Here is a 121,896-nt window from a genome sequence, read left to right as displayed (position 1 = left end):
TACTGTTCCCAGAGTCTCTTGCTGGCCACATTGGATGGCAGTAGTCTAAGAGTAGGATTATGAGAATGAAAACTGGGGTGTGTTCCTGTATCTTTAATGTGTAAAGTGTAGACAAGGGCATTCCAGCAGGTGTTTCTTGTTACCTGGTTGCATGACATGCAACACCTGCAAAATTCTACACTATCATTAAACGTACCATAGCTTTCTCCAGTTTTCAGTCTGGCAGTCCTATTAAGAATCATCCCCCCATGCTTTCAATGCAGGTCAATGCTTTCCTCTGTCATTAACCCAGTCAACCTTTTTCTCTCCTTCAGCCCACTCCATCTGCAAAAGCCAGACAGCTCAATAATCATAACATTTGTGTTTGCTAGCCTTTCCATTGGGATCTCATTTGAGCTGACCCTTGGGGAGAGAAAAAGATGGGGAGAAAGCAGGATCTTCCCCTCTTTGCAGATAAAACACATAGGGAGCATTCACACGAGCATTGATGAGAATGACCCCAAATTTAGGACCTCGATAACATCACGTCTACCTTCTCAAACAGCAGTAGCACAGGCCCCTCCCACAAATATCCCAGAACCCTGTTTTATTAATTTCTATAGTTTTTAGGAGGGGAGCATGCAGTTCTCTCTATACTGTTCAACTCTAACTTCCCTGATCCCTCCCCACTGACAATGCAGCCAGGGTTCAAGAGGATTAAGAGTTCAACTGTATCTGGAAGGCCACACATTTCTGACTCTTACCATAACTGCATATAAGCCTTGCTTAAGCTCTGCCAAGCACCATAAAGCCACTCTTCCCCTATCTCTCATCATATTTGACTATAATTCCCATCATGCCCAGCCAGCAAGGCCATTGGCTGTATGTGAGGGTACTAGACTGAGGAAGGCAGCCGTAATGCAATTATCCCAACAACTTTTCTTTCTTACATCAATCTTTGCTGTGGTGATCAAAGGCACCCTGGGAAGAGGTTGGGATGGGATCCACAACCATGTAATTCTCATGAGAGGAGCACAGTAATCAAAACAATTACTGGGACATTTCCCAACTATAACTCTCAGAACCCACTACCATGCTGGTGAAGAATTATGGGAAACATAGTCCAAATGTAACTTTTCTGGGCTTCTTTGTAGTGTGGAAAGCTGACTAGAGCTGATAGGAGTTGGTGTAACTTTTCTAAAGTCCTCCCTGGGTGTGAAGTCGAAGGCTTTCATGGCCGGCATCCATAGTTTTTTGTGGGTTTTTTTGGGCTATGTGGCCATGTTCTAGAAGATTTTCTTCCTGACATTTTGCCAGCATCTGTGGCTGGGATTCTCTGAAGATGCCAGCCACAGATGCTGGTGAAACATCAGGAAGAAAATCTTCTAGAACATGGCCACATAGCCCCAAAAAAAACCCACAAAAAACTATCCTCTCTGGGCCATTTTACTTGTAGGAGGTAACCTACATCTCCGAAGGTCACACTCATCAAAGGTCCCACAGGACTAATACAGGCTGGCCTCAAAATAGCCTTGGAAGGCCAGTCACACATACCCTAAGAAGTTTGAGAGGACATGGCTGACCATTTTTACTTGTGGAATAAAAAATATCTGAAGGGCCACCTTTGTACTAGAGGAATCCAGTTGATCACTGTTGACAGACAGGTCCTAGACTATACAAGCCTTTGGTTTAATCTACCAATATCATTTAAACTTTTCAGAAGAATCAAAAGGGGAAAAGCTATGTGACATGTCTAGAATCTAGACTGGCCAATTTGTCAGATTCCGAGCCAAATACATGACTGGACTTTTGCAATGTGACTTTTTGGACTATTCTCGGTGGTTATGCTGGCTGAGGGGATTTTGGGAGTTTCCATTTTAAAAGTAACTTTTCCAAGATGTGGGCTTTACCATTTCATGAGGGAGATGAGGAAAGTTCTGGGTAGTGAGACGTTTATCAAATCGGTCTGCTGGTTTAACATCTGTTAAAGAGAGACAGACAATACGTTTAGAGTAAACATCATTTCTTTTAGAGACACATATTCTGTTACAGTATTAGATCATTTTAATTGCTTTGTTAGCCCCCACATGGTGGGGAGGAAAGAAATAATAAAGATAATCACCCTTACCCCCCTCCAATAAAACCCTTCCCAAAAGAAAAAAAATCCAGTTACATTCATCCAGTGTATTCTTAGAAAGCCAAATTAGAAGTCATTGGTGTAGTAGTGGTGATGATGGGCTGATCCCACCTCCTTTTAATAAACCCCCAGTTGGCTAAAACCAAGCCATAACAGGGTTCAAGACAGAATGGTCCCTTCCTTCCCTTAAAAGTCATTGGTCACCACCCTGCAGAAGAAAGAGCAGAACCAAATGTAGACCAAATGGGAAGGTGGAAAATGATTGGCATCAATCAATTTAAGGGCTTAAGAGGGAGAGGGAAAAAGAGACTGGTAGTGTTTCACAAGCTACTTCACATGTCTAGTTCTGAATTTCAGAGGCTTTATATCCTTTTAGTATTTATGTCAGGGTTGGGAGACTTCAGATGTTACTGCACTCCAACTCCCATCAAACCTAGTCACATTATTTGGGGATAGGAGCTGTAGCCCAGCAAGATCTCAGGGAGGCACACAGGTTTCTCATCCCTGATTTATAAGTATTCAGAGAAATATACACCACTTCTGAGTAAATAACTGAACTGACAAAGATCAGTGATATAGAACACTATGGTTCCCATCTTCCTGTTATTGTCAAACGGGGGCAATATATGGGTGTGTCAGTTTGGTCATCCAAGGAAGAGTCCAAAGGATTTCCATTCAACACAAAAAGGGTGTCTGGCTTAGTTTGAAAGTGGGAGAGAAGGGCAACTTTCCAAAACACAAACACAGTGGGAAGGGATTTTAAAAAATGGGGATCACTAAAGGGACTGAGGCAATTATTGGTCCCGTGGACGGAAAGGCCCAGGAAGTGCCAGTGTGGCTCATGTGTGATCTCTCAGTCCTTCAGTTTCCCACTGGCCTCTCAGGTCCATATGACCACTCATCACCCACAATTCTGAAACAAAATTGGCTTTAGGATAGCCTCCCTATCTCTTGTAATTTATCTGGATACAATGGACAAAAACCCATCACCCTGAGTCAGCAGGCTGGCTAGGGATGATGAGTTTGTAGACCAATACATCCTCTTACCCACTCATTTCTCTGTCATTTTATGCCCTTTCTTGAACAAAGTTGGAGAAGAGTGAATGTATGTCAGACTAGATCTGCTACATGACCCTGCAAGGTGGGCCTGGAACCAGCTCAGAGCTTTGTAACCTTCACTGGGCTGGTCCCGGTAATGAGGTTGGCCACCCCATGGTGGATTTGTCCCTGGATGGGGCCATACTCCACCCTCTCACCATCAACAGTGATGATGCCCTTGTGGGTGAGCGGTTCGATGCGGAAAGCCCGGACAGGGATGTTGGTGACATGGGGACACCCTTGCTCAAAGTGAGTGCCCTTTTCCATGGCCAAGAAGAGGCGGATGAGGGCTGCCCGTGAAATGCCCGCCTTCACATAGGCGAGGTGGATGAGGCCGTCATTGAAGCAAGCAAAGGGGGCTGCAAACAGGTCAGCCCCTAGGTGAGTCTGGTAGATGGCCAACACCAAAACGAAATCATCCTCCACTGTCACCCAGGACTTGGGTACTGGCTGACTGAGGGGGGCCAGGAAGTCATCTGAAGGGCCACGCATTTGCCGGATAGAAGACGCCAAGGAGGTGGGAGCAGCCATCTCCTGGGCTCCCTGGCTGTCAGCTACCAGCTGCTCTGACAAGTTCTCAAAACTGAAACTGGAGGTGGGGAAGCCAGAAGAAGGAAGTGGAGAGCTGGGTGAAGGAGAGGGTTCATCAGCAGGCTCCAATCCCTGGTAGCAGAAGGTGCGGCGCTCCTCACAAAGCCCCATGTCAGAGACTGTGCGGTGGAGAGGCATCCTCTGGAAGGGGAGGCTCCCGTTGGCTGCCATGGTGATGCTGCGTAAAATAGGGCGGTGGCCACCAGAGTCTGGAGCAGGCAGATATGAGAGACGTCCCCGGTAGGTGTTCAGGGAGGCCAGGCGGACCATGGTCCCCAAGGTAAAGCGGGCTGATCCCATATGGCGGTACTTCTCACTCTCAATGTCCACATCAGAGATGAAGCCCCAGGCCACGCTGAGGAAGGAGAAGGAGCGGGAGCCTGAGGAGGTGGTGACGGAGACCAGGTCCAAGGGAGACACTCCCCCATGGCAGAGCAGGAGGGTGCAATTCGTCAGCAACTCTTGGCCCAAGGTCTGCTCAAACCTGCCCAAGAGGTCAAAGAAAGGCATCAAGATTACAGAAGTTCATTGCTATGCCCCTCCTAAAGAGCAAAAGGGGGCATCGAACCATAGGTGAGGGGCTGGGAGCCCAGCCAAGCAGAAGGGAACAAACATTCTGGGACACAATGTCAGACATGAGGGCCTTTGTCTGCTATGAGAGAACATAAATTGTGCATTTTCATGCAAGCTGAGTCTATAAGAACTATTTGAACATGGCCAGCATCCTGCATTAATGAGTTAAAGACTATACAGACTGGCAAGAAACACTGGTATTGGGGTGGAGTGGGGGCATGGTGACTGTCCACCACCTGCCCTGACTCCACCCCGATGCTGGTGTCACGCTGCCTGTCCAGCAGATGGCGGGTGGCATCACAACGTTTTTAATAACTTTTTATCTTATCATTCTCTGCCTAGTGGAAAGCAGGGAGACATCAGAGAAAGGTCTTGTTATGTCTGCCTAGCCAGACATCAAATGATTACATCATCTGCTGAAATTATGTAATCATTTTGCATCTGGCTATGAAGACTCAGCCAGATGCTTCTCCTATCATTCCCTGCTTTCCATCAGGCATAGAACAGCTGGTGTGGGATGCATCAGTTCTACAGTAAGTTTGGAGAGAGACATTAGCTGGAGCAGAGAGAAGACGGGAATACCAGCAACAACAAAAAAAGTATGCAGGCATATGATCAATGTACACTTGCATATTTCACCGAAATTGATCCCAGGTTTTGTCTATAAGCTGACACCGACACTTCACTACTTTCTCTCTTCCCTCCCTCCCTCCCTTACAGTGAGCTAGGAATTTTTGTTTTGGACTGCAATTCCCACAATCATTCAACCCCCATGGCCATGGAGAACTATAATTCAGAAAAGTAACTTCCATGATCAGGACAAGATTATTTTATTTTTATTTAAGTTCCTGCTTTCTTCCTAATATATTAATTTTCCATATGTAGCAGGAGGTGCGTGAAGTTCAACATCACAGCATATACTGTATGCAGAAGGCTCTGCCTTCAACCGATCCAATTAAAAGATTAAGTCTACTCTTTGTAGACTTAATTATGGGGCACTACGTTAGATAGACCAAAACCAGAGCCTGGGAAGATTACTTTTGGACTATACCTCACAGAATCCCCAGCCACCATGGTTACTATGCTGGCTGGGAGGATTCTCGGAAGTGTAGTTCAAAAATGTTAATTTTTTAATCTCTGACACACAAACACGGTTCCTGCAAAACATAATGGATGATGCATGGTAGTGAGGTTTAATGGTTAGACTGGACTATCACTGGGGAGATGTGTGTTCCATCCCCACTTTGACCATGAAACTCACTGAATGACCTTGGGCACTCTCAAGCTGACCCCATAGGATTGTCGCAAGGGTGGAGTGAGAAGTCTGCTCCTCTTAGGTGTTTGGTGAAATGGTTGGATTCATATTTAATAAACTGTCTTAATGATGATGAATGACAATTATCTTACTGGACAGGATGGACCAAAACTATACTCCCTGCCCTCCCAAGCCATAAAATCATTCAGGAGAAACATGGCCATTTTACAAGCAAATAGACAGTCTGCTTTTGAAGCCACACATTTTGTCCTGAAAGTGCTGAATTATTAATTATAGATATGTGGGAGCTGGCTGCCACTGGTGGGGAGAGAGGCACTCTATGTGAGCTCAATGGTAGTCTTGCATACCACATCTTCACACAGCAAAGGGACAAATTTTAGCAGAATAGATTAATGATTCTGCCTCATTTGTTAGGATTTGGGATACCATTCTTCCCCTTGCCAGATGAAGAGAGACGGCAAACATTTTTATACAGCCTTACCCAGCATTAAAGTTAATGGCTGCAGCAACTGCATTCCCAGACCCACAGGGGAGAATCCCAAGGGGCATTTTTATGGCTTCTTCCCAGTCTGGCCGCTCCATCAAACCATTAATAACCTGGAAGGAAAGGGGATGAGTTAAGTGTTCAAAGCTTACAGACCCCTACCTGAATATGAAAGTTGAAGAACCTACATTTTGGGGTTAACTCCCAAAATACATATGTTTAGATTGTATGTCATTATGGTTTGCACCAGAATCTGGCTGGCAGATTACAGTATTCCAAATAGTAAAGTTTTCCAGCACTGAGACAGCAAAGGGAGCTCTAAGGAGTAGGGTGGGAAAGTTAGCATTCTTGTTAGGTGTGAACCTTGCATTTCTCACCAAAGAGATTGAAAAATGGACATACTTCTTTTCAAGCCTGCCACTACTGATCTTCCTCAGCAACATGGATTTTAGCCGGTGTGTTATAAGGCTCACTCCAAGTCCCTCCAGGGTGATGGCTTAGACCCAGCAGATATTTGTTCAATGATCATGTGCCAAGACCAACTCTCCTATTTGGCACCATGAGGCAGCCACTTCAAGCAGAAGATTGCCAGTTATTTAATTTATTGTTACTGTATTTTTTCAATTAGCCAAAGGTTGTTGTGGGGGCTGGGTGGCAAGGTGGGATTTCCTGACCCATTTGCATTTCTGGGATTAGCTCATGAGTGGGCAAATATGTAAGGGACAATTTTTGCCCTGACATTTCCCATGAGCAGTGTCATAGCAGAAGTGATGTCATGGCACTATATTGAGGGAGTGGGTTCTGTGGAGTGGGAGAGCCAAACCATCACATTTATGGGCAAGTTTTCTGGCATTTTCAGGAGGAAAAAATGTCCAAACATGGGCAATAAATAAATAAATAAATAAATAAAATTTCGTGTGAGGTGTGGGGATTCAGGGGACTCTAGTGAACTGCCAAGGTTCTTCTGAGAGGCTTCAAAATGGGGTTCAGGGCTGCATGCATAGAGAGCCTTCCCCACCCCTGTCTTTGCTACTATGTGCCTTGATTTTGGTAAAGGTGGGTTGTTATCACCTGCTCCAACTCAGGCAGAATAATATTTTGGGCTGGGCCTGGTATATGCTGCCTCCCCCCAAGCACATGTATGAATCTCATGTGACACACAAAGGTTCTACTGGAGACATGATTCCAAAAGAGCACAGATCTTATAAGACCCATTTCTAAGGGACCAGCCCAGAAAATCCTAATGGGTAGCATCTGAAAGGTCTGGAACTATTGTTCCTTGATTGGCTTTTTGTAAACAAGTACCTCATAAAGAAGTCCATCTCCTGAAATGGCTACAATGCCATCCCATTCAGCTAAGCTGATGCTCTGTACCAGCTCCCGGGCATGGTTCTGTCTCTCTGGAGTAGAAAAAACCAAAGGAAATAAAATGGAGTTCAACAGCAAAGCAATACTTCTTGTAAATAATTCCATGCAAACCATACTATAGCTGTCATTATTATTCTCATGCCTCAGATCATGGGGAAAAAGGATTGAGGCCAAGAGAATGTTACGTTTGCCTCAACTTGTGTAGTGAGTTGGCAGTTGGGGCAACACTAGAACATGTAAACTTCATGATGCTGACTTTCGTTTAAACTTTCATTTTGTTTGGCAGTACCGAGTCTCATGAAAGGTTATGTCTCTTCTTTTCTATTTGAGCTTCATCAAAAAACTTAAGAACAGCCCAGCTTAGTTACTTCAGAAAGCAATGTGATCAAAGAACCAACAACTGCTAACAAATCATAATGAGTCACAATCTGAACCCATATATTTTGTCGGCTTTACTCTGGTTGGCTTGAAACAGTTTATTGTTATATCTGAGCCCGGAACCATGGCTTTTCCTGGCTTGCTTCCTCACCTGCCTGCATTAAAACAGGAGCTAACAAAAGGAGCAGAAGAGAAACAAACCAGAAATCAGTAAGACTAGCCATGGTTATACTGCAATAGTTTATTGTGTTAATATGTTGTGCAAAGGTGCCCTCTATGCTTATTAAGAGAAGACTCCTCCATCAATTTGAAAACATGTTTAATTTCTGGCAGACTGAAGTTTTGAACTCTCTTCCTGCATCACTTTACATAAACAGGCTGACATCCTGTTGGTGCCATAGGGAGGCGTAAGTAAAGCAGCATATGTCTCTTTTTGATTGATGCAGAGGTTGGCATTCCCTTCTTTGCTCCACATCAAAATGTGCCCTTCTGATCCTATGATAGAGTCACTGCAGCCTCTCCCCACAGCCATTTCATGGCTGGTGAGAGATTGGAGAAAAGCCTGGCTACGTTCCTCTAGCCAGATGCAGTTGAAATCGGCAAGGATCTTCTGGTGAACTTAGTAGAGGATGAAATCATTTCATGTTTGCTATGGTGGCATAGCTAGACACTTTTCTGATCTCCTAACACTCTCACCAACCACGGAACAGCTACTGGGATGGTCTGCAGCAACTCTATGATAGGACTGGAGGTCAGTGAATGGGCAGCAATAGTGTGGATCCACATGCAGAGACCTACTCCACTACATTGGGCAATACAACATTGCAGCCACTCACTCATGCTTTTCAAGGCATTCTTGTGATGCCCTTTTAAGGTCACCCCTTTCTACCACAACCTCACCTGTTTGGATCAAGTTGAAGCTGACATCGGCCTCTGTAATCATTGGCAGGATGTGATTCTGGCACCATTGAAGGGCATTGCCTTTACCTCCAAAGGGGTTTAGCAGAAGGAGCAAACGACGAGGACGGGGTAGGAGGCTATGACTGATCTCTGTCAGGTGGGAAAGAGAAAGAAAGACATGAGGGTGAGAACAGAAGATCCTGCAGTCTCTTTAGCAGTCAGCAGCTGTATCTCCTGCTTGGTGCAAATTGAAATCCGTGTGCCACAAACCTTGGAAGTGCTACTTTTTGTACCACAAATTCCCAAATTCCAGAATATTGGGATTTGCAGGCCAAAAAAATAACACCTCAAAACTTAGCTTTGTGGGTATGATCCACTTTTTATTCAAATTTCTCAGAAGTCCCCAGTGATCAGCTTCACATGTTACAGGTCTTAACATATTTGCACAAAAAGATTTGACAAATCCTTCTCTTCATGAGATATACAGTCACAGTCTCACATGCAAAGGGTCCATTTCTGAAGAGATTCCTTATTCACTTAAACAGGCACCTGATCCTGAGAAAGAAGACAGACATATACGGCCTTGTGGGAGTTAAAGAGGAGAGAACCAGCCACTGCAACTGTAGTGTATGATCACTCTTGTTTTAGGTCTTGTCTTTGTGAAAGCTGGTTTTTGGAACCCTTACAGTGCTTCCGAAAAGAAAAGAAAAGTTCCCTGCCAGAAAAAACAAGACAATCTGACTGAAACAGCATATAAAAGTGTGAGTGAAGAACATGAATAAGGATAGGAAGAATCATCTCTTTCCATTCTTGTATAGGTGCTTCCTCTTCAGCTTCACATCCAGAATGTGGGGAAAATAATCCCTTTTTACTCCATCAATGGCTAGATAGTGGATCAGGTACAGGTAGTCCAAAAGGGGTTAACATTTCCAAGTTCTGATCACACCACCAACTGTAGAGGCAGGGAGCCTGTAGCCTTTCACATGTTGTTTGGATATTATTCTTGTCATCCCAAGTGATTAGGACTGATAGAAGTTGGAATCCAACAGCATCTGTAATGCCGCAGGTTCCTGGCCCCTGGACCATAGAGATAAGTCTTCTTTTCACGCTCTTGCAAAGTCATCGCAAAATGGCGACAGCTTGCACCACATGGCTGTGACTTTGAATTTTCATGCCACAGGCTTCCTACTGCTGGCATGCCATGTGCATGATAAAAGATGCTCAGCACATCCTCCGGAAAGGAGGAAAGAGGAGTCAGCATCAAGCAAAGAAACCACAGAGAAAGGCTCCCAATAACTGATGACTCGAGTCACAAACAGCAGGTCATTGTTAGCTCATCTGAATTCACAAATGCCCAGGGAGTTTATATGTCTTTGCTCAAGACTCATGGAGTCTTGAAAGCTCTCTAAGGTGACACCTTCAACAGTGGAAGCCATAAATAATTGCGTTTATTAAGTAGGCTTTGTTGTTGAGAACATGGCTGGACTGGTTAAAGTGGAATGGTGCTTTGGAATGATGCCATTCCCAGCACTGTATTTACTTATTCATTTATTTTTATTTCAATACTTTAATGCTTCCCCCCCAGCCCAGCCCAGCCATGATAAGACACCGTAACAACAACAACAGGAGAGGCTGGGGTATAACCACTCATTTATAAAAGAAGACACAAAGTTCATGCAAATATGGGTGGTGTAATACTCACTGCCTGGCATTTCTATTGCAATACTGATAGGAACAACATGCTGAACACAACTGTGCATGGTTTAATGAAATATGTAGCAGCTTGCTTTCATGAGAGCTAGAAACTTGGCATTCATGTTTAGGGCCTAACTCCCACAGGCCAATTTGTAATTAAAAGAAGGGTATAATGGCATGAACCAATTGCTGAGGCACTGACTGTACCATGCAACATTTAGCCCCATAATTGGGGATACACACACTGTACATTATTTAGTTACACCTGGCAGCCTCTGGTCAAAACTTCATCTCTCTTCTAAGGTTCTGTTTCCAAAGTTCACGTATGACTACAATCATAGACCTGGAGGTGGTGAAGTTCTCTCTGTGTGTGTGGTGTGTGCCTTCAAGTTGTTTTCTGACTTATGGTGACCCTAAGATGAACCTATCATAGGATTTTCTTGGCAAAATTAGTTCAGAGGAGGCTTGACATTACCTCCTCCTGAGGCCGAGAGAATGTGACTTGCCCAAGGTCACTCAGTGGGTTTCATGGCCCTGCAGGGAAGAGTTGTAGTCCTGTCCAACATTAAAACCACTACACCATGCTGGCTCTGCCGTTTTATATAAGAGGCACCATATTACTATGCCACTGTATAGAATGGGAGCAGAGCATCCATGGGTTTTGGCATCCATGGGGACTCTTGGAAATCCCAGCTGTGGTGCAATAGTTTCCAACAGAGAGGGATTATTATTTTTTCTCATATGGTTGAATAGTCAGATAAATGTACATCCATTTCAAAGTTCAGCACCTTTCTTACTGAAGTGCAACTCCCAGAATCTCTAACATCATGTGAACTGGGGGGAATCTAGGAGTTGCAGTCCAAAAAAGTAACTTTCTAAGTTCTGGTCTATGAGAGTCCTGCCTTTCCACTATAAAGTGTTCAAGGTAGTTTTTTTTTTTTAAAAAAAAGTCCAACAGTAGTGTATAAGGCAAACACAATGGTCTGTTAAAACAGTTGCCAATAAAAATAATGCAGAAGCAGGAGGAAGCAATTCAATATGGACATTAAGCAGCTAGCTAAGAATAAATGCCTGCCTAAACAAATAATTATTCAGCAGGTGGTCAAGCCATAACACAGCAGGAACAAGGCAGATACCCCAAAGCAAGGATAGAAGTTTCACTGCTTGGGTTCTTCCACAAGACATCCTCAGGCCTACACAAACATGCACACAAAATGGACCTCAGATGTAGGTGGGACATGCAAGAGGGTCTCCCCAAATTGGGAAAGCTCATGTGGGGAATGGAGTCCTGGTGCCAAGTTTTAACAATAATTGCCAGCACTTTGAATTGTGTCTGGAAACCAAACTGGTAGACAATGCAATCCTTCCCCTACACAAGCATGCAACTTGTAAAATTTGGTGAAAAGCAAGTTAATATGTGAGGAAGGAGATGCAAAGACGCTTCCCCTATTTACATATAAAATACAATGAAAGAAGCATGCTCTTTACACCAGAGGCTGAGTGACCCTTTTAGTCCAGAGGCCAAATTCCAATTTGGGAAGGATGTTGAGGAGCCACATTCTAACAATGTGTGCAGCTAATGGCAAAAATTATTTATTTCAAGGATTTATATCCCACCTTTCTCCCACAAGAGTATTCAAGGCAGGGAATAATAAGGCAGTATTGTTGTTGTTGTTAACTGCGTTCGAGTCCATCCTGACTCATAGCAACCCTATGGAGGAAACATCTCCAAGACTACCTATTCTCCACTGCTCTTAGTTCCTGTAAATTCATACCCATGACCTCCCTAATAGAGTCTATCCACCTAATGTGTAGTCTTTCTCTACACCTCTCCACCTTTCCTAGCATTGTCCTTACTAATGTGCCTTCTTATGATGTGGCCAAAGAACAACAGCCTCAATTTGACCATTTCGGCTTCCAGGGAGGCTTCAGGCTTGATCTGTTCAAAGACCCATTTGTTTGGGTTTTTTTGGCTGTCCGTGGTATCTGCAGCACTCTTCTCTAGCACCATATCTCAAATTATTTTCTTCCTATCCACTTTCACTGTTCAGATCTCGCATCCATGCAAGGTAATGGAGAATACAATGAGTTGTATGATTTTAACTTTTGTGCTCAGTTGTATATCACAGGATCGCCTTTGCCATATAATCAGCCCTGTATGATCAGGTCCTCTGGCAGACATTTACTCCAGTCAGCAAGGACTAGGTTGGCAACTGTCATCCAGAAGACTTTTTCTTCAGCCGCCCCTAGACTGTGGAATGACCAGCCAGAAGAGATTCGACAGCTGAACACACTTTCTGAATTTAAAACAGTATTGAAGACCAGTCTCTTCTGGCATGTTTATCCAAATGATTTTTAAATTTTAAATGATGAATTTTAAGTGTGGATTGCTTTAATATGTGTATATCTTGTCCTTTTAAACTGATGCTTATTTTAATTGATGTGTTTTAACTGATACGGCGTGTCTATTAATTGTTGTTGTTCCCCACTTCGATCCATGGGGATAAGCAGGTAAGAAATTGTAATAATAATATTTATACAATATTGGACATCCTCCTACCAAGCATACAAAGCACAGCCGAGATATATCTGTGTCTACTTAGGAAGCCCCAGTGCAACAGCTTCCAAGGTTGTACAACAGAGATCTGTTCCACACAAAAGCTTCCAAAGCTGGAACATATAGGCCAGATGAAAAATATCTGTGGGCTACATCTGGTGCTCTTTCAAACTACACAATTATAGCACTATCATTCCACTTTAACTGCTATGGCTGCATTCTATAGAATCCTGGAGTCTGCAGTTTGGTGAGGCACCAGAACATTCTGGCTAAGAATGGTAAAAACCCTTCCCTAACTGCAAATCCCAGGATTTCATAGGATGGAGCCATGAAAGTGAAAGCAGAATCACAGTGCTATAATTTTGTAGTGTGGAAGGGCCCAGAGGTGTTCTATCCCCGCTTTATACAAAACACAACAAGGAGGGAAAACAGGTATAAACTCACCCTCAGTGTATTGCACTGTGCCCTGTTGTTTTCTATGAGCCATTCTGAACTTAGTGGCCTCCACATATGTTGAATTATACCTCTCATCCTTCCCAGCAACACAGCAAGCTGGGTTTACAGTACTTTTTCCCATAACCTGGCTCCAACACAACATGTGAGGCAAACAGGGGGAAGGATTTGCTCAAAGCAAAGGAGAAGAGTGTAACTTTGACAGGAGGAGATGTGTGTTCACTCTCTTTACATGTGCAGTTTTTAAGACCCAGAAAGCTCACAAAACCCCATACAAAGCATCCAACTTTACTGAAAATTGGGACAGGGATGCCCACAAGACACAGATGGATGCTCCCAATTCCTCTCGTTTGGCCCTGAGAACTGCACCAATGAAACTCCATCCAGGATGAATCTGGGGAGACAATAATCCAGGACTATGCAAATCTAAGTCTGGCTGTTTCTTCTCCATGGCTCCTGTCATTCTCCTGAAATGAAATCAGAACTGCCAACATTGCAATCTGGGACACAGTTGAAGAGGGCAAAGTGAGCTTATCACTCCTGGGGATGTGATCATGCAGGGCAGAGGTAAATTCAGCCCATGCTAATTACACCCTAATTATGAGTTTGAAGAACACAGAGCACACTTTAATTTATCTCCAGGGCTGCCAGCCAAGTCACTTCACAGTCTGAACCAAAGCAGAAGACTGTGCTACCTACATCAAAACACATAGGACAAGTAGTTTGGGAAAAATTAAGAATTGCACTACAACTCCCAGAACCACCACTGGCCATGCTGGCTGGGAAGCAGTCTTGAGAGTTGTATCAACACTGCAGGAATAATTCTGCTTGATACCACTTTAACTGCCATGGCTCAATGCTATGGAATGCTGGGATCTGTAGTTTTGTGAGAAATTTAGCCTCCTCTGTCAGAAAGCTCAGGTGCCACAACAAGCAACAAATCCCAGGATTCCAAAGGACAGAGCCATATCAATTAAAGGGGCATAGATAAAATCTCAGAATCTTTGGCAAGAGAACCAGATGCAAAATCTGAAGAATGATGGATAAGCCTCCTCTCTTACTGTGATAAAAAGTGGTACTACACGAATTAGAATAATTACTCAAAAATGACTGGCTAAAAGACATTTGTACTCACAGAGTTTTATTTTCATGAGCGTTTGTATTGAGTTCAAGCTTTGTATTTTTTGAGGCACTCAAAATAATTAATATGACTAAGTTAAAAAGAAGTTGTGTAGAATAATATAGAAAGAGAAGAAAGAAAATGATCATCACCCTTAATAGGTTTTTTCCTATTGGAAAGTTAATACAGTGCGCCCGCGTTATACACGGGTGCACTATATGCGGCTTTTAGCATATGCCCAAAGATGTGCAGAAGTGCGCGGGCCGCACGTCCCATTCAGATGAATGGGGCGCGTGCCCATGGCGCATGTGCGCCACCGCGCTGCATGCATGAGCCCCATTCACTTGAATGGGGCTTGAGCATAGGTGGTATTTGGCTTATACAGGGGGGGTCTGGAACGGATCCCCCGCATAAGCCAAGGGCACACTGTAGTGTCAACATAAATGCTAAATATATTTATTTGGAATAGTCGATTTATACAAAATGAACATATAACTGTAATATAGAACCATGTATACATGTCAATTAATATACTATATTTTTCTTTTTAAAGTAATAAAACCTAATTTAGAAAAAAGGGGGCATCAAACTGCATTAATTATGCATGTGGCAGCAGCTGTAGTCCCCCAAAAGTCACATTTTTAAACTGTGTAGGTAGGACCAAAGTTATTTTGATAAACAAACCAACCCACCTGTACCTTGCTTGTGTATTTGTATTGAGTCCTCACAGTGAGGGCCTGGGGGATGCATGCAGGCCATATTAGCCTCACTCCTGTTATTGGGTTTGGTAGCATCTCTCTAAGACTGACTGCCTCTCCTTCATTCTCCTCTTTCTTACACAATGCCAAAATTGATGCCTTGTACAACAACAGCAGCCTACTACTCTGTGAAATCTGGCCCTGTGAAATCTGCCCCAGAAAACCTAAATGAAAAGATGATAGGGAAGGTGCTAGCCCTGAACCACAGTTTTGGAGTTTTTCTCTTTTCTAGATCATCATCATCATCATCTCCTCTAGCCTCTCACAATAGATTGAGGTGGGGAACAACAACAACGAACAGATAAACATCAGTTAAAATACACATCAATTTAAAATGTCAAATAACATATACACATACCGTATTAAAATGATCCATATTTTAAATGCATCATTTAAGACGTACAATTTAAAAATCAACTAGATAAGTCTGCCGGAAGAAACTGGCCTTCAATGCTGATTTACATTCAGACAGCATATTCGGGTGTTGAATCTCTTCCGGCAGGTCATTCCACAGTCTAGGGGCGAATGAAGAAAAAGTGCTTTGGCTAATAGTTGCCAACTAGTCCTGGCTGACTGGAGTAAACATCTGCCAGAGAACCTGAATGTATGGACGGACTGTATGGGAGGAGGCAATCCTGTAGGTAATCTGGACCCAAACCATGTCGGGCTTAAAAGGTACATTCACAAGTCTGTGAATTGCTCGATCATCATGATCATACTGGCTGGGGATTCTGGAAGTTGTCTGGAGACTAACACTGCCAAGTTCTGTTTTTAACTTACCAAACACTTGCCCTGTCACCATCCCTCCCAAAATAAAGGTACCATATCTAGTGCTCATGTTGGCCTGGAGATCCTGGAGCTGTAGTTTCAAAAAGGAACTTTTACAACCTCTACATCTGATCCATATAACATCTGTTTATCGCACTTATATCCCACTGCTCCTGGAAAGCTTACTCCTTTCTTGGAAAGTTTACTCCAAATAAGTTTCATTTCTGTGATATAATTTAAGATCAAAATAAGGCTGACATAATTTGGTTGGTGCTACTGTTAAATAACCGGGTGTCAGAAATCTGTGCCAATCTACTAAGACTCACCCCATGCATCTGTAAGGAAATCTAGATCTGACTTCTGCCCACAGGGCATTTCCCCATATCTTTTAATTTTATGATTACATTTTTATCTCAAACAGCTAGAAGGAATCAACAAGGACAAGGTTAAATATATAAACAGACCACAGGAGCTAAAAAAGAACCTAACTCTAAACATACACTGACATCCAAAGATACCATTTCCATAATGTATAAAGATGTAAATAGCAAGGCATAAATGTATTGATTTATCATTATTATTTACTTTATTTATATGCCGTCTTTCTCTCAAGGCATCTCAAAAAAGGAAATCGATTAAAATCTGCCAATACAATTTTAAAAACAATTAAAAGTGTCACAATTAAAACAATATAAAATTATTTTAAAACATACAAAATAGGTAAAACATAGACCTAATATAAAAAATGCCTCCCTGGCCTAATTAAAAGCCTACTTAAACAAAAAAGTGTTTGCCTGTTAAGAAAGGAAAGAAGGGATGGGTTCAGCATAACTGCCTATGGAAGGGACTTTCAAGGGTGGGAGCACCAGATCCCATCTGATCTTGGAAGCTAAGCAAGATCAGCTTTGGTTAGTACTTGGATGGGAGACTGCCAACAAATATCAGCTGTTGTAGGCTATATTTCACAGGAAGGAACTGGCAAAACCACTTCTGAGGATTGCTAAGCAAACCCTATGAAATTCATAGAGTTGCTATAAATCAACAGACAACTTGAAGGGGCGCACGCGCGTGCATGCAGACACACACACACACCCAATAGATAATATCTGGATATTCATTATATCTGATGTACCAGCACCAAGTGGATTCCTGATATTATCTGTTTGATAAGATAACAGATTCTTATCATAGAGACTTTTAATATCAGTATTACATATTACAGTATATGCAATTTATGGTGAGTTGATTCTGTTATCTTGTCATAAGTGTATCTTCCAGGTTAGTTTTTAAAAGCTCCTTTGTACATTTTTATTCCTCCATCCTTCCCCCCCTATTTCTCAGCCTATGGCTTGCCCTGCTTCTCTGCTTTACCCTTACATTAAACCCATGACGTAGTAGGCAATATTGTGAGCAGGGATTAGAAAAGTTACTATCCCACACTACAGTTCCTAGAATCCACAGAACAAAGTGATTCTGACGGTTGTGGTCTAGGAAAATAACTTTTGCAAGCTCTGGCTGAGAGGTGGCAAAGCCCTGACTCACCATAATGTTTGAGAGCACCATTATTTCTGATCTGACATATACAATTAGCTAACTCCAACCCAGTAACCTCCAAGCATTTTGGACTACAACTGCCATAATCCACAGTCAAAAGGGATGATGGTCAAGTCTATGGTGCCTAAAATGATGGAAGTTGTGGGCCCCTGAACACACCACAATTGCTCACCCTGTCGTATATGAGCTTGCTCTCTACTTTTTATCTGTATCTACCTGGATTGTAAGTACTATAGTTTCAAATTGTATGGTTTGGTGGAGAATACATTGCACTCCAACTGCCATAAGCCCCATCTAACCAGTGTGATATAGTGGTTTGAGCATTAAGATTGCAACTCTGGAGGACCAGGGTTTGAATCCCCATTCAGCCATGGAAACCTACTTTCTCAGCCTCAGAGGAAGGCAAAGGCAAACTCCTTCTGAATAGATCTTGCCAAGAAAGCCCCACAATAGGTTCGCCTTGGGGTTGCCATAAATCAGAAACTACTTGAAGGCACAGAACAACAAGGGATGGGTCATGGATAACTGGGAGCTGAAACCAAACAACATCTGGAAGACCACAGCTTCCTCATTCATGTATTGGGAGTTTGTTGGTATGGGAGGACCGCCACAAAGGTAACCACACATCAACATGTTAATTATGAAGAACAGCATCTCCAATTCTACATAGAAGACAAGCTGAACAGGCAATTATTCATTAGGACTAGAAGTCTGTTTTCCTCTCCACCCACATCTTCTAATGAAAAGGAGACCGTCACTTTTTAGTAACACTTTTCATCAGGGGCAACTAATTAGCTGGGAATTTGTGCTTTAGCAAACAAAACGCAACACAAGGAAATGAAGAAAAACCTGCTTTTCTTAAGTCCAAAGGGCACTGACAGTGTGTTCATGGGTTGCCGGAAATTATTAAGGAACACTACCAGCTCCTGAGCAAGCAGGGGTCAGCTGAGTTGTCATCATTTCTCCCCGGGCATTTGAAGTTCCTTGTAGAGGACTGGCTTGCAAGCATTATAGAGTTTCACAATACAAACTGCCCATTTTCCAAAGTCTTCTGTGGGGAAGGAATAATTTCTATAAAAAAATATCCTCTGTTTCAAGGCAGCAAGATGAGACAGAAGGTGTTCCATCCAGGACACTCTCAAATATTACACATTGCTTTTGCAAAACCCCAAAGGAAAAAACCAAACAAACAGCAGCTTATAGGATGTGAGAAGTGGGACACTGAGGAAGAAACCTTTACTAAGCCATGGATGAGCTCAAGGTTGTGTGTTTTAGGTTTTTTTAAATGTCCTAGGACCATGATAGTGAACCTATGGCATTCATGTCTGAGGGCATGTCTGAGGGCATGCAGAGAGATGGGGGGACAGGGGAAAGAGTAGGAACAGGTGGAAGATTCTGGAGACTAAGCCCCCTCCTCAAAGTAACTTTTCCAAGCTAGGACCAAACCACAAGGTACAGATGCTGAAACACTGGACAAATATACAAGCACACAGTGCATGTCAAGGATAAATTCAACCCATGGTTTAAAGTCTACACATAGGATGAGAAAATGAATTAATGCCAAGACATCTTTATTCACTTGCTAGAGGCCTATTAAGTTGGAAAAGGCCAGGAAGAATGACCCTTTCCACTTCCTCCATCACCCACATCTGCACCCCATCTTTCTCCATTCACAATAATGCCCCTAAATGCAAACCTTTAATCCCACTACCAGAATGAATGGCCTTTCATGAGTTCATAGTGGAGCCAGGGTTCCACTGCGCGCAAAACACTAGAACTAGTAATAATAATTACATTATTGGCAAGACCATCACCCCCAGCTCCCCTTTGTCTTCTGATTTAAGCTGAAATACTCCCAGCAGCTGGGCTTTCCCAGTGGCAATAGGTGTGTCAAACATATGAAAAGCCATGTTGAAGACCAAAGGCATATCCCATCCAACAGTCTGTTTCCACAGTGGCCTAGCAGCAGGAACAAATAAATGCTTATTCTCATGCTCCTCAGCAACTGATACCTAGTGAGATACTGCCTCTTAAGTTGGTATACAGCTATCTTGACTAGTAGCATTTGATGGCCTCATCCTCCATAAACTGCCTTTTAAAACCACTCAAGGTGGCAGGTATTTTTATATGGACAAGTTAAAAAGTGTGGATTTCAATATAGATCCTTGAGAGGTTCCATTGCTCACATCCCTCCGTTGTGAGAGCTGTTCACTTATTTTTATTATCTACTTCCTGTTCTTTAACCAATTTTTGATCTTTAAGGGAACTTTTCTTATCCCATAGCTGAACTTGCTCAGAAGACTTTGGTGTGGAACTTTATCAAAGCTTTTTGGAAGACAAAGTACACAGCCTCTACTTTGTCCAACTGAGGAAAACAGGGGTGGAAATCAAACACACCTCCAGATGATGTTGGGCTGGGATTTCCAGAAACCCCAGACAGCATAGTTAATTATGAGGAATGCTGGAAATTGCAGTCCAATATACGTAGGGACATAATTCCCATCCTGGTTTATAAGTCCCAACTAGGATTCTAGAGACACAATGGTTCTTTCAAAGGAATGGTGGTGAGTGCATTTCCAGAGCAGGCCCACCTATATCAAATAACTTTTGAGACTCTGTCCACACCTGAGACATTGCTAATCTAAAGCCAAGTGGAGCAGTGAGCCAGGACACAAAGAGTCTTGGGAAACCGCCACCTTAATTATTTATGAGTTCAACACTTTGTGCTGAAATATGCAAAATAATCCTACTTTGGTCTGGAAAATGCAACATAAGCTGGCTGATTTCCTAAGTAACTTATTTAATGAGTTCATAGAAATACATTCCCACAGAACCAGCACTCCCACAGATCCTAGGCAGAGCATAGCAATACATACTGGGTAAAGCATGTGTGTGTCTGAAGGCAGGATCCCTTAAGGAAGTGGTTCCCAACCTGTGAGTCAGGACCCCTTTGGGGGTTGAATAACCCTTTCACAGGAGTCGCCTAAGACCATCAGAAAACACATATTTGTATGTAGCAATGAAAATAATTGTATGGTTGGGGGTCACCACAACATGAGGAACTGTATGAAAGGGTCGCGGCATTAGGAAGGTTGAGAACCACTGCCTTAAGGACAAGAGTGTGAAGCAAGTAGAGTTTAGTTTCAGGGATAGAGGGATGGACTAAAGAGATTTTGTATTATTTTGAAAAAGACTGGAAGGCAGCAGAGTGGGGACAAAATAAACAGCTGCTTGGGGTTTTTTGCCAGCAGAAGATCAGACGTAATCTAGACTTGGAAAAATCACAAAGCAGAGAACTTTTTTTAAAAAGCAGTAGCATTCCCCTGTTTCTTTCTTTTTTTTAAGCCTTCCTAAATGTAAGGCTGAAAACTAGACTATCGGGGAAAGGACTTTTCTTGAACACTTTTCCTGAAGTGCTAATTGTCCACAAGCATGGACCTTTTATTAATGCCACAAAGCTTTTTTTTAAAAAAATAAAGTCGACCCTAATTATCCACAGATTTTTAAGCCACAGATTCAAGCATCCACGGCTTGAAAATGTTCAAAAAAAGTATACATTCCAAATAGCAAACCTTGATTTTGCCATTTTCTATAAGGGACATTTTTACTGTCCATTATATTTAATGGGACTTGAGCATCCACGGATTTTGTCATCCACAGGGGGTCCTGGAACCAAACCCTAGCGGATACCAACAATCAATCTTCTAATCTTAAGCAACACAGTTCAGGAACAATTCTACTGTTCCTAAGCAGTGAGGACTCATTGTTTCTCAAAGCAAAACTCAAAAAGAGGTTTTTACAGGGAGCATCCCCCTTACCTGTTTCACTTGAGACAGAAATGCCCAGCACCAAACACTTGACTGCAACTGCCCATTTCTCAGCTATGTGAAGGTTGTCCTCATAGCGCTCAGAGCTGTCAACCTGAAAGGTCTTTGCAGCACGCTGCCGGGCACGTCCTGAGCCCACCGCAACCTTCTTCTTCTTCAATGGATAAGAGTAGACACAGAAGAAGGCCGAGCTGTTTCCAGCCGTGTGACTGCGCATGGTGTGACATCCCACCACATCTATCAGCCGCACCACCGTTCGATGATCTGTATCTGGCTTGGGCACCAGGCGTTGGATGTGCAACTCTGTCCGTGTGAGGCTGAGGGCATAGCGTGTCCCCTTGGGAGGATAGGCTCCAAATTCCCCATGGAGAAGAGTCTCTGAGCCTTCCCGACAGGTCCCCAGAACTAAGTTCATCTCGCTTAGGAGCCCCAGCTTTGCGGTTTTGCTTCCCACTTAATAACAAAGCCTGACAAACAGCTGGTTTCCAAAACCACCGCAACCTAACTTTACCCCCTGCTTACCCTCTCCTCCAGAATACTGGATCTGAAGAACAGCACTTAAGATCTTTTCATCTCCACGTATTTTCCTTAATCTTCTAAAAAGCTGGTACAGCACTTTAACCAAGAAATTGGTTCCACAGCACAAGGGCCTCCACTGTTTCCCAGACTCTTCTCTTTCTTCATTGAACAAGATCTTCTGTATCCCTAAAACTTAAATAGGTTTCAAATGGAAAAAACAACAACCCATAGCTCCCCCCCCCCTCTGTTTCCTTCTTCAGAAAAGAACAGTATCTATCAGGATCTTGTCAAAAAGCACACAGGAATGAACACTGACCTGTCTGAGTGACTACAGATTTGGAACAAGGAGGAAAGAAAGGAAAGAAGATAAAAGCTAACACAGTAAAAAAATATGCTGATAGCTTCTCACAAACAGGTGCTTCCTGAGATGCCCAGCCTGATAATCTGGTTTTCTGCAGAATACTCTCACCTTCAGGCAAAGAGTTTAAACATTTACTGAGGAAGCTGTACAGATTACAAGGTTTCCATCCGACCAGATGAGTCACAGATGAAGCTCAGATCTCAAACCCTCCCACTTTTGTCAAGACATTGTTTTTTTTTAAAGAAATATTAGACTATTATGATGATATTTAAAAGTCAGGGAAAGGAAACAAACCGGCAAAAGGAACTTGTGTTCACAATCAGTGCCAAAAAATGCTGAAGAAGTGTGGGGCTGCTATTTGGGAAACAGTGCATCTAGGACACAAGTCCACCCTCGACCTGCTATTATGGGTGAATGAAATCCCCAAGAGACCCAGGCCACACATTTAATTCTAACATATTTGGGCAGCTTGGCTGAACATTATCGCCCCTTGAAAGCTTTTCAATGAGTGGCTTTGTCCCAATTTTATATCAACAAATGCACACAGCATTTTCTTTCTTTTTTAATTGGGGGGGAGCTCTTCAATACTTTTTCACCCCAGAATTACAAAATAAATGAGGAAATTAGGTGGGGGAAAGAAGAGATTTTGCAATAGTTAAAATGTTAATTTTAGGATTACAGAGTTTTAATTCAAGGGGCTCAGAAGTAACCCACCCCAAAAGGAATTACCCAACTCAACCTCCCCCCCAAAAAACCAACAACCCAGGCACCTTTGAAGAAAAGACAGAAACCCTGAGGGAGAAGAAACAGCTTTGCTTGCAACCTCTGAGCAGGAAAAACAGGAGATGAGGAAAAGATGAGTTAGCAGCTCCTCTGCAGTTCCTAGTATTACAGTATTCCCTGCTGCAATCCCTTGCACTCCTCAGCAGCTGCCTCCCTGCCAGCCTCCTTCCTTTTCTACCTCATTGCTTCACTCCCTCTATCCTCCACCCCTCCCTTTGCTCCTTCTTTCTCTCCTGCCAGCTCCACGTTCTCCTTCAAGCTCATCCAGGAAGTGTTCTATTTTCTACCTGTGGAGGAATGTTTAGGGACCAAAGGGGCGGGGACAGGTACCCACTAGCCAATCAGAAGGCGGCATGCCTCTAGGCTCTGCCAATCAGAAATGTCACTCCCTGCCCACCGCTGAGGCAAAGGCGGTGCAGAGGCGGCCATCTTTGGAGAGGGCAAGGATGTAAAGAAGTAAACCAAGCAGCCATTTTGTTTAAGGGCAAAGGAAAGGTTTCCCTACACATATTCTAACTATATCGTGGTATCTAGACAATTAAAAGTCAGGGCTGCACAGACGGGGAGATTATGGTCCAATACACACTGCAGGTATAATCCAGTTTGAGACCGCTTTAACTGCCATGGCTCAGTGATAGGGGATGTTGGGAATTGTAGTTCATTGTGGCACCAGAGCTTTCTCCGACAGGGAAAACTAAATATCTCACAAAACTACACTGCCCAGAATCCCCTAGCATCGAGCCAAGGCAGTTAAAGCGGTCTCAAACTAGATTATTTCTGCAGTGTGTTTTGAACCCAAATTATTGTATAGTAAATATAGTATATTTAGAATAGTATAATTTACTACACACTGCAGAAATAATCCAGTTTGAGACAGCTTCTAGGAATTCTGGGAACTGTAGTTTGGTGAGACATTTAGCCTTCTGTCAGAGAAAGCTCTGGTGCCGCAATAAACTACAACTCCCAAGATTCCCTAGCAATGAGCCAGGGCAGTTAAAGCGGCCTCAAACTGGACTGTTTCTGCAGTGTGTTTTGGCCCTGTGTTATGTTTTAGTAAAGTAGGTTTTCCAGTGGTGTGACTCTAGAGGTGGTGAAGTGAGGGCAAGGTCAAACGAGAGAACGACTTCATCCTCCTTGCCTCACGGCTGGCAGCCAGAAATAGGCGCTGTCAGTGTATGGGAAATGAAGGCGTCGCCGCCATTTTGGGTTTGGGCAAAGCGTCAAGACTTTGTACTCTACTCAACGCAGCGCCGGGCGACCATCTTAAGTGAGGTACACGGAAAACCTCGATAGGCTGCTGACGCCTGGAGCCATTTTGAATGTGGGCAAGGCGTAGAAACTAGGCCATGATGGCAGCCATCTTTGTTGTGGGAATGCCAGCGTTGATTTTACCTATGGCAACCGAAAGAATGCTGCAGGAGGAGGAAACACAGTTCTTTTTCAATAGAGATGGCGTCCCTCATAGCCTTACTATTATGCTGTGTTTAGATATAGTAATAATAATAATAATAATAATAATAATAATGAAGAAATTAAATTATGGACCTTTTTTTTAGCATGGTTCAGGAAAAACGCTGACAAAATGTTTTTTCCTCTAATTTTGCCGCAGGCCTTAATCACATCTCTAGTTGTGCGCTTTCAAGTCATTTCTAATTTATGGAGACTCTAAAGCAAAACTATCACAGTGTTTCTTGGCAAGGTTTGTTCAGAGGGTTGTTGTTGTTTTGCCTTTGCCTTCCTCTGAGACTGAGAGAGTGTGACTTGCCCAAGAGGCCACCCAGTGGGTTTCCATGGCTGAGTCGGGATTCGAACCCTGGTCTCCAATACTGAAACCACTAGACCACACTGACTCTACACAGCGGTATGCGTATCCTCAATCGCCTGTCAACTTATGGCAACCCCATTAATTTCATAGCGTTTTCTATGGCAAGGAATACAAAGTCACCTGACAGTGGGGAGAGAATTGTATTATCTGAAATCAATTAAATGGTGTATCCCACAATCAGGATCTCATCTGATTTTGAGCCTCTTCCTTAGTGATATTAAAGGAATTTTGCAGTGGAAGCAGGCCGTAGTCTCTCTCTCTCTTGCTCTTCAAATTTATCTTTATTAAGTTTTAAAATATAATGTGACATTGTATACATTCCTATTACATACATCTAAATGTCACATTGAGGAGGGAGCAAGCTTGTTTTCTGCTGCTCCAGAGAACAGGACCTGGAACAATGGATGCTAGCTTCAGGAACAGAGATTCCGCCTCAACATTAGGAGGAACTTCCTGACAGTAAGAGCTCTTTGAGAGTGGAGGACGTTCCCTCGGAGTGCAGTGGAGTCTCCTTCCTTGGAGGTCTTTAAGCAGAGGCTGGATGGCCATCTCTTGGGGCTGCTTTGACTGAGAGTTTCTGCATGGCAGAATGGGGTTGGACTGGATGGCCCATGGGGTCTCTTCCACCTCTATGATTCTATGGCCCCATACAGACAGGCCAAAATAAAGCTGCTTCAGGTCACTTTGGAGGTATGTTGTTTAAATGATGCATGCATCCTAAGAGTCCGGAAGCCACACCAAAGCCACGATCCAGTCCTATAGGCCTATTACACACAGGCTTAAAAGTACGTGCGGAGCGCGTACTAGGGTTAAGGTGGGGCGGTGCTTCTGCACCGTCCTAACCCTAGTGCATGCTGTGCGCGCACAAAATGGCGGCGGCCGTTCCACACGCGGCGTGGTTGTGACATATTGGGGGCGCGGCAGGGCGCCTAGGGCGCCCTTTCCGCGACCCTGGAAGGAGCTCCGTTTCGGAGCTCCTTCCTGGTTTGGTCCGCTGGGCGCAGCCTTTAGACGGCTGCACCCAGTGGACCAAAGGAGAAAGGGGCCAAACAGTCCCTTTCTCCTTCTCCCCGCCACCACGGGGTGTCCTTGGGGCTTGAAGCCCGGAATGCCCGGAAAGCGGTGGATCAGGGCTTCAGTGGCTGCTGCTCTGGACGCTGAGGCCCCGATCCGGCGGGGAAAGGTCCGCCTACAGGCCGCCCCAAAGGGGCGGTCTGTAACGCGCCATAGACTGGAGCACAGCTTTGGTGCAGCTTCCAGACTCTTTTGACACATGCATCATTTAAACAACATACCTCCAAAGTGACCTGAAGCAGCTTTATTTTGGCAGTCTGTATGGGGCCTGAGATTTGCATGATGAAAGTTCGGTAAAACCTTAACATCAACCATTTACATCTCATTTTCTATCCATCCATCTTTACTCTTTCAGTGTCGCCAATGCCACTGCCCGACAGCATCCCGCCTAAAACCTGGCTACAAGCCTTTCTCAGCCGGCCAATTTGTACACATGGGAAGCTCCCAGCTTTGCAAATAGGACAAATGAGTGTGGCTTGTAGCCTGATTTTAGGCGGGATGCAGTTGAGCGGTTGCATCGGCAGCATTTCCCCTGCGATAATACCTGACTGCATCCCATAATTGACTTGAAAATGGCAAGGAGAAGTTGCTTTTTTAAAAATGTGATGATATCCTAAATTTAGGCAACACTGATGTTTCGATTTCAGCTATTATATCAAGCCACACAAAGTTTGCATTTTCTCCACTCTTTTAACTTCTCAATCTGTTGTGTTAAAGGGTTATAATCATTATAACAAGTTATCTGTGTATTTCATATTAGCTGCTTCAATTCCTGTCAAATTCAGACCAAATATCTGTGATTTGTTAATTGACAGAGCAGCCAATTGACCATAGTCTAGTCAGTGAACTGCATCTCCTTTGCAATTTAATTAAATTAAGTTTACAGTTCAGCTCTTTTTTTATTTATCTTGTGGTATATACATGCCCTCCTTATAATCACTTTTTGCATTAATGGCCTGGATGTCACCATCTAGCCAATCCAGGCATTTTATGTAAAGATCATCTATTCTAATATAATCCATGAAAACTAGAATATAGTTTAACCCAAAGTACGCTATGCCTATTTAATTAAAAAGAAATAGTCCCTTTCTTCAGGATGAAGTTCACATCATGCATCAAGTAGGCAGAAGTCCATTAGGATTTGTTTCAAATTTGAGGCAGAATGGCGGAGTTTTTTGTTGGAAGGACTCATTAGCCTAATTAAGGCCTCCTCCTATAATTAGCTCTTCTTGCTAAAATGGGTCCAGCAAGGGAAGTCTTTCTTGTAGGAAGAAACCCTGGGGCAGTATTAGCCCAAGTTTACTTGTTCCATGGACCCTGTAATCGCTTTTTATGAAAATATGTCTATCTTTTCCCAGTGACTGGGCAGCATATAAATAAATTCTATCATCATCATCATCATCATCATCATCATCATCATCATCATCATCATCATCATCATCTTTGGTTCCTTGCAAATGTCAAATAGTTGCAAGGCCAGAATTGGAGCTATAACCACCAGCACCGGCTAGATTTTTTAGATTCCTTCTGGTGCATAACAGTTACTTAAATTTGAATGGGTAAAGATCCTGGGGAATTCACCTATTTTGAGTTTCTTGCAGACAGAGAATATCCAGATCCTTCTGATGGTTGACTGTTTGTATACATCTGTGCTTCACGAAAGAGCTTATACCATTTACATTAAATTAACCACACTTCTCTTTGTCATTCGCAAGGTATAAGAATTCTCGTGTGTAAATGTGATTAGAAACATAAGCTTCCATCTCTGAGAGCTGTTTCAAGTATCTAGTCATGTCTCAAAGTTGGTAATGGCTGGTGATAATAAAGACGTAATACAAACAAAGCAATAAAAGTTATTACTCCAATAGGACTCATCCAGCACACCCATCTATGCATATTCTGGGCTATTGGTACTAACATGATGGCAGTGATACACTGCATTAATATTCTGGGGAAAGATAATAATTTGTGTTATCAATAAAGATGTAATTTCTTATGGAGGAAGTTGTAGGGAGTTACCAGTTATTGAGACAGTAACAGTCCTTAATGGTCTCCTTTGTTGTTATTTTGTTAAGTGCCTTCAGGTTGACTATGCCTTATGGCGACCCTATCTTACAGGATTCTTGGGAAGATTTATTTGGAAGAGGTTTGCCATGGCTTTCCTCTAAGGCTGAAAAAGTTGTCAGGTGAGATATTTCAGATTGTATTTCCCTTGATGTGCAGAGTTAGCTGTGGATGAACATCATAATTGATAAACTATGTGATTTTCTCCAATTGTAGTATAAAGTTGGAAATGTTTACATCCCTCGGGATAAATTTAAACCAACTTCAATTGCAGAGAAGTTCTTTGGTGCTTTGTTGTCAAAAGTGCATTTTTCACGCTTTCCTACACAAATTCTAGACAGGATGCATCTGCACTGCAAAATAATCTGGTTTGATACTGATTTTACTGCTATGGCTCAAGGCTGTGGAATTCTGGGAACTGTAGTTTGTTGTGGCCCCAGAGCATTGCTCCCAGGTCCAGTGCCTGGTTAAACATATGCTTATTAGCTTCACAGTTTGTTAGGTATAGTTACTTCCAGGGTGACCAGACGTCCTCCTTTTCCAGGACATACCTTACATTTCAACTTTCTGTACAGGAATAATTCCAAAACGTCCTCCATTCTGAGCATGACTAAGAAGCCCATTGAGTAGCACCGCGTTTGCTGTTCTCCTTCAAGAAATAATATAGCAATACAGTATAGCTGAAAATAAACCCTATGAAAAGCATTTATACTGGTGTTTCTGGTTTTTTATTTTGAAATGCCTTACACGTTGTACATTTTTGCTGAGCCTTGTCCTTCTTTGTATCTGTCTGGGGTGCTTTGACTGTGTATTCCTGCATGGCAGAATGGGGTTGGACTGGATGGCCCTTGAGGTTTCTTGCAATCCTATGATTCTACTCCTAGGGTCCAAAACCCACTGCAGAAATAATCAAACTTGGGACCACTTTAACTGCCCTGGCTCAGTGCTAGGGATTCCTGGGAACTGTAGTTTATTGTGGCACCAGAGCTCTCTGACAGAGAAGACTCAATGTTGCAAAAAACTACAGTTCCCAGAATGCTCAAACTGCAGCGTGGAACGATGTCTACCAAACTAGGCGAAAACCATACTGTTCTAACCCTATAACCTAGACCTCTGGCCTTCGGGCAAAGAGCCGTATTAATTGGCCAGCGCTGTACAACTCCGCGCCTCCTTCGACGTCGGACTCACCATAGAGTCTAAGCCACGCCCCTTCCGCCTTCCCATCGTTCTTCGCGCGGCCACGGCCGCTTCCTTTCCCTTTTTTTCCGGCCGTCGTCGCCGACGCTGCCATGGTGAGTTTTCAGAGTGAGGGGGCCGCTTTGAATCCGTTGCAATCCTCCGCGGGGAGGCGGCGGGTCCGCCGGGGAGCGTGGCGGGGCTGTGGAGAAGGGCCCGGAGCTCCCGCGGGGAAGAGTATTGGCGGTTTACTCCGAGGCTCGGGAGGGCTGGGTGGTCCGCGGAGGAGGGCGCCGAGGAGGATGGCCATGGCGGCGTTTGGGCCTAAGTGAGTTGAAAGGTTAGGGAAGCCTCTTGGAGTTGGTCAAGGGACCCCTCGACTTCGGTTGCGCATGCGCGTCTGTAATGCTAGCCTTCGTTCCGATTTATGGAGACCCTAAGGCGAACTTAGCATAGGGTTTCCTTGACAAGGTTTCTTCAGAAGAGGCTAGCCATCGCTTTAAATGCTGTGCCTGCCTCCTGTTGCTTTTTGGGGTTTGTAGTTTAAGAGGGGACATTTGGAATATTCAGCTAGAGAGTTCTTAAGCCTCGCTGAACTACAAATCCCGAAATGCAACAGGAGGCAGGCACAGCATTTACAGCGACCTAGCCCCGTTTTAAAGCGTGTAAAAGCGATAAGCTCCTTACCTAAGGCCACAGCTAATTGCCCCCAACTGGCTGCTGTTAGCGCTGGCTACATGCATCCATTACGCAGAGAGAAATATGCAAGATCTCAGCACCTTTTGAGACTGATTGTGCAAAAGAACTCGTAACATAAGCTGTTATAGACTTGGTTTACTCAAGGAAGCAGGCCAAGGTGTAGTCTGCACTGCAGAATTAATGCAGTTTTACACCACTGTAGCTGCCATGGCTCAGTGCTGTGGAATTCTGGGATTTGTAATTTTGTGAGATAGTTAGCATCCTTTGGTGCCACAATAAGGTACAGATTCCCAGTGCAACTGTGGAGAAAGATGAACTTGTAGCTTGAAATGAGCAGTGTGGAATTATGTATTTTTAATAAGACTGCAGAAAGGGGATATATTTTCAGTGTCAGAATATTCCTTGTATTACATTACTGTACATAAACAGTATTTCCCTTGTTTGGCATGCTTGCTGAATTGTTTTAGATACAGCTGTTGAAAGTGATCAGTGTAATTCCTGTGTGCATTATTCTCTTTCACACCCTACATCCAAGGATCTCCGAGCAAGATACACAATAAAAACAAAACGGTAAAGTCAATAATTCTTAAGAATACAGACACAAAAATACAACAGAAATACACAATATCAGAGATTAAAACAGCAGAGCGGCAGCGAGAACCAAAAGCTGAAAATGCAGGAATAAAAGGGCTCAGAACACTGTTTCAGAGCATAAGGTATAAAATACAAAATACCATTGGTCTGTAAAATATACAGTGCTTGAGAGAATTGAAAGGGATTTTGCTTGGTGCCAGAACATGAATAAGAAAGGCCCCAGGTAAACCTTTCTAGGAAGAGCGTTCCATGATGGGTAGGTGCTGTTGAAAAGCCCTGTTTGCAAGTACCCACATTTGAGTATGCAAAACAAGGCTAGGCACACATAGAAAGAAGTGGCCCTTCAGATAACTGAAGCCAGAAGAGGCTTTATTAGAGCAAAACTATCACTCTGACATGAATCCGAAAGCAGATTGGAAACCAGTGAAGGAATTGCAACACTGTTGGTAAGGTGACTGTAATGCCCATTTCCAGTTAGTACTCTTGCTATATTTTGCATAGACTGATCTTTCTGATTGTATTTAAAAACAGCCACACAAAACACTATCACTTTTAACTTTTCGCCACAGCCTCTTAATTGGCATGAGACCTTCATGCCAATGCAATGCTTGTGTTGCTCAGATATAAAGATAAGTGTGGAAACTCTAGTAGTAAGTATGTGATTGGTATTTGCCTGACATCTTCTCATTTATTTAAATCTTTATTCTTTGGTGCCAGGGAGTCGACATACGCCACAACAAGGACCGGAAGGTTCGGCGTAAGGAGCCTAAGAGCCAAGATATTTATCTTCGCCTCCTGGTCAAGGTGAGAACTGGGGCAGTCAAACTTCTGTTGTTTCAGGGGTGGTTAAAAGCCAGAATTCCTGATGGGCATCTTTCCCCTGCTTTCAGCCAGGTTTATTTGCATAAAGAGATGCTGAAATCCATGTTGGACTAAATTAAGATAAAGATAAAGTCTTACATTCAGCTTGAAAATTGAAAGGCACACATCTATGAAGAGGAAAGCCTTCCTTGCTGGATGCATGGGAAGAAAATGCATAATTACAAACTCAATGTGAACAAATATCTGTGGTCCTCTGTATGCTTGGAAATTTAATAATATAGCAAGTCCATGATGTAAAGATGTCATATCCATAAGATCTAATAGTTTCTAATTATCCTGCACTGGTGAGGCCATATCCAGAATGATAAGCCCTGAATCAGCATAAAAATCCTTGGACAAGCACCTGTGTTTTCTCAGACGTTGCAGAAATGCAGGCACTACTGCAGACAGTCATTCTGAAAGCACACACACACTGCCCTCTCTCATTTTAGGCTTGGTAGGTGGGAGTCAATTGACCATTATGCAGGTGGTGAGCTCCAGCCTTGTTGGCCTGTTGCACAGTTATGCAACATTTCATTTAGATGATGCCAGAAGTATATAGGATCTTGACTTGCTTCTAGTTTTGCATGCTATATGTTTAGAAGGACATTTATAAACTGAAGCATGTGTAGATTAAGCGGAGACAGGTTTCCTTCATATTTTGATAAAGGGGTATCATCTGGAAGATGTACCAAATATTTTTGTTGTTCCTCTAGAGATATGTCTAGAGTTAATGGCTGGAAATCACAAGAACGATGATTTTGGTGAACCCTGGGAAAAACCTCTATTTGACAGTTGAATAGACTGTGTCAGGAGATGATAGTCTGCTTTATTATAGACAAGGATGGATTTATGGAAGTTGCAGCCCACAAACATCTGGAGGATCAAAGTGATCTTAAAATTCAAGGATTCTATCATTGAGAAGAGGCTTGGACTAGATTGCCTTAAGTGCTCCTGGCTCAGAGGTTCTGTGATTCTAATGAATCAGGGACCAGGCCTCTTTTGAGGCGAGTGGGGATGGATTATTTTTGGGAGCTGTGGTTAAGATGGAAGCTGGTGGTCTTAAGCTTGGGGTAGAAGCAATCCAGTGGCCTTAATAAGGAACGGAAGCTAACAGGACTTGGGGTATCTGCTGAACCTATTCACTATCTCCTCAGCTCTACAGATTTCTTGCTCGACGGACCAATGCCAAGTTCAACAAGGTGATACTCAAGCGGCTGTTCATGAGCCGCACCAACAGGCCACCGTTGGCCATATCCCGCATGGTAAGTGCAGATTTTCTCCATACTCCCTTTCCCGATCTCTCTCCAGTTCTACAATTGCCCATCCATATTGATCCTTGGCTTCAGACATCAAACGTTCTCAAGCTGCGTCATTACACAACCTTTCCTGCCTCAAAGGAAAGGCTGAACAAAACTGCTCTGATGTGACTTTGCTGACAGAGTTCAGGGTGGTACAGCAGGGCAAGGTGAAAGGAACAGGACTTTGTGCCTCCATAATGTATGTTCTTTCCCAGGAGAGGAAACAGTGGTAACACATCCTTTTGCCAAAGGCAGTGGAGTGATGTAAAGATTTTGTGAAGCTAGTGAGACGTGGAGTATTTATGTTGCATCCATTGTGGAATTGGATAGGGATGGCGTGTCCACACTGCTACCGTTCCAATTAACAGACACACAGTTTGCATGCAAAAAAAGTAAATTATTACTTAATTATTAGTGCAAGCATAGCAGTTATGGTTCTTTTTCCTTCCCTTCCAGATCCGTAAGATGAAGCTCCCAGGACGGGAAAACAAAACTGCTGTTGTAGTGGGTACAGTGACAGATGACGTCCGTATCCAGGAAATCCCCAAATTGAAGGTAGTCTGGTTGGTGCTGGAGAAACTATCCAGATGGGAAAGGGTGGGAGGTCAACAGGCTTAGAGCATGGCGGAGGCTATTGGGTATTCATAACAGGTGCCAGTTTATTAAATTTAGGAATGCATGACAGGTTGCACACAGGTGTGTCACATCTGGTATTTTTGTGCCAGTCAAATGGGGTATAAAAATAATCAATTAGATTAATAAATGTTAGACAGTAATCAACTGTACCAGGTGGCATTTGTGTTTGCACCTGTTACTAACTGGGATGTTACCTGATTTTTAAACAATGCTACAGTGTTTAGTTAGTTATTGATATAAATTTGCACTTGGTGCTCTCTAAAAGGGAGAGAACATTGTTTTAGATTGTGCTAGTGTAACAAGGAGAAGGATGTGAGAGAGACAGAAGATGGGTGTCCCGGAAAGGGGGAGGTGGCGGCACTGCAAAGGGAGAACTCTGATTGAAAACTAGAAGGCCAACAATCCCTAGGGAAGACCCTGGGAGGCAGGCCCTACAAGGGAGGGGCTGGCAGATAAAAGGGAAAAGGGAGAGGCGCTTGGGGAGGAGGGCATGAGTGGAAGAGAAGGTGGTGATGTGGTCGCATGTAGGGAAAAAGGTCAGCATTCTGGCAAGGAGGGGGGAAGACTTAGCCAAGAGGGGAGGAATTTGCTGACTAGAGTGGGAAGATTCAGAAGCTGTGAGACACTTGGGAGTGGAGGGTTTCCTATCGCAGTTTGCCCATCCCCACTCTCCAACCCCAAGCTCTTCTGAGAGAGGTTTGAGGTTGGGTTATTGTTCAAGGGGAGCGTTCCGTTGGGACCTTCAGGGGTGTTACTGGCCTGCCCAGAGGGAAGGGGCTAGATGTCGAAGAAGACCTGTAAGACCTTACTGCCACTAAGGATTTGGGTGACGTAACCCAAGACTGGAACTCTGTGAAGTAAGAGTACCTCCGCTGGTGTTATTAGTTCTATTAAAAGTACTCAGCATTATCTTTAAGTTGTTTGGAGTTATTGTCCGCAATGGACCCTGCTAAGAAGCCTGGAGTTGGGGGTGTGCCCTGTGCCCCTGCAACATCTAGAAACATAGGAGACAGTGTTGTGTAGTGGCTTGAGAAATGAACTGTGACTCTGGAGATCAGGATTCAAATCCTTGCTCAGCCATGGAAAGACCCTGTGTGACCATGAGCAAGTCAAGCTTTGTCAGCCTCAGAAGAAGCCAAAGGCAAAAGAAAATCCCATGATAAGTTTGCCTTAGAATCGCTCTAAGTTGGAAACAATTTTGTGGCATACAACAACAAATCTAGAAATATCTTAGAAGAAATACTCCCTCTGGAAGGAATGCTTCTTAAGTTCTTTTGCATCTACAGTACTTATAAATTCTTTTAAATAAATTCAGCATATTTAAAAATCTGCCTGATTAATCATGAGAGATCTTTTTAGGTCAGTTATAATTTTGGTTTAACCAGTTAATTAAATGCGTGTTGTGTCCTACACATAATAAATATAGATTAAATGCAAATAAAGCAGGAATTTATTTATTTGGTATTGGCTGACGGACAGATTTGGAGGATTTTTGAGTTGTAACAGCTTTTCCTTTTCCTCCAAGGTTTGTGCCCTCAGAGTGACAAAGGGAGCTCGCACCCGAATCCTGAAAGCTGGAGGTCAGATCATGACTTTTGACCAGTTAGCTATGGCTGCCCCCAAAGGCCAGGGAACTGTATTGCTTTCTGGTGAGTCAAGGGGAGGCATGTTAAGTTCAGACCTTCATTGATCTTAAGTCTTCTCCCACTATTTCAATATAGCTAAAGCGTCTCTTCTGGATTGTCCCTTTACAGGACCCAGGAAAGCCCGGGAAGTCTATCGGCATTTTGGCAAGGCTCCTGGTACCCCACACAGCCATACTAAGTGAGTATCCCAAAAGTCTTCCCTCAGATCCTGTTTGCTCTTTCACTTTTGCTAGCATTTGGTGAAACCAGGGATGGGCATTGTTGGCCAGAAATGTGTTTTTGGGTTGCAGCTCCCATTATCATCCTCCATTGGTTACGTTGGCTAGGGCTCTTGGGAGTTGTAGGCCAAAAGCACTTATGAGACCGTGGTTGTTGCTCCTGTCTAAAGCTATGCACTACATCGAAATGATGGCATCTTTAAAAAATGTGAATTCTGTTCATTCACTTTATTTCTAGCTCTTCTGTCACACCTGCATTTTTGTCTACATCAATATTGGTCTTGCTCTGGGTCCTTTTTTTCTTCCTTGAGTCTGATTTTCGATTGTATGTAGTACAACCTTATTTAAGTAACTCTCATAGTACTATTCTGAGTCCCATAACTGTCCTGGTGATGTGGTCCATCAAGCTAATCTGTGAGCTATAAAGGTGTGCAACCACACTTTTAAGATCCTTAATGCCTTTGTTAAAGAAGTGTGGAGCAGGCTGCATATGAAAAGGGCATTGAAGGCAATTCACTCAACTCCAGAGGACAGTAAGCTGTTGCTATGAACATAAAAACCTGTATCTGCTGTTACTTTATCCCTAATGCTCCAGGGATGCTCAGAACTATATACAAATTATTTTTGGGGGCCTAAACTTGTTAAAGCCAGCCAAGTAAATACCCTAAAGACACCAAATCCCTCTGGTATTGGAAGCTAAGCAGGGTCAGGTCTAGTTAGTAATTGTATGGGAGACTGCTAGTAAATACCAGGTATTATAGGCTATATTTTAGAGTATGGAACTGGCAAAATCACATCTGAATATGCCTAAGAAAAACCTATTAAATTTATGGGGACACTACAAGTGAACAGGTGACTTGAAGACACTGTAAACTTCCTAAAAGCACTACACATTTTCAGTGCTGTTCTTCAAACTTTGGCATTCAGTTACTTGCTCTTAAAACAAAAACCTGGGACTTTGGAAAAGGACTATGTTCTCTTTCTGCCGTTTTCTTGGGAGTAAGCTTGAACTCTGTGAGACTTCTGAGTAAGCATTTATAGGATCATGCTGGAAGAAATCATCAAACTGCAGAGTCAGCAGGAGCTGTAGTTTGGTGCTAGAGAAATGTGATTTGCTTGAAGAAGATTCAAGGGTCAATCACAGACCTCCAAGTAGGACTAGGAAAGGAATCCTGCCAGAAACCCCATAGAACAATTGCTAATTAGTGCTGAACTAGAATGACTGGTGTCTAGACATGATACGAGGCAGTGCACAGTATTTGTGTTTCCTCTTGGTGTTTGTATTTAATAATTTGCCTCATTTAATAATTTGTTTCTAAGCTGTTTCTAGTCAGTCTTTCCATCTTCTTCATAAAATAACTGGCACTTTTTACAACTGTTTTTGCATGTGATAGTTTTGCAAAATGTTTATTTTAGACAGGCATTGAACTAGTTAACATCAATTATGAATGGCTTGAACTTAAACTTCATATAGCATATATATGAAGATTTTTTTTGCATACTCTGCCATGTGAAGAATGTGACTGGGCAGTATACAGTTCTGGCCACACAAACTATTTGCTTCTTCTGTCTTCTAGGATGGGAAGCTGGTTTTAGGATCAGATATATTTCAAATGTTATTCTGAAAACAGCTGAGGTGGTCTCAGTGGAAATGTGGAAAGAGTATCTTGTAACATTTCTCAGTCCTCAGTTTCAAATAGTCACAGAGATGCTAAAACTCTTAGAGAGTTAGAAGAACAGTAGGTTTGGGCCTGTAGGTATGGGAGTTTAAGGAGAGAGTTCAGGAGCTACACTGTCCTCCAAGTTCTAAATTCTGGGGCTGTTGAGTATACAGTATGTCCCTTGTTTCTGTGGGGGATATATTCCTGGACTTTCCATGGGTAATGAAAAACACTGACAGTAGTGAAAGTTTTTTATATCTGAAATGAACAAAGTCTTAGGCTTCCAGTCCAAGCACACCATAGAATTGCACTGAAAGACCTAGAAATGCCTAGAGAAAAAATTGGGGGGGGGGGGGTGGCTGCATGTAGGAGAAATCATGTATACCGGTCACATGGATATGAGGGGCATATTGTATATCTCTTCCCTACAATACTGTTTCTCTGTGTAATAATAGCTTCTGTTTGCTCCACTAATTGCTCTTCCATTTTCCAATTTCTAGGCCTTACGTCCGATCCAAGGGCCGCAAGTTTGAACGGGCTCGAGGTCGCCGTGCCAGTCGAGGCTACAAAAACTAGATTGATAACAAAATATTTGAAGGCTGAGATGTACTAAGTTACCATACTATATATATAAGTTAACACCAACACAATTTTTCATTTGCTCGGCAGTAAAGTGGTGGTAAAGCTTTATTAAAGGCCTGTTGTTTACCTAACAAAACATGTTTTGTTTGAACTCTACTCTCCCAAAAAACTTCCCTTCCAACCAAATCTGGTTTCTTATCTTTCCACTGGGGGGGGGGGGGGAGGAAGCAAAACAATTCTAGTTTGTGAAGGATTTTGGAAATTGCAGTTCATTTCCAAGCAAAGGGGAGTGTCAGGCAGAGTAGTAGTTCCAGGGAGAAATGTTTGTGAGGATATGTTTGTAACACAATTAGAGGCTAAATTTTGATGGGTAGATTTCAAACATAGGTTTAAACCTGAAGGATTTGTGAGTGGAAATGAAAGCGAAGGTTGAGGCTGTAATTTTGAAAAGTAAATGCTAGCTAGAAATCTAAACAAATGTTGAGAGAATTTTGTTTATCTTTCCTGTGGGAAGCGTACCATTTGAGAGATTTAAATACCAGTTGAACCATTTCTGATTGGATTTAAGTTTAGCCTTGTGCTTAACTGTTTGCCTGATAGCCAGAGATTACCAGAATTACAGGCCTGTTTATGGAGTCAGCGTGAATGAATAGGCAGACTGGTAGAGGAAGGATTGGATACCGCCTCTGCACTGCCCAGCACAGAAACAGAGCAGACCACTAGAAACAGCGTGTCTCCTCCTCTGCCTTGTAGGAATGTCTTCCCTTCTGCCCTCAGCAGTTTATTAAAAAGTACTGCATAGCTACTTTTCTGCAAGATTCAAAGATGGAAAATAGATCCTACAGTACTGTCTGGTTATGACCGTTTACACAGCTTTGTTGATGGTGTGTAGATTACTCTGTAGCAGAAATTGAGAATTATTTTTGAAAAACTTTTTGTGGTAGGTTTTGCTAAATTTTCAGTAGGGTGGTCTCTGAAGAAATCCTTTGAATTTGGTGCAGGTTGTCTATGGTCCAAAACACACTGCAGAAGTAATTCAGTTTGAGATCACTTTGACTGCCCTGGCTCAGTGCTAGGGAATCCTGGGGATTGTAGTTTATTGTGGCACCAGAGTTCTCTAACAGAGAATGCTACTATGTCCCACAAAACTACAGTTCCCAGAATTGCCTAGCACTGAGCCAGGGCAGTTAAAACGGTCTCAAACTAGATTATTTCTGCAGTGTGTTTTGGACCTGTATATGCTATCCATGATAGTCAAAGAAAAGGACAAGTTTTCCAACCTGTATTAATTCCAATATGGGGAACCCAACTCACCAAATAAGTGCCAGTGATAAAATTTCACTGGAGCAGGATTGGGATAGCAGCATTTGGTAAAAGTGATACAGGTCTTAAGAGAAAACTATGGCAGATGCAGGACATTGCCTTAGATGAGGCCCATGGGTTCATGGAGGAGGCAAGCCAAGTAGCAGGAAATGGTCCATGCCCTGCACACTTGGTCTTCCATGTTCTGTGGATGGATAACACGTAGGAAGCGGAAACTGAATACCTTGTCTGTTAGGCTGCGTAAGCTCAGGACTTGTCTCTTAGCTGTCTCCTGCTGAGCTGTCAGCTGTACAGGTCTTGCCTGCAGGAATGGAGGCAGGGTTGGCAGCTCCTCACCAGTTCCTGCACCAAAAGTTAGAAACCCACTGGGAGCAACCAGAGCATAGCCATGAACAGAGTAGCGGGCCCTAGGACTCCAGGGTCCGTCGCCTTTGCCTCGTGTCCTTCCCTGGGCTTCAAAAAGGAGCTCTGTGCAATCCAAAGCCACCAGGTGCATGTCTTGATGTCTAATGAGCCGCTGTGGCTTGAAGGCATCTACGTAATGCTGGCTGCAGGCAACGGGAATCTGTAGGTGGAGAAGTATTTGCCTTGAATCCATCCCAGAGAAAGTTATCTGACATTTTTATTAAAGGAGCAGTCAAATACAAAAAGACAGGACCTTCTCCTCTAATAATATTATCTTAAAACTCTTATGCCCAATTATGTCTTTGGGAGAGACATTTTGAGCTTTCAGAATGAGGGAAAACCACCACCAAAACTGGAGCAAACATTCAGTATCATGAGAATGGGGTGTGGCTCGCTTTACCGCCCTTGACATAACCCTTTTAGGCTAGATACTTGCCAGCTTTGGTCTGTCAAATGTAAGTCTGCACAGTTTTTTATGGAAAGTCAGGCTTGCGCTTGCTAGCACCCTTGACAAATGCAAGGGGATTTGGATTGGTCTGTGGAATACTATTTTTCCTAATTCATGGGAGGGGCTACAGTTCAAACTAGCAAGAGAAATATGCTAGTGCTTTCACCAGGATAGTGTGTCTTTGTCCGAAATGGAGTGGGATACTAAAGTCAGCCCTCCATAGCCATGGATTCCATATCCATAGATTACGGCTTGAATATATACATATATATTCCAAATAGCTAACCTTGATTTTACCATTTTATATCGGGGACACCATTTTACTGTGCCATTGTATTTTATGGGACTTGAGCATCCGTGGATTTTGGTATCCACAGGGGATCCTGGAACCAAACTAGCAGATACCTAGGGCCCACTGTACTTTGAATTGCACATGTAGCCCTGATCCACCAGGGGTCAGTGCAAAGCCTTAGCAGAAGATGGTGGTGGCAAACCACTGCTCAGCAAACAAGCTTGAAGAAGGAGGGATGCAGTGTGCTATGTAATACAGTACATTCATTCTTAGCAGAGACCTCTCATGTCCCCACACATTTTCTAGTTAAGTTGTGGGATAGCCTACAGATCTGTTTATGTTCGTAAGAGGTTGCAGAAAGAAAGGACAGGAGGCCTTGAACATCTCAAGCCTTACAGGGGGGTATGTGGTTCCCTAGTTTTTGGACTGTAACTCACTGGCTATGCAGGTTGATTGATAGGATTTAAAATCTTTGAGCCACAAAACTACACCTATCTTTAAGTCTTTTTCATAGGCAACTAATTACTAAGGATGACCAGAATTTATATCCCAAACCATTTTGTCATACTTTCCAAGATGACGTGGAAGGTAGTTGTGCTTATCCTTTAAAAGAACTATCAGTTATATTGGAAGAAGAGTCAGATGTCACAGTGAATAAACCATTGTGTAGTTATTTTCTGGCAAAAGTTCTTTACAGTTTCACAAATATATACCAGAAAACAGAACATTCTTAAGCTGTGTTAAAAGCAAATGAAAGAATCTCTGGCTCCTCACCTGTCGCAACCTCCTTTCCATGATCTCCACCCAGTTGAGCCAATAGCGGGAGGCTGTGGATTCGGAGATGTGGAAGCGGAAAGCCAGGTCTTGAAGAAGCAGCCCCAGGCGCAACCGGACAAGTACCAAGAACAGCTGGTTCTCGGGGCTGAGGGCACTGTGGAGTCTACTATCTGGGCTCCCCTGTTCCCCTTCAATGTTGAGAAGGAAGTCCATAAAGACCATGAGCCGGGGGTAACTGTCAAAGCCTGTGTAGAACCTCAGCCACTTGGCATTATTCTTGACGATTTCAAGAGAGAAGGCTCCATGGTGTGCCTGGATCTCCTGCTGTCCTCTCAGCTGCCTGCTTAGTGTCAGGACGGTGGCACTACTGGCATCCAGCTCCTTCTGTAAGCGTTGGCTTATGGACTCTAGCTGTTTCCTCTCACAGCGCAGGTTACAGTTCTCTGCCTCAAGCTGTGAAATGCGTTCTCTAAATTCAGAGAGAAGAGTCCATTTCTTGTCTCCTGCCTTCTGTGTGGTGATGAGAAAATCTGACATTTACATGGGTTATACAGTTGGCCCTCCAAATCCATGGATTTTTCATCCACAAATGCAAGCATCTATGGATTGAAAATATTCCTAAAAATATAATTCCCCAAAGCAAACCTTCATTTTGCTTCCCAAAAGCAAACCTCAACACCTTTTTCATATGTCTTTGTATTTAATGGGACTTGAGCATCCACAGATTTTGGTATCCACAAGGGGTCTGGGAACCAAACCCCAACAGATACCAAGGACTCCCTGTATCTCCACCCCAAGCCTCCTTCCATTATAACACACTCCACCAATGTTTGCCCTCACCTGTAGTTCCTGACAATCTTTCTGCCTGGCTTCTATTTTCTGCTGAAAATTATGGAGCAATTCGCTCTGGTGGTGCACTGTGCCTTTCAGTTCTGTCACAAGGTCCTTTAGTGCTGCTGCTTCCTCAGGTATACAGTATGCATTGTGGTCGTGTAGCACAGCCATTTTGGAATTGTTCACTTCACAGGGTGACTTGCTATTTTTCATCCACTGAGCTGCAAAGACCAGGTCACCAAAACTAGAGGCATTTTCCACTGTGGAGACACAAGGTCATAGATACTTCAGCAGCACTGCTAATGGACTGAGTTTCTCTCATAAACCATAAGTTGTGATCCTCGGTGATCTTTTGGTGGTTCAATGTTATGGAATTCTGGGATTTGTAGTTTTGTGATATATTCAGCCTTTTCTATCGGAGCTCTGGTGCCATAAAGTATAGACCCTAGGATTCCATAGCATGGACCCATAGCAGTTAAAGCAACGTCAAACTGGATTATTTTTGCAGTACAGATGCAGTTGTTGCCTATTTTGACATCCCAAGGAGTTGTCCCTATGCTCTTAGGGTTTGGCCCTGAGATAGTCCTGATCTGGCAACCCTAATCTAATCCCACCACAGATTTTGTAGCAGTGAACCAATTGAATAGAATATGGGCCAGGTTGAAAGCTCTGGGAAATGTGGTGCCCTGAAAGAATCAGAGTGCTGTAGAAATTCTGAAACTATCATTCCCATGATTCCCTGAGGAAAACATCTTTTATACCTGTATGAAACCTTTTTTAAGTGCACAATAGATCCATATCTCCCTGTTTTTTTGTTGTTGTATACCTTCAAGTTGTTTATCACCAAGTTTTCTTGGCAAGATTTGTTCAAGGATGTTTGCCCTTGCCTTCCCTTGAAGCTGAGAGAATGTGACTTGCCCAAGATCACCCAGTTATGATGGCTGAGTGAGAATTTGAACCATGGTCTCTAGAGTCCTAGTCCAAGACCCAAACCACTACATCACACAGGCTTTTATCCTCCTGATATCCACTCTTGTATAGCTTTTCCCATACAGCTGCTAATTCAGGCCCATTTTTCCTAGATTAAATCATTCTTATACCACAAAAAGGTTGTTTTCGTGGTGTTTATAAACTTACCCTTAGCAGAACCCCTTCCCTGATTTAAAGGAAGCCAGTTTAGATTGGTAATTTGTATAGTGGGGGGCAGATCAGATTCAGATGTCCTTTTACAACCCCCCTACAGACAGTAAAGTGCATGGTAACACAGTACTTTCCATTAACAGCACCCCATCTTTGGAACTCCCTGCCTAGGATGACTTGCTCAATGCCATCTGTTTTCTTGTTAGTGTCAAGTTTTTTAAATTTGCTGATCCCAATTAGTTCTTCTTTTTTATCTGGGATTTTATCTGCCCAGTTCTTCCATTGTGTAGTTGTATTTGTTTTATTGGCAGTTTTACTAGAACAGTGATGTCTGTGTGTAACCTGCAGCCCATTGGTTTGTGTCCTATTCTCTGGAGCAGCATCTCATCCCATCTTCTACATGACATCCCCTAAGACATTTGAAGATGGCCATCATGTTCACTCTCATCTCTTAACATATTCAGGGATAGCTGTGTTGGCCATGCAGAAAAATACAACAAAATCCACAAAACAGCGATACCTTTATTGGCCCACTTTAACAAGAAGAAGAGAATGGAGGATTTTACCTCCAACAAAGGTAAAACTCTTTCATTTGGACAACTATTGGCAAGTTTTACTTATACAACCCCTAGTTTTTCCCCCCACCTCTAACATTACAGAGCCTTCTTGAAAAATTCAGTGTTCTCTGCCTAAGAAAATGACAGCTTCACACAGGACAGGGACAGCCTTGATTTCAAGGAATCTTGTAGGTGCACTGATGGAGCATCTTTTCTGCTGCTAATGGAGTTGAAATTTTGTTACCTGTCTTTCATTGCTCTTTATGCCTAGTCCTCACATGGCCAAGAAATGCAGTGAAAACCCTTCACAGACCAGACCGAGTCTAAATGTAGGCCTTGACTCTTAAGATTGTCACTTTTCTTCTGTATAATTTCTAACATCTTTGTCTGATGAAGAAGCCAGTGAAGCTTAAAAAGTATAAATTACTTATTTTGTTCATTATGGTTATTCCCCCCCCCCCCGGCTGTGTATTTCTTATCTGGAATTCTGGAATCCAAAATATTACAAAATCCAGAATTGTCCACATGGTTGGCTACCGTTGCTTTCTGATGATTCAGTATAATTAAACTTTGTTTTATGCACAAAGTTATTAAAATATTATGTATAAAATTACTTTCAGGCTATGTATATAATGTGTATATGGAACATAAATGAATTTAATGTTTAGACTTGGGCCCCATGTCCAAGATATCTCATGCATATCTAAATAGTCCAAACCCCAAACCACTTCTGGTCTTAAACATTTTGGATAAAACTAGACTAGATCTGTATTGCTGTTTTGTGGATTTTTGGATTTTGTTGTATCTTCCTCTCACCACTAGTGGCACAATTACTCTCTCCTCAGTCACCCAAGCTGGAACTTGAATGTAAAAATCAGATTATGTGTGTCCCTGAAGCCCCTAGATCTCATGGAGGTGTCAGAGAAGCAGATACCAGCAGCCGGCGATTCCCCTTTTCGTAGCAAGCAACGTTTTTTCCCCTTCTTCCTGCCAGGTTGACAAGATCTAGGTGGCACCTCTGTCTCCAGCCCAGAGTGGACAGCATACACACACACTGCCTCCTGGCCTTCCTGTTGGGGAGAAAGATAATTGCGGTGTCAACCTAGCTATTGTTGTTAGGTGCCCTCAAGTCATTTTCTGACTTATCATGACCTTAAGGTGAACCTATCATGGGGGTTTCTTGGCAAGATTTGTTCAGAGGGGTTTTTGCCTTTGTCTTTGCCTTCCTGTGAGGCTGAGAGAGTGTGACTTGATCAAGGTCCCTAATGACTTTCCATGGCTGAGAGAGGAGTTGAACCCTGGTCTTTCAGAGTCTTAGTCCAGCACTCAAACCACTGCACCATAGTGGCACCATTTTATCGGGACATGGGAGAGGGAGAAATAAAGGAAGGGAATTTGTTTTTGTGGGCTATGAGGCTGTGTTCTAGAAGAGTTTATTCCTGACATTTCTCCAGCAGCTATGGCTGAATTCTTCAGAGAATGCTGGCATGGAAGAGAGTAGTGTATATATACTGTCGGTTGAGAGGAAGCAATTTACATGTTAATCTATGTATTGTGGCCGAATAGCCACAAAAACAATATGAATGCCGGCTGTGAAAGCCTTCAACTTCTCAAAGGGAACTAGTATTTGAGAGTAATTAATATATGGGTGCATGCAGTGATCTTAACCCCTGGAGGAAAACCATGAACACCAACTTGAAACCTTTTAAAAAGACAAGTTGGAACTTGGTTTTCTTATTTTGGAGGGGATATTCCATACTCCATCAATAAGACTGCACTTACTGGAGACAGCTTGGCGTAGTGGTTTGAGTACTGGACTGTGACCCTAGAGACCAGGATTCGACTCCCATCTCAGCCATAAAACTCACTGGCTGATCTTGGGCAAGGCACACTCTCTCAGCCTCTGAGGATGGCAATGGCAAACCTCCTCTGAATGACTCTTGACCCAAAGAAAACCTCCAACCAAACAGAACATGATAGGTTCTCCCTAAGTCACAAACAAATTGAAAGCGCACAGCAAAAACGTATTTACTCTCTGTGTATGTGTGTGTGTGTACATACACACACACACACACACACACACATAGAGTGAGAGAGACTGCCTGTGTGTGTACACTCAACACTCCAACCACTATGTATAAGTGCAATATATACATATATATGTGTGTGTGTACATATACTGTGTATGTATTTTTGTGTATACACACACAAATACAAATACAAAATGTATACCTACTGAGAGAGTGTCAAGTTTAACCAAGGTACTGATGGAAGGTTTTTAGACAAGGGAGGAATACTATCCAAACTGGTAGAATGTAAGGTGTGTGTTTCTGAAAGGTTCCATGTATCTACACTGTAGAAATAGCGCAGTTTGACATCACTTTAAATGCTGTAGCTCCTTCCTTATGGAACCCTGAGATTTGTAGTTTCACAAGGACTTTATCCTTCCTTGCCAGAGTGCTGGTGCCCCACAGATCCCAAGATTCTGTAGAATGAAGCCACTTTTGACTGCCATGGCTCCATGCTATGGAATTCTGGGAAGTGTAGTTTGTTGTGGCACCTCTGGCACACTTCCCAGAATTCCATACCATGGAGCCATGGCAGTCAAAAGTGGTGTCAAGCCAGATTTATTCCTGCAGTGTAAATACATCCTTACATGCACTGTGTGACGCAGCAGGAAGAAAGAGCCTTATTACCTGGAAGGGAGAGCTCTCTCTCTGCATCTCCTCGCCTCGTTTCCGATCCAAAATGGCCGCCGCCGTGAACCTGCCCTATCTCTCCCTATAATACAGCTAAAGGAAAGCCAACGGAAGTCTAGGTTGCCCTCAACAAAGATGGCAGAATTGGAGTTGAGAGCGACGACGTAGGAAGGAAATGAGAAGAACTTCCGCCAGGAGTTGGGTCCTAGTTGCTGGGTATAGTAAAACCTTCCGCTCAGACTGCAGAAATTATCCAGGTTGACTCCATTTTAACTGCCCTGGCTCAATGCTATGGAATTCTGAAAGTGTAGCTCTGTGGGACATTTAGCCTTCTCTGTCAGAGAGCTCTGGTGCGACAAACTACACTTCCCAGGATTCCACAGCATTGAGCCTTGGCAGTTAAAGTGGTGTCAAACTGGATTATTTCTGCAGTGTGGATGCAGCCTCAGTTTTTTATATATATGTACAAGTTGGAGAGGGGAAAACCCCCACAAAGGGACTTCCAAAGCCTGTATGTTTTCCTATTTTTCCTTCAATTTGAATCACTAATAGTGAACTTAGATTAGCTAGGGCTCCCCCACCACCACCACCAAAGAAAAGGTGCATCTATATTGTAGAAATAATGCAGTTTGACACCACTTTAAGTGCTGTAGGGCCATCCTATGGAATCCTGGGATTTGGAGTATTACAAGATCTTTTGGGCCTCACAAAACTACAAATCCCAAGTTTCCGTAGGATGGTAACTATGGCAGTTAAAGTGTTGTCAAACTGCATTACGTGTACAGTGTAGATGCACCCAAAGTTGAAGAAGATCAACTTTGTTTTAATCTCGTCATTACTAGACTACACTTCCCAAAATTCCGTAGCATGGAGCCATGGCAATTAAAGTGGTGTCAAACCAGATTTATTTCTGCAGTGAGGTTGAATAATAGGAGTGCAGGAGGAAGTTATTCAGTTCATATTGTGATTTCAGGCCTTTAAGTGGCCTGTGTGGGTGGCAGCTTATCTTTAGGGTTCCAACTCCCATCGCTCTCCACATTGTAGTTTGGGATGATGGGAGTTGCAGGCCAATACATCTGCAGGGCACCAATCTGGAAGAGGAAAGTCACAAGTCATATCTTTAACACATTCACCATATTTTGGCAATTCAAACAATGAAGAGGGTGTCTTTGTCAATGTCAAAACACACTGCAGAAATAATCCAGTTTGAGACTGCTTTAACTGCCCTGGCTCAGTGCTAGGGAATCCTGGGAATTAATTTATTGTGGCACCAGAGCCATCTGACAGAGAAGGCTACAGTTCCCAGAATTCCATAGCACTGAGCAAGGTGAATTAAAGCAGTCTCAAACTGGACTATTTCTGCAGTGTGTTTTGGACCAGAGTTTCTCATTTACTTTTGTCTCCCCTCCCATCTTAGATCATTTGAAACAGAAAGAGAGATCAATTTTGGATCTCAATTTTGGAATACCGTGGTCAATGAACTGATGCCAGAAAATGAGCCAACAGCTACCAAAAACGCAAAATCATTTGTCAATAATCTTACAGCAACACGGTTATAATTCATGTGTTAATCACCTAAGTGACCAAAAAGAAGCTGATCAAACTCCAGAGCCTCTTATAAAATTTCTGCAGAATATTAAACATTCCAAGCTTGGTTTGGGGTTTTGGAAGAGATGCTAGCTATTCAGACTAACAAGCCTCTTTCTAGCCTCTTGATGGCAAAAACAATCACATACGATTCTTTGTAATTTATTTGGAGCTTAATAGTGGTGATATTATTACGCTTTTTGAAAAGCTTCTTGAAGTATGGAGAGATCTTAATTCAGCCTTCCATATTCTGAAGTACCTAACAATCGTTCCTCTAAGCTTTTCAATTCATCTCATACAGGGCTTGACAAAGGCTGTTTTGTTGGAACAAATTTATACTAGTAATTGTCACCGTTATATTTTTATAAACACACATGGTATTAAGTACAAGATACATTTTTTTTACTGCTTTATATTACGTTGCTGTTATGTGCCTTCAAGTTAATTCTTGCTTATGGTGAGCTTTGGTGGCTCTATTCAGAGGAGGTTTGTCATTACCTTCCTTAGGCTGAGAGAGAGTGACTTGCCCAAAGTCACCTCATGGGTTTGAGCAGAAATTCGGAATTGACACTCATTTTTTTTGTCCTCAGGAGATGCAGATTGCCACGGTGATGCATGTCGGGTTTGTTGATTCTCATTACGTTTTGGGTTCGCAAATCTTTTTGAGTTATTTTTAACCCTGGTTTTATTCACACATCCCATCGTTTCAGGTTAAAATGGAGCTGCCTCCCTTCCTTTATTGATACAGAGTGATCCAAATCAATTCGAAAGCATATCCACACTGCCGATGATACAGATCGATGCAGATTTCCAGGAAAACTCAGGGAAAAAATGGTATTGAATATCCCAGGTTAAGTGGTGGTTTTACCAGCTCCCTCCCCCCCCCCCCCCCCCAAGTACATTGAGTACATTCGTAACATATGTGAACACCAAGGATTCAACCTGGATTCATTCTGGATTATTTTTGTAGCATGAATGGAGAGGAGTTTTTCACACGAAAGAGATTGGGAGTTTATCTCGTGATCATTTCAGAAAAATTGCATAATTACGCGATACGATTTCACATGACGTCGCAGAAAACCCACAATTAAAGTGGTCACAAAGAAGCATTAACGCACATCTTTTTACTTTCGGGATTTCAGCGACAATGCATTTTCGTTATCACTTTATTTGCACAATTGCGTGTGATAATCATTCGCTCAATTATTCACCATTTTCACTTCATTTGTGGGATGCTTTAAATGTACTTTAATCTCTCTTTAATGCTGAAATTAGCCCCAGTGTGAATAACTCCATTGTCTTCCAGGATTCTCCTAGTTGAATACTCAACTATACCATACTGGCTTCATGTGCTTTACAGTGTATGGTGCATTTATTACACAATGGAATAAAGCAGAGTTTTTGTTGTTTCTGTTGATTAGTGTCTCATTCTTGGATTCTTTAATCTGGTATATAATATATATGCAAGAACTATCCATAAATGCATTAGTTGTATTTCTGTGCTCAGTTCAAGTGTATCATACCTTTCAACCTTTCACAGATGAAAACTGGGACACATGTGGCCAAGCAAGATCAGGGTTTAGTGAAGATGGCAAAAATTATTAATGAGGAAAACACACAAACTGGGAGAGGCCACAGCGGCTTGCTTTTGCCTGAGACAACTGGGAAGAGCAAGATTTGATTGCTCCATGCCCATAGTTAACTGAGTGAAAACTACTTTTGCACTTTGAAGTCACTTTGCAGGAGCTGAAGAAAGCTGAGGAGAAAGTGGGAAAGTGGGAGGAGTAGAGAGAGACAGACATTTTAAATATAGCTGGAAAAATGGGATGACAGAGGATTAATGAGGATGGTTCCTGCAAAATCAGGACAGTTGCTGTATGGTATACAGTGTGCCACACGTTATACACAGGTGCCTTTTACGCAGCTTTCAGCTTATGCTGAAAGCTGCGCGATGCAAGTTTCAATTGGCGTTCACACCACATCACGCATCATGCACAAGTCCCATTATTTTCAATAAGGCTTGAGTATACGTGCTATTTGCCTTATGCAGAGGGGTCCGGAATGAATCTCCCACGAAAGGCAAGGGCACACTGTGTACAACATAAACACAACAGAAATAATACTATCTGCAATACAATCTATTATGCAGAATGAAAGAAACAGAAAGCCTCAGTCTCAGTTGAGTTCTAAATGAATAAAACCAAACTACACTTTGAATTATTGTTCAGCAATTTCATCCTGGCATCTCCTTTCACATTCTTTGTGGAATAATGGCAACTTTCAGCACTGCAGTAGAATGTCCTTGGAGACTGCAATGTTCTCTCACTGGTTTCTGAATGTTGCCATTTTTGATGTTGAATTTGTGTCCATTTATTATTGTTATGCCTAGAGACTAGCCTGTTTGTTCTGCAGTGAGGGTGAAGGGGTGAGCATTTGTGTTTTATGAAGGCGCAAGGAATTTGGAGGTGCCTTTCCGTACATGTGCAAGGATTTTCATTCTCTCTGGCTTTCAGCTGGCCTGTATGTCTGGGGGGAGAGGGCTTGAGCCAAGGTACTATGAATGCACGATGCTAAAAGGCTGTGTGCATTATGATCTGAACTAAAGGTGAGTCTTTTACAATACAGCGATTTAAAATAAGACTTCATTGTACATTAACCTGATGACAATTCTTGCTTCAACTATACAACCATGATGAGAATGACTATTATGGGGGATTAAGGTGATATTGAAGCCAGAATGGAGTTTCATTTTTCCCCAGTATGTTATCCAAATTGACTCAATTGAGAGAGAGAGCAGGGTTGTTGTAACACAGCAATCAGACATGACCACAAACAGATTTCAAATCAGATTCTGATAGTGATTTCTTCCAAAAGCTAGAGTTTAGTAAGACCTCTAGTAAAATAGATGTGCTGCTCTCATTACTATTTCTGGATAAAACTGAAGGTCAGCCTTTTTCCAGCAGTGTATGTCTACTCAGAGATCCTAATGATCTGCTTGGGCATCTACCTAGAATTCCAACCAGAATAGTGATGTTAAGTGGATAGTTTCCAGACACATAGATTTCTTTACATTTGTCTAAAAGCCGTGTAATACTTACTGCAAAAGTGTGTCAGCTTTTAAGAAGATGAGCCTTTGCACACTCAGGGCCTTATTTTCCATCTCTCTCTCTCTCTCTCTCTCTGTCCTTCATCTTCAGCCTTGCTCAGGCTTTGTTGTTTTTATTGTTCTTACGTTGTTATATATGTTCTATTTGTAGTGGAATCTCATACTTACCTCAGGGTGAAACTAGATAAGATGCTAAATCTTCATTTACAAACACACTTTCTGAACTATAGAGATTTGCAAAAGTAGCTGTTTTCTGGTGGCTGTGCAGGCTTCCAGATTCTGGGAGTTGTAAATGCCAAAAGGAATTTCCCCAAAGTCTGACTCCATACTGTCCAACTGTCCCGATTTGGCAGGGACAGTCTCAGTTATTCCTCTGTTGTCCCACTTTTTCAGCTGCTTTTAAAATATCCCAGTTTCTGTCTCCTCCTCCCACTTTCCCCTTTGTCCTTATCTTACTTCAGTTGCTACAATCTGAGATTGAAGTGCAAAAGTAGCTTGTACTCAATTAACACATTGGGGGAAAGGAAAGGAGGGAGCAGAATCTTGCACTTCTCAGTAGGCTCAGGCAAAAGCAAACTGCTGAAGTCTCTCCTAGATTGTGCTTTCTTCCTCAATATCAGCTAAAAGATGCTAGTGTTTTTGATCTCAACTTCACGCCTCTCACTGGAATATACTTCCGGGGAACTTCTCTGAAACTGAATTTGGCCCTAGAAGTGAAAAAGGTTCTTCATACTTTGAGAAAGATGAGGAGAATCATGGATATGCAGAAGTCTTTAATGCACCATTTCCATTCTGAGGACTTGCCAAAATGAATGTCTTCCCACTATGGTGAGATTTTAAAGTTAGGACAATTATTTCTTATTTGCTCTTGAAAATTTACACAGCAGACTTCAGGATGAGCAAGATGTCATCATTTGTAGTTTTTTTTTTAAAAAAGGGGATGTGTACATGATCACTCTGCAATGTGTAAATGGTCATCCCGCCTCCATCTCCCAACTGCTTCTCCAAACAGCCTTGGGAAGACTCTTGGAGATCTGAAATGCTAGTATTGTGACAGTTACGTTGACCCTCATCTTGATCAGTTGTTCCATGCCAGAATCTATCTTTTGACCAGAGCTGGGCAAAACTGCCATTTGGACTACATCTTCCCAAACCCTCCAGCCAGCATGTTACTGGCTTTTGACTAGGCATAAATGGGTAGTATAGTCCAACTCTACTTTTGAGTTTCTGTTAAGAATGGTCATCCTGACATCTGCTGTGCAGTGTCCTTAGAGGTTAAAATGGATCTCCTGTTGGTTTCTGAGCATTGCCATGATTTTTAATGTTGGTTTTCTGTCTGATTATTAGGGTTTGCACTAAAGAGACATATGTTTCTAAGGAGTTTATCACATAGGAGGAATGTCTCCCAATTTCGAAAGAAAAGGAAGTGGGGCCAATACGCAATTACGCGAATGGTTATTAAGTGCACAGAAAAACAGAGCAACCACCCCAAAACCAAAGTAGTGCGAGTATAAAAGAAAGTATCATATGAGTATGTACCCTTCGTAGTCTAGAATTTGAATTAGCATCCCTGCACTTGCGCAGTGAGGGCAGAATCGGATCGTGGCCTTTTTACACTTCCAGCGGGGCTTGCCTTCGGTTCCTGTGGTTTTGTCTTGTTTCACATTATTTGTGCATTCATTACCCTTTATTTCACGTTATTACACAATTCACATTACTTGTTCATTCATTACCCTTTATTTCAGGTTATTTAGGCAATGCACTTTATTTCTGTATTCATTACCCCTTAAAGGATGAAAGGAAAGGAGAAGAGAGGCCCAGGCAAGAGAGGAAGAGGAGGAGGGGAGGAACATGGGGGGGAGGGGAGAGAACCTTGGTGTCCTTCGTGTGGGGGGCAGGAGGTGGAGGAGCCCCCCTTTGAATCCCAGTTGGGGGTCTGAGGGGGTCTCAGTTCCAACCAGCCCCCTTGGGATGAAGGGAACCTGCCCCTGTCTCCTTCCCTCCCCAACTCCCCAGACTTTCCCTCTGACAGCAAACCCCCTCCTGAATTGAGGGAGGGAGGGTGAATTGAGCCCCTGGCAGAAGTGGGGCAGAGGGAGGCCCTGCCTTTGGAGGGGGACCAAATGGTGAAGGATCTGTGCAGGAACCAGAGCTGGCAACTCTCTGCAAAGCTGCATCCACACTGGAGAAATAACCCAATTTGACACTGCTTTAACTCTTTGCAGCTCAAGGCTATGAAATTCTAGGAGTTGGAGTTTGTTGTGAACCCAGAGCAATGCCCCCATTCCCCAGGCTGCCCCACTCCATCCTCCCCAAAGGAGGAGGAATGAGGGAAGAAGAAGAACTCTTTCTCTCTTCCAGAAGCCCCCTGGCCCTGGAGGGAGGGAGGGAGGAAGGAAGGCAGGCAAAAAGGGGCACAAGGGAGCAGGGCAAGCCCCTGCACCTAAAGGGGAGCCACTCTTTCCTCTGTCAAAAACAGCTGTTTTTCTTCCCAGCTGCCAGGGAAGACCCAGGAGTTCCGGAAGCCAAAACAAAATGGAGGATCATGGGAATTGATGCGGGGGAACACCAGGGCCACAGCAGACATGCATATCACACCAAACAACACCAAATTGAATGTGAAGTTGCCTGAGAATAGGATTTGTGAATTCCCTAGTTCACTGAATTTGCTTAAGTGTGGATTGATGTGTGATTGCATTCAAGGTGCGTTCGGAATGCCAGCGTATGCATGTGGTAACCTTTTGCGCAATAACGTGAGTACGCATGAATGCGTTCAGGATACCACTGGATTATACTTCCAATTTCAGTTGTGTGATATCGTCCTAAGACTCTGACTCATGCTGGATCAAACCCAAAGCCTTTCTAGTCCAGCATTCTATGCCCACAGTGGTGGCCAACCAAGTGTGTCCTGGAAGACCAGCAGCAAGTCAGGAGCACAGTGGTGTTCATTCTATCTTATGTGCAAGGCGTAAGGGATAAGAACTCATATTCTATGAAAGGAATAGGAAGTGTGTGTGCATGTATGCGTGAATGAGAAAAAGAGAGAGAGAGATTCAGCACACTTTCTTGCTTTTCACACAGATGAAAAGTGGGACATGTGTGGCCAAATAACATCAGAGTGTGATCAAGATGGTAAAAGTTGTCAATTAGGAACAACACACAACCTAGGAAAGGCTGCAGCAGTTTGCTTTTGCTGGAGCCTCCTTCATCCCGATCCTGGCCCCAGTGATCCCCTGTGACCTGTCCCATCATCCCCTGACTGCTCCTTCACCCCGTTGAAGGATGACAGCTAAGGAGGGGGCAGGGAAGGAGGACAGTGTCCAGAGCCCCATTGAGCATGTGCAAGAGTACCGATTCAAATAGTTGAACCCTCAAAGTATGTTCTGGTGTGGTAATACAATGTCCACTCATCACGCTTTGCTTGAATCCGCATCACATGACTTGTCTGTAATTGAATTGACTCCTCTTCCCCCTCGATTTGGAAGGGCAATGGAAAGGCAACCAGGTGTGGTAAAACATCATGTTTTATCGTGAATTTTCATTGCTAGACAGGAATGACTCCAGATCTGGTGTGAAAAAACATCACGTTTCATGTTGCTAGAACAGGAGTGACTGCAGATCTGAGCTGCAAACCCCCCACGTGTGATAAGGCCCATGGTTACTAGAATAAGTATAATGGAGGATAGGGTGGTGTGGGGGTGGCAGTGAAACCAGAATGGAGTTTTTGTGTTTGTTTGTTTCAGGTGGAATCCAGAGTTGCCTCTATATTTATCTTGTGACTTAAGGCGAGGCGCTGAGTATTAACCCCAAAGATAGATTTGAGATTGGAATGTGACACATTCATGTCAACAGCGACTCTAGTTTTATCCTAATGAAAATGGTTGGGAGCCAAGCCCATTTCCTTCAGCGCTGTTTTTATCCCAAGCAAGGTGCAATATTTGACTATTAGATGCAGTATACTTAGAAGTCATCCAGAATTATTCCCGGAGGAAGAATCTGTTCCTCTTACATTCACTGACAATGGAAGGTTACTTTCTTTTTCATTTAGATAGACAGATGTTGTGTGCTTTCAAGTTGTTTCTGACTTATGGCGACCCTAAGGCAAACCTATTATGGGGTTTTCTTGGCACATTTCTTCAGAGGGGGTTGTCCTCCTCTGAGGCTGAGAGAGTGTGACTTGCCCAAGGTCACCCAGAGGGTTTACATGGCCAAGACTTGATTTGAACCCTACTCTCCAGAGTCACAGTCCAATGCTCAAACCACTACACCATGCTGCCTCTCTCTCTATAGAGATAGATAGATATAGCTATAGATACATACACACAGTGGGCCCTTGGTATCTGCTGGGGTTTGGTTCCAGGAACCCCTGTGGTTACCAAAATCCGTGGATGTTCAAGTCCCATTACATACAGTGGCATAGTAAAATGGTTTTCCTTATACAAAATAGCAACATGAAGGCTTGCTTTTTGGAATTTAGGTATTTTTGAATACTTTCAAGCTGTGGATGCTTGAGTCTGTGCATGAGGAATCTGTGGATATGGAGAGCTGACTGTGTATGTTCAAAATGATCCCTATGTGCCCTAGTTTCCCCAGAGCTGGATTCTAGAGTGTGGGATGCAGGTAAGAGCACCTTCCTGTGCCTTCCCAGCTTGTCTGTCTGCCTGACTGACGTGGGAAGCATTCTGATCTCGATGCTGGTGCCCAACCCTCCCTTAGCCTTGTAGCTCAACACCCTTTCCAGCGAGTCAGCCTTAGAGAAAAAGTCTTGAACTGTGACAACTCTAGGGATCAGCTGGAGGCACAGTTGTGAAAAATCCAGGTAAGAGATGCCCAGGTGTATGCTTGCGTGTGTGTGATGGGGGAGGACCAGCTTGAAGAGGAATATAAAGAAAGAGTGCCTACCGTTGGCACTGCTGGTTAGCCCTGTGGCTCTTAGGAAGAAGTACAGAAAGGAGCGATCAAACAGGTGCATACCTGTAAGAAGTGGAAGAAAGCTGAATATTGCAAAGGTGTGATTCAGGCAGAGGTGGGTTGATGGCATATGGGTGTGTAATATCCAGGATTGGAAGTGGAGAGAAGGATGGGTGTGCAAACTGGCATAGGAGACCTGGTGGTGGTATTCCTACCTTTTCTTTTTCTTTCTTTCTTTCTCTTTCTTTTTCCAGTTTGTACTGCCAGAGGAAAGAAGAAAGTTAAAAGCTATCTCTCTCTCTATTTGAGTGTGTATGTGTGTTGGGAAGGGGATGACTGTTGAGCAAAAGGGACAGGAGGGGAGAAACAGAGTGTCAGGAGCAAGAGAAAAGGGAGAGAACCCAGCAAGAGAGAAAGATGTGAAAGACAGAGGGAACTAACTTAAATAGAAAAGAGGAGAGAAAGGGTAGAATGAGAAAGAGGAGGAAAAAAGAGAGAAGATACAGAAGGAAAAGGAAAGGAGAATGGGTTGAAGAAATAAAGCAAGAGAAAGATGGATGAAAGAAAAGGATGGAAGAAACATTTTTAAAAAAGAAGAAAGGAGAGCCAAGATGGGCATGAGTAGAGGGATATAAGGGAATGAGGTTTCAAAGAGAAAAATATAGGCCCGAGACAGATGGGCCAAAAGCGGCGTGATGGCGGTGATACTAGGGTTCTGGACTGCGCAGCAACCGTATGGTCTGGAATCCTAGTGTGTAACAGCGATGGCCTAATGGTGATGTCCCGTCCACACGGGTGCCGCCATCTTGATGTAAGGGATGCACAGCATCCACACATAGTTGCGCATCGCTTACGGCATGAGTGCGCTAGTGGTGCACTCACGATGTAACCTGGGTGCCGCAAAAAGAACCAGGAAGAACCGGGTTCTTTTTACTCTGGTGGGGCGTTACAGTTTGGCAGCTGCAGCATCTCTCCGGAGTTAAAATGGTCACCTGCAGACTGCCATTTTCGGGCGGTCTGTCTCAGGCCATAAAGAAAGCAGTTAGCGTTGTTGTGTACCTTCAAGTCATTTATGATTTATGGCGACCTTAAAGTGAACCTCTCATGGTTTTTTGAAGGGGAAGCAAAGTTTGTTCAGACGGGCTTGCCATAGACTCTCTCAAGGCTAAGAGAGTGGGACTTGCCCAAGGTCACCCAGTGGGCTTCCATGGCTGAACATTTGTTGTGGTTGTATGCCTTTAAGTCGTTCCCGATTTAAGGTGACGCTAAGGCAATGGCTGAGCACACAAAACTGGGGGAAATTTTACTTTTTTGGACTGTAACTTCCAGAATCCTCCAGCCAGCCTGGTCCTTGCCCATGTTGGTTGGGAGGGTCTCACAGCTATAGTCTGAAAAAATGATATTTCCCAAATTCTGTTAGTAGATAGCTTCTAGTTATATCAATGGATGGAGAGAGTTGTAGATGAAGAGAGAAAGATATTTTAAAAAATCACTTCAGGGAATTAACTCCATGCCACTTAAGCTGCATCTGCACTGTAGAAATAATTCACTCATTTAACTGCCATGGTTCAGTGCTATAGAATACTCAGATTTGTAGTTTGTTGTGGCACCTGAGCTCTCCGACAGAGAAGGCTAAATATCTCACAAAACTATCCTAGAATTCTATAGCATTGAGCCATGGCTGTTACAGTGGTGTCAAACTGCTTTGTTTCTGTAGCGTGGATTAAGGCGCCCTGTTTACACCCAGGTAGCTATAGAAATTGTGTCTGGTTCATGACCCAGGAAGGTTGGGTTTGTGTGACTTGTCAAAATATTGGGTGGAGCATTAATACACCTTCTTCCACAACATCCTCTGTGCAATCTTTTTGGTATGTTGTCTGTGAGGCGCCGCTTTTCCCATTTGTCTGCCACTAAGCAGAGTCCTACTTTGACAGGAATATTTTTGATGGGAGTGTGTGTGTGTGTGTTTGTGCAGGTGTTTCTGGAACAGTCTAGCTCCCCTTAGAACAAACCACCAGCCTCCTTTTCCCCAAGTGAAATTGTCTTTTTCATCAAGTGAGTAAGTTAGAGAGTTGTTACCAAACATTGGTGAGCTTGGGAGCAACAGAGATAAAAATAGAGCTGGTGTGTGGTGTGTTTATTTTGACTTCTGTAGGTTAGCTCCTAATTTCTCCAGGGAATAGCAGCAGCCGTGTGCAAGAGGGCAAGTTGCCTGGTTGCTTTAGATCCACGACAGTTTATAATTGGAGAAGGCGATGACTTTGTCTTGAGAAACCTTCCTTTTCCCCGAAGGGAAGCTTTCTGCAAATCCCCAAATCCACAGCAAAATAAAACTCACCTTCACCAAGGGCATACATGAACCAATTGTTCTGGACAATGGCAATGGTTGTGGTGATGGAGACCGTGTTATAATATTTTAGTACACAGTTGGCCCTCCACATTTGTGGCTTTGACTTATGCAGATTTGATTATTTGCAGTTTTGATTAATATGTTCTCTCTAGGAATCTCTATGTCCTCCAGCCCAATTCTGCCAGACGTTGGCCATAGAGTTGTGCTGGAGAACCTAGAAGTTTCTAGAGAAAACATTTCTCTAGGCATTTGTAGGTCCTCTAGCATGATTCTATGATCAACATCTGGCAGATGTTGAACACAGTTGCAGTGGAGGAGTTAGAGATTCCTAGCTAAAAAGAATAGTTTTTATTTGTAGTTTTCCCACATTCACGGGGGTCCTTCACCCATTACCCCAGCAAAGGTGGAGGAACCACTGTATATGACTGGGAAACATGGGCTTAAATAGATCTAAGAGAGCTGGCATGATCTCGTGCACCTTTTTGAGACTGTGGGGCTAAACAGACCAGCCATTAGGACTGTACTGGGGTGGAGTCAGGATGTGGGGTCCACACAATGCATGCCTTGACTCCACTCCCAAGCCAGTGTGATGCCATGTGCACATGGTGCATGGCATCATGGTGCTCCTCTGGCACGGCATCTACATGATGCAGTGCCAAAGGAGTGCAGAAAAGCCGCACGGCGGTGGCTATGGTGCCCTTTCCGGGTACAAAAAGGAACTGCTTTTTGCAGCTCCTTTTTGCACTGTGGAAAGGAAAGATCAGGGCCATGGTGTGAGATTACTATGGCCCCGACCTGGCACCAATAGAGGCCGCTGCAGGCCGCACCTTTGGGGAGGTCTGTACAGCCCCTGCGTGCCCAAACCCAAAGGTGTGCCTATTCCTACTCTTCCCCATCTTTCTGCGTGCCCTCAGAAATGGTTTTGCATGCCAGAGAGGGCATGTGTGCCACAGGTTCCCCACCACAGATTTATTGATTTGAGCATTGGTCTGGTGTAATTGTTTGAGTGTTGGGCTGCAACTCTGCAGACAAGGGTTTGATTCCCTGCTAGAGCACAAAAACATACTGGGTGACCTTGGGCAATGGCAACCCTTCTGAGGAAACATGCCAAGAAATCCCTATGATAGGTATGCCTGAGGGTCACCATAAGTCAAAAATGACTTGGAGGCACACAATGACGACAACTATGACCCTGGAGAGAAGGGTTCAAATCACTGCTCAACCATGGAAACCCATTGAGTGGCCAATTGAGTTTATCAAACAGGAGGAATTTCTCTTAAATTCGAATGAAAAGAAAGTGGGGCCAGAACGCATTCACTTAAAGTTGCTAGTTTAGTGCTATTACGTGAATGCGCATTGCATTCGAACTGGCTTCCCATTGCCCGAAAATAGCATGCCATTGCCTGAGTTTGCCTGAGTTTGCGTGTGGCAGTCTATCACGCAACAACGTGAAACCACATGATTGCATTCGGACTGACTTCCCATTGCCTGAATTTCCATGTAGTGGGTTATCACGCAATAACGTTAAACCCCATGATTGCATTCAGATTGCCATTGGATTATACTTCCAATTTCCCTTGTCTGTTAAATTCCTTTGATAAGTCACACTCTCTAATAATAATAATTTGTTTTATTTATATACCGCTATTCCAAAGATCATAGCGGTGAACAGCAAGTAAGCTAATTTGCCCCCAACAGTCTGGGTACTCATTTTAGCTCCCTCCTCGGAAGGATGCAAGCCTGAGTCGAGCTTGGGCCCTTTTGCTGGTCTTGAACTCGCAACCTTGTGGTCTTGAGTGAATGGCTGCAGTACAGGCATTTAACCACTGCGCCACCAGGGCTCTAACTCTCAGAGTGGCTATGGCAAATCCCCTCTAAAGAAATATGCCAAGAAAACCCCATGATAGGGTCATCACTCATGCTCTGATCACTGGCAGAATGGCTGATGCCCAGTAAAATAAGTTTGCAGTTGTGGGGGAGTTATGGTTATGGCAATGGTGGCACAACCGTGACTAAGTAGCAAACGTGAATATGGAATAGTTAGTTAGATTCACTTATCTGTAACTATTCTGTATTCAGGATTGCTATTAAGGCTGCTGCCACACTGCAGAAGTAAAGCAACTTGACACCACCTTAACTTCCATGGCTCAGTGCTATGGAATTCTGGGATTTGTAGTTTGGTGGGGCACCAGAGTTCTGGCTAAATATCTCACAAAACTGAAAATCCTTGAACTCCATAGCAATGAGCCATGGCTGTTAAAGTGGTGTCAGACTGCTTTTTTTTTTTTTTTTTGCAGTGTGGCTTCAGCCTTAGTCACAATTGTGACACCATTGCCACTATCATAGCTCCCCTCTCCAGCTTCAGCTGTAAGTGTGGAAAGAGGGTCATTTTGCTGGCCACCAGAGCACAGGTGAATGATTTTTCCATTAGGTTTTGTGGGGTCGGTCCAGGAGAGGTAACTTTGTTGTTGTTTTGTTTGTTTGTTGTTTTTATCTACCTTCAGGTTCTTTCCGATGCATGGCAACCTTGAGGCTTTCTTGGAGTTTTCTTAGCAAGATTTGTTCAGAGGGAGGGATTGCCTTTGCCTGCCTCTGAGCTTGAGAGAGTGTGACCTGCACAAGATCACCCAGTGGGTTTTAATGGCCAAGATTCAAACCCTGGTCTCCAGAGTCGTAACCACTGCACCGTACTGGCTTTCCACCTAGTTATGTATACTTAAAAAAGTACACTATACATACTGGCCTGAATCCTGTTGGTTAATCCCAACTAGAACAATTTAATCAGTTGTTGACTGATGAATTATCAAATAGGTAAATGTCATTGATTCAATGAGCTGACTCAAGATAGGACTAACAAGAGGATACAGATGATAGATACATCCTGCTAGTCCACTGAGTCAATATAGAACCATTTAATCAATTAATGAGTGGTAAGTCAACATTGATCATTAATTCAATTGAGCCCCTCTGCCTGAGATAAACCATTGGATGGAGGCTATATAATGTATATGTATAATAGTTGTCATCATTATTATCAATTTCATCATCATCTAGTTGAGACTAGCAGAATTGGTTGGATCCAGACTCTTTAGAGTATGCCCAAATGAAACCAACGGGACTAATTTCATTTAGTATGTCTACTTTAATGTGTGAATGTGAATAAGAATAAGGGACAGTAGAACTTCAAACAAAGAGTGGGAAAAGATTATGAAATATGGAGACCTATAAAGTGAGATTCAGTACCTCTGAGGAAAGAAAACAACTGCAGCTCCAGTGGTGATCAGTGCTCTGGGAACAATTACAAACAGACAGATAAAACATGAAATGAAATGAAATCCCCATAGGTAGGATCACTATAGATCCTATCTGTGGGGATTTCATTTTATTTCATGTTTAAACAGCACAATTACAACGATCCTTTACTAATCTGTACATTCTTCGACTGAATCTGAACCAAAACGTCAGTCAGTTAACATCCGGTTGATTGTGAAATGATGTTGCTGCTGCTGCTGCTGATATAATAAAATGTAATAAGAATAAGAATACTAATAGCATGTACTATTAGTAGTAGCATTACAGAGAGAGCCAGCGTTGTGTAGTGTTTTGAGTCTTGTATTATGATTCTGGAGACCAGAGTTTGATTCCCAGCTGTGCTATGAAACCCACTGGGTGATCTCGGGCAAGTCACACTCTCTCAGCCTCAGGGGAAGGCAATGGCAAACTCAACAACAAATGGCAACAACAAAGTCACACTCTTTCAGCCCCTGAGGAACACAATAGCAAACCCAATCTGAACAAATCTTGCCAAGAAAATCCCCATAATAGGTTCATCTTACAGTCTTCATAAGTCAGAAATGACTTAAAGGCACACAACGACAACAACAACAACAATGTATTACAGAACACACCATTTCTAGTTTATTTATGTTACTGTTTCCCATCAATATAAGTCAGCTTGGATCCAATCACAGCCCTATATAGATTAGATCTGCTGAAAAGAAATGAGTACTGCTGGTTTCATTTGGGTGTACTCTATGTATGATTAAATCTAGATCCATCCTTTTAAGCTAAATCTAATTGTTAGTCTGAACTCGATCAATGTTAGTAGTAATTATAATTACATACTCTAGCTGGGACCGATGATGATGATGATAATTTATAACGATATGCTCAAATATGCAATGATTAGATTCAGCACATTTCATGTGTATGTGTAGCAGAGATATGAAAAAGTTCCTTTTTGGGAGGTACATCTCCCAGAATCCCCACAGTGCCAACAACCATGCTGACTAAAGGTTCTCTAAAAGCAATAATACTTCCAAGCTCTGCTGCATAGACTCCCAGTCAGATTTGAACATTGGTAGTCCTAACCTGGTATCTCCTGGCACAAATTCTTTGGGTTGCCTCCTTTTAGCATTTCAGCTCTGCTTTCAAGATTGATCCCTCCTCATAGAATATTTGTGAATGATCTGTGAAAACAAGAAGGTTCACGGCTGGTTTGGTGGGACTTAACATGCTATAGAATTCAGGTCAAGGGAGGAGATGCTGCAGCAGATTCCTTTTGTCTAAGCCTGCTGGGAAGGGCAGCAGTGGAAGTAAGCTGAGGACAAAGGGAGGAAGAGAGAGAAACAGGGACATTTTAAAAGCAGCTGAAAAAGTGGGATGACAGAGGACTAATTGGTACTGTCCCTGCCAACCTGGGACAGTTGAGGGTAGGAAGCTGTCCTTTCTGGTATCAAATAACTAAAGGAAGCTCTTATTTCTTTAGAACAGGGATGGGGAGCCTTAGGGCCCAATCCTCCCTTCAGGGTTCCTCCGGAAAGCTCCACTTCCTTCGCTGTGACACAGCATTTGGTGGCGTCCCAACTTTTGAGTTTTTCCACTTCTAAAAAGGTTTAAATACTTCTCCTGAGAAAGCTCACTTCCTTGCAGTAAGAGTTTTAACCTAAAATATGAGAGCCAGAGTGGTGTAGTGGTTTGAGTGTTGGACTATGCTGTAGACCAGGATTTGAATCCTGGCTCATCCATGAAAATCCACTGGGTGATCTTGGGTAAGTCACACTCTCTTTGACTAAGAGGATGGCAATGGCAACCCCCCCTCTGAAGAAACTTGCCAAAAAAAAGAAAAGAAAAGAAAAGCCCATGATAGGTCCCCTTTAGGGTTGCCATAAACTGGAAATGACTTGAAGGCACACAACAACAACAATAACATACCAGTTATATGTGCCCCCACTCTTTTGTCTTTGACTCTGTCCACCACTGAAAAGTGGCTCCTGAGAAATATGCTTGAGGACCCAGCTAACAGAGGTTCCCCACCCTTTCCATGACTCTGATGCATAGACTCCCACCTAACTGAGATTCCCCATCCTTTCCATGGAGAAGAGAAAGAGTCTAGTATTGTCTTTCCCCCTTTATACCCTCCATCTCTCCCAATTAATTCCTTTTTCATCCCACTTTTTCAGGCTCTCTTCCTTCCCCTTTCCCTCATTAACCTTTGCTTACTTCAGTTGCTGCATAAGTTCAAAGTGGAAAAGTAGTTTGCTCTGAGTTAAAGCAAAGTTAAAGCCATTCCCAATCAACTCAGGCAAAAGTAAACTGCTATAGCCTCTCCTAGCTTGCATGTTCTTAGTGATTAATAACTTTTGCCATCTTGACAACAGTGTGATGTTCCTTGGCCACATGTGCCTCCCCTTTCATCTGTGAAATGTTGGAAGGCATCCCTTTGAAAACATTTTTAGGGCAACAGATTGCTGAGATTATCAGATGGGGAACAGGACATCCTTGTTCCATCCTTGCCCTGTCCTTCCCATGTGATTGCAAGAAGGAATTTCAGACAATTTTGTGCTAATCCAGTGTCCTGGACTACAGCCAGCACAAGTCCAAAGAAATGCTGATAAGGATTGTTTAACAAAAAAGGAGCTAAAAGGCAGGCTAAAGACCTTTCGGTTAGTCCACAAGAAGCACACCAGTAACAAAGCCAAGATCAGGATTCCACAGTCCACAGAAGTCAGTTCAGCCCAAGGTCAGGACAGCCAGAAGGTAACAAGAGTCCAGTCCATTCCAAAGTCAAGGGTTCAAGGCAAACAAGGGTTCCAGGGAGCAAGGAGCCAGTGCTGACAGTAATTGCAGAGAAGGATACTGCAATAAACTCTGGCACCAAGTAGGCCTTTCCCAGGTGGTTAAGTAGGAGACTCTCTTCTTGGTGCCATGCCAGCTGAGGCTTGTTTGCCAATTGTCTCAGCAATTCTCCTGGACCGATGCACGCAAGCACTCTGAGCCCTGCATTGTTTAAAGGAAGGCACCTCCAAGCTTGGCTCTTCCCCAGAGTCAACACTAGGCTCCTGAGCCTCAGGAGGAATCCCCTCAGCATTAGGACCTGGCTGAGCCTCCTCCTCTGGGGCTGAGAGGTCACAGCTGAGATTTGGCAGAGCAGGATTAGCACCTGGTTTAGCCTCAGTTTCCCCTTGCACTAGAGGAGCTACATCCTCCTCCTCATCCACTGAGTCTGGCTCTTGGCTGGCCATGACATCCGGACATTGTCCTAACCAGGATGCACAAGTGACCACGATTGTGCAAAACACTTCCATATGATGTCACACTGGTCCTGTCATTGTCCCATCAGTGAAGTGGAATTGTCCTTGCCCTTCATTTTGTATTAACGGAAGAACACGTTAATGCAATTCCACTTCACTGACATGTTTATGACAACGGACGGGATAAGGATGAGAGTGCAAACCACTCTGCTCCCTTCCCCCATCTGATAATCTCCTATAAGAGATCTTTGTAACAGGGAAGAGAGAAAAACAAGCAGTGTCGGGCTTGCTTTTTAATGAATATGTTTCAAAGTTGCTTCTACCTCTCGCAATAGTTTAATTATATTTTAGCTCTTTGTATGCTTGTATGTTAAAATTCTTTTGAGATGTGGTGCTGGGGAAGAGGACTGAGGATAATGTAGACAAACAAAAAGACAAATGGATGGGTCCTAGAACAGTTTAAGCCTGAAATTTCCCTGGAAGCCAAGATGATTAAGTTGAGGTTGTCGTATGTTGGCCACATCATGAGAAGGCAAGACTCACTGGAAAAGACAATAATATTAGGAAAGGTGGAGGGATGTAGAAAGAGAGGAAAACCACATGCTAGAGATGGTTAGACTGTATTAGGAAGGTCATGGGTATGAACTTACAGGACCTAAGCAGAGGAGCGGAGGATATAGTGTCTTGGAGATGTCTTATCCACAGGGTTGCCATGAGTTGGGATCGACTCAAAGGTGGTTACCAGCTACAACAAATGTTTTAAACTGATGTCAGCTTTTAAAAATCTCCATCTCTTTAAGGTTTCCAGAGTCCTTGACTGTGAAAAAGTTTGATGGAGGAGGGGGATAATGGTGTGGTAGTGATGATGACAATGCCCAGTGTCACAGCCTATGTTCCATACTATGTGTATCCTTAGCTACATAGCAAAGGTTCTAAGAAACCCTGTTAGTGAATTGTGAAGATGCATCACGGGACAGTGGCAACAGAATGCCGATGGGTGTCTTGATGTACTACGGGATTGATGTGCATCAATCCCATTTTGCATCTATCATTTCACCAGCTCCCTCCCCTACATAGTAACATAAAAGCAGCCCCTTATTGGTTCCAGATGTTACAGAACTGTCCTAATTCCTGCAGATGTAAGACCCCTTGAGATGACATAAATTCCTAACAGGATTCTGGCCAATACCGTCAGCCCTCCATATCCACGAATTTTCTGTCCACAGATTCAAGCATCCACATCTTGAAAATATTTGGGAAAAAAAAATTCCAAAAAGCAATGCTTGATTTTGCCATTTTATATAAGGGACACCATTTCACTATGTGACTTGAGCATCCACAGATTTTGGTACCCACAAGAGATCCTGGAACCAAACCCCAGTGGATACCAAGGGCCCAATGTAATGATAACAACAATAACAACAACAACAACAACAACATGAACCCTCTTGTAGAAGATGCTTTTCTGGCCAATATATAGTGATAGATTGGTTTCCTCTGTAGTCTTGATGTTATTTCTGGGATGTAAGGGCAGAGAGTGCAGCTTGCCAGAGGCCCTAATTCCCACCAGACCAATGGCAGAAACTTATGGCTAGAAATGTACACAGCTTTAGCACAAAAGTGTAAAAAAAAAAAATCATTGGGCAAGAGGTTGCACTTTCTTAGAAGTTGTGTAAGCCTACATCAGCCTATGGTTCTGCATCCTATTGTTCTGTAAGCACAGACACATAGCTCGCTCTTGCACACATTTGATGGGGATCTATTTGATTGTTACACAACTGGTGAGTTCATGGCCTTAGCCAGGGTTACCATAAATCCTCCTTTCCTCAGACATGCCCTCTTTTTCAGAGCAAAAATGTCAGTCCATGTTTCTGTTGGTGTTACATAATACCAATAAATAGTCAATTCAAACTATTGTTCTTTAAATTCCATGAACTTTAGGAATATTTCTAATAGTAAGTATAGTGGATTTTATGTTGTTGTTGTGTGCCTTCAAGTCATTTCCAACTTATGGTGACCCTAAGGTGAGTCCATCATGGGGTTTTCTTGGCAAGAGTCTCCAAAGGGGATTTGCCATTGCGTTCCCCTGAGATTGATAATAGGGGTTTGATGTTGAGCACTGAGAAAACTAAAATAGTGACCATGGAGGATCTACACAAATTCAATATAGATGATGAGAAAACTGAAAGAAAGACTTCCCATATCTTGGATCAATCATGGATCAGAACAGAAATTTCAGTCAAGAAATCAGGAGAAGACTAGGACTGGGAAAAGTATCTATGAAAGAACAAGACAAGATCCTAAAGTGTAAATATATACAACTGAACACAAAAGTTGGGATTGTTCATACCTTTGTATTTCCCATCATTCTGTGTGGGTGTGAGAGCTGGATGGTGAAGAAAGGTGAAAGAAAGAAAATCAAATCATTTGTGCTGGAGGAGAGTCCTGTGGGTACTGTGGGTGGCTAAAAAGACAAACAAATAAGCTGTGGGATTCTTGGAATTGTAGTTTGTTGTGGCACCAGAGCTCTCTGACAGAAAAGGCTAATTGTCTCACAAAACTCTAGTTTCCGGAATTCCATAGCACTGAGCCATGGCAGTTAAAGTGGTGTCATACTGGATTATTTCTGCAGTGCAGATGCTGTTGATGCAAATGTCAGTGCGCAGAGTAAACTTGGAAGCCTTGTGTTGAAGATAAACAACTGTTAGCTGCTGGAGCATGCCAGGAAAACAGCTGCTAGAAGAAAGGCACACCGACGCCTTGCTTATCTCCGTAGAGGCACTTTGTTTATTTGTTGCCAAAGACACATGAGAGAACAATCACCAACACCATCCACCAACTACAAACCCACAAACTGTACAAACGAACATCTGAGCAAGATTGCCACGTGGCAAATGTATATATAAGCTCAGATGTCTGTTTGTACAGTTTGTGGGTTTGTAGTTGGTGGATGGTGTTGGTGATTGTTCTCTCATGTGTCTTTGGCAACAAATAAACAAAGTGCCTCTACGGAGATAAGCAAGGCGTCGGTGTGCCTTTCTTCTAGCAGCTGTTTTCCTGGCATGCTCCAGCAGCTAACAGTTGTTTATCTTCAACACAAGGCTTCCAAGTTTACTTTGCGCACTGACATTTGCATCAACAGATGCAGCCTTAGGGCCAAAATGCTCTGCAGAAATAATCCAGTTTGAGACCATTTTAATTGCCCTGGCTCAATGCTACGGAATTCTGGGAACTGTAGTTTTGTGAGATATTTAGCCTTCTCTGTGAGACAGTTCTGGTGCAAAAACAAAACAAAACTATAATTCCCAGAATTTTCTAGCATTGAGCTAGGGCGGTTAAAGTGGTCTCAAACTGAATAATTTCTGCAGTGTGTTTTGGCCATAGTTAAACATACTTAAATAAGTAGCTGATACAGAAACCATACCATTCACTTTTTGGCTTGTCAAAATTTGGTAACCCTGCCTTAGCACTTTTTGCACAGCTGTGGGATCCAGTATAACTACACTGGTGTGTATTTAGGCTATTTTAGAAAGCTACAGGATTTTGGCCAAAATGAACTTTCTTTCTGCAACTATGTTAAAAACAATGTTAAAAAAAAAGGATGAAGAAAAGACAGTGTAGATTGATATTGCATTTACACAAATCTGTTTATAGAGAGAGAGACACAGATTTAGGATTAGGCCAATATATTTTGCTGCCTAAGGCAAATATTATGAAAGGGATGGTGTTTTCCCTTCCTGAACCAGAATCCAGGTAGACTTGGCTGTTGAATCTGACTCTTGACCCTAAGGATAGAAAACCTGTAGGGTTTGGGGAATTTTAGTTTTAGAAAGTAATGTTTGCAAGATCTGGAAAAGAGGTGAGATTAGGGGCTGTAGGGCAAGCCACATAAAACACATATATAGTTTTGTCCTCCAACAGGAGTCAACAGCTAGGAGAAACAACAAAAGGATACTGCTGCCGTCACCCCCAACACTGCTGTCTGAGGCCAGGTTCCTTATGCGTTCTGCTAATGACAGGGCTGTAGCTAGGATGTGAATTTGCAAATAGTTTCTATAATTTAAATAGGCACATGTTTCCCCAAAGCTGGAGTCAAACATGCTGAAGCCTTAAGCTATGTAAAGTTTAAGACAGAGCATTATCAAACACACACACACACACACACAAATAGATTGGTTTTGTATTGACTTATTCCTTCCCATGTGGTCCCACATAATTGAAGCCGTAAATTGCAGTTTGCTTGTTCGTAAATTCGGTCCTCTGTTTTCCAATAGCAGACATAATTGTGGCCCTGTGAGCTGGAGTTGAACACTCATGCTGGCAGCCAGGGAGTCTTTCTGGTGGAAACTGGGACATGGGCATAACTTGCAGTTGTTCCTTCTCTGGCTGGCGGCTAGGACTGTTGTGGTTGTTGTTGTGTGCCTTCAAGCCATTTCTGACTTACCGCAATGCTAAGGTGAACCTATCCCGGGGTTGTCTTGGCAAGATTTGTTCCGAGGAGGTTTGCCATTGCCTTCCTCTGAGGCTGAGACAGTGTGACTTGCTCAAGGTCACCCAGTGAGTTTCATGGCTGAGCAGGGAATTTAACCCTAGTCTCCAGAGTTGTAGTCCAACACTCAAACCACTGCCATGCTGGCTCTCCTACATATCCTTTAACTGTCCCAATTTGGCAGGGAAAATCCTGATGACTCCTCTGTCATTGCACTTTTTCAGCTGCTTTTAAAATGTCCCAGTTACTTTCTCCTCCTTCTTTCCTCCTTTTGTCCTCTGCTTACTTTTGTTGCTGCAAAATACAAACATAGTTTGCACTCATCTCAGCAGTTGGGAGAGCACAGGACGGAAGTTTTGCCCTTTCCTGTTTTGTTGTTGTTGTTGTGTGCCTTCAAGTCATTTCTGACTTGTGGCGACCCTAAGGCAAAACTATCACAGGGTTTTCTTGGCAAGTTTCTTCAGAGAGGGTTGGCCATTGCCATCCTCTGAGGCTGAGATAGTCTGACTTGGCCAAGGTCTCCCAGTGGGTTTATGTGGCTGAGCTGAGATTCAAACTCTGGTCTCCAGAGTCACAATCCAATGCTCAAACCACTACACTGTGCTGGCCCTTTCATGTAGACCCAGGTAAAAGCAAATTGCTGTTTCCTCACATATGTATCCTTACCAGTAATAATTATTGCCGTCCTGATCACTCTTTGATGTTGCTTGGCCATCTGCATCTCACATTTTGTCTCTGAAATGTTAGAGGGTATGGGATCATAGTGGTTTTCCTGTTACATTATTGTTGATCCTTGGAGATGTGTGTGTGTGGAGTGCCTTCAAGACATTTCCAACTTATGGCGACCTTAAGGCAAGCCTATCATAGGGTTTTCTTGGCACGTTTAATCAGAGGGGGTTTGCCATTGCCATCCTCTGAGGCTGAGAGAGTGTGACTTGCTCAGCATCACCCAGTCGGTTTTCATGGCTGAGCAGGGATTTGACCCTGGTCTTCAGAGTCATAGTCCAATGCTCAAACCACTGCACCACACTGGCTCTCAATCCTGGTAGACAGCAGGCACAAATCAAGCGGACTTAAGTTCCTCTGGCTAACAGCAGAAAGCAGAGTGTACTTTTCACACACACACTCCTATTCCAAACTGAAGTCAGTTTTAGGTAACATTAATTTTGCTTGCGCAATTGTTTGCGTTGATTAGTGCTGTTTCACTTGTGTGTTTGTTTTTCAAATATAAATGTGGGAGTTTGATAATGGTACAAGTGTGATAAAATGAGTGCGTTCTTGTTTGCTTCGGCATGGGCTATCTCTGGATAACAGTCATGCAATATATACCTTCTATGGGGGGAAAAGGCCCATACTTGGAAATCCTGTTGAAAGGCTCATCTAGTAAGCGTGCCAACTTTTCAGTTGTTCCACTGTAGCTCTGTCTTTGTTTGGTAGCCCAGTGCTGGAGAGGAAAAGAGATGATAAAACTGAACTCTCTGCTGTAATGAGCATTGGCCACTGATTTCTGGACATCTCACAGCAGTTGAGTCCACAAGAAGCAGGCATGGGTAGTTGTTCTTAATGGTCAGTTGTTTCTAATGGTCAGTTGGCAACCCTATGCACAAGTACAACCTGGCAGTGGTTGTACATTGTCAGTAGCATGGACTGGATGGCCTTTGTGGAACACTTTCAATTAGTTCTGGAACTGTTTCAAATGGTAACTAATGGGCCGATACAGACCACCTGGTGGAGATAGTAGGGCTTGGGAGCGTGCACCAACCGCACGGTCCCGAGCTCTACTACGTGCGGGCAGCACCACTATTGAGGGGCACGGGGGGCATGTTGATGACATGTGGGTGTCTGAGTGCCACATGTCTCTTCCAGGAAGTGGCGTCGTAAGGGCTGTGCCGCAACTCTTACGACGTCACAAAAAAGGAGCCGCTCTAGTGGCTCCTTTTTTGCTGCACAGCAGTGCCTTGCTGTTTGGTTCCTGAGGCAATGCTACGCAGCAAAAAGGGGCAACGTTTTCCCGCCTAATTTGTGTTAAATGCTTCTGAGGCTGCATCCACATGGCAGAAATAATCCAGTTTGACCCCACTCTAACTGCCATGGCTCAATGCTGTGGAATTCTGAGAACTGTAGTTTGGGGTGGCGCCAGCCAGAGAAGGCTAAATGTCTTTCAAAAGTACAGTTCCCAGAATTCCATCATATTGAGCTGTGGTAGTTAAAGTAGGGTCAAACCAGATTATTTCTGCAATGCGGCTGTAGCCTAACTCTGTGATCTTTCTTCTTCGGTTCTAATTTCTCCTAGTGAGTTTATCACATGAAGGAGATCAGGAGTTTATCCAGTGAATATCCCGGAAAAATCATCATGTAACGATTTCACATAACATCACAAAAAACCTGTCCTGAAACCACTTCATTTGCAGGATACTTTAAATGCGCTTTAATCTCTCTTTAATGTCAAAATCAGCCCCAGTGTGATAAACTCCTGTGTAAGAGAAATTACCTGGAGTCTAAACTACCCGACAGGGTTGTTGTGAAGAGAAAATGGGGCCAAAGAGAGGAGACAAATCCAGGACTTATTTGAAGAAGAGTGCAATAGAAATGCATCTGACAATTTACCCATTTTACAGATTCTGGGCATTTTAGTCCCCACAGGTAATTTTCCTAATCTCTTGAGTTTATGTTATAATTACAATAATGTAGGAACTATCAAAAAGCAGGTATGCATATGTCAATAAATAATACAGTGATCCTTCCTTTCCCACTTATTCTGTAGATAGCTGTTTTGGACTCACACATACGGTAGATTAATTTATCATAGTGTGTTAGAAGTTTTCTCTGGAAATGTCTATATTCCTTGGCCCCCCCATCTTGGAAAATGCTGATGTAGGAAATGGTGTCATTCACAACACTGAGGTGTTGTTTATGACAGTGTGTAGGAGGAAGCATCTGGTCAGGTCCAACTGGCATGGCTGGTTTCTCTTATGTGCTGGATTGTTAACTCTGAGGTTACCAAAAACACCTGTCCACTTTTTCTAGGTGAGAAGAGAGAAAAGCAATTAATTACAGCTACAATTCTGAGGACCAGTTTTAAACTTTAATTACCATTAATCTTATGATTTCTAAAAAGTGAGTTCTTTATTTCTTTGTTGTTTAAAATTACGTAAAATAGTAATGGGTTGTTGTTGTCTCAGACGTATGGTGATCCTATCGTGACAATATTTTTCCAGAGGAGTTTATCATTGCCCTCCTCTAAGGCTGGGAGAATGTGGCTTGTCCAAAGTCACCCAGCAGGTGTCCATGGCTGAACAGGGATTCAAACCTTGGTCTTCTGGAGTCCTAGAGACTGTGCAGACCAGTGAAAAACACCAACATTGGAAGGGGGGAGGCGTGGTGACCTCATGCTCTGTGCCCCGACTCCACTCCCATGCCAACGTGACGCCGTGCACCCAACCACACAGTGGGAGGTGTTATGGTGCTCCCTTGGCAACAAAAAGCCAGTGGATATGTGACAGTGGATAGGCCTCCCTTTCCATGGTGCAAAAAAGACCCGCTTTTTGTGGATCCTTTTTGTGCCACAGAAATGCCAGATCAGGGCCACAGCGTGTGGTTGCCATGGCCCTGATCTGGCTAGGAAAGGGGTGGTGTCCTGCTGCCCTTTAGGGTCCGTCTGTACAGCCCCCTAGTCCAGCACTCAAACCATTACACCTCAGGTTGTTACTTTCATCTTGCTGTAGTTGTTGTTAACTGCCCTGGAGTCAATATCGACTCATGGCTACCCTGTGGATGAGACATCTCCAAGATTCTCTATCTTCCACTCTTCTGCTTAGGTCATAGACTCCTAGAGTTGGAAGAGACCACAAGGACCATCCAGTCCAACCCCCTGCCATGCAGGAACTCTCAATCAAAGCATACCCGACAGATGGCCATCCAGCCTCTGCTTAAAGACTTCCATACACATGATCTCCCTAACAGAGTTTATCTATCTAGCATATGGTCTTCCTCTTTTTCTTCTGCCTTTCACCTTTTCTAGCACTATTGTCTTTTCTAATGAGTCGTGCCTTCTCATGATGTGGTCGACATACAACAGCCTCAGTCACCTTGGCTTCCAGAGAAATTTCAGGCTTGATCTGTTCTAGGACCCATTTGTTTGTCTTTTTGTCTCTCTACATTATCTTCTCCTACTCTTCTTCAGTACCATATCTCAAATGAGTTGATTTTCTTTTTATCCACTTTCTTCACTGTCCAGCCTTCACATCTGTACATAGTGAAGAGGAATACCATGGCTTGGATGATTCTAACTTTAGTGCTCAATTGTATATCATTGCTGTTTAAGTTCTTATCTAATTCTTTCATCGCTGCCCTTCCCATTCCTAGCATTCTTCTGATTTCTTGACTGCAGTCTCCATTCTGATCAGGATTTGATGAAGGTACAAGAAATCTACTATTTTGATTTCCTCAGTGTCTAGGTTGAATTTATGTAGGTCCTCAATGGTCATTATTTTTGTTTTCTTTATATTCAGCAACAAGCCTGCTCTTGCACTTTCTTCCTTTACCTTCCTTTGTAATTGTTCCAAGTCCATACGTTTTCTGCTAGTAGTATGGTGTCATTTGCATACCTTAGACTGTTGATCTTCCTTCCTCCTATCTTCACTCCTCCTTTTTCTAAGTCTAAATCTGCTGTACGTATGATATTTTCTGCATACAAGTAGAACAAAGAGGGTGATAGAATGCAGCTGCCTGACCCCTTTGCTATTTGGGAATCATTTGGTTTCTCCATATTCTGTCCTGAGTACAAATTTCCCATCAGGACTATCAAATGTAGTGGGAGTCCTATGTCTTGATGAGAGCATTCCATAGCTTCTAGTGACTTTTAGTGATTGATGTACAGTAGTCAAAATCTTTGCTGTAGTCTATAAAGCACATGCTGATTTTCTTTTGCAATTCTTTGGTATGCTCCATTAGCCATCGTATGTTCGCAATGTGGTCCCTAGTGCCTCTACCTTTCCTGAGCCCTCCTTCTACTACTGGGTTTCCCTCTCCACATATGATTGAACTCTGTTTATTATCTTTCTGCTCTTTCTTCCCATGCTAGATGCGGTATGTAAACCCCAATAGGCAGATTTTATTGCACATCCCCATGCACAGGCAATAGACACCCCATACCCAATCTGGGCATCCTGTACCTGATCTGGGCTTCTCCTGTACCTTGAAAAGAACAGGAAACCCCCATTCTTTGCAAAGTATGGGAGAAGCCCAGATCAGGTATGGGATGCCAGCTGCCTAGGCACGGGAGGGTGTGATAAAATCTGCCTTTTGAAGTTTATATCCTGTATTTAGCAAGGGAGGAAAGGATGGTGTGATCATCTCCAATGTTTCAGAATCTTAACCATAATTTTGCTTGCATGGGAAATTAATGCTATGGTCATATAGCTGCTGCAGTCTTTTGTGTCTCCTTTTTCGTGGATGGAAATGTATATTGAATGTTTGTTGGCCAGCATTTTGTTTTCCATATTTGTTGGCATATTTTAGTTAACACTAGAGTTGACTCTGTATGTGTGAATTGTAGCAGTTCAGTTGGAATATCATCTGTTCCTGGTGATTTATTCTTCTCACTTTTCCTTATTGCAGCTTCCACTTCGCTTTCTAGAATTTGGGATGATTTATTTTATTTTATGTAGAATTTTAGAGTTTGCTACTAAAATACCCTTCAACATTTCACAGATGAAAACTGGGACAAATATACCCAAGCAACATCAGAGTGTGATCAAAATGGCAAAAGAGAGGAAGAACACACAAATTAAGGGAGGCTGCAGCAGTTTGCTTTTGCCTTGGCCTAGTGGAAAGTACAAGACTCCCCTCTCTTGTTTTCCCCCCCATTTCTGAGTTAATGGAGTGCAAATTACTTATGCACTTTGAACTCAATTTGCACCAATGGAAGTAAGTTGAGGACAAAGGGGGAAGTGGGAGGAGCAGAGCAAAACTGGGACATTTTAAAAGGAGCTGTAAAAGTGGGAGGACAGAGGATTCATTTGGACAGTTGGAGGATATGAACTTTGAAAAAAATCAGAATGATGGAAGCCGATAATTAAAAACATAACTAACAAGTGAAAACAAACACTCCTTTTAACTGTAAAAGTCACAAAATGCATTCCTGTTACACCAGAGAAAGAATGAAGTTTTCTTTTTTTGGTCAGGATCTGGCTGTTGTCTTACACATGTGCGGAAATGGTTGGGCATTTTTGTGTACTACGTAATGCTTGCTGCATTCAGTTCAAGATTTGCACATGGGGTGCCATTGTGAGTTTGTGTGCATATTCTCAGCCAATGCATATTTCTGTCAGCTGCTGCTGAAACTGGCAGTAGTTGTCCCTTGGGTGTGCATTTGTTTGTACAATGTTGCCACTCAACACAAAGCTCATGTTGCACAATCAGTGCAGAACTCCTCATATTAAGATTTACACTATGCAACCCAAATGTCAAATTTGGCCATTCAGTTACAGTGCAGTTTGAGTCTCCCTTATCCAAAATGCTTGGGACCAGAAGTGATTCCTATTTTGAATTTGTTTGCATAAAAATACATAATGAGATATCTTGGAGATGGTACACAAGTCTAAACACAAAAATGTCTTGTGCCCCATGTCTTATGTACCATAAGAAAACCATAAGAAGTTGTTACTATCTTAGCCATGCATGAACTAAGTTTTGTTTTTTGAAGTGTTTTGGATTTTGGAATTCTGGATTAGGCAAACTCAACCTGTACTTTCAAACTATGGCTGAGTTAATTGCAAAAAAGGAATTAATTACATATGTCTCTATTTGTTAAGCATTAGTTTCAAGCTCTTGCTGAAAGAGAGGGGGGGGGGGGGGAGAGATTCTGTTAAGGCAGTGACATTCAACCCATGGTTTTCAAGATGATTGGGATTCTAGTTCCCAGAAGCCCCAGCCAGCATGGCTAATGCTAGAGGATTTGTGGAGTTGAGGTCTAAAACGTCTAGAAGGCTGAAGGTGGAGAATCATACCCTGAAGGGATACTGACTTTTATTACAAGAGTGGAGATGAATTCTTTCTCAGCCTTACCTACAGGCTTGTTTTGAGGATAAAGGGGGGAGGCACAATACAAAAGGAAAGTAGAATTCATTATGGAATAGGAAACCAAGTGTGTTGTAGGAGATAAACGGAATTTAAACAGGGTGATTAGGATTCTAATCCTCATTTATGCAGTTTAAATCCATTACAATACACAGTGGTGTATTTTCTTACCATCACATCTACTTATTCCCTCAATCTTTTCTTCTTTTCAGAGGATCCATTTACATCTCCCAGTCACAGAAGATCTTTATTTGGGTCCAGGCTTTCAACCACCAGTTACCACCAGTTAATGCCCTTCCCATTATCTGCCAATTTCCAGGATGTTCAAGGAATATTTCCAGTATAAGGGCATTAGCTTCCCTCAGATAATCTACTCTGAACAGGTGCTGCAGATGGTGGAAAACAATTTTCAAGTTCGAGATGATGATATTTTCAATGTTACCTACCAGAAATCAGGTAGAGGATTCCTGAGGTTGGTTGGAAAGAAAAGTGACTTGGGTTGGGTGGGTTAAAATGAATTCAGGTTTCTGGGGCAGATTGCAAAGAACAAATCTTTTAGTTCTGGTTTCTTTCAGGAGTAGACTATAATCAGTGTTTATAACATTTTTAGAAGAGATGGTGAAAGATGTCTGTTTGTCATAACACATGATTTTCCTCATCTTGCATTTTGTTTTCTTTATCTTGTGATTAGTTAATAGAAGATAAACGAAAAGACTTAATTTGTAAGTCTGATTGCTCAAGCATGAATATCTGAGGAAATCCTTTTGTTGGGTGAGAAATTTGTTCCCCCTTGGGATATGAACAGAGTTAGACTCTAAGTTCTATTTTTTTCCTTGTTTTCATCTCCTTTCCACAACAGTTTTCCATTTTTTAAATGTTCATACAAAAATTCATATATAGTTATGGAAACATGCCTCCTGGTATTCCCATTTTTGTATGCAGTTTTGACCAATGTACACCTACCTTCTGGGCTAAATGGCCAAGCCTTGGCATTTGCATTAAACCATTAAATCAGAATGTATGGTCCAGAACAACTAGTGAATTTATTTAATATGTTATAAGTGGGTTGTACTGCGGTTTTGGTGCTGAACAGGCTAGACATTATGCAGACTGTTCTTACCAGACTCAGAGATTGGGCCCTGCATCAACCAGATTCTCTGCTGAGAGGACGGAGTGGAGGAAGCTGTTTTATTTGCAGACATGGCCCTAAATTTTGAAGAGATCTTGGAAAGTTACTTTGAGAATGTAATGTGGCACAGCTTATGGTTTCAAAGAGGCATGCACATATATAGGGTAGTTGCTTTTATAGTTACAGTTAAAAACTAACTTTCCTGATCCTCAAAAGTAATTAAAATAATTTATCTTTTTGTTTCAAACTCACCTGCATGCTATGAGTCTGGGGTGCAAAACATGTTCTCCTATCCACTTTGTCATTACCTCAGTACCCACTGACCACAAAGCACAGTGCAAACCATCACATTGAACCATCCAGTATACAATTAGTGAGGTCACCCCTGTAACTGAAATCACAGTTATAACACAAAAGGTGTAAAGTTAACTTGCAATTAGAAATTACAATTATAATATGATGTAATAATGGCATCACTGTTGCAAAAGGGAAATTATCATGTTTAGATTAATTTGCTTTATATGGTGCTAGCTTTGAAAAGTGTTCAGAAACATCAGCTGCAGCCAGACTGTTAACTGGGGATCACTAAAGTGACATATGATTTCCTTGTTGCAACAGCTTCATTGGTTTCTGGTACACTTCCAGGCACAATTCAAATTATGGATTAGGTTAGGACCTATAAAGCCTTATCTGGATCATGTCTAGGCTAGTGAAGGACCATTGTCTTCCAAAATGATCCAGGTCAGACTCCAAGATATTCAGGGGAGGCCCTGATCTCAGTCTCAGCCGCTCCTACAAGTTTATCACAAGAAGGAGATTGGGAGTTTTTCCCATGAATGTCCTGGAAAAATTGCTTAATTATCTGAAATGATTTCACACGATGTCACACAAAACCCACCATTAAAGTGGTCACAAAGAAGCTTTAATGTGCATCTTTTTACTTTCAGGATTTCAGCGACAATGCATTTCCAGTATTACTTTTTTTGCGCAATTGAGTGTGATAATTATTCATGCAATTACTCACCATGTTCACTTTATTTGCAAGATGCTTTAAATGTGCTTTAATCTCTCTTTAATGCCGAAATTTGCCCCAGTGTGATAAACTCCCTAGGCATGTTTGGTGGGAACATTGGGGAAAGCCTTCTCCATGGCTACTTGCTAGCTTTGCTATTCCCTCCCTGGGAAGTTAGGATGACTTGCTTTGTTCTGTTTTTCTGTTGTTAAGTGAAATCCTTCTGTTCCAGCAGGCTGTTAGGAATTGAGTACAAGGATTTTTCATGGTGTGATGTTTAGCTTATTTTTACTTTTTTGGTTGATCTGTTTTAAAGGGTTTAATCTTATGGGTAGTGTATAAGTTTTAATAATAACTTTTTATTTTGTAATGGATCTATTTTAAAGGGTTTAATCTTATGGGTAGTGTATAAGTTTTAATAACTTTTTATAGGTTTTTATGTATGACTTCATAAGTGTTTTTACAAAGATGTAAATGCTCATGTTCCTACCCTGAGTATCAGTATGGGGGGGAGGATATAAATGAATACTACTAAGAAGAATATAATGATAATAAAGATTATATTTGTTATTTGTAACATATTTGCTCTGGTTTTATGGTACCAAGTTTAAAATAGCAAAAGCACTACAGGAACATAAACCATTGCTATAGTTTGTACACTATGAAGTGGAAACTAAAGCAATAGCTTATACAGGTACATAAAGCAGATGCTTTGCTGGCACTAAACAGGTCCAGATCTGTCCAGTGCTTGGATGGGAGACCACACATAAGTCCCTTTGAATTCCACTCCTTAGTTTATTGAAAAAATGTTGCTTATACATTACTTAAACACTAGTAATAGGCAGCCCTCACAAAACAACAACAACAACAACAACACCAGACCATTTCAGGGGTTTTCTTTTTGATCTATAGCAATACAAAGGTTACTGCCGAATTTTAAAGCACTGGTTGTACTTCAAGACTTTGTTCAGGAGAATTAATTTGAACAAAGATTTTAGCGGCAAGAAACATGTTCTCTGCACAAAAAGCAGTATTTTTGTACAGAATGTCATACTTGTCAACATTTCAAAGAAGAAAACTGGCACTTATGTGGCTAAATAGCATCAGAGTGTGGTGAAGATGGCAAAAGATATTAATTAGGAAAAACACAAGCTAGAAGAGGCTGCAGCAGTTTGCATTTGCCTGAGTCTACAGCGAAGGGCAAGATTCTGGAGATTATCGCACTGCGTTCTGAGACCGTTCCTATCATCACGTGATGAGAACGTTCCTGGAACAGATATTACTGCATTAGTAAACTAGAACGTGATCAAAACGTGATCAGAACTGCATTTTACCGCACAGCGATTCCTGAAACCGTTCCGAGAACATATTCCACCAAGGCCGCCTCCGTCTCCTGATTGGCTGAAAGAATGACAGGCAGGGAGGCAGGGAAGCAGGCAGGCGAGCGACTGCAGTGAGGGAAGGGGTGTGTGTGTGAGAGAGAGGGGGGAAAGGAGGAGGGAGGGAAGGGAGGGAAGAAGGAGGGATCGGGAGGAAGGCAGGGAGAAAGAGAAATGGGGAGAGATGAGCCTTGCAAGTTACATCCCAAACCTCCTTTGCAAGGCTGGGAAGAAGGAGGAGCTCCATGCAGGTCTCTTCAAGCCGAAGGAAAGCAAGTTGCCAGGGAGGGGACTGGGCCAATGGCAGAGCCCCGGCAGCCATAGCAGCTCTTTAAACCGGTTAGAAAAGAAGAGTCCTCTGCTGTCATCCCAATTCCCCATTTTGGCTGCTTGTCAGCCTTTTGCCTCCTGTGTGTGTGCGCATGTAATGTGTGCCTTCATAGAATCATAGAATCATAGAGTTGGAAGAGACCACAAGGGCCATCCAGTCCAACCCCATTCTGCCATGCAGGAAATCACAATCAAAGCATCCCCAACAGATGGCCATCCAGCCTCTGCTTAAAGACCTCCAAGGAAGGAGACTCCACTACACTCTGAGGAAAAGTGTGTTCCACTGTCGAACAGCCCTTACTCTCAGGAAGTTCCTCCTAATATTGAGGTGGGATCTCTTTTCCTGGAGCTTGCATCCATTGCTCCAGGTCCTAGTCTCTGGAGCAGCAGAAAACAAGCTTGCTCCCTCATCAATGTGACATCCCTTCAAATATTTAAACAGGGCTATCATATCACCTCTTAATCTTCTCTTCTCCAGGCTAAACATCCCCAGCTCCTTAAGTCGTTCCTTGTAGGGCATGGTTTCCAGACCTTTCACCATTTTAGTCGCCCTCCTTTGGACACGCTCCAGTTTCTCAATGTCCTTTTTGAATTTTGGTGCCCAGAACTGGACACAATATTCCAGGTGGGGCCTGTGAGCTTCCCTCCCCGCTTTAATTCTTGTCTGGCTCTTTGCTATGGAATTCTGGGAGTTGTTTGCTTGCTTTTGTGTGTTGCTCCAAACAGAGGAGCTTTTGTGGGTTCCTTCCTGGAGGGAAGGAGGAGAAGGTCCTGGGCATCCCTGCCATCCTTGCCTCCTGCAGGCTGCCAGCACAGGAGCCCCGCTGGACATGACACTAGAGGCCCCCGCAGAAGCTGCCAGACCCTCTCCCTCTTGCTCTCTGCTCTGGCCCCCCTGTTTCCCTCTCTCTTTCCCTTCTTTCCTCTTCTCTCACTTGTCCCAACTTTCCTCCCTTCCCTCCCTCCTTCTTTCCCCCCTCACACACACACACACACACCTTCCCTCACTGCAGTCGCTCGCCTGCCTGCCTCCCTCCCTGCCTGTCATTCTTTCAGCCAATCAGGAGACGGAGGAATGAGAGAACGGATTTGAGAACAGATAAGAATATCGCACACACCTCTGTTGGAACGTTCTCATCACGTTTCAGCTCTCTGGGAACACATTCATATCTGTACCCTCCTGGAACACATTTGGAACACATTTAAACGTTCTGAGAACCCGATTGGAACACATACGTGCGGTATACTCAAATGCGTTCCGTTCTCATCACGTGATGAGAACGTTCTGAGAACGCAGTGCGATAATCTTATCTGTCCTCACCTTTCCTCAATGGAAGTAAGCTGAGGACAAAGTTGGAGGAATAGACAGAAACTAGAACATTAAAAATGCACCTGAAAAAGTAGGACAGCTCAGAATTTGGGGCAGTGTCTGCCAAATCAGGACAGATGAAGGGGATAGAACACAGAACATTTTGTACAGAACACATTGATTTCTGGATCCCTGATTTTGTGCAGGAATTGCTGTGTAAATTCACCAATTCCTAAACAGAAATCATATTTCCTGCACAAAATAGTGATTTTGTACATGAATTAGTGTATTTTGCACAAAATACTGCTTTTTTAGTGCAGGAAGCATGATTTTGCACACACAAAAAAAACTCGCTCATCTTTTTGCACAAATGAATTTCCCTGAACAAAGCTTTGACATGCCAACAATCTTGGAGCTGTTCTGATTTTCCTTAGTGGAATTGATGGATGGGATACTCTTTTTTTTCACTGAGAGTGTAAATATTACTAAGTATTTTTCACCTCCCTTTTATATATACACATCAGAAACTAAAGGGGAATTATCACTTGTGGACATGTTGGAACACAGGTTTTACAAACTTAACTCTACTTTTTTGGATGGGTTTGGGCCTTCTTCCTTAGGAACTGTGTGGATGCTGGAGATTTTAAGTCTGATCCGAAGCAACGGTGACCCCAACTGGTGCCGAACAGTCCCCAACTGGGACCGGGGCCCTTGGTTTGAGACAGTATTAGGATACAGAATAGCGCAGACCAACAAGTCTCCACGCATTATTAGCTCCCATCTTCCAGTACAGCTTTTTGCAAAGTCTTTCTTCAAATCCAAAGCCAAGGTAAGAGATACTATTGCTAAGATGCACTCCTTATTGCAGCTTTCATCATCCTTCCTTCTAACAGTGAACCCAGGCAGGATCAATATCTCCTTTCCTGAAGCCTAAATTGCACTGCAGTGATACAGTGCTTTAAAAATGCCTCAGTTCTAGTCCCAGTGAGAATACACCCATTGAATCAATGGGATTTATAAACCTGTTGATTTACTATTCAACTGTGGATTCAAAGAGATTTCTTAAATTGGGAGTAGCATTTGGATTTAGGCCAAATAGACCTATTTGAGCAAAAAAGATTGCATGTTCAGTGGGCCATGGAAGGTTGAGAGTTTTTAGTGTTGCCGGATTAAAAAATGGACAGTTTAATGGTTGTATGGAAATGTGGTTTGGGCCCTGGACTACAACTCTAGAGAGCACTGAGTGACTTTGGGTGAGTCATACACTCTCAACCTAGAAGAATCTGTGATAGGTTTGCCTTAGGGTCGCCATAAGTCTGAAGTGACTTGAAGGTACAGAATAACAAGAAAAAGGGAATTTTAGCAGGTGTTGTTTGTCATGCTGTTAAGATGCTGTCCCAAACCAGGTGGAATCCAGAATTTGGGATGAGGAACCTGACTCGACATCCTATATCTCACTCAGGCCTGTAGAGTGACATATCTGGCCTCCTGCTTTCCCCAATATGGTTCTTTGTGCCTGTCTCATAGTATTGTGCAGGATGAATTGGCTGTCTGGCTGGCACACAGGAAAGAATCACTTCTTTTAGAACAATATGACCTACATCATACTTTCCAACATTTCATAATGAAAACTGGGACATGTATGGCCAAGCAACATCAGTGTGATCAAGATGGCAAATGTTATTAATAAGGAATAACAGACAAGCTAGGAGAAGCTGCATCCGTCTACTTTGCCTGAATCTTCTGGGAAAGCAAGATTCTGGCCTCTCCTTTACTTCATCCTGTTGGGTTTATTGAGTGCAAGCAACTTTTGCACTTTGAACTCAGTTTGCAGCTATTGAAATAAAATGAGGACAAAGGGGGGAATGGAATGAAAAGAGAGAAAATGAGACATTTCAAAAGTACCTGAAAGACTAGGATGACAGATGATTTACTGGGATGACAGTTGATTTACTGCCAAACTGGGACCTTTGGAGGTTATGCAACACATTCATTTTTGTGCCTCTGAAAATTCACCAGGCTCCCCATTTTTGGTGATATAATTTTAATGAGACTTTTGCCCCAAAGGCACACCCAAATCATCCTAGACATGCTACAATGCTGCCTGTAAGAAAAACACTTCTGAAAAGCTGCCGAAATTCAATCCCATGTCACCTGTATCCTAGCCAAAATGGCAACTGGTAGTGACTCTTCTGTTGCAATTTTGGCTGGAATGCCATTGACAGGAAAAATTATTTGGGCACCACAGGGGGGTGAGAGGTTGATCTGCAGAGACGAAATTGGCTCCTGATTGTTGCACAGTTGCCCACCACTTTGTTAAAGGGTGAGAGAAGGGATTTATCCATACTATACAATTATAGCATTTTTATCCCATGTTAACTGCCATCGCTCCATCCTATGGAATCCCTGAATTTGTAATTTGGTGATATACAGTCAGCTCTTCTTATACACAATTTTTTAATACACAGATTAAAGCATCCACGGTTTGAAAATGTTTAAAAAAAGTATAAATTTCAGGTATCAAACCTTGATTTTCCATTTTTTATAAGGGACACTATTTTGCTATGTCATTATATTTAATGGGACTTGAGCATCTACGGATTTTGTTATCCACGGGGGATCTTGGAACCAAATCCCAGTGTATAACAAGGATCCACTGTACTTAGAATTCTTGTCGTGTTTTTCTACAGTGGGTTCTACGAACCTCACCAAACTACAAAACCAAGGAATCTATAGAGTGGAACCTGATAGTTAATACGGGGTGAAATTGGTATAATGGCTTCCACAGATGCACCCAAAGTCCATGCCAATATTTTGTTGCAGGTCACAGACAACTCTGCAGAACTACGTTGGTGCCTGGCTGTAGGTAGAAACTGAATTTGTACTAATGATGTATACTGGTTTCGTTAAAAGTAGCAGTTCCGTGTAGAAGAGGTCAGAGCTACTGCACTTTTAATATTTGTCCAGTAATGGTTATTTCAGCAGGTGCGGCCAATATGACAAGCTCCACCTTCTGAAGTGTCACCTCTTTTTACAGATTGCCACAGGCCTGTCTTCTTTTGCACCAGGCCATCCTATAATTTCATACAGGGTTGATGGATTTAGTTGCTGCAAGAACATTTTGAGAAGAAGTGGGGTGCTTGATCTTCCGGGGGAGAGCAGCTCTGAGTGCTTTATGCCTCCGGGCGAAATGTCACTGTGAGCCTACCGAATTCTCCATTTTATTATAAAGTGAAGAACTCTGCAGAACAACACTGAAATCTGGCTGCAAGCAGAAGCAAAATTCATACTAATTATGTACACGGTGTCCTACATATCTACCGGAGAGTCTACTTACTGCTGAATTAGACCCGTAGGGTTGGAGCTTATTCAGTTCATTAGATTTTCATCTCTGTGTATTATTCTTGTTATTCAGTAGTATTTTATGAGGTGTCTCTTATCAGGCCTTGGAGACAGTACTAAAAAAAGTAATGTGTTATTTGTTATTAATTTCTATACGTGTGAATAACATAACAGGTTATTCATATGGTAGTGTCAAGGTTATTATTTTGAAGTGACAAGTTTCAGCTGCAAGTAACACAGTATGTTAATAATAGAATGCTGTAATGTTTAAATTATGAATAACATGTTATTCATACAGTCAGTCCTCCATATTTACACATTCTTTATCTATGGATTCAACCATCCATGGCTTGAAAATATTTTTTTTAAAAAACCAAATTGCAAAAGGCAAACCTTGATTTTGCCATTTTATACAATGGGCACCATTTCACTATGCCACTGTATTTAATGGGATGTGTGCATCCATGGATTTTGGTATCTATGGGACAGGGACGTAGCTAGGATTTTAGGAAGGGGGGGTCCAGATTAAGTGCTACCATTATAATGGGGCTTGGGTGCGGTGGCGCAGCAACACACACCGTTCATTTTTCTAATGGAAGGGGGGGGGGGTCCGGACCCCAAGAACCCCCCCCCCCCTTGGCTACATCCCTGTATGGGAAGTCCTGGAACCAAACCCCAGCAGATAAGAAAGCCCCACTGTATATTATTGCCGATGTTATTTTTAAATCACTAAAACTAGCCAACACTCTAACCCTCCCCAAATAAGGTTTTTGCAATAATTACTGAACATTGGCCAGAAACTCGTTTCACAGTTACTGTACATCTTTGTAAAATGGATTTCTGTACAAATGAATTAGAACTGGGCAGTTCTGTTAACATCCATATTTAGTAAAAGGTTGTTACTATATAGGGGCAGTGTCATCCAGTGTTGGTGCCCGAAAAGGGCTGCAGGAAGGGGAGGAGCAACCTCTCCAACACTCCCACTCTCCCTTGCTTACCCCTCTACTCCAGCTACTTGCTACCCAGCCAGACTGGAAAGGGCTGCCAGGTGGCAGGCGTGCAGCTAGGTAAGCGAGGCAACGGGAGGAAATGGAAGTGGTATATTCCCCCCTCCTTTTCTGCTGTCTTGGTTTCCTGCCCACAGAGAGAGTCAGGGCAACAGAGAAAGCATGAGGGGTGCATGTTCCTTCTCTGCTGCCTTGACTTCCTCCTCATAGGGAGAGCCAGGGCAGTGGAAAAGAAGGGGTGGACACCAGTAGCAGCACTGCACACACATACCACCACAGCAGGAGATGGGCCATCTGGCTGTCACCCATCCTCTGAGGTGTCACCCATTGCGGTCTGCTCCCTCTACACTGCCTAGTGGTGCCACTGTATAGGGGAGCTGGCAAAATAACCGATGTCATAGGTCTCGATGTGCATTGGTCCTATTGTGCATTGGGATACTGTCTAATAGAGTCTGATGTGCATCAGGACACTCTTGCTCGTGTCCTGTTATGCATCTTTCCAATTCACTAACAGTGTTTCTTAGTGCCTCTGCTGCATAGCTAAGTATATGTAAAGTTAAATAGATTGTGACAGAGGATTCTGGCCATTATTTGTCATGCAAAAACGGTGATGTTTACGGCATTCTTATCAGAATATGAGATAGTAATATTGTACTTCATTGAATTTATTCTGTATTTGTCATGCCTTTGCTTAAATGTTGTATTGTTTTCCTGATAACTACAGTTCCTCCTAAATTCAGCTTGGGTTTGACTGGTCTTGGAAACTAGTTTCAGTTCTGCTAACTAAGGAAAGGATTTTACAGCTTAGACCAGGGGTAGGCAATCTTTATGAGCCGGGGGCCGGGTTGCTGTCCCTCAGACAACTGGGGGGCCGAAGCCAAAAAATAAATAATTAAATATTTTTTAAAAAAATTAAATATATAAATAAACCAGGACAAATGTAAGACAAAATTTTCAAATGGAAGACACTTTTTTTAAAAAAAATGGAGGACATGCAAAAAAAAATTGCTGATTTTTTAAAAAAATGTTAATATAAATGCATGTTTCTGAGGCTTCTATAGACAATTGCCCCCCAAAGGCCCTGGCGGCAATCGGCGGAAGGACCGGGCTGGGGCCAGTCCCAAGGCCTCGCCGGGCCGCATCCGGCCCGCGGGCCGCAGGTTGCCTACCCCTGGCTTAGACTCAGATACCAACTATGCTTTTGCACTAGTTTTTTCTCAGGGCTGAAATTCAGGATTGTAGAGCAATTGAGTTTAAATATTTTGTTGTTGTTGTTGTTGTTGTTGTTGTGCATCTTCAACTCATTTCTGACATTGTGACCCTAAGGCTATCATGGGGGTTTCTTGGCAGAAATTGTTCAGAGGGGTTTGCACTTGCTTTCCTCTGGGGTTGAGAGAGCATGACTTGCCGAAGGACACACAGTGGGTTTCCAGGGAGCTGAGCCTTGGTCTCTAGTCTTGCACTCAAACTACTACACCACAGTGGCTGTCCTATCCATATTCATCAGTGGCTTTGTTCTGGAGATGGTGGAAGGGTTTGTGGTGAGAGGAGGATACGATTGACTTTTATTGGTGTATGCAATCAATCAATGTAATCAGTCAGTCAGTCAGTCAGTCAGTCAGTCAGTCAAGTAGCCAACTCATCAGCCAGCTTATGCATTGCTTAACCCAAAGATATCAGTCAGTAAACAGGAAATATAACAATAGCAAAAATATCATATCAGCCACAAACTTGAATAAAATCAATAAAAGGCAGTTTTTAAAAAGAACAACAACAAAGTAGAATGGCCAGCTTAAAATGTCTGAGAAAACAGAAAAACTCTGACCTGGCACCCAAATGATTGCAGGGTTGGTGCCAGTTACACCTCCGTCAGGATGTCAAATGGGTGTCATGACAGGGAAGTAATCTCTTCCCTGACTTGCCATATGAGGAGAAGTCATCTTGATGAGAAGAATTCCCTCCCTAGCAAGTCTGAAGATATAAGCATGATGATACAGGGGAAGTTGTTTGGCCAGGCATTCTCTGACGTTGCGTCCCATTTTCCATAGCCAAAAACTGTTCCCCTTCCTTCTACCCACAGATCATCTACACAGTGAGGAACCCCAAAGATGTCCTGGTATCCCTCTATCATTTTGCCTCCATGTTTCGCCCCTATAAAGACCCTGGCACCTTGGACCAATTTCACGATGTCTTTCTAAAGGGAGATGGTAAGTGAGCATATGAGAAATGTCATGTTCTTTGACCTTCCTCTTTGAGTGGGAGGGCCATCCCTTCTCTTACCCTGCCCACAACTTATTTTTATATGCCTCTGTATTTTCTGCCTAATGCTACTTGTGGTTGCAGTACCTTTCGGATCCTGGTTTGACCATGTTAAAGGTTGGATGAACCTGAAGGACAAGGAAAATTTCTTCTTCATCACATATGAGGAGCTGCAAGAGGTGGTTATTATGTTATTTTGCTAGTTACATTATTTTACGTTAGTTAACACAGCCTTTGTGTTGTGCAAGCAGAGATACATCCATTGGAAGTAGAATGTATCTGTGCTTGCTGGCACAGACAGCATCTGAAGGTCATTGAAAGTGTGGGAATTCCCACACTATCCCTTTCTGTGGCTTGCTGAGTGTGTAGCTGTAGCAATTTCAGATTTATATTTCTGTCTAGCACACCATCTTGGCTTCAAGGTTCAAATGTAGAAAGGATACACTTCAAATATCTTGTCTCTTTCCCTTTCTCTCTCTCTTTTTAAATGACTTATGGTAGCTTGCTGTGTTCTGGTTCCACTTATAAATTAGATAGTGTCTCCTCGTTTTCAAGCAAAGAACATAATATCCAGTTTTAAGATTTTTTCTAATAATTGTGTATACATGCACACCATTTTCTTCCTGCACTTGTGCCCACAGCTTGGAAATGTGACCTACTGGGTTACAATATCCAGAATCCAGCAGCCAGTATCACTGGGAGATTCTGGAAACAGTAACATTGCAGCATCAGCCATGGTGATGCCAGAACCTCTTTATCCAATGTTTATTAATAATGACTATAATAACTTTCAATGAAATCCTTTACAGTCTCACAAAAAGCTGATAATGGTAGATTTAAGTTAAGATAAATGGTTTTGCAAGATGGTAGGAGGAACAAAAGACTTGAATTCAAGATTGTCCCTGAAGAGATTATATTTTGCATAGAGGAATGAAAAAGCTAAGACTCAAGGGTTACTTTGGAATGGGAGGAAAGTGTAGAGGTGTAAGAGGAACAATACAAAACAAACTCAGTTCCAGATCCTCTTAAGTGCCATGATACCTAGTTTAAGAAAGAACAATGATTTTGATTTGAAAATTATAATTCTGGCAGAAAACCAAACTAAAGTAGGAATGAGGCTTTTAGTATGCCTACTTCAGACAGAAAATATTCTGGGGGAAGGATACAGATATCATTGTCACCCATCCTTTATATAAAAAACACACAAAAGAATTCATTAGGGAGGGAAAGGTGGAATAGCTACATATTGTCCTTTGACTGGGAGTGCCATCCATGTCTGCCTGGAATTACACTACAGTTCCAGAAAGCAATCTGGGAATATATGTTACCTTGGTAGAGCCATACCTGGTAAACTAGATTTGAAATGTTTTTTGTTTGTAGTGTAAAGGTGCTTATGATTATATCTCTCAAGCTGTGTGACCTCCACAGCCACTTACACATCTCTTCTATCTCATCACCTTTCCCTCTTCTAGGACCTGCGGGGGAGCATTGTCCGCATTTGTCAGTTCCTGGGCAAGGACTTAGATGATGCAGCAATTGACTCTGTGGTGGCAAATGCCTCCTTTGAGGCTATGAAAAGCAATAAAATGTCAAACTTCTCGCTCTCACCCCGCTTCCTCATGAACCAGAAGAAGAGTTCTTTCCTCCGCAAAGGTGAAAGTGGGCTGGGGCAGGGGAGAAAATCTATCCTCTGGGTGTGCCTTGGTGCTTAGTATTTGTGGGCACTTAGCATCTTCAAAAGTGAAGTCCCTTCAGTACCAGCATACCTTCTAACTGCCCCAATTTGGTTGGGACAGTCCCAATTGATCCTCTGTCATCCCATTTTTCAACTGATTTTTAAATGTCCACGTTTCTTTCTCTTCCTCCCACCTTCCCCATCAGTGTACTTCAGTTGCTGCAAACTGAGTTCAGAGTTTATGCTCCATTGACTCAGCAGGGAGGAGAGCAAGGGGTAGAATCTTGCCCTTCCCAGTTGGCTCAGGCAAAAGCAAATTGCAGCTTCTCCTAGTTTGCATGTTCTTCCTCATTAATAACTTTTGCCATCTTGACCTCACTCTGATGTTCCTTGGCCATATGCTTTCCGGTTTTAATTTGTGAAACATTAATCTGTGAATCCTCCACATTAAGGAGCACAGCACTCAAAGGAGGTCAAATTGCTTGGGCATCAGAGACAGAAAATCTTACAAGCATGTCTCCTCCTTGAGAGTAAAAATTCCCAGTTGGCTTAGGCAAAAGCAAATTGCAGCTTCTCCTAGTTTGATTGTTCTTCCTTGTTAATAACTTTTGCCATCTTGACCTCACTTTGATGTTGCTTGGCCATATGCATTCTGGTTTTAATCTGTGAAACATTGGAAGTTATGCACCAATTGTGTCTGTGACTTGCTGAGGTTGGAGAAGGTCTCCACCTTCTTTCTGCTGCTCACCCTTACTCTTCCTTCCTTTGAAGACAAGTCTGGAACACCACGTTTTGCAGCCTGAACAGCAAAGGCACTTCTCCCTTCCAGGGACGTAGCCGGGGGGGGGGGAGGTTCTGGGGGTCCGGACCCCCCTCTTCCATTAGAAAAATGAATGGTGTGTGCTGCTGCGCCGCCGCACTCAAGCCCCATTATAATGGTGGCACTTAGTCTGGACCCCCCCCCCTTCCTAAAATCCTAGCTACGTCCCTGTCCCTTCCCCAACCCGTTGTTGTTGTTGTTGCTGCTGCTGCTGTATGCCTTAAAGTCATTTCCAACTTATGGCAACCCTAAAATGAATCTAATAGGGTTTTTTCTTGGCAAGTTTCTTCAAAGGGGATTTGCCATTGCCATCCTCTGAGGCTGAGAGAGTGTGACTTGATGAAGGTCACCCAGTGGGTTTCATAGCTGAGCTACTCCTCCACATTAAGGAGCACAGCACTCAAAGGAGGTCAAGTTGCTTGGGCATCAGAGACAGAAAATCCTACAAGCACCTCCTCCTTGGAGTAAAAATACGAATAAATAAATAAAATTAATTAAATATATTTTTAAGACAGAATCAATTGGCTGCCTGAAATGGCCATCTCACTCTGCTTAATTCCAGAGCTGGCTCTGTTTGAAGGCATGTATATATCTCCATCTCTCCTTGCTACAGTTTGGTTGGTTGCCCCTGTTCTGTTCCTTGTTTGTTTATAACATATGTATATTATGTTTTAAACAAATGATCCTCCAACCATATTGCGCACACACACACACACACACACACCCCTTAAATTTGAAGGTTATATTCCATACATCTGAAGAAGTGAATGGCAATCCAGAAAAACTCATGCATTTTAAAAGTGTCGTATTTTTATTTATTGAATATCCCACCTCTCTTTTAATATGGGACCCAAGAGAGCTGATATTAAGATAAAATGCAGCTTTAAAAACTTCCCTTAATAAAATAATTTTTAAAAACCCTCCCCAATAATATGACTCTTGCCTGTTCTCCTGCAACATACTAATATGGCTGTTAGTCATGAAAATTCCTCTGCTACATCTGTCCCAAATCTAATGGGTTCTTGCTTTTGCCATTGATTTTCAGGGATCTCTGGGGACTGGAAGAACCATCTGACCCCTGCACAGAGTGAATGTTTTGATCAGATCTACCAGGAGCGTATACGAGACTTAAATGTTACATTTCCATGGGACAAAGAATGAAGCTGGCTTTCTCTGCACTGATTATTCTCCTTCACTGGACTGATTAATGATTCATCATGATACTAACTGTCTAGTAAAACACTTTGTAGATTAGGGGAAACATCTGGGGTGGGGGAGGCAGGAGGCAGCAATTGTGGGAGAAGAATGGGGGTGTAGCCAGTAAGAACAGGGAGTGAGGGGTCATGGATCTGAATGATGTATGATGTGTTCAATTCCTGAGGTGCGCAGACTATAGCTTTGAAGCCATTAGGTCTCAGGGCATGGTTAGGATTCACATGATAAAGCAAGCTTGCTGAAGCTAAGCCTCCTTGATGTGGCCAGTGTCTGGACAGAAGAGCACTTGGTAACCTTCCCTTTACCATCTAAAGCTTCATGATGGAAGAGATGGGGTGTGAATGTAATAAAATTAAAACAAACCAGCCAATGGTTTAAAGAAAGATTCAAATTAACATCAGAGTAGCTCTTGTTATTCCACCAGGGCTTGCAGCCAGTGTATTTTGGTGAGTCAAAGCCCTCTTCCTCCAGTATCCAATGCAAGCCGCTGGTGGATGAACTGTTTGTTGTCTCTCTCAATATCATGGGGCCAGTGGATAGAGAATGACACAGCCCTATTTTTCAATTATGAGGGACATATGTTTTGGTTTTGTCCAACAGGAAATCATGCCCCTATATGACACAGAAAATGGAAGGATGCAAGGCTTGCAAACCAAAGATGATTTGGATTTCAATCCCAGAAACCCTGGCTAGAATTGTATATACTCCAACTGATTTGATTTGGCAGGAACAGTTGTGATTAATCCTCTGTCCCACTTTTTTCAGCTGCTTTAAAAATGTCCTCTCTTCTTAATTTTCCCCTTTGTCCTCAGCTTGCTCCAATTGCTGCAAACTGAGTTCAAGGTGCAAAAAGTGAAAACTGCTGTGTTAATTGACAGAGAAGTTTGCCAACAGAACCCCGTAATAGATTAATCAATTAACTCAGCAAGAGCTCAGACAAAAGAAGACTGCTGCAACCTCTCCTAGCTTGTGTGTTCTTCCTCATTAATAACTTTTGCCATCTTGACCACACTCTGATGTTGCTGGCTACATGCGTCCCAGTTTTTATCTCTGAAATGTTGGAGGATATGTAATAGTAACGGATTATGGGAGTTGCCATCCAAAACATCTGGAGAGCCATAGGCTCCACACTTTGCTGTAAGGGATTCTTGTTTGCCTCCTGCTCTGCTCAGGTGATTGGCAGTGCTCAGGAATGTTATTTTTCTATGTTATCTCCCAACATCCCCCACCTGGCTGAATGATACTGTGAGTTGCAGTCCCCAATAAGTAACTTTGCCAAATTAGAGCACACAGAGAGAAAGAAGAGAATGAGGGAAGAATGACTAATCTTGTTTAAGCACTAGAATTCCAAGATATAACTGTGTTAGTCTGTAGAATCAGTATGTAGAGAGATCTTGTAGCATGTTTAAGATTAACTGAAAGAAAGAAGTTGGCAGCATGAAGTTTTGTAGACTTAAATCTACTTCCTCAGATGCATTTGGTCCAAATGTATCTGAGGAAGAAGACTTAAATCTATGAAAGCTCATGCTGCCAACTTCTTTCTTTCAGTTAGTCTCAAAGGTGCTACTGGATCTCTCTACGTACTTGTTTAAGCACTCTGGCCTTGGGAGGTATGAAGCAGCTCCAAAACTGTAAAACATGTTATCCACAATAAAAGCTCTACATATGAAAATAGGCCCAAGTAACATTTGCCTTTTCTTCCTTCGAGCATCTTTGCCTCCTGCTGTTACAGTTGAATCCCATTCCCTTCAATGATCAAGGCCTAGTTCAGGGAGGATTTCCACCAGGCGGCAGTCAAACCTCTTTCTTACAGCATCCTGCTGAGCTGAATCCAAGGTCTATTCACACTTGAATCCCCCCTCCCCTTTTCAGGTAATTACGTCTACATGGTAACAACTTTGCACTTTATAATTATTTCTGATGCCCCAGTTTCTGTGTTCCAGGCTTTTGTACCGGGAAAGGCGATCCCCAAGGGAGCTGCATTTGATAAGGTCACTCTAGCCATCTATTTCTGTCCTGGAGAACTGAAACCTTGAAGCTGTATATATGCTGCCTCTTTGTAATGCCAGGTAGCAGCTACTGCTGGATCTTCCAATGGTAATTAAATCCACTTGAATACCAAAGTGCCACAAGGCAAGAATAGCAAGTACATTTCTATACCACTTATCAGTGCACTTAAGCACTCCCTAAGTGGTTTACAAAGTGTAAGCTGATTGCCCCCAACAATCTGGGTACACATTTTAGTGACCTCGGAAAGATGCAAGCCTGAGTCGAGCTTGAGCCCTTTTGCTGGTACAGTATTGAACTTGCAACCTTATGGTTTGTGAGTGAGTGGCTGCAGTAGAAGTGAACTCTGGGATGGGGATTAGGATGGGAAGAGTTTATATGGACAGATCAACAGTCTTGATTTGGCAGGGACAGTCCAGCTTAATCCTCTGTTATCCTACTTTTTCAGCTGCTTTCAAATTGTCCCAATTTCTTCCTCCAACTTTCCCTCTTTATCCACAGCTTACATCAATTGCTGCAAACTGAGTTCAAAGTACAAAAGAAGTTTGCACTCAATTGACTCATTGGGGTGTGTGTGTATGGGAGATGTGAGGGGGGGCAGAATTATGCCCTTCCCAGTACACTCAGGTAAATGCAAACTGCTGCAGCCTCTGCTGGTTTGCATGTTCTTCTTCATTAATAACTTTTGTCATCTTTGACCACATTTCTGATGATGCTTGATGAGCCCTAGTTTTCCTCTGTGAAATGTTGGACAGATCCAGTCATCCTTTTCCATCCTCCTCACATTCAGCCTGATGTTTCATCAGGGTTGTAGGAATTTTAAATCCCTTGAAAGCCATTTCCTTGCCTTCATAACAAGTAAGAACTGCTTTGTGTGAATGTCAGATACGCTTACATGCTGTGCTGCTTTAGGCCTTTGGTCCATTTAAGCCACTGTTCTCTGTTGGAGGAAAGAGTGCCCCCCCATTCCCTGGACCAAATAAGGGCAACCACACCATTAAAGATGGAGACCCATCCTCTTCACCAGATCTGCCCTGGGTTATGTATATTCCTCTTTCCCATACTTCTCTGTCCTCCCACTTCAAAGCTGATGGAAGAAACATGGTGCATGCTGGGGAGTGAAAATGCCTGAAGTGAAAACATCCACTCCATTGTGTATAGGCTTGATCCATTTCAGGTTCTGGCCATGCCCACTGTTGGAATGATGGTTTTCAGAGATATAATGTGGACCTGAACTCAGGGGAGGTGGGTGTCTGCAGTGGGGGGGGGGGGGTGATGAATAGATTCCAGGTTTTAATCTAACTGTAAAGTAGCTGTCCAGCGTGCTGAATTCTAGCCCCCAAATAGATACTGTATTTAGGATTGATGTTGTTTTTAACTGCAAGTCGATCCCATTTCATGGCTACCCTGTGAATGAGACATCTCCAAGACACCCTATCTTCCACTCCTCTGCTTAGGTCTTGTAAATTCATATCCGCGACCTCCCTACTAGAGTCTATCCATGTAGCTTAAGGTCTTCCTCTGTTTTTACATCCCTCCACCTTTCCTAGCATTATTGTATTTTTCAACGAATTGTGCCTTCTCATGATGTGACCAAAGTATGACAGACTCAACTTAGTCTTCTTGGCTTTCAGGCTTGATCTGTTCTAAAAACCATTTGTTTGTCTTTTTGGCTGTCCACAGTATCTTAGCACTCTTCTCCTGCACCACATCTCAAATGAATTAATTTTCTTCCTGTCTTCTTTTTTCACTGTCTAGCTCTCACCTCCATACATGGTAATAGGGAATACAGTGGCTTGTACAATTCTAATTTTCATGCTCAGTTGTATAGTGTAGATTAAAATCTGTAGTGGACTCTTTGGAGACACTCATCTCCCTTGCAACTTGAAATGGGCAATAAGGCTATAACAGATGTCCACAGGAGATACTGTGCCTAAAAAGCTAGTTTTTGGATTACAACTCCCAGAGTCCCCTTGCCAACATAACCATCATAGTTGGGGGTTTCTGGGTGTGACACAGTGAGGTTTTCTTAGCTCTGTGACCCAAGGGGTGTGGGACACCAGCAAAAAGAATACATTTACCTTTTGGGCATTTTTCTTACCTTTCTTTACTTCATTGTGATACAATGGTCCAACCATGTCCAGGATTGTTTTCCTTCTTATGTATGTAAATAATTCTTTATTGTTGGTCTTGATACAAATCCTTTACTTTAAAAACAAACCCTCATACCACCTTTTTTGCACTTTCTTTGTGTTCATTTTTGTTTGCCATGAGAAAGAATTCCAGCTACTGACGGAAAGGAGTCCTTTGCCCTCTCTTACAACTAAACTGATGTTTCTTCCTAACCATACTGGTGATGCTGGCTGGCATTCTACTTGGGAATTACATTTTCATAAATGGATTTATGTATGCAAATAACTAAATTGAGTAGCTTCACAACATTTGTATTCACCTAAGGGTTGCCATAACATTGCAGCGGACAGGTATCTATTGTTTGACAGTAGGCAGTGGAGTGACTGATGCACCATGGTCCAATGTGCAGTGGGCACATATGTGCATTGGAGTGTGCATCTTGATACCAGCTAGGAAGTGTAAAAACAAATAGATATATACAATGCACATTGGAAATGCTCAATGCTCAGTTCAGTAACAAAGCTTCTTTGCATTCCTGCAGTGTAGCTACAGATAAAGTTATGAAATATGGGCTATTATGTAGGATCTTGACAGTTGAACTTTGTGCTATCCTTTCTGACCAGTAGTAAACATTCTAGCACAGCCTCTTACTTTGGTATTGAGTAATTTGCAGGATTTTGGAATGCTTTTACCTTCTTGATGTTTCTTTTCAACTTCATTTGTACCCGTTCCTGCTTTCCAATGTTATTGTGTCACATATTCTCTCAACAAGAATGCTCACCCCTTGCATTAAATCTCTGGCAGCACCATTTAGGATTAAGTCCAGGATCACCTTTCCTTTGGTCATTCCTGTGACCAGCTGTTTTAGGATTCAGCCCTTTAGGGTATCAAAAAATGTTACCTCTATAATGATTACAACCTACATTTATACCTGGTCAATGTAAAGGTGATTCACATCCTTCATTATTAGAACACTTTCTGCTATGGCCAATCCTGATTCATATCACCCTGAGCATTTTGACACCCCACCCCCCCAGTATTAAACTACTTTTGAAGCCTGATAGTTGTCATTCCTGACCACTTCTTTTAAAGTTGTTGGTTCGTTTTAAACTTTGCCAACTCTATCGCATCCTTCCTGGTCTTTCCCCATTGTATCCAGAAAAAGCTGTATCCTACTGATTCTCTCTCACTAGGTTATGCTTGCGATGTTATGCTCACTTAATACCAAGCTGTATAACACTCAAATTTCCACTCAGAGGCTTCTAGCATTAGCACAGAAACACATATATAAGCCCCCGTTATGTCTATGATGTGTACATTTTTTCCACCTAAGCTCTTAGGTCTCTGACTGTCTTGTTTTAATGTGATCTTATTTCCATTCCATCCCCAGTTGAGCAATCAGAAACACTTTTACTTTCATCCCACAGGAGTGATTCAGCCCAAACTGGATGCTTCCCAGCTCCTGTCAATTGTTCCCTCGGGTTTAGTTTAAAAGCTATTCTTCTCCCTTTTTCATGTCCATTGCCAGCAGTCTGATTCAGTTTCCGTTCAAGGGGAGCCCATTCCTTTTGCACAGACCCATCTTGTCCTATAAAGTCCCCCAATAAATCCAAATCTCTTGTCTCCACAACACTTCTTCATGCACATATTGAGAATTCTTATTGGCCCCCACCCACCTGGTCCTGAGCAGATAGTGACCCAGGGTCACATAGTATATATATACCCACTCTCTTCCAAGTTAGCATTCTCTGAAGATGCCAGCCACAGATGCTGGCAGACTGTCAGGAATAAACTCTTATAGAACATGGCCACATAGCCCGAAAAACCCACAAAAAACTATGGATGCCGGCCATGAAATCCTTCGACTTCACTTCTGAGATTATAGTTTTTTGGACTTCATTGTCCAGAATTTTCCAGCCAGCATGGCCACTATGAGAGTGGTTGATGTCCCCCATTATTACAACACTTTTCTCCATGCATTCACCTGTTTTGTATTCCATCTTAATAGTACCATGATCATTTTGATCAAGGGAACAATAGCATGATTGCAGCATGCTGGCCAGAGAACTCTGGGTATTGTAGTCCAAAAACCCTAAAGCTTCACATTACTAATGTAGGCAATACGTGATGTTTGCAACATTCTGATCAGTCAGACAATTCATCATGTGGTCTATGCAGCCATCATGAGGACTCTTGAGCAGATAGAGAGATAGACTTACCTGGTCAGCAGGAAAGGAAAAAGAGCCAGCACTTGTCTGGAGATCAGCCTAGCCCTTCTTCTGTTTGGCAAACCAATTCAGGATATGAGCAAATGAAAGAAAAGGAACAACCCCACGCCCCCAGCTCCCAGAAGGAAGCCCAGACTCTCCCACTCAGACAAGCATGCAGCTACCATGAAGATCTCAGAAAGATACCATCTGAGAATGCAGTCACTAAATACAGCCAAGAAACAAGAACATCCTGATAACAAATTTGGCTTCCCCACTTAAGACATACACACATGGACTTGAACCAGTGGAATACCCTGATAATTAAAAGTAAAATCAGGGCGGTGGCTCCCACAAACCCAGATGTCTGCATCTCTAATGATCAGCTCTCCTGCACCTACTACAATGCTTATTACTGGCATGTTCTGTCTCAGGCACCCTTGGATCCTTCTTGTTTAGCCCTGCCTGGCTTCTTTCCCGATGTCAGATTGGAAGACAATGGCTGGAATCCAATTGGGTAGTTATGATTGCATAACCAAGAGTTGTATATTTGCACTTCTTCGTATTTACGCTCTGTACATACCCCCTCTTTTAGTGAATAGATAGGGGCTGTGAAAGAGCCAGTGTGCTGCAGGGGTTTGAGAGTTGGACCTTGACTTTGGAGACTAGGGCTCAATTCCCAGCTTAGCCATGAAACCCACTGGGTGACCTTGGAAAAGTCACATACTCTTAGCCACAGGGGAAGGCAATGGCAAACCTCCTCTGAACAAATTTGCCAGGAAAACCCCATAATAGGTTTGCCTTAGAGTCACCATAAGTTGGAAATGACTTGAAGGCATACACCACACACACAGGGACTGTGAAAGTCCTCCAATCCCCATTCACTGGTCAGCAGCTGCTGTAATTGATGGGGGTCTGTTCTCTCATTGCTAAGAAAGGGGCTGACTGATGTTCTTACCCCCACAACACTCCTGTTCATCCCAGCTTGGATTGGGCCATAACACCAAAACATCCCATTTAGTCTCTGAACTTTTAAAAGAAATTTCACTCCAGGGACTCCAGAGCTTGTTTTGAAAATTATTTTTTTAAAATCAGTAATATTCATCCATATTCAAATAGTAGATTTCTTTTGGCAATAAAATGTTTTCCTCTCCTGCATCCAGTTTAGGTTCTTGAAGACCATTCAGATATTATCATAATCCTGTAGAATTGGTCTCCGTATTTTCCTAAACTTCCCAGGATAGATATGTTGTCTGTATTTTCCACCGTAGATTATCTCCCATTAGTGCAAGTCCACCCCCCTTTGCAAATAATGAAAGTAATTCAGGATTCTGGGGTTATTCCCACTGTATTTCTGCATCTCCCTCCCCAAAAAACATTCTGAAGTTCAGGACGTTAACATGTATGGGGGAAACCATCCTACTTGGATTTTGGTGCCCCATGGCCCTGAGTATTGCCCACAAACATGTTGGGGTCTCACTCAGACACGGAGGAGGGTAGTTTCCATTACTTATATGCCCAAGAAAACATTCTGAGGTAAGTGCAGCATTTAAAGTACAGTCCAGCTTAATTGGGCTGCCCAGAATTTGGGGTACATTCTCTCTAACATGTGGGGCTCATAGAGATTTCAAATATACTGGATGTCTAGAACAAAAATAATTTTCTTTGGGAATGCAGGGAGGCAATGTCAGTGGGCAAGATTTTAGTCCTCAAGCTTCTGGGGGGCTCCCACTCCCTATTAAGATATGGCTGTTCAATGGGAAGCATGCCACATTCTGCTTACAAATAGCCCTGGTCTTATTTTGGAAAACCTCTGGAAGCCACACCAGGGTAAGCATGTGTGTTCCGAGCACCATTGAGATGAAAACTCAAATGTGGATTCACACCCTACATTATTCCCCTGTTCATGGCGGGAGGCCAACGAGTCACCCAGAGGTGGGAGGTTGTAGTCAGACATCACATTTTGAAGGAGCGACAGCCACCCTCAAGCATTCAATGGGAGAAAACGTGCTGCGCCAGGCTTCAGCTACACAACGGTTTTGGGAGGCCGTGTGCCATCAACTGCAAAAGAGAAGAAAAACACAGGCTTGCCAAAGAGATGGTTCCAGCCGTCCCTGTTTCCCAAGGACAGCCTCTACTGTCTATTTTCAAATTGCTCTCCTGCTTTTGTTCCTAATTCTGGGAGGCCGTTGGGGCCAAATTACTAGTTACACTAAATGCACACTTGTGTGCCTATTTGTTTAAATTCCAGCTGTACTAAATCCCACCCCCATCAGTATGCATATGCATTCCCCCTCACCACAGTTTCATAAGAACATCATGCTACTGAATTAAGGAAGCCATGACAAAAATAGCTTTTAGAAGATATTTGAATAAAGGCATATCGACAGTCCAGCCCTTGTTCTCTTCTGTCTCCTTTTCACTGTCATTCCAAAGAAACTGTCCTGGTTGTCCTGGGTTGCGCAGCCACTAAGGCTTGGTAGACACACCATTTCTGCCTCTCTTATGATCTGAGTAGGCTGTCCTACCCCTTCATTTTAAAGAAAAATTAACTGGACATTCACACCTACTTTAGATTAAAGGCTATTTCAGGCCTAAAACGGAATGGAGATGGGGAGAGAATAGTTTTTAATGATCATTTGACCCTGGAGGCTTCTAGAGGTGCACTAGGGCAAAATATTGATGTGGGGATGTGGACATCCAAGGATTTGAACTTATGGCTCCTAGAAGAGAAACAGCCTTTTCATTGCAAACATTATTCAAAGATTCACACAAGTCTAGAATTCCCAAATTCCCTGGCATGAAGGGAAACAGATAAACCAATTGGATGATACTCAGCTAAATGATAAAGTTTGATACTGAGACAGTGTTAGTACAGCACAGATACAAGCTTAGGAGCTTATCACATAAACTTTAAAACTGTTTCAAGTCTCCTGGGCTGGAGCCAGGATGCAGGACGGAGGCAGGGATTATCGTACGCTAAATCACCATCTAACTGCCACCTGCCATCAGCCCAGGTCCCAGCCACATTAGGAAGCTTTCTGGCTTCTAAAAAGTGCGGGCAGAGTGCGGCTGGCACCCGGGCTGATGATTGGTGGCCATTTAGCATGTGATAATCCTCACCTCCATCCCACGTCCTGGCTCCAGCCAGGCTTGAAATGGTTTTAAAATTTATGCGATAAGCTCCTAAGAAGATATTGCAAAAATCTCTGAAAGCCTCGGCCTTCAATGGAGTGCAGTCAGCGATAGGTTCACCAACAGATCACTCACTTTCAAAACTGCTGTAACATTTTGCTGCCTGAGGGGAAGGACAAAATTAGTGTCCCATGCCAAATGATCTGACATGTGAAACCTGCTTTAATATTGGGGGTGGTTCACACTTGAGAAGAGAACAGAAGGAGGCCTATGGGTACAGCCCAGGCTAAACTGTTCACATGCTTCTGTCCTATGGTGGTTACAGTGTTGGATTAATGCTATAGAGTTATAGCACTATGATTTCACTTTAACTGTCTTGAGTCCAGCCTATGGGATCCTGAGACTGCACTTAGAGAGCAGCCTTTAGAATTCTCAGCCCAAAAGAGCTAATATCTCATCAAACTACAAGTCTCAGAATTCCATAGGATGCAGCCAGGGCAGTTAAAGTGGAATCATAATTCTGCAGTGTGAATGGGCCTTGATGTTTAAGCTCTCACTCAGCCATGAGTCTCACTAGGTGATCTTGGGCTAGTCATGCTTTCTCAGCCTGGCCCACTTCACAAGGCTGGTGTGAAGGAAAAAGTGATGGTGGGGGAGAAGACTGTACATTATTTTGATGTTCCTGGACAAAAAGGTTAGTTATTAAATAGAAAAAAGAAAACAATTCATCTCAATTTGCCTAATAGGAGAAATGGCATGGACAATTCTATGGTATGCAAGTAGATGTTAAGGAATATCCAGTGAGATGCAATGATTAAACTTCTTCTGTTTAAAGGAGACTTGCATGGCTGTCCCTGCTATTAAACAGACTTAAGTGACTTTATCCCCCAACCCCAGAAACCCATTGTATTTCTTTGTGCTTATTAGTTTTATTGACTTCTTTACACTAGTTCCTATCACTGTGATCATTTTGGTTCTAAGCTACCTGGAATATTTGCCACAATGGCAAAGTGTAAGTGCTGAAGAGAAACTAAATAGATGGAACAGGACTGACTCTAATAGGCCAAAACATAGAAGAAATGATTTGGTTTTTAAAGCTGCATACCATGTAGCCTAAAGTTGCCCCCTTTGCAACGTCGAGTGGGGCGACGAGGGTCTCGGTTGCCCCGAAGGCTTCGGTGCAAGAGGGGCTGGAGAGGTCTTGAGTTGTCACTCATGCTCCGGAAAATTTGGGAAGGGAGATTCTGGCTGAGAAGACGAAGGGAGTGTATCTGGAGGATAGAAAGGGAAGAAAGGGTCAGGAGTGACAAGAGGATTCCAGGGCTGCTACAGGTGTGGGCAGAAAAGTCAAACATGCACTGGGGAACCAAGACATCTGAATTTTCTTAGCTGGGAAAGGCCAGAGGCTGGAGATATTACTGTTTTGGTCAGGATTTGGAATGTTAAGTTCAAAAAGCAATTAATTTCTTTACTCATTTCTCTGATCACCCAACAGATCATGACCCCTTATTGTTGCTACCTTCTGGAAATGTTGCCATTGTTACTGTTGTGCCATAGGAAAATACAGGAAAAGTGGCCAATTCAGATTTGGAATTTTGGGGGGAAATGCAAAAGATATTACTAAGAAATCCTTTCTGGATGCTGCATCAGGTAGCCACCTGTGTGATCTTTCCTCTTCAGACTCCCATTGTTCAAACTAAGCACACATACAGAATAATACATAATAGGTAGACATTCTGTTCCCATTCCACTGAAAAATAGTAAGTAATTTTTCAATGCTCAGGAAAAGCAAATAGGAGGTCAAAGAGGATTTGTCTTCCATTAAAAGGGTCAGAGACTCACCTGTACAGAGGTAATATTGATGGGTCGGTCAATGAGGATCCAAGTGGCTGTTTCATAGCACGGTGGGGTTGACATGGATCCCTGGTAAGTGATAAAACCAAATGCCTCCGGATAAAGATCTTCAAGGCTCAGGTCATGAAGAAGGTAAGCATCATCTGTGAGGGCAGAAGTATACAGATGCATGTATATTTTAACATAAATTCAAGAAGAACCTTACTGGATTGGATCAAATGTCCATCTAGTCCTGTAGGTGTTCACACAAGAAGCTGACAATCAAGTCAAGATGATAATTCTCACTTTTTGTTTGTTCTCAGCATGTGATATTCAAAGGTGTACTGCCTTGGAACATGGGGCAATGAATTTGCTGTTGTAGTTAATAGAATTGCCCTCCATTCATATTTTAAATTCATTTAAGCCAGTGGCTGTAACTACATCTTGTAGTGACCATCCATCATAGCTTGGAACCATTACTTTTTTTTGGATTACAACTCTCAGAAACCTCCAGTCAGCATGTCCCACACCCAAGCTGTTCCACTTACTTTTATATGAGATCCTTGTAATCGTTTCTCTGTTTAACAGTCTGGTTAGGAATGGGTTGGGACTTGATCCAATCTGCAAACAGAAATCATGCAAAGGCCTTGAATTTGGTTGTCTAACCAGCCTCCATCCCATCTTGAGCCAGCTTGAGGCCTATGTACCATCCCTATTTCATCAGGTGGTAAGGATGGACTCACATTGGCGAAGATCGAAATGACGGCCAGGCCATTGGGATTGCGTGAGGCTTCTGAGATATTGGGGTAGAGTTCTTGGTTGTAGTGGATCAGCTGCACCTACAAGTAAACGTGAAACGTGTATACTCACATCGGTGTGATAAAATGTAACCCTGCATTTTGCAGGTATAGAACAATGCATGTATTTGTCAGACTATTCTTCATTTAAGGCACTCAAAGCAGTGTATACAATTCCACCCCTTCAATTTCTTTACAACAACCCTGTAAGTGAGATTAAACTAAGAAATAATGCCAGCCTAAATATTACTAATTCAGTATCATGGCTGAATGGGTCTTGAACTGGGGAAAATGGCTTGGAGAGGCCAGACACCAGCACCTTCTTCCTGAATACACCAATAGGGATCCCAGGCCTTGGAATTTCAGGACCAAAACTTGAAACTTAATTCTGATCCCTTGTTATGTCACAAGAAGTGGTTGCACTGGTAACATTATAAGGCTGATGTGAGAAGGAACAACCCCTGACAATGTCATAGGCCCCATACAGACAGGCCAAAAGAAAACTGTTTTGGGTCACTTTGGAGGTATGCTGTTTAAATTATGCATGCGTCCTAAGAGTCAGGAAGCCACGCCAAAGCACACCTAAGGACCGGAGCGCAGCTTTGGTGCAGCTTCTGGACTCTTAGGAAGCATGCATCATTTAAACAGCATACCTCCAAAGTGACCCAAAGCAGCTTTATTTTGGCCTGTCTGCATGGGGCCATACATAAGGTGTGTAAGTGTATGTGCCTTCAAGTCGACAGGCAACTTACGGTGACCCCATGAATTTCACAGAGTTTTTATAGGCAAGGAATACTCAGAGGTGTTTGCCAGTTCCTTCCTCTGAAATATAGCCTACAGCACCTGGTATATGTTGGTGGTCTACCATCCAAGTACTATCCATAGCTGACTCTGCTGAGCTTCCATAGTATGAACATGGAGCAGTTACAGATCCGTAACGCTACATTATAAATCATATGGGATGCCAACCGGTGGCTTTTTAAAAATTGAATGGCATAAACAAGATATGCCATTCAAATTAAAGCACCTCAGTTGGCATTCTGTATTGCAGTTATGGATTCTTAATGTAGAGTTATGTGTCCGTAATTGCTCCGTATTCAGCAATACTATACATTCACAACCATGGCACTACTGCAGTCATAAATGCCCCCTCCCAAACCTACCTTAGGAGCCAGCAGTTGCACCAAATGATGGAAGTCTGTTCAGCTGGTGACTGGGGTGACATTTCCAGGTCTCTCCCACCAGTGAGCAAGGCTACAACTATCAGAAGGACACCTGTTGCAATGCATCCTTGCAGCCTTGCTTGCTGGTGGGATGGAGCTGAAAAGGCCATCCTGATGGGCAGCTGAATAAACCTCTACAGCTTGCAATGGCTGCTGGTTGTTAAAGTAGGCTTGGGGGTTGGGCCAGGAGATCTTAGTTATGCATTCGTAACTAAGTATTTGATGTAGGATCTCGACAACCATGTCTAAGTAATGAAAGATACACACACTACACACATACTTACTTGTCAAGGCAGTGCGCTCATCCTGAGACTCCTTCCCCTCATGCTGAGAACTAGAGAAAGGGTCTAGGGCAGGCCCTGAGATCTGAGAATCAGAAACCATACACCTCTAATAGTCTAGTCCAGGGATGTAGAGTTGAGTCAATTGACTCAGACTTAAGTCGGACTTTAGTTGCTTGACTTGGCAAAAATAATACACTGACTGAACTTGAGACTTGTATATTTTTAGTGACTGACTTACTGGTACCATTCACGTCAAGCAGCAGGCAAGACCCACCCCAAAGTATGGGGCGCATTTCTCGGCAGGGAACAGTAAATGTTTTAGGCAGTAGAGGTGGAAGGATCCTTCTAAAGTTTTTGTAAGGCTCCTCTGATGGGCAGTGGGGACAAGCTGCTAAGCAGATCTCAAGCCACACCTCAAGCCTATTGCCGTTCCCTCTGAAAAATGCACCCTGCCTCTGTTAAAAGTTGGCTTCCAGATTTAAGACTCGACTTCAGACTTGACTTCAAAGTATCTTATAAGGACTTGAGACTTGAAGGTAGAGACTTGAGAGTTGACTTGAGACTTGGACTAAAAGACTTTAATACATCATTGGTCTAGTCTGCAGCAAATCAGAACAGTGAGGCTCTCACTGGGGATTAAGGGTTTCTTCTAGGGAGTGGTCCCTAAACTTTGGTCCTCCAGGTGTTTTGGACTTCATCTCCCATAAGACCTAGCCAACTTGGCCAATCATCAGGAATTCTGGGATGTGAAGTCCAATGCACCTGGGAGACAAAGTTTGGGAACCACTGACCTAGGAGCAGACTGTAGTTTTACTTTGTATGCAGTTTGGAGACCCAATAGCCTGAGTACTGCCAGCTAACCCCCACAGGCCAATAAGGATGCACCAGGCCTTCTAAAACCCTTGCATCCAAATCAGCTCCTTCAAATGAGCAATTTGCCAGTGTGCTTCTTTCTACATCTGACCACTAGTATGTCTTTGATCATGGAAATTGCCTCAGGCTCTGTGAAACCTTGCTTGCTAGTAACAGAACCTGCCTGACAGTGTGTTTGAATACTCCTGCATGAAACAAAACAAACCCAAACAAAACTTTCCACCAGAACATCAAGAGAAAAGCGAGATTGAAGGTTTCTTTTTAAACTGATGTTTTTAAAATATGTAGGGGCTGTAGTTCCCCTCCCTGGCTCAATATATTCAAAGCTGTTTAAGAAGGAACTTTAACTCATGTAGTTCAGCCTTCCCTCACCTGGTGATGCTCCAAATGGGTGAGCTTGCACAGCTATTACTCCCATCAGTTGGGGGGAGGTGTAATTAAATATAGTACTACTTAGAGTGGATCTCATGTCCACAGAGAGTTTCCAGTAAATAAAGACCCAATGGGCACAAACATGGTACCAGTACCTGGTGCATTAAAAAAAATGCTGGTTTTCCCCTTAGTAGACAGCCTGTAAAGCACTCATCCACTATATCTCAAGACCGTCTGGTTGGTGGAAGCTGATGTAAGCCATCCACACTTATTTATCTGCTGCTTTTAATCTTCCTTTTTGTTGGTTTTTCAATCATGTTTTTTATGCTGAAATCAAGTGATATGTGTTTCCTAATAGGAGAGCCAGCATTGCATAGTGGTTTCAGTGTTGGACAGTGACTCTAGAGGCCAGGGTTTGATTCTTAGCTCAGCCATGAAACCCACTGGGTAACATTGGGCAGTCACACTCTCTCAGCCTCAGAGGATGGCAATGGCAACCTTTCTCTGAACAAATCCTGCATAGAAAGCCCCATGATAAGTTAACCTTAGGGTCACTGTAAGTTGGAAATGACTTGACAGCACACCACCACCACTACCACCACAGGACATATGACTGGAATCCAGTTGGGGACTTATGTCTTCGTAAGTGGCCATAGCTCTCCAGGCATGGGAATCTGTAATGTCTGTATCCAGTAAAGGGCTGCTGTCACATTACCACATAGAGGAGCCAGCAAAGTGGCTAATGTGCATTGGGACAAATGTTTAATGGGGTTGATGTATAATGGGACACCAGCTAGAGTCCTGATGTACTTCAGTAGAGCCCAGTGCACATCAGGACACTTTTGTTGGTGTCCTGTTACACATCTTCACAATTCACCAATGGGGTTCCTTAGTGCCTCTGATAGTAGCTAACTATAAGTTATGTTAATGACATATATCCTGATAGAAAATTCCAGCCAATCTTTTTTTTAGGGGTGGAGCCAGCATGGCATAGTGGTTTGTGTGTTGGACTATAACTCTAGAAACCAAAGTTTGATTGCCTGCTCAGCCATGAAACCCACTGAGTGATGTTTGGCAAACTACATGTTCTCAGCCTCAGGAGAAAGCAATGGCAACCTCCCCTGAAGAAATCTTGCCTAGAACACCTTATGATAATTTTGGCTTAGGGCCACCATAAGTCAGCAATTACTTGAAGGCACACAACAACAAATACTAAAAACACATGATTCTTCTGCATGTATGGACAGGCCCAAATTTTTAAGTGAAAAGTGGACCAGTTTGCCTTCATGGTTGTTAGGCCCAGCTTGAAGATCACCTCAGCAGAATAAGTCTCGCCATCAATCTCATGTTCAGAGCCAAATCCATCTTCACTTCCAAAGTGCAAGCGTATCTCCTGGAGCCGGTGGCTATATAACAGCGGCCCTCCAGAGACGTTAACCAGCTGCAGTGGGTCTGGCCGAAAGGAGACATGTCGTCCCGTGTTGTACATGGTGCCACTGATCTGCATGATAAGATAGTGAAACAGGGACTATAAGAATATGAGATGCTGGCCTTATATTGACATCAATGCATTCTGAAATAGCCTGTTGTTCCACTGTCAGAGGGTCAGTGAATCAGCTTTGGGTTTTAGTCCAAATCTTAAAGGAGCTAACTAGGATGCAGAGTCCTCTCTCCAAAACTGGTTCAGCAGCTTGGACAGCATCTTTAATTCACGCTAAAACCCAGAGCAGATTTGCTACTCCATGGACAATGTAGTCAGCAGCTGTACCTGGATCAATATAGGTAGCCCAGTTTGTTCATTCTGACTGGTAGGACCACTAAAATCAGGATTCTTTCCAAGCTTTACCAGGAGATCTCTGGTATTTCTCAGTGGTCTCCCACCCAAGTAATAACCTGGCCAGACACTGCTTGGCTTCTGAGGATTCCAGACAATCAGGTATGCTCAGGGTGTTATAGTGGATTAGAATTCCTCTAGGATAAGGAAGAGTGGTGGAGCAGTGGTAAACCCAGTATCCAGGGATATCACTGTTTGTACAGTCATGCCATAAACTTGATAGATGGGGTAATTTGCAAGCCATGATTCATTCTGCTTCAGCCAATCCTCCTCATCTCCCTGATTCCAGAAGACGGACCAAACCAAGGTGAGATTCAGGTGGCTCATTGCCCTGGAGCAATTCCAAAGGCAGCTCCCTGCCTTGGTGTGGGTGTCTAAGCTCTACTACTGGTGTGCTCACTTCATGCTATAGCATATCAGGCTTGACAGTGTTGCCAAGCCAAAAGGAAACTTCCCTGGGCCCAGACTCGGTCCTTTTTTGGTCCAAGGTTTTGTGCATCTCAGCTCCTTTCTCTCCAACTTTTCACAGATAAAAACTGGGACATGTGTGGCCAAGCAACATCACAATATGGCCAAAATGGCAAAAATTCTTAATGTGCATTTTAGCCTCCAAAAGCAACACAAAAACCTAGTAAAACACAATGTATAATTATATTAATCTTCAAACTGAATGGCATTATGCCCTTTTTAGTGCCCCCAAAGGAACAAATAATATAATTTACTTGCAATTATTTATTTCCATAAACTGAGCACTTTGACAATAGTGTCTTAAAAGCATATGTCCAGGCATACCCACCTTTTTCCCACCTGTGCTTAGTCGAAGTGGGGGAAGGAAGGGGTCAAACACCATTTGGCTAGTGTTAACATCTACCGGTGACTGACGTTTGCCAATGGCACAGAGACTCCAGGCCGAATTCACAAGACCCCAAAATGGGGGACCTGCAAAGAGAGCAAGAGAAAACAAGCCGAGTCTGTGACTGAATCCTGCTGGTTCCTTGAGTAAGAGCCAAGGAAATGTTCATATTTATTCCCTGGGGTGCAATTACAGAGAAGGGAGGGAGGGAAAGAGTGTTGGGATGGAGAGTCAGAAAATGCCTGTGTATGTGTTTCACAACTGCCCAGGCTAAGCTGTAAAAGAGAAGCAGGCAGTTGACACTAAAATCGCACAATGACAGGAAATTCAGGATAGGTAAAAGGAAGCACTATTTTCATGTGGTTATACTATAGGATTTGCAATGTAATGATGAGCAGAAGGTCCTGCTGGTGACTTACTCTGTTGTAACTCCTGCTTATGCGAGAGTAAGTACTTCTTTGAACATTGGAGAAGAAGGTAACCAATGCTTCCTTGAGCCATGTCTTTGTCCTGAATGTACAATGGTTGCTGGACAGTGCCCAGGTCCACCCATGCAGCAGTCAGGGATGGGGGAGGTAGAGCTGTGACCATGAGCCAGGGAAGAAGGAACAGTTTTCACACAGCCCAGAACATCAGTGTAAGGATGCCAATGGAACTTCATGCTCCATCAGTAATCCAATAAGATCTTGGCCATTGACAGCCAACTCAGAAGGCTTTGAAAGGGTCTGAGACATAACCATGTAAGGTAAGAAGACAAATGACTACTAATCATATTGGTTGTTGTTGTGTGCCTTCAAGTAATGTCTGACTTATGGAGACCCTATCATGGGGTTTTCTCAGCAAGTTTTTTCAGAGGGAGTTTGCCACTGTCATCCCCTGAGAGTAAGAGAGTGTGACTTGCTCAAGTCACCAGTGGATTTACATTGTCAAACCTTGGTCTCCAGTGTCATAGTCCAACACTTAAACACTACACTATGCTGGATCCTAGAACAACAAGAAGATAAATGGCTACTAATCATGAGGGATATGCATTTCCTTGTGTTAGAGGCACTGAGTAACTCTCAGTACCAGTTGCTGGGACCCAGGGCCAACTCCAGACATTTTGCTGCCTGTGGTGGAGCAACAAACCACAGAGAAATAGACAAAAGGTACATTTACATTGTAGAAATAATGCAGTTTGACACCACTTTAACTGCTACGGCTCTATCCAACAGAATTCTGGGATGAATAGTTTGGTGAGGCATCAGCACTTTTTGTCAGAAAAGGCTAAAGGCCTTGTCAAACTACAAATCCCAGGATTTCATAGGATGGAACTACACCACCTAAAGTGGTGACAAACTGTATTATTTCTACAGTGTAGAAACACAGAGAGAAAGTCAAGAAACCTCACTGCATGAGATAGAAAAACTCACAAGCGCCTCTCCCTATCCTTAGCAGTAAGAACACAGAGCAAAATACATACACTGTCCTTTCACGACTAAATCTGCTGCTGCCCTAGGCTGCCAGTACTCCTGTTTATTGGCTGAGACACCTTTGCTTGTGAACATGTGTAGGAGGGTGCTATTGCAATCCTGTCTCACTTCTGGGCTTCCCATGTGCATCTGGTTGGTGAACACAGTGAACACAGAGCTGGACTAGACCTGCAATCTGATCCATCCCACATCTTATGTTCTTCCTTCTCATGTCTTGATTTGTGTGCAAACAACATTACACTAGGAAGGCAAAACATAGGTCTCTAATTCCCAGTGGCATTGATGTGCTGGCTTCTGGAGATCCAAGTGTTTGTGTTTATGTGCCCCAATTTATAGGTAGTACCCCTTTCAACAGCACACACATTTCAAGTGATGTGTCTGCCTTAACAATGTGTGCATATGTCACATTTGTCTAGGTACGGATGTGGACATGTAGGAGTTTATTAGTCTTTCAATCTCCTTCTCTGCATTTTAATAAAGAAGAAAAAGGGCTTTACCTAGATGGCATCTGTATGTATGCAATTGAGAAAAAAGCAATATATCTGCTCCGTGTCTTCCCTGGGTGTTCCTTCATCTCTGTGTGCGCTCACTAGCTTGTTTCATTCCTCATCCCCTTGGTGATTACTGTATGTGTATGTTTTATAGCTTCATCTGTATGGGTACACTTAATTATTTCACCCCTTCTTTTCGAATAGGGGAGGTGGTCTTCACCAATCTCTCCTTGCACTCCCCAAGCTGAGTGGCAGCGGGGGGAGCAACAACACAGGACATTATGGCTTCCACGTAACCAGTCGCTCACCCTCCCTTCCACATGTACACCCACACACTGTGGCCCTGTTTCTCTTTGCTGCTCGCTGCATCGCTGGAGCGGGCGAGGGAGATATTAAATATTAATGCAGCCTCTTGCAGTTGCTGAGCTAAGCCCAGCCTTTCCTCCCCCCCCCCCCCCCCGCTTTCCACCTAGGATCAGCACTGCGTACAGCTGGAACGGTGCAGCACTTTCCTGTCTCAGCATGCTCTCTCCCAAAGGAGGGTTTATGGGGACACTGCACAGACTCACCTACCCACCCACCGACTCACCCTGGGGACTCCACCAGGCATCCCCAACCTTCAACGCAGGGGGTCAGGAGAGAGGCATCGGGAGTCCAAGGAAATCTAATTGGCCGTCTGGAATTGGCACCGACAATCTGTGCCGAGGAGGCCCCCCAAATCCTGAGCTCAGAATAAATTATGCAAATCGAGCCCCTATTTGCATGCTTCTCTTTAACCGGCCTAGCCTATTTGGATGGCAACACAGAGTGTGTTTGCTGCTTTCCCACCGACACCACCATCGCATGTGGTGGAAGTTTTTGAAGGAGCCAAAGCCTAGGAAAGGAAGGAGGGCAAACATATGCTGTGTGTGAAGAGATGTGAAAATAACTAATATGAGCAAAGGATGGGAGAAACAATATATATATATATATATATATATGAAAGAAGCAAGGGAAATATGGGAGAATTAAATGTTTTAAAACAGGAAAGCAAGGCTCCACATGTAGGAAGCGAAGGCACAGGTGCTCCTCCACCTTTTGAAAAGGAAAATCCTAAACCATTCAGCACTCAGTTTTCAGCAGGTATTGCCTGTACTGGTCAAACAGCCACCATACTAAGGACTAGTTAAATGTTTTCCCTTTAAGTAAAGGCCATTGTGAATTGTTTGGGATTTTTTTCCTCGCAAGGAACAACAATGCTGCCTCTGTTTGTGCCAGGCAACATGTGGAGAGCAAGGCAGACTTTTAAAAGGCAAGCTGTTTCCCTTTATGAAGATGATCACAATCTGTTCCTTTTAAAAACTGGATTAAGGGAAGATTGCAAGAATGTCATCATGGGTGCTGAAAATGCTCTGTAAAACCAAGGATGTTCCCTTGGATCTTCCCCTTGTAATAGCTTCAGCTCTTCCCCCACTCAATTTTTTATTTTTCCAGTATATTCCCCCATCTGCCATACTGTTTGTATGTATGTGCCTTTAAGTCATCTGTCAACTTATGCTGACCATATGAAGAATACTCAGAGGTAGTTTTAGTAGTTCTTTCTCTGAAATAGGAGCATCTAGTATTTGTTGGTGTTCTCCCATCCAAGTACTAACTAGAGCTGACTCTGCTTAGCTTCCAAGATCAAACAAGATTTTGTGCCTTTAGGCTTTTTAGGCCACTATTAATTATATTGCCCCCCTGCCAATATAACCTGCTATGCTACATGTTATGCTGTGCCATACCCAGAACGCAGAAGAATTACATACTAGCTGGGGGATTCTGGGAGTAACAATCCAAAAAGGTAACTACTTCAAGTTCTGGGCTTAGAAACAGGTTTCTACTCCTGCATTTATCCTTTCTCATTCCTCAGAGCCACTTGCCATTCATGCCTTTAGAAAGCTGCCTTGCTAAACCAAATGGAGGTTTCGTGTAGTGTGGCAACGTGTTTCCAGCCATGAGGAGTCTTGTTAAGTTCTTAGGCTTGAAGTGACGTAATAGCAGCAGCATTATTACATTTTCTTGTTTCTTCCCCAACATCCAACATTCAAAGGTAGACTTCATGCAGGCTTCATTTATCTTGTTATTGCTACCAAACACTAACAGGTCTATCTTCCATTAATTTCTCTAACCTTTACAAAAATATTAATGAAACAAGTGTTGCCTAGCTCCTCCTCTGAATCCTTCCTCCCTGGATCTTGGAACAAGATTTGGGTCAGCATATATGCCCCTAAAGGAATAAGAAGCTGCTTTAAGCCAAAGCAAGCAATTTATCTACTCTGACTAGCAGTGGGTCTCCAGGGTCTGAGGCTGACAGGACATTTGCCATCATCTGCCAGATGATCTTTTTATCTGAATATCCAAGGAATGTACCTGGAGCAGTTTCTATGCAAAGCAGATATGGTTCCCAAAGCCCTTCTGGTCTTGAGTGAAAAGACCAATGCATACTCAGCTATAATACTGAGCTCCATAAAATCCTGTGGCAATAAGTTCCAAAGGTTGGTGGCCAAAATAGGATAGTAAGTATGATGGTAAAGGTTGGCCTTTGTGTTTATCTGATCGACATATGTACTTATAAACACACACACACACACACACACACACACACACACAGAGTCAGGCTGGGAATTATGGAGAAGGAAAGCAAGAAAAGCAAAGCGAGAGGAGGGAGCCATTCTTCAGTCCTTGAATCTTTCCCCACCACCATGATCATGACCATTGCCACAACCAGCATCACAATCACAGTGAATTTTGTACCTGGCACAAAGCTACCATGAAGCGTCTCCTTGTAAGCCCACCAGTCCTCATAGGTCTTTGCAGGAACAAACTGCACTGGAGAAGGAAAAGTGGGAAGATGGAAAGGAAAGATTAAATTAGTCTGGAGGCAGTTGAAGGAGGGAGACACAAAAATGTAACAGACAACACTCATCTCTGCTTGGAACCTCCTGCCATCCCTTGCTGGGTTTCTTTCTTTCTTTCTTTCTTTCTTTCTTTCTTTCTTTTCTGAATGGCCAAATGATGTGTAGACAGATTTTGGAGAAGCCACTTGAATGGATAGATAGATGGACTGACAAAAGTGTTGAAAGTTAGATTCCCTTTCACACAAAAGCCTCCCACAGGAACACTGAACTGCCCGACCTGATGCATAGTAAAGAAGGCACTCCCTACATGCTCAGAGACACAATTGTCTCTGTTCTGTCACAAGTCATGTATTTTGTTGGGGAATGAACCCCAGTGCCAGGGTGAAAGATGACAGAAGAGGGAGGGAAAGAGGATCTGGGTGCAAATTAACCCATGCATAGTAGAGGGAAAAGATGCAAAAACAGATAGACTAAGAGGAGAGAGAGAGAGAGCGAGAGTGCACACACAGAAAATGGGTGACTATGTATGTATGTGCATATATGTATATACAAATATATATATTTTTAGATTGTAATCCTGAGAGCAGGGAAATATCTAATTAACTATCTGTAAGCCGCTCTGAGAGCCTTTCTGGCTGAAAAGCGGAGTATAAATACACTAAATATATACACATACACACACATTATATATGAGATGACTTCAAGAAATCGTGGGTTTTACATAGATTAAGCAAACCAGTGTGGCGTAGTAGTTTGAGAGTTGGACTACGATTGTGGAGATCCTGAGTTCGATTCCCGGCTTGGCCGTAAAACCCTCAGGGTGGCCTTGGGCAAGTCACACTCTCTCGGCCCCAAGGGGAAGGCAATGGCCAACCTCCCCTCAACAAATCTTGACCCGAAGACCCTAGGACAGGTTCCCCCTTAGGGTTGCCATGGGTCCGAAACAACCTGAAGGCACCCAACCTAGATTAATTTCTGAATGGAGAATCTGTGTGTGTATATGAAAGAGGACTAAAGAGCATGTGGTTGTGAAGGAGATGGAGAGAGAAATGGATGGATGGATGGATGGATGGATGGGAGCATGGGTGGGTGGATGGACGGATAGATAGATAGCGGTCCCAGTTGCCTTTCTCTTAGGCTACCCCTTCCTTCTTCTTTCCTCAGGGACTTCCTTGGGCTTCAGACAACTCACCTCTCCCTCCCCATGCCTGCTCATCTTCCCTCCTCCCCAAACATCCTTCACATCCCACTTCTCCATTCATCTCGTCTTCTTTTTTTCTCTCTTTCTCTCTCTCTCATCACTCTCTTACCAGCCATACAAGTTGCAGTCAGGACTCCCAACAGGCAAAGCCCCCCCAGCGTCCTGGTCCTCATCCTGGTGGGCAGAAAGAGAAGGAAAGAAGGAAGGAAGGAAGGAAGGAAGGAAGGAAGGAAAGAAAGATGCTCTTCAAGACTGGAAATCCCCTGTCGCCTCCGCAGCCTCTGGAGAGGTGTTTGGTGGGGGGCTTTCCAGGGTCCACGCCTGATCCGATGAGGGGACCCCCACCAAGAAACCCTATTGCCCCTGAAAGCCTCTCCCCTCCTCCATGCTATCTATCTATCTATCTATCTATCTATCTATCTATCTATCTATCTATCTAATCTCCTATTGCCTATTGCTCCTGAAAGCCCCTTACCTCATCCATGCCCTCTATCTATCTATCTATCTATCTATCTATCTATCTATCTATCTATCTCCTATTGCCCCTGAAAGCCCCCTACCTCCTCCATGCCCTATTTATTGCCTATCTATCTATCTATCTATCTATCTATCTATCTATCTATCTATCTATCTATCTATCTCTCCTCCTTTCCCTAGCTTTCCTTCCTCCTCCATCCCTCCATCTTTCTCCCTCCCCTTCTCCAGGGGACCCCCCTTTCCTCTTCCAAGAGGAGAGTGATGACAGTTTTTTTGGGGGGGCTCCCTATGGAAAGGGATCTTTTTTGGGTGGGATTTTTGTCTTTTCGGGTGGGGTCTCACTCTCCAGGGGCCCCACACATCCAGCCCACAACAGCCTCCAACTCCTCCTCCTCCTCTTCCTCCTCCTTTTCCTCTTCCGCGATCACTCCATCCTTTCTGATCTTCTCCTTCTTTTGGAAGGAAAGGGTCTAAGGATCGGTGGAACTGCTTCCTGCGAGATTTTGGGGGAATCAGAGGAAGGCAAAAGAGGATGAAGATGATGAAGAAGATCGCTTTGCAGAGTCCCCAAACTTAACTTCTTCTCTTTCCTCGCCTCTCCTCCTCCTCCTCTCTCTCTCTCTCTTCCTCCACCTCCTTTTTATCCTTCCCTTCTTCCTCTCTTTCCTTTCAGCCTCTTTTCCCACCTTCCCTCTCTGCCTTCTTCCCGATCTACCTCCTCCTTCTGTTCTATTGCCTCCCTTTCTACCTTTCCCTGCTCTGAACTCTTCCACCTTTCCTCTCTCCTTTCTTCCTCCTCTTTCCCTTTTGCCTTCCCTCCTTTACTCTTATTATACCTCCCTCGCCTGCTTGTCCCTTTCCCTCCTTCTTCTCCTTCTTCTCCTTCGCATCTCACAGCTTCCCTTTTCCCCTTCCCTTTCCCCTCCTCTTCTAAAATGCACAGATCTTTCTCTCTCACTTTCCCTTCCCCACTCACTCCCAAGGGACCCCAAGAGATGCAGTTGAGAAAGAGAGAGAGAGAGAGAGGAGTTGGGAGGGGAGAAAAGAGAATGTTTTAAGGTGGATTGGAGAAACAAAATGCTAGCATTACCAGAAAACAGAATAAAATAAAATTCTAGCATCACCAGCTGAGGCTCAGGCAGTGCAAGAACATCTACTTTGCTCAGGAGAAGATCACTCAAGAAGGCTGCATCCACACTGCAGAAATAATCCGGTTTGTTGATTGTGGCACCGCCACAACCAACCACAGTTCCCAGCATTCCATAGCATTGAGCCATGGCAGTCAACGTGGTCTCAAACCGGATTATTTCTGCAGTGTGGATGGACTCTTTCAAGTTCACACAACCTGTTTCACATTCATAGTACCAAGTGTTCTGCTGCTTCTACAAGGCACAGTGGCCCCAGCTTTTACACCAATATTATTTCTGCTATTATCACCATTTACAATCTGATTCACGATCACAAAGAGGCAGAGGTTGGAAACATTATTATTTTTTAGGGGGGGGTGACAACTCCCAGCATCCCCAGACACCTTTTTAGAACTGAAACTCCCAGAATCCCCCCAACTAGCATGGCCTTAAGTTGGTGCCCTTCAGAATTCTTAGAGCACAAGACCCACCATCCACAAGCATCAGGCAGGGAAGGTTGGACCAAACCAGCAGTTTCCAGCCTTAGGTCTCCAGATGTTGTGTTTTATTTATTCATTTTATTTCTATCCTGCCCTTCCCCCAAGTTGGGACCCAAGGTGACACACAATTGTGAAATTGTATCACAATTGTAGTATTACAACTTCCAGGGTTCCTAACTAGGGTGACCTATTTGGTCAGGGACAATGGGAGCTGCAGGCCAGAAACACCAAAGGAGAACAAGGGATGCTGGCAAGGGATTAAATATGTTGATCCATGCATTGCTTCCTCTTCTCTTCTAAAAATCATCCACCGGGAAAACTGATACTAATGGTTGTAAATGTCCACAATGGCGTCATTAGGGTTGGCCTCACCCGGTGCGGTAACTCATGGTGTCATGCCCCATTGACTGTCTCCCATACCACATACCATCCCATACAGAATCCTTCGCAATATATTTTTTTTTTTGTGTGTGTATGTGTGCTAATGTTACGCATAAATCGCAATTCCCGTCTGTCACTGAATGTAATGGCAGGAGTTGTGACAGAAACAACTAGCAAAATTAAAATTGTATCTTTAAATGATGACATCAACCCCCTTGTTATTGCCCCTGCATGCCCTGATGTCTAAATCCATGATGGAGAAAACAATATTTCATGCATAAAGCTGTTTGGAAGAACCTCTCTGTGCAGCAAAACTCAGTGTCCTTGGAAGACCTGAGTGCGAGAAGTAGTAAAGAAGCTGGTTTCAAGAAGCTGGTTTCCAGTGGCTGAGTTTAACATGGACTTGGTCCCCCAATTGCCCTACTACCATTTAGAACCAGAGCTTGGAAGGTTATTTTTAAGACGAGTAAGTATAATGACACACCGAAGACATCCTTAACTTGAGCAGTGGCAGAATGATGCTCTGGGATCCTACCACCGCTCAGTTATTGATGGAGTCAGCACATCATTAGACCCATTCTTCTTAAAAGAAATTCCCTGAGCTCTGTTCACAAGGATCTCAGAGTCGCTCAGAAAAATGGTGTTGTTGTTGATGCTGAAGGTAGGGGTCCGAGGGGGGTAAACACTGTTTACACAAAAAGGCATTTTTCTCCCTCAGGTACAGCAGCAAATGGCATGTGCACACAAACTTCATCGTGCTGCATAGCTCCCAAGCCAGCCAAGTTATTTTGGCACATGAGATGAGTCCACTCTTTCCTCTTCCAGTCCCTGGCAGCAAAAATACAGTAATAACAGAGGGAATAACTAACGTGGGCTGCCCTTTCATGACCCCCCAAACCTGCTGCCTGAGGAAGTCTGCTCATCTTGTCAAATGGTAGGGCTGGTCCTGTACCCATGTACATGTGCTTAGAAAAAACAGCAGTCTGCAGTTTTGGAGAGGAGACAAAATGGAAGCATGCTATTTTTCAGGAAGTGCTTGCTTACCTGTGTTTGTGCCCTCCTTGTCCATAACAATGTAAACCCTGCTGGATGATCCTCATCCATGGCATCACTAGGGTTAGCATCACCCAGTACGGTAACTCGTGGTGTTACCCAACACTGATGTCCTCCCATACCACACCATATGGAATCCTTTGTAATGTTTTTTGTACGAATGTTACTCACACATCGTAATTCCCGGGTATTCCATTCAATAATGGCAAGTTTTGACATAAACAACTAGCAAAATTTAAAATTGTATCTTTAAATTATGCACAGCCTAAATGGATTTATATGCGTGTTGTTTCATGTGGTTAATGTGAATATTTGATAAGATGTGAAGTTTTAAAATAAAATTTAAAAAAGAATTTAATTTAAGAATGTAATTAAATTTTAATTTTTTTCAAATGTAATTTTTTTAAAACCTGAGGCCTCTCCTTTCTCTTCCCTCAAGCCTCACCGCACTCATACCATCTCTTCAGCATTTTAAATGCACACAGGTGAATGCCACAGTCCATTTCTGCCAAAAAGCAGATGTTTAGAGAGCAGTGATGTCTTTGTAACACCCCCCAGTTTGTAAGCAGTTTGTAATCTGGTGACCCCCCCCCCCTTAGGTGCACCCCCTCACTCCCCTAGTGATTTTGTTGTTGTCTGCCTTCAAGTTGTTTCCAACCTATGGCGATCCTAAGGCAAAACCATCATAGGGTTTTCTTGGCAAATTTCTTGCCATTGCCATCTTCTGAAGCTGAGAGAGTGTGATTTGCCCAGGGTCACCCAGTGTGTTTCATGGCTGAGTGGGCATTTGAACCCTGTTCTCCAGAGCCATAGTCCAATGCTCAAACCACTACACCTTGCTGGCTTCTACAATATCTCATTATGTATATGCAAATATTCCAAAATTCAAATAACTCTGAAATCCCAAACGCCTCTGGTTCCAAGCATTTCAAGGGAGACTCAACCTGCGTACACTTTTTGAATTGTTCCTCCACCTCCAGGGTAGGATGTAGTATTAGGAGGGGGATGAGGACAATAATCTCCATGCTCCCATATGCTCAAGTAGCCTCTCAAATTAAAGATGCATCTGCTACACCTCTAAAAGTTTCCTCATTTAAGCTCTCCAGCCTCCAGTATCCCCAACGACTGGATCCAGACTTCAGGTGAATCCATACTGCAGAAATAAAGCAGTTTGGCACCACTTTAATTGCCAGAACTCAGTTCCATTGAATTCTAGGATTTGTAGTTTTGTGTGAGATTTAGCCTTCTCTGTCAGAGAGCACTGGTGCCCCACCAAACTACAAATCCCAGAATTGAGCCATTCAAGTTATAGTGGTATTTATTTCTGTAGTGTAGAAGCAGCCTTAGTCACACATCAGTGGAGCTCCATTAGCTAGGACTAGTCTCAGTCCTACTGATTTCAGTGCCTCTGCCCTACATATGGCTAAATCTGGATCCAATCTCATAGTAGGAAGGGCTTTTTCTGGCAGCCTTCTCTTATTTTGTGAACCCAGTGGGTGTTGTTCTTGTAGGACTCGATATTTCTGATATTAATTTGAAATAAACTAATTTGTTGCAAGAATCTCTATTCTCTTTTCTAGACCAGCATGAGATGTTATGTTACAGGGCCAAAGCCCCAGGACTTTTTGGTGAGCTTTGTGTGCCTTTATGAGCTTTGTGTGCCTTCAATTCATTTCTGACTTATGGAGACCCTAAGGCAAACTTATAATGTGATTTTCTTGACAGAATTTGTTCAGAGGATTTTTGTCCTTGCCTTCTTCTGAGGCTGAGAGAGTATGACTTGCCCAAGGCTACCCAGTGGGTTCCCATGGCCTAGCAGGGATTCAAACTCTGGTTTCCCAGTGTCCTAGCTCAACACCCAAACTACTACATCATGCTGACTCTCCTTTTAATGAAATCATCTGCCAGCCTTTGGACTCTCCAGTTGCCTCCGAATAGCAGTGCAAGCCTAACAGCACAGAAAGGGGAAATGGGATAATATATTGCTTGGCATGAGTTTTGTTGTTGCTGCTGTGTGACTTCATAATTTGCTTCTGACTTATGGTGACCCTAAGGCAATCCTATCGTAGGGTTTTCTTGGCAATATTTCTTCAGAGGAGGTTTGCCGCTGCCTCCCCTGAGGCTGAGAGCATGTGAATTGCCCAAGGTCCTCCAAAGCGTTTCATGGCCAAGGTAGGAATCAAACACAGGTCTCCAGGGTCGTAGTCTGATGCTCTAACCACTGAGTTATCTTTGTTATAAATGGAAATATTTTGGGATGGCTTGGTCTTGCGTTGGCAAGATCGATTAAGTTTACAGAAGACCTGTTCCTTATGGAGAAGAAAGCACCTAGAAATTGTTTTAGACCAGATCTGCACAACTTGGCAATAGGAAGGGGCCAAAATTTAAATAGGTCAACTTCTTCGGGCTGCAGATAGGTTTTAATTAAATATTAATAATTAATAATAATTAATATTAATTCCGTCCTCCTCTCTTTGCCCCTTTCCTCAAAAGGAAGCCAAGCAGCAGAGGAGCATTGTGAGGGTTCACACATCCTCAGTTCTCCTCAGGAAAAAGCCAAGGAGTGGAGGAACCTCGTAAGGCAACTATTTGCCTATCCTCCTCCTCCATCATCTGGCCTCCTCAGAAGAAAGCCGGATGGTGGAGGAGCCTTGCTTGGCAAGCGTTTGCCTATCCTCCTCCTCTGCTGCCTGGCCTTCTCCTCAGGAGAAGGCTTAGCAGTGGACCAGGCTTGAAATTGTTCCACATCCACATGGGCCACCCAAAATCTTTTGGCGGGCCACATGCGGCCCCTGGGCCATGTGCTGTGCATGCCTGTTTTAGACCAATGCAGCCACCTGCATTTTTGGGATTCTCTACAGGGACGTTGCCATGAAGACAGATTGGGTGAAGGCCTCTCAGCCTCAGAGGAAGGTAATGGCAAACATCCACTGAACAAAACTTGCCAAGAAACACCCATGATCTGGTTGCGGGTAAGTCAGAAATGTCTTGAAGGCACATAAGAACAACAACAAGTAACTACATCTCTACACCTGCCCCAGACTCCCTAAATCGTATGAGTGGCCCTAGGTTGGAAAAAAAGGAGCTAATTTTTTGAAATGACCCTCTTTTTTATACATTCATATCTGACCTTAGTTGGCCAAGAGGGTAAATTCTGGCCTAGGCTTGTTAACTGGTCATTGTGCAACTGAGCTAGAAAGCAAGGAAAATTCAAGGGGCACATCTCTGCGATGCCACCTT

The 121,896-nt window shown here is 43.1% G+C and overlaps 5 protein-coding genes across 8 annotated transcripts; 2 read left to right on the top strand and 3 right to left on the bottom strand.

Annotated features, from left to right (window-relative positions):
- Nucleotides 1-1,985: 1,985 nt before the first annotated feature.
- On the bottom strand, nt 1,986-23,580 carry LOC149303731 (sphingosine kinase 2-like). Its single transcript, XM_089479758.1, has 5 exons — nt 21,508-23,580; nt 8,785-8,934; nt 7,444-7,538; nt 6,136-6,251; nt 1,986-4,289 (listed from the first exon to the last, which is right to left on the bottom strand). The coding sequence occupies exons 1-5, from the start codon at nt 21,929-21,931 to the stop codon at nt 3,275-3,277; spliced, it is 1,800 nt and encodes a 599-aa protein (XP_089335884.1). The 5' UTR covers nt 21,932-23,580; the 3' UTR covers nt 1,986-3,274.
- A 5,751-nt stretch (nt 23,581-29,331) lies between these two features.
- Nucleotides 29,332-37,652, top strand: LOC149303730 (large ribosomal subunit protein eL18). The gene is made up of 7 exons (XM_089480549.1): nt 29,332-29,434; nt 31,329-31,415; nt 32,630-32,737; nt 33,230-33,328; nt 34,935-35,058; nt 35,164-35,233; nt 37,435-37,652. The coding sequence occupies exons 1-7, from the start codon at nt 29,432-29,434 to the stop codon at nt 37,508-37,510; spliced, it is 567 nt and encodes a 188-aa protein (XP_089336675.1). The 5' UTR covers nt 29,332-29,431; the 3' UTR covers nt 37,511-37,652.
- Nucleotides 37,653-37,731: 79 nt separating this feature from the next.
- On the bottom strand, nt 37,732-46,057 carry LOC149303729 (uncharacterized). The gene is made up of 5 exons (XM_089480548.1): nt 45,989-46,057; nt 44,227-44,362; nt 41,602-41,855; nt 40,759-41,271; nt 37,732-39,404 (listed from the first exon to the last, which is right to left on the bottom strand). Exons 1-5 carry the CDS (start codon nt 46,013-46,015, stop codon nt 38,940-38,942), a joined length of 1,395 nt encoding a protein of 464 aa, XP_089336674.1. The 5' UTR covers nt 46,016-46,057; the 3' UTR covers nt 37,732-38,939.
- Nucleotides 46,058-50,000: 3,943 nt separating this feature from the next.
- Nucleotides 50,001-92,945, top strand: LOC149303728 (sulfotransferase 2B1-like). Of its 4 annotated transcripts, XM_089479766.1 has the most exons (7): nt 50,001-50,183; nt 76,260-76,503; nt 81,827-82,035; nt 87,636-87,762; nt 87,899-87,993; nt 89,287-89,467; nt 91,355-92,945. In XM_089479766.1, the coding sequence occupies exons 2-7, from the start codon at nt 76,368-76,370 to the stop codon at nt 91,468-91,470; spliced, it is 864 nt and encodes a 287-aa protein (XP_089335892.1). In that variant the 5' UTR covers nt 50,001-50,183; nt 76,260-76,367; the 3' UTR covers nt 91,471-92,945. The 4 variants fall into 4 exon arrangements, with proteins under 4 accessions (XP_089335892.1, XP_089335895.1, XP_089335896.1 ...); XM_089479769.1 differs by lacking the exon at nt 76,260-76,503; XM_089479770.1 differs by lacking the exon at nt 50,001-50,183 and having other exon boundaries at nt 76,396-76,430.
- Nucleotides 92,946-98,981: 6,036 nt separating this feature from the next.
- On the bottom strand, nt 98,982-116,496 carry LOC149303727 (carbonic anhydrase-related protein 11-like). The gene is made up of 9 exons (XM_089479981.1): nt 115,228-116,496; nt 113,814-113,888; nt 109,019-109,161; nt 107,704-107,889; nt 103,583-103,678; nt 103,388-103,460; nt 102,849-103,003; nt 102,112-102,277; nt 98,982-99,932 (listed from the first exon to the last, which is right to left on the bottom strand). The coding sequence occupies exons 1-9, from the start codon at nt 115,289-115,291 to the stop codon at nt 99,898-99,900; spliced, it is 993 nt and encodes a 330-aa protein (XP_089336107.1). The 5' UTR covers nt 115,292-116,496; the 3' UTR covers nt 98,982-99,897.
- Between the last annotated feature and the right edge of the window lie 5,400 nt (nt 116,497-121,896).

Source organism: Sceloporus occidentalis, unplaced genomic scaffold, assembly GCF_023333645.1.
Source record: "Sceloporus occidentalis isolate IW3139 unplaced genomic scaffold, rSceOcc1.0.p SCAF_14, whole genome shotgun sequence".
NCBI classification, from domain to species: Eukaryota; Metazoa; Chordata; class Lepidosauria; order Squamata; family Phrynosomatidae; genus Sceloporus; species Sceloporus occidentalis.
The sequence above is the reverse complement of the archived record's forward strand: the minus strand, read 5'-3'. Positions and strand labels throughout refer to the sequence as shown.

What these genes read in the sequence shown, in the direction of transcription:
- LOC149303730 (XM_089480549.1), top strand. An exon ending in AGGAAATCCCCAAATTGAAG is followed by an intron (nt 33,329 to 34,934) that starts GTAGTCTGGTTG and finishes TTTTCCTCCAAG; the next exon opens with GTTTGTGCCCTCAGAGTGAC. An exon ending in ACCCCACACAGCCATACTAA is followed by an intron (nt 35,234 to 37,434) that starts GTGAGTATCCCA and finishes TCCAATTTCTAG; the next exon opens with GCCTTACGTCCGATCCAAGG.
- LOC149303728 (XM_089479766.1), top strand. Translation starts at nt 76,368, where the DNA reads ATGTTCAAGGAATATTTCCAGTATAAGGGCATTAGCTTCCCTCAGATA. An exon ending in TGTTACCTACCAGAAATCAG is followed by an intron (nt 76,504 to 81,826) that starts GTAGAGGATTCC and finishes CTTCTTCCTTAG; the next exon opens with GAACTGTGTGGATGCTGGAG. An exon ending in TGTCTTTCTAAAGGGAGATG is followed by an intron (nt 87,763 to 87,898) that starts GTAAGTGAGCAT and finishes TTGTGGTTGCAG; the next exon opens with TACCTTTCGGATCCTGGTTT.
- LOC149303727 (XM_089479981.1), bottom strand. Translation starts at nt 115,291, where the DNA reads ATGAGGACCAGGACGCTGGGGGGGCTTTGCCTGTTGGGAGTCCTGACT. An exon ending in GCGAGACTTATTCTGCTGAG is followed by an intron (nt 103,679 to 107,703) that starts GTGATCTTCAAG and finishes GTTTACTTGTAG; the next exon opens with GTGCAGCTGATCCACTACAA. An exon ending in TCAATATTACCTCTGTACAG is followed by an intron (nt 102,278 to 102,848) that starts GTGAGTCTCTGA and finishes TCTATCCTCCAG; the next exon opens with ATACACTCCCTTCGTCTTCT.
- LOC149303729 (XM_089480548.1), bottom strand. Translation starts at nt 46,015, where the DNA reads ATGCAGAGAGAGAGCTCTCCCTTCCAG. An exon ending in AGGGGAATCGCCGGCTGCTG is followed by an intron (nt 41,856 to 44,226) that starts GTATCTGCTTCT and finishes GTGTCTCCACAG; the next exon opens with TGGAAAATGCCTCTAGTTTT. An exon ending in TGGAAAGGAGGTTGCGACAG is followed by an intron (nt 39,405 to 40,758) that starts GTGAGGAGCCAG and finishes CTCCACCTACAG; the next exon opens with ATTCCCGTTGCCTGCAGCCA.
- LOC149303731 (XM_089479758.1), bottom strand. Translation starts at nt 21,931, where the DNA reads ATGAACTTAGTTCTGGGGACCTGTCGGGAAGGCTCAGAGACTCTTCTC. An exon ending in GAGATGGACTTCTTTATGAG is followed by an intron (nt 6,252 to 7,443) that starts GTACTTGTTTAC and finishes CTTTCCTTCCAG; the next exon opens with GTTATTAATGGTTTGATGGA. An exon ending in GCCATTAACTTTAATGCTGG is followed by an intron (nt 4,290 to 6,135) that starts GTAAGGCTGTAT and finishes CCTCTTGGGCAG; the next exon opens with GTTTGAGCAGACCTTGGGCC.